This window comes from Monodon monoceros, unplaced genomic scaffold, assembly GCF_005190385.1.
Source record: "Monodon monoceros isolate NGI ecotype Baffin Bay Population unplaced genomic scaffold, NGI_Narwhal_1 Super_Scaffold_7, whole genome shotgun sequence".
Lineage (NCBI taxonomy): Eukaryota > Metazoa > Chordata > Mammalia > Artiodactyla > Monodontidae > Monodon > Monodon monoceros.
Genome location: NW_021703784.1, coordinates 42,029,034 through 42,169,332, shown reverse-complemented (window position 1 = coordinate 42,169,332; position 140,299 = coordinate 42,029,034). Strand labels below are relative to the sequence as shown.

The window sequence follows — 140,299 nt, the reverse complement described above, 5'->3', positions numbered from 1 at the left end:
CAAGGAAAGTCTGAGAATCTGTTACAGCCAAGAGAAACCTAAGGAGACATGAAAACTATATGTAATTTGATATTTTAGATGAGATCTTGGAACAGAAAAAGGACATTGGGTAAAAGGTGAGGAAATCTGAAGCAATGATAGCTGTTAGTAGACAATAACATATTGACATTGGTTCATTAATTGTCATCAATATACCATGGGAATTAAGATGTTACTAATAGGGGGACATGGGAGTGGGGTCGGGTCAATACTCCCTGATCCACGTGCTTAATGCTTTGTAAATCTAAAACTGCCCCAAAATTTAGGTATTACTAAATATAATATTGTAAATAATAAATAAACAGGAGAAGGCTTCAATAAACAATATTAGAATGAAAATAATTTGAAACATAATCTGAGTTTTGAAAACAGTCTACCATACAGCACATTATAAACCAAATGATTCTATGCACCACTATGTGACATAATCTTTTAGAGCACTTTTACAAATATTTTAAATTATGAAATATAAAGTGTTCATAGAAATCTATAAAGCATATATGTACACTTCAACAAATAACTATAGAGTGAGCAGAAGTGGAACCACTACCCAGGTCAAGAAATGCAACATTGCCAGGCACCTGGCTGCCTGACTTGTGCTCTTTTGCCCAGATTACAGCCCCTTCTGCCTCCTGGACTGACCTTATCCTAACTATTCACATAGTAATTTTGGTAAACATTATAAAATTAAAACTCTGTCCATTTTTGAAAACTTTATATAACCTTGAAGAAACACAATTGTATTTATGTCCTTTAGTGTATTTCTGGTGTAGTTTTTCGTCACTTACGCCTTTGCATGCAGCTGGACTTTTCTGTTTCAGTGCTGCAACCATATAATCGTGTTGGGCCGGGGCCTGTGAGAAGGGGGTGTGTCGCGCTTCTCGGGCGTGCTCCCTCCTTCCGGAGCCCGATGGACAAGCCTGGGGGCGGCAGAGGTTGTGCCCCCGGCTGTGGCCGCGAACGCTCCTGTGGGCCGTGTGCTTATCCATACCGCAGACCCCCCCCGCCCCCGCCCAGTCGTGGACTTGACTTGGCGGCTCGTGGAGCGCCTCCGTGGGCCCAAAGGGGAGAGTCGACGGGTAGGGGATGACGCACCGTCGGTGAGAAAGCCTTCTCTAGCTGTCCGAGAGGGAGCCTTGGGGTACCGGACCCCCAGCCGCTGCCCCTCTCAAGCGTGCAGTGGTCACGGTGGCGACTGCCAGAGCACGTGGGCAGAGCCCCTCGCCTTCGCGGGAGGGCTTGCGCCGACCCTGCGGTGGGACCGAGCGCCTCTCTTTGCCTACCGCGGGCCGCGCCTCCCCGCTCTGAGTCGGGGGAGGGTCCCGCCAGGCCTGCGTCCGGCGCGGGGCCGCGCGTGCGCGTGTGCGTGAGCGTGCGGTGACCCCGGTGGCGAGCCCAAGGGGGCGGGGACGCCCGGATGTCCCGGTTCCCCAGTCCCGCAGTCCCGAGGAGGCCGTCGCGCCTGCACTCACCGCGAGTTGCAGCCGTTGGCGGTGTGTGGGCACGGTGCGGGTCGCCTCGCTCGGGAGCGTTTCCCTGGGGCGCGAGCCCCGGGGGTCGGACTTAGATGAAGGCGGATCTGGCGAGGACGGAGAGGTTGAGTTTGGGTGGACGGGTCCCTCCGTGCCACGCGGGGGAACCGTCGCACGCGGGTCCTGGCGGCGGGGCCGGGTCGTGGGAGGCCCCAGGGTAGCTGGGGCCGGCCGGCGTCTCAGGCGTCGTGGGACCGCCCTCGTGTGTGTGGCGGTGGGACCCCGCGCTTGTTTTCCTGGTGGCCCGGTCGTGTCTCGGCCCTTCCTCTCCCTGGGCAGCGCCCCGCGCCCCTGCCCTGCGGCCCTCGCCGTGTGTGCGTGCCGCCACCTCCCGGTCGCCGCCGGCCCTCACCCGCCCCCACCTCTCCGCGCCCCCTTCCCCGTCTGGGACCGAGTCGGCCTCGTCCACGTGAGGGTGTCGCCCCCCCGGCCGCCTCGGCCGGCGGCGTCCCCGGGTGGAGTGCTCACGGTTCCTGAGGCGGGGGAGTCGGGCCCGGCGGAGGTGTGAGTGGGGCCCGTGAGGCGGCCGGTGTGCGCGCGGGAGAGTGTTGTCGCGGGCCGACCGCGGCTCGTGGGTGTTTGGCGGTGGTGGTCCCGAGTCCCGCGAAGGGCGCCCCTGGGGGGGGCCCGAGGAGGCCAGTTTGCGTCCTGGGTGCCGCAGGACCGCCCCTGCGCTGGAGGCCTCTGGCGGTGAGACCCCGTGGGGAGACCTGGCGGCCGAATCGCGTCCTGGCCCTTAGGATGGCCCCCGGGCCCTCTTGCGTCGGCGCAAAAAAAAAAAAAAAAAAAAAGCTAATATATGATGACTGACTAATGCTGCCAGACACTGTTCAATGCACTCTGCATAGAAGAATTTATTTATGTCTTATCTTCATAGTGACCCTATAAGGGAAATCCTATGAACCCAATTTCTCATAGGAGGAAACCGCATCAAGGAGATATTAAGAAACTGGCTCAAGGTGACAGATCTAGTAAGTAGGGAAGTATTCAAGCAAGAATCTCCAAGATGATTCCTTAAAAGAAGAACAAAGAGGGGTGACTTCTCCTCCACCGAACTGTGATATTTGAGCCGCAATGGACAAATATATCCACGTACAGAATAGAGAGGCCAGACACAGACACATGGATATGTGGGAGTCTGCCTATGATGGAGGTAGTGTACCAAAGCAAAGGGCAAGGATGGGCTGTTCAATATGTGGTAGTGGCATTGGTACTATTGTGGGGGGTAAAATTGGAGCTTGACCGTATACCACTTACATAAATAAATTTGAGGTGCATTAAAGACGGATACAACACAGAATTTTAAGAGAAAATATTGAAGAATGTCTTTATGAACTCAGGGTGGAACAATGTCTTAGAGAGCCCAAAGCACCATGATGGGAATGTCAGATATATTTAAATGATTCCAAACTAATGACTGTAATGGTTAATTTCACATGTAGACTGGGCTAAGAGATGCCCTGATAGCTGGTAAAGCATTACTTCTGTGTGTTCTGCATGGCTGTACCGGGAAGAGATTAGCACTTGCATCAGTAGACGGAGTAAAGATCACCTTCACCACTGCAGCTGGGATTACCCAAACCACTGAGAGCCCAAATGCAACAAAAGAGCAGAGGAAGGGTGAATTTACTCTCTGCTTGAGCAGACGCATCTGTCTTCTCTTGCTTTGGGACATCTGACATGGGCACTCCTGGTTCCCAGGCTTTCAAACCCAGACCCAACCATATTCCCCATTCTCCATCTTGCAGACGGCCCATCTGACAGATCGTGGGATTCCTCAGCCTCCATAACCAAATGAGTTCCCCTACTAAGAGCTATACATATATCTCCTATGGGTTCTGTTACTCTGAAGAACCCTGACTAATACAATGACGTCAAAAATTAAAAGAAATTACAGTCTAGGAGAAGTTTGTCATCATACATGAAATAGACAATGAATTAGTATTCTGAATATCACATAACTTCTACATAACAAGAACAAAAAATAGTCAAACCAAAAAAAGTAGGCAGAGCTTTAGAATAGCTAACTCAGAAAAGAGGAAATCCAAATGGCCAATAAATACAAGAAGATGTGCAGGATCCCTAGCAATTAGAGAAGCTATTCTCTATCACTTTTGATTAGGTCTGACAATATAAAAAAGTGGGTCAAGATATGGAGAAACCAGAATTCTCCCACACTGCCAATAGAGGTGGAAATTGGAGGGCAAGCTGGCTTTTCCTAAAAAGTTAAAAGTGAACATAAATACAACCCAGAAATCCTATATACAAAGCTGTTCTCTAAAGCATTGTTTGAAATAACAGAGATTTGGGAATGACCCTATTGTCCATCAGCAGAGTGAATAAAATACACAGATCTAGTTGACTTTGTTGAACTGACTAGGAACTATAGATAGGAAAGTATTTAGATCTTGTTAACTGTAATATTGACTTTTCTAAAAGGTGATGTTGGGGGTAAGTTGTTAAACCAACACGACATACTACTTTCGGTTTCGTTAGCCTTTTGTCTACAAACTTGATGAATATACACTGGACTCGTGAATTGTTATTTTCAGAAGTGGAAGAGAGGCCTAGGGAGATTGTGGCAGTGAGAACAAGGTGGCTCTATCCTTGCCTCTATGTAATGTCGTTGTCAATGTCCCTTGCTTTTCCAAGATTAAGTACAGAAAAAATACTGGACATGAAGACAGCTGGATTTGGGCATCTTTCCTGAGAGGAGTGCTCCAGATTGTGAGTATCCAAACTGAGGTGAGGTTGACTTGAAATAAAATAGAATTTCATAGAATTGCTGTGATGAACCCCCTTCATACCACCCCCAGCCTGATCTTCAAGAAGACTAATTTTTTTTAACCGAAGTAACTTGATTTGCAATAATATTGTGTTAGTCGCCGATTTTGTACAGAAAAGTGATTGTTAATACATTTTTTCAGATATTTTCATAATAGGTTATTACAATAATGAATACAGTTCCCTGTGCTATATAGCAAACCTTGTGGTTTTGTTTTGTTTGTTTGTTTTGTTTGCAAGTCCTTGTTGCTTATGTGTTTTCTGTAGAGTAGTGTGTATCTGTTAATCCCATACCCTAATTTATCCTCCCCCTGCTCCCTTTCCCCTTAGCTAACCACAAGTTTGTTTTCTATGTCTGTGCGTCTGTTTTGTTTGTATAGGGTCACTGTATGTTTTGAGATTACACATGTAAGTGAATATTGTTTTTCTGTCTTCATCTCAGGAAAACTGACAATTCTGACATTGAAGAAAAGTATTTTAGCAGAATGATTAGACTGTTGGATTTCTGGAAATTCGGAGAGTCTTCAAAAATAATTCTCCAAGCTTTCCTGGTGTGTGTGTGTGTGTGTGGTGGTGTGTGTGTGTTGTGTGTGTGTTTGAAAATGGGAAGGTAAGAAGTGAAGTCAGTTTAATAAATCCTCTCACTGTGGCCATGTCAGTTGCTTATTGTACAGATTGTCAACAATTCAAGACAGCAGGAAAGCCTTTGTCCTTTCATATTTGTGCATATTTCAAAGCTATTATTTCAAATGAGGATTGTGACAGACAGATGCTCAGACCTTAGCCATTGTTCTGCTGAAAGCACAAATATCTAAATCCTGTGTTTAATAAATTTCAAGTTAGAAAGTCTACTTACCGTTTATTGAAACTAATTACCATAATATTTGATGGCTAAATAAATTCTATTTGATGGGACATAAGTGACTCAACGTTCCCCCTATTATTGGAGAGGTTATTTTGTATTTACGTTTCCAAAGTATTACTAATCCCTGTAAATTATCTCTATTTCAATACCTAGATCAGTATATTTGGTATAACATTAAATAATGAAATGCCTTGGGATTACATATCTTAGAAATGGAATACTGCATTGCAGATTTAAATATTAAAAATACTTATTCGCCAAAACTTTCCAGAAACATCATTTTACATCCTCACCATTAACTTACTCTGAAAAACAATCTTTAATAATTTGGTAAAGAAAAATTATTGTGAAAATTTTGGTGTAAGTAAATGTGTAGCTCAGTTTTAAATTATACTTCTAAATTAAAACTAAGATTGACTTTTTCTTCTTCAGTGAATCTAGCCATTTGTATTGGTTCATATCCTTTGCCCATTTTCTTAATATGGTTTCTAGTGTTTTTTTTTCATTTACTTACAAGAATATTTTTTATATTATGTGAATATTTGCATATTTTACCACAGTATATGAACATTTACATATTGCTCATGTGAATATTACATGTTAAACCCCTTTGTAATCTGTTCATAGTTTTTCCGCTGCTCTTTCTTTAGTTATATTTATTTAAATGGTTTTGGCATATATTTCATTTTAAATATTAAAAATGTGAGTGGTCTTTTCCTTTGTAATGCCTTTCATGGTCTTTATGTTTAGAAAGTTAGAAAGTATTGCCCATCCAGAGACAGATAAATATTATCTTATGGGGTTGTCCCTTTCCATGTTAATTGTACTTTTAATTTGGATTTTAGTGTTAAACTTAATTCTTAAATGGGGTTTTTGGGTTTGTTTTATTAATTTTTTTATTGTTTTGGAGTGAGTATGGTATGAGAGGATAAGGGAGATGTAAGTATGATTCCTAGTCATAGTGTGTTGTGTTCTCTCTAGTAGGTTTATAGGAGCTTTCTTTGCTCAGTGCTCTAAAATTCTTCTGTCTCAAAATGCTGGTTGTTTAGTTTTATGAAAACTTTTAGTTCCTCCTTGACAACTTCCTCTAGTTTTTCCCCTCTGTACATTAACTCCTGTATTTGGATATCAGACCGCATGACTGGACCTCCAAATTCTTGTGTCTTTTCTTCTTCCAATTTTCATCCATTATCACTATGCTTTATCTTAAATTTTCTCTCATCCTTATCTTGTAAACCTACTTCTATTGTCTTTTTCATTTCTCCTGTAAAACTTTAAATATTTAACAGCTCATTTCCCCTTAGCTTTTTCAAGTGTATATAGCTTCCTTATCTGCCCCCCACCATTGTCCTATTTTTATTTCACAGGTGCACTTATTTCTTCTCTCAGAAAATACTGAAACCCGGACCCATATTGTGAAAACAAGCTTCATGTAACAATCCTTATGCTTAAAATTGACATCGCAATCTCGTATTTCTGTTGTATTCTATTTTGATCCCGTTTAAAAAATATGCTGCTGCTAACCCATAAAGTCGTTTCTATGACCCACTAATGGCTCATGTCCTGCAGTTTGGAAAGAAATATTATATAAATCATGTTGAGGCTTCTGATCTTTCAATGTCAGAGACACAATCACATTTGTTTTCTGTGCAGAAATGGACAGACTGGAGTGGCCCAGAATAAATGAAGACAAACATTTATAAAGATCCAGATGAGAGATGGTAGCTTGAACTGGGGTGGTGGTAGAGACAGAAGCAGAGAGCCTACTAGGGTGCCTTCACTCACATCTTATTATTTAATCTTATTTCCTCACTGTGCCACGTGGGGAACTGGACCAGAGCATTCAGATGCTTGTCCAAGATGGCATAATCAGTGAGTCCTGAGCCAGATTTGAGCCAGGCCAGTCTGCTTCCTAAGCTTGGCGTTTCCTCTAAGTCACAGCAAATCCATGAGGTGAGCCTATAAAATAGGAGAGAAATTGTCAGAAGAGCACATTTTGGAGCTTAAGAACCAATTCCTTGGAGGCTTCAGTACCTGAAAAGGTTGACTATGTTTGGCCCCTGAAATGAAACCTATATTTATTTATTAATTAAAAAAACAAAAAAAGGCACATACAGTGTGATGTCACAGTAACAACCTGACTTGGAGTCCCCTTTGATGTGGAGTTGATGACCCTGGTCATGTGGTACTTGTCCCTCAGCCAGGTCATCCTTACCCTTGTACACCTCTGCCATGTCCTCCATGTGAGGCTGTGAGGATTAGGGTTTTCATGGGATTTTTTAATATTTATATTACTATCTAAGATTATACATGTTCCCCAATGTCGATTCATGTTGTCAACTCTAAACACAATTAAACAACTAGAAATAAATCCCTCTCTTTCTCAGGTTCTTTATACATGCTCTATTATGCTATTTGTCATGTAAGGGTATTAATCGTTCCTCTGTCTTCTCTACTAGATCATGTACTTTGGGGTACAGGGTGGTCCCTTCTTAGTCTCTGCGTCTCATTGGCTACCACAGAGTCTGGAGTAATAGATGTCAAAGTTGATAATTATGTTTGTTTGAAAAAATGCAGAATATATAAATAAATTCTCAGTTTTTATGACTAAAGCATTTATATGATTTTAATTCACTGTTTTTCAAACTTTCTTGATCCCTGCCCCCCGCTTTGATAAGCATAATTATCTCTGCCACTACTCCCCCACCCCCTTCGGCAAATTCTACTTTTTCCTCAGACCCCTGTCAGTGACCAACACGCACATAACACAGAACATTTGCACATCCCACAGCCAGGCTGGTTTTGTCTACTTTAGTTCCGTTTACTTTATAGTACAAACAAGAAAGCTCCTTTTTGTTTGCCTGCTTTCCAAAGGGAAGTTATATGATGATTTTGAGTTTACTTTTGCAAATTACAAATGTCCTCACCCCAAGATTCTAGAACACAGTACATCATGGGAGTACCTTGATCTAATTAAAGTTTTTACTGACAGCTCATTCTAGGGGAAGCCTGTCTTTCCAAGCATCTTTATGAGCGATAATTCGCTGTCTCCATTTGATCACCTCTGGTCCCTTTTCTTTGCCACTGACTCTTCTCCTGGGGACGAGGTTTCTAACCAGATCCTCTTAGGCCTCTGCACTCACACCCATGCCAATCCAACATGTGTCAATAGCTGTCAGCAAAGACCTGAAGGGGAAGAATAATGGTTGATGTGGAATAAAATGACATTCTACTTGGATTTCAGTGGTTTTATTGATTCTCTTCCGAGCTGTTTGAAGACATGAGTCAAACTAGACCCTTCTCCAGCCCTTCAGTCCTCACCACCTCATCTCTCATATCCAGTTTTGAATCCCTTCATCCCTGCCAATCCATTCTGTAGCTGGAGTGACTTCCTAAAATAAATCTGATGACATCATCCTACTCTAACAGCCCATCAGTCGCTCTCCATTTGCCTTAGGATGAAACCCTGCTCCCTACCTGACCCCCAAACCACTGAGATCTGATCCCTTCCTCTTGGGCCTCACCTCTGGCCTGTGCCACCTGGCCATCTTTGCTCTGAGCAGTACTATTCAACTTCTTGCAGTTTCTACCACAGACAGTGCTCTCTCTTGCCCCTGAGACTTTGCATCATAAAATACTTCCCTTGGCCTGGAATTCTCAGCTTGTATTCCCATCCCTTCAACTCTTTCATTTACCTTTTTTAAAAAACACAATCCAGCTAAACATTAGGTCCTCCAGCCATCCATCTTCCTAACAAGCATGTCCTCACTCACCCCTTGCCCTCCTCCTGCCCTACATGATGTTAAGGGCCATTTCTGATTGTGCCTTTTTTTTTCAGCTTGTGGGACCTTAGTTCCGTGACCAGGGATTAAACCCAGGCCCCTACAGTGGAAGCACGGAGTTCTAATCAGTGGACCACCAGGGAATTCGCTGATTGTGCCTATTAATCCCAGCATTTCTCTGGTATCTAATTGCTACCTTCCCCCTCAGACATATACATAGTGCCTGTTATACAGTAAGTCTTCAATACAGTGAGTAAATAAATGAATAAAAGAAAGGGAGAAAAACCCTTCCGTGAAATTTCATTTGGAGTCTCATGGCTCTAGTTCATTCATTCATTTTCAGAATGTTTTTAAAACATCTACCATGAGCACTGGCTAGATGCCGAGTATTCAGGGAGGAACGAGGTTAGAATTGGTCCCTGCTCTCATGCCAGCACCTTGCAGGGCTCCATGGGTAACCAGAAAAGAAAGCAAAATTTAACTGATTCTCTGCCTTAGGCAGGGAAGAGCAACGCTGGGGAACTTTCACGCCACGAGTGAGCTCTGTAACGTAGACTTCATGCTGTGTCACCTCTAGCCCAGGGCAAGACAGATACAGAACTTTGTACCCCAGAACTTGAAGTAGGTAGGGAAGACAGACAGACAGACAGACAAGGAGTTCCGATACAGTGTGAGAAGTGCTCTTTAAGAGAGCTATGTGCTATAAGGGCAGAGAAGGGTCGCTGAAGCTAATCTGGGGAGAAGTAGCTCTGGAAAGGCAGTAGCAATGGTGTAAAATCATACTTAATGATGAGATATGTTGAAACTGTGGCTTGTAAACTAGAATAATGATTAAATTTCTAGCTCCCTGAAGCTACTTCTTTGTCACTCCTCTCTGTTGATTGTCAAACTCTTGTATGAAATTGACAGGTAGTGAGGAAATTAACCCCATTTGGATTATCCCTTAGGATACTGTCGCGTGATGGAGGTGGTTCGAGTGTTAGAACAGAAGTCGGATCTGCGGGCATTGTGCGCAGGTCGTGGTGAGATTCAGTGCCGAAAACAAGGGCGCGGGCCCGTTAAGCCAGCGGGGATTCGCGGTACCTTTGTGCTGCGATCTCATCTCAGGCTGTCTTATCTAGCTCTGCCGGACCTAAGCCTTCTTCCTGGGCGAGGCCCCAGGGGGGCTTCTTTACTCAGAGGGTCCTGTAGGGACCAGGGACCGCTCAAGGAAGCCTGGGAGCTGCCCAGACATCCCAGGCCAGGTGCAGCCGACAGGGGGCAGGCAAGAGGCAATAAGGTGCTCCCAGCGCTGGTGTTCCTCTGGGGTAAATACAGCTGGGATTTCCTGATTTTTTTTTTTTAAACTCATTATTATTCTAACTTAATTCATTTCTCTTAATAAAAATGTGTTAAGGGGGCTTCCCTGGTGGCGCAGTGGTTGAGAGTCTGCCTGCTAATGCAGGGGACACGGGTTCTAGCCCTGGTCTGGGAGGATTTCACATGCCGCGGAGCAACTATGCCCTTGAGCCACAACTGCTGAGCCTGCGCATCTGGAGCCTGTGCTCCACAACAAGAGAGGCCGCGATAGTGAGAGGCCCGCGTACCGCGATCAAGAGTGGCCCCAGCTTGCCACAACTAGAGAAAGCCCTCGCACAGAAACGAAGACCCAACACAGCAAAATTAAATAAATTAATTAATAAACTCCTACCCCCAACATCTAAAAAAAAAAAATATGTTAAGTTCTGACTGCCATATAAAATATGAAGAAGTGAGATAGCACCAAATGCTGGCAAGGATGTGGAGTGACAGAAACTCTCATTCATTGCTGGTGGGAATGCTAAGTGGTACATCCACTGTGCAAGAAATTTTGGCAGTTCTTACAAAACTAAACATGCTTATGTCCAGCAATCTCTCTCTGTTATTTGCACGAAGGAGTAGAAAACTTATGTATCAAGCACCTGTTCAAGGATGTTTGCAGCAGCTTTATTCATAATTGTTAAAACACGGAAGCAACCAAGTCTTCCTTCACTAGGTGAAGGGATAAATAAACTGTGGTACTTCCAGACAATGGAATATTATTCAGTACTAAAAAGAAAGGAGCTATCAAGCCACAAAAAGACATGAAGCAACCCTAATTGTATACTACTAAGTGAAAGAAGCCAATCTGAAAAGGCTGTATACTATATATCATTCCCACTATATGACATTCTGGAAATGGCAAAACTATGGAGATAGTAAAAAGATCAATGGTTGCCAAGGGGTGGGAGGAGGGAGGGTGGAGCACAGAGGATTTTTAGGGCAGTGAAAAAAAAAACACCAACATTCTGTATGATAAACGTTCTGTATACACTTATTCAAACTTACAGAATAAGTCAGTATACATTTATTCTATTCAAATAGAATATACAGCAACCAGTAAATGCTAATTTTACACTATGGACTTTGGTGATGACGTGCAATGTAGTTTCATCGACGGTAACAAACATTGCTTGTGAGGGAGGCTGTGCATATGTGGGAGCGCAGGGCGTATATGGGGATCCCCTTGCTCCACTCAATTTTGAGGTGAACTTACACTGCTCTAAAATATAACATCTGTTTAAAAATAAAAAAGAAAGCAGCCTTAAGAAATAAAGTGTATCAATGGCCTCAAAATTCTGGCCACATTTAAGACAATAACTTCCTTAAAAAGACAATGGGATTGTGTACGGTCAATAAAAAAAAAATCAACTTGTTTTTCCACATGTTTTGAAAAATACATATGTACATTTGTCTGAAAAAATATCACCCAGATATAAGTCATTGTTAACCATAATATCCTCCAGTCCCCCACTGGTGCATTTTAATGTAATATTTCCTTAAGAATGTGTACTCCAAATAAGCAATCTCCAGCCATCCAGAAACAAATAGGGAATTTTTTAAATGCTAAAACACAAGCACAAATAATAAAATTAGTTTAAAATCCGTTTTCTTTTCATTAAAAAAAAAACTTTTAATACTACTTAGAAAAGATAGACAAAGGGAGACTTCTTAAGATGGAGTAATAGACACTGGGTTCACCTTCCTGCATGAGACAAAAACCGAAATAATTCATGTGTCGTAGATGTATACCCACATTACAATGAATATAAACACACAAAAAAGAAGAATACCAGAAATTATAACTGCATGGGTAAATATATAAGACTTTTCTTGTGATATAAAGCTCTTTTAAAGTAATTGATTACTGGGGAATTCCCTGGCAGTCAGTAGTTAGGACTCAGCGCTTTTACCGTGGTGGCCCAGGTTCAATTCCTGGTCGGGGAACTAAGATCCCTGCAAGCCAGGGATATAAATATATATATATATATATATATATATATGTGTGTGTGTGTGTGTGTGTGTTTGTGCAAACATAAACCTATTTCATATCTCTAGGATAAATGTCCAAGAGTTCCAAAGGTGGGTCATAGGGTTAGCACATATTTAGTTTTGTGGGAAACTGCCATATTCTTTTCTAGATATATTATACCATTTTATATTCCCACCACAGAATGTGAATGATCTACTTCCTTCACATCCTTGCCTACATTTGATGTTGTCACTATTTTTTATTTTAGCCATTCTGAAAGATGTGCTGTGACATAGCATTGTGGATTCAATATGCATTTCCGTAATGGCTAACGATTTTGAATATATTTCCCTGTGCTGTTTACCATCTGTATCATTTTCAGTAAAAAGTCCATTCATGTCTTTCACTTATTTTCTAATTGAATAGCTGGTTTTTCTTACTGTTGAGTTTTCAGAATTCTTTATATATTCCAGACTCAAGTCCTTTGTCAAATATGTGGTATATAAATGATTTATCCTGGTCTATAATTTGTCTTTTTATTTTCTACAGGGTCTTTTCCAGGGTAAAGTTTTCAATTTTGATGAAGTTCAATTTTATAAATGTTTTTCTTTTTGTGAATTGTGATTTTGTTGTCAAGCCAAAAAATTTTTGCCTAGCACCAGGCCCCAAGAATATTTTTTTCCTTTTCTTTTTTATAAAAGTTTTATAGTTTTACAGTTTACATTTAAGTCTGTGATCCACTTGAGATAATTTTTGCAAAAGCTGTGAATTTAAGTCAAGGTTCATTTTTGTGCCTATGGATATCCAATAGCTCCTGCACCATTTATTGAAAAAACAATTCCCCCTTTGAATTGCTTATGCACCCTTTTAAAAAATCAACTGGGTATGTTTGCATGGGGCTACTGTTTTTAATAAAATAAAAACTTAATATTCATCAGTTATCAAAGTTTAATATTTTGTAGAAGGCATACTTCTGAAAGCAGAATAAAACATCTTCCCAGGTCAAATGGGTCAATGTGCATAGTACTACTTCCTTTAAAATATTAAAATGATCAGCCAAGACTATAATAAAAACTTATTGCGTGAAATTGCTTTTTTTCTATACATTAGAATGAGTTTTAAAAGGCCCATTATATCCTTGAATCAGTAAAACCTTAGTTCAGAGTCTGAAATGGATGCATTACTGCCACCTTGTGGAAGTGTTCTCCCTTTACAGTCTATCATGAAAAGCAATGAGGGTGTGTGATCCTTGTAAGAGCCATTTTCCGCTTTCCCAATTTCTTAAATATGATGCAACTTCTGGCCCTTTTCCCTTTCTTAAAAACACTTGTAGATATTTGCCTCAAGAAATTGCATTTATGATAATATATTTTAATAGATAGTTTAATTTGTTAAATAACGTGTCAGATAATAATAATACTGATTAAAATTAAAACTACAAACCAAGCAGGTTTTTTTTTCCTGTGAAATTAAAATTATAAAACATATTCCAATTAATCTTGAAGAACACATTTTGAAGGACTTGTACTCAGGATATCCACTTATTTTAAGAACTTGAGTCCCATTGGAGTTTGTATGTTTTCTAGACCAGCGCATATCTAAATTAAGGTACATTTAAGTTACCATGTGTCTTGTCAAACTGCAGATCCTTACCGCGTAAATCTAAATTGAAGCCTAGGAAATTCCCTGGCAGTCCAGTGGTTAGGAATCGGTGCTTTCACTGCTATGGGCCTGGGTTCAATCCCTGGTTGGGAAGCTAAGATCTTGTAAGCCACATGGTATAGACAAAAAAAATAAAATAAAATAAAATGAAGCCTTAATTGCTCTAAGGTGATACTGATGCTGCTGCTCTTTGACCAAACTTTCAGTAACAAGGTTAAAGACTAGTGGTTTGCAGACCTAGCTGCATAGTTACCTGGGTAGCTCTTTTTTTTTTTTTTTTTAAAGGAACATTTATTTATTTATTTATTTATAGGCTGCATTGGGTCTTCGTTGCTGCATGTGCTCTTTCTCTAGTTGTGGCGAGTGGTGGCTACTCTTTGTTGCGGTGCATGGGCTTCTCACTGCGGTGGCTTCTCTTGTTGCGGAGCACGGGTTCTAGGCGTGCAGGCTTCAGTAGTCGTGGCACGTGGGCTCAGTAGTTGTGGCTCATGGGTTCTAGAGCACAGGCTCAGTAGTTGTGGTACACGGGCTTAGTTGCTCTGTGACATGTGGGATCTTCCTGGGCCAGGGATCGAACCCTTGTCCCCTTTGTTGGCAGGCAGATTCTTAACCACTGTGCCACCAGGGAAGTCCCCTGTGTAGCTCTTAATTATACCAACACCTGGGATCAGACCAATTAAATTAGAATCTCTGGGACTGGGCTCCAATCACTGGCATGTTGAAAACTCCCAAGTGATTCTAATGTGCAGTCATTATGTTTGAAACCTAAGAAACCCCATATGTAGAAAGAAGCAGACATAAGTTTACTAACTGTAAGGGGTATCATTGTCTCTAGCCTCCTCTTGGAAACCTCAAATGAATGTCAAAGTTGAGATAGGATCATACAAAATGATCCTGAAAATACCTAACATTGAACACATTGATAGACATTTGTATACAACCTGACCCATAGGGCGTGAGGTCAGTTTCCTCAGACCACTATCAAGAAAAATGTCTAATAAATAAATGGAAAGGTATCCTGTGTTCATGGATTAGAAGAATTAATACTGTTAAAATGTCAACACTGTGAAAAGCCATCTATAGATTCATGAAATCTCTATGAAGTTTCCAAGAGAAATTTTTTTTGCAGAAGTAGAAAAAACAATCCTAATATTTATATGGAACCACAAAGATCCTGAATAGCCAAAGCAACCCTGAGAAAGAACAAAGCAGGAGACACGTCCTGATTTCAAACTATACTGCAAAGTTATAGTAATCAAAACAGTATGATACTGGCATTAAAAACAGATGAATAGGGCTTCCCTGGTGGCGCAGTGGTTGAGAGTCCGCCTGCCGATGCAGGGGACACGGGTTCGTGTCCCAGTCTGGGAAGATCCCACATGCCACGGAGCGGCTGGGCCCGTGAGCCATGGCCACTGAGCCTGTGCGTCCGGAGCCTGTGCTCCGCAACGGGAGAGGCCACAACAGTGAGAGGCCCGCGTACCGCAAAAAAAAAAAAAAAAAAAGGAACAAGTAACAGGTGCCCTTGCTCGCTCCCCAAGGGTGGAGAGCAAGCTGGTTCCTTAAAAAATAAAATAAAATAAAATAATATGAATTATATTGCTATTATTATGAGTTATACTGCTCTTGGTCACTCTAGCTGGTCAAGAAGAGGTACCAGTCTCAGCTCACTGAAGGAAAAACATGAAATAATTTTAGCTTTTCCAACAACTGCCTCCAATTATAAAATTGTTGAAAACTGCTTTTTTGTTATTTTGTCTTGTTAGCAAGCCTTGGACAATACTGTAGAAGAAGGCCAGGAATGCCCTTAGCCACTGGCCATTTACCAATGCCTTCATCTGTACGCATATGGATGTAATACGCTAACGCTCGGAGAGCACAGTACCACAGGCCTCCCTTGGGGATTGCCTGCTTCTTTGTGATGCTGGTGATCTCTGCTGATGTGGCTGTTTCCTGGTGTCTATGCACTTGGTCTGCATGTGTTTCCTTAGTGTTGTCTTCCCTTGAAGGGAGGCAAGCTTCAAAAGCTAGATCAAGTAGGTTTAGCTGCCACTCTAAGGAGTCTGAATTTTGTTTTTAAGTTTAATGAGAAAGCTTTGAAGGATTTTAATAATAACATGATCTGATTGACTCCATAGAGTTTTCTTCCTAAAGTAACAACAGGAGCAACAGTGGAGGAAGAGCCCCGCTAGGGGTCTGTTGCAGAAGTCTAGATGAGGGATGACTGTGGCTAGGATTAGATGAATACTGGTGGAGCAGCTGGATTCATGATATATTTTGATTGCAGAGCCAATAGAACTTACTGGTGGATTAGATGCAAGATGTGAAAGAAAAGGAAGAGTGAAGGGCCAGAGGTGCACCAAAACTCTACAAGACAGCTGTGAAAACCATTGCAGAAGGTGGGAGAATATCTTGGTGCTCAACTGGGGACGATGATGTGAGTAAGAAGCAGATGATATAATCAGAGGGTAGTAACTTCAAAAGAGAACACCCAGTGATTTATGATGTCAGAGCAAAGGTCCATCCTTCCTCTCTGACCCCATGAGTCCCTATGTGAATCATTCCTACTTCCCCATGAAGTGGATTTTTCTCTGGTTTTAGGACAAGGGGTATCATCAAGTAAAAACAGGTGTCAGGTAAGATGGAATAGAGAAAGTGCTGTCAGAAGGAAGATCAAAAATCTGGAGAGATTTATTCATAATCTAATGATAGGGAAAGTACACAGGGACTGAGGATGTAAATGAGGATAGAGGATGAGAGTGTTGGAAGAAAAAGCACAAGTGGTCCCCTGATCCTAGCACTATTATGTACAAGCTATCATGGAAAATAGGCTGAAGGTACATGTTAATTATAAGGGATGAGAAATACTGGATAGGAAAACATGGTTTAAAGGCCAAATAAATATAACTTACCAGCGCCAAGGTACCACCTGGAATGTTAGCATCATGGTACACACACCCTGTATTGATAGGAGGACATGGGTGGCAGCCCTCTCTCTGTTTTACACTTTAACTTGGTGGATCTTTTCTAATTTCTACATTTACTGTTGAGTAGAGTAATTGTGACATCAGGAGGAAATCATCCAATCATGGTTTTCTGCTTTTCTTTTAGAATTTCTTCTCACTTAATTTTATTAGTCTTTTACACTTTTCATACTATACTCCTGTCTCACTTCTCACCTGCTTTATGTGTTATGGTTTATTGTACAATATACTAACATTCTCACATCTTAAGTTTGAAACTAATTTTGGGCAGTTTTTGGACCCAGGATTTTAGAAATACTCAATTGGAATATATTTTTTGTCATGAATCTCAGCCATCATGACAGTAACTTTTCACTTTTTTGGGAAGAGAATGTTGCTATCTCGTTGACCAGATCATCCTATCACCTTGTGACATCATTAATGGCATCATGTCTATATCTGTACAGTGAGCATCTGGGCGATCCCTCTTTTATGAAAGATAGTGCAACATCTTCAGGGAAAATGTGAAATTTGACACTAGATATTATTTCTTCTCTATTAAATGTTAATTATTGGTATGTTTGTTAAGAAACTTACATATACTGCTTTATTAGTACACAAGTCACACTTTGTTTTCCAACCTTGCTGTGACCCATTTGATAGGATTTGGACTTTGAAGTTACAAGATTGCCTCTTCTAGAATGTGAAAGGAGAAGGGAAAAAAGGATTATATAAGAACAATTTAACTTCATGAATGGAGAGGATAGTGAGATCCTGTCATGTTAGAGACTCTGAATACTGAGCAGATCAAATGTGTTAAATACTTTTACTGAGAGATTGATTTTCCAATACTAAAAGTTTGCTATACAGTTTTTAGCTTTGCAAGAAAGACTGAAAGGGGTTGGCATAAATCAAACAATGTTGCTTTGTTAAGTGTGCTTTGTAAGATGCAAATATCTTCTAAGATGCTAATAATTAGAAACTGTGATAGCAGCATTCTTTTATATGCTTAATTAAGGAGATGAAATAGTGACTCTGTGTCTATATTTTTACAAAGGTGAAAGGCTTGCTGAACCAGCTAACTGGACTATTTACAATGGATTGCCAAGATAAAGATTGCAGATGCCACCTATTAAGGCAGCGACAACCTTCACATTTAAGGTAATACTGCTCCTTCTTAGAACTTCTTACATTTAATTACCTATTCAATATTTGCCTTCTCATTGTTGTAGGCTTCCTAAAGGCAAGGACCATGTCTTCAGAATTTTTCACAATGTCTGGAATGCTATAGCCTCATTGAATGACGAATAATCTAATTTTAATTTGGGAATATTGATCAAGTTGGGAAACTGTGCTAATTAATACACTGATCTTTTCTATTAGTCAACATATAATTAGCTATAAAAATTGAGATAGGAGTAGGAAAAAAACAAATTTCACAAATAACTTAGTCATTTTTTTTTTAACATGTATAGATGGGAGAGACCCAGAAGAATTGAGTAATTCCCCCAAATGGTCAAAACCCTCGCTTTAAATACCATCTTTAGTGAAAGACAAAAGGGGGAAGTAGTTTGGGACTTCAAAGGGGAGGAAAGTAATTCACATGGAGATAGAAAGCAGATGTGTAGTAAAAAAAAAAAAAAAGTTTGCTGAGCCAGGCAGAGACAATGGGACACAGAGGAATTTTAACAGATTTTTCCAGGTTCCTTCCAGTGTACCACACCTATTCATCCTATAGTTATCTACTTGATATCTCCATTCCTGCAACAGGTCCTCTAACTACATTCTTTTAGGCAGTTAGGAGGAAGATCAAAGTTTATTCCTGAGTCTTTGGGGCCTTGATTGTTTTCATCTAGAAATAGTACCCATGCCAAAGAGACATTTTGAGGTGGCAAATTTTGCTCTACTACAGTCCTGCCTTTGAAACTTCTTTTAAGAGATTTCACAGTCCAGAAGTTGGGTTGATAGATTGGTTTATCTCACTGAGCCATTTTCTTAGTTCTGACAATAGGTCAGATCAGTTACTCATTTCAGGAGGCAGTGATACAAGTGGGCTCGCGAAGTTAGCCCTATAGGGTGTAAGCAATCAGGTATTTAATAAGATGCATTTCTAAAGAGACAAAAGAAAAACAAAGGTTAATGGTTGGAGCAAATTGTAAACCCAGTGTCTGAGTCCTGAGAGTTGCCAGTGGAGAAGATTTCTAGATCTCAAGGTTGAAGCATCTTTTGTAGTTTGAAATGTCTCTGATGATGTCATCAGGTGTTCAGGTAAACTTTCTGAGTGGCTTACAAAGTGACAGGCACAGAGATTGTCTAAACATGGGCTATTGTGGTGATCTCTCTTAAGTTTATATCAAGTTGTTCAGCTTTAGTTCTAAATGATTCCAAGTCAAAAGGGGGAGAAAAATTGGAAACATTAGTTTGAACAGTTGTTGCCAAATATTTGAGGAGACTAAAAGAATTCAGAACCCAGTTCAGTTTATAGGTGGAAGAACAAAACTACAAAGATGATTGATAGGGCTTCCCTGGTGGCGCAGTGGTTGAGAGTCCTCCTGCCGATGCAGGGGACACGGGTTCGTGCCCCGGTCCGGGAGGATCCCACATGCTGCAGAGTGGCTGGGCCTGTGAGCCATGGCTGCTGAGCCTGCGCGTCCAGAGCCTGTGCTCCGCAACGGGAGAGGCCACAACAGTGAGAGGCCCGCGTACCGCAAAAAAAAAAAAAAGATGATTGATAGAACAAAATCTAATATTCATAACTGTGTATTAGAGTTTTTGCTGAAACGCAATTTTTCTCTTTAAAATCACTCTCATTTCTACCAACGAAAGCCAAATTAAAACTAATTTGTTTGCAAAATAAGTTTAGTTTCATTAAAATTGGCCGATTATTTACTTAAGTCTAGCAAGAATAGCAATTGAGCACATAGGCTCTTTTTTTGGCCACACAGCACAGCATGCAGGATCTTATTTCCCCAACCAGGGATCAAACCTGTGCCCCCTGCAGTGGAAGCATGGAGTCTTAACCACTGGACCACCAGGGAAGTCCCAGACTGAATTTTTAATAGCTCTCAAGGCCAGCAAGCCAGGCCAAGTATTTGCCATCACACTTGCATGTAATACTTATAAATTTGGGTGAATTTCTCTCTTCTTGAGGTTCCCAAAATATCCTGAGGTTCTTGCATCTGCCAGGAAGCGACCATTCTTACTCACCTGGTAAGGCTGCTGGGAACACTGTAAGTAAGCAAGGTACCAGGCTGTTTTTCTAAGGGGCTTTATAGCTTCATAAAGTCAATCTTAGTTCCTTAAAGCTGTCTGGTCATTTCTGATTCAATGCATATTCTCAAATATTGCCTTCCAGTCAAAGCCTTGTTAATGTAAACAGTGTTTCCAATTGTGCCCTGTTACAAGGAGAGGAGATTATTAGTGACTTTATGTAAATACAAAGGTATTATACAAAAGTATAATTTACCAAATTGCGGTATGTCATTACACAAGAGGAAAGGTTTCCTCATATCTGAAAATGAAAGATTAAAAAACCAGTAATATTTCAAACAAAAAGTCATAAAAATTATAATAATATTCATCAGTTCATTCAATCATTAATGTAATTGATTCTTGTTGATCTTGATCTGCTGTTAGCAGTTTTAGGAAGCCATCAGTTTTTCAATTAGAGTTCTATAATTTGTTACCCAGTTCAGTAGTATGATCTGAAAGTTATCAGAAACCTATATTTCTTCTACAAAATTTCTGAAGGAAAAACCATCAAATACATTTATCAACAATTGCAGTGCAAGAAAAAGAAATTAGACTCTCCTGGCAACTTTTTAGGAGCAAAGAAAAGTGCCTTATCTAAGATTATCAGGGCCTCAGACAATGCAGTGAAGATTGGGGGTATAACTGTTATTGAAAAAAGTTAGTGTGCCTGATACACAGTGAGGCCAAATAAACCGAAATTACAATTAGTCACAAATACAGTCCTCAAGTTTTTTTGCCCATACATATGAGTATTGTCTAAAACGTGTCTTCTTTGTAGCAGCTAGGCCCTGCCACCACTGTGCTTGGCTGAGCTCACAAATCTGTTGTAACCTGTAGCTTCCCTGTCACTTCTCTGTCACTTCTCTGGCTCTCCTCTCCTGCTAAGCTTTGTTTCCTGGCAGTAATCGAAACCTTCTGCCACTGCCATAGCTCCTGCTGCTGCTGGAACCACCATAGCCACCTTGGTTTTGGGGTTTGGCAAAGTATTGGCCTCTACCACCATAGGGGCCAGAACTTCTGCCTCCAAAGTTTCCTCCTTTCATGGGTCCAAAATTTGAAGATTGATTGTTGTGACTGCCAAAATCATTGTAGCTTCCACCACCTCCAAAATTGCTTCCATTATTACCAAATCCATTATAGCCATCCCCACTGCCACCATATCCACCACCACCGTGGCTGCCACCAAAGCCACCTCGACCACTGAAGTTTCCTCCATGACCAAAGCTGTCATTCCCAACAAAACCCCCTCCACGACCACCACCAAAGTTTCCAGAACCACTTCGACCTCTTTGGTTGGATGAGGCACTAGCCATCTGTTGCTTAGATAGGGCTTTCCTTACTTCACAGTTGTGGCCATTCACAGTGTCTGAATGACAATCTTGTCTACAGAGTCATGGTCATCAAAGGTTATGAAAGCAAAGCCTCTCTTTTTGCCACTGCCTCGATCAGTCATGATTTCAATCACTTCAATTTTCCCATACTGTTCAAAATAATCTCTTAGGTGATGTTCTTCAGTGTCTTCTTTAATGCCACCAACAGAAATCTTTTTCACAGTTAAGTGGGCACCAGGTCTTTGAGAATCTTCTCTTGAGACGGCCCTCTTTGATTCCACCACTCTTCCATCCACCTCGTGGGTCCTTGCATTCATGGCCGCATCCACCTCCTCCACAGTGGCATATGTGACAAACCCGAAGCCCCTGGAGCGCTTGGTGTTTGGATCCCTCACTACCACACAATCTGTGAGCGCTCCCCGCTGCTCGCAATGGCTCCTCAGACTCTCATCGGTTGTTTCAAAGCTCAAACCTCCGATGAAGAGCTTCCGCAGCTGTTCGGGCTCTTTGGGTGACTCTGACTTAGACATGACGGCAGTGGAGGTAGGGGGAGACGTCAACGATGCTTACTCGGCGGCGTCCACGAGCAGAAAGGAGTAATCTACCGAACGTATCTCCCGTCAGTTTTGAGGTTGTAATGTGGTTAAGAAACTAATGTGTTATCACAGAGCAGCCAGGACCAGAAATGCTGCCCAAGTGTGACCAGTTATAAATTAGTCAGAATCTGGCAGCAGGGCAATAAACAGGGAAGAAAAAGCTGTAGTTAGATGCATCTGGCAGCTCCTGGAATGAGGCTGGTAAGTAGAGTTCTTCAGGGAACAAGCAGGGACATTTTTAGTAGTCCCCCCGAACGCAGACTTTGTCCAGGATCAACAGAATGGGCGTTGCCTGCCAGCAAGCAGAATGTGTCCTCCTCCTGCAGGGCTTCCTCTCTCCCCTCGAGGCCCCCTGGAGATCGCAGGAGCCAGGAGTTTGGGGCCGGTTTCCATTCGCCTGTGGACCCACCTGGAAAGCAGAGGCAGGGCTTTGAGGAAGGTCAGCGGAGGAGGCCACGGTCTGCCGCAACCTGGGCGTTCCCCGCGTTCCCGTGCGTTCTCTCTGTTCGCCCTCATTCTCGAGGCTCGCTCCGGTAGCCGGCACCTCCTGCTCAGTCCCGAGGAAGCCATGGCCAAGTCCAGGGGTCGTCTATACCTCTGGATGTGCTTGGCTGCAGCGCTGGCATCTTTCCTGGGTGGATTTATGGTGGGTAAGTGTACCGACCCCTTCCTCGGATCCCTCCAGCCTCCCCGGAGGAAAGCGGTAGAGCCTGGGGCTGAAGAGCTGGGCTGCGCGCTGGGCGCCGGGCCGGCTGAGCTCCTCGAATTTCAGCCCAACCGGAAACTGAGTGGAATGCGTTTCGGTCTTCCTAATAAAGTGTGCCAGAAATTCAAATTTATTAAATGCTCGCTGAGTTCAGGGTACTGTTAAGGGCTGTTAAGACAATTTAGAGTTCCCACTATCCGCAGGGGTCAAAAAGATGATTTAATTTCCAAGACCACTAATGAGTCAAAACTTTCAACTGCCCTTCTGTAATCATTTATTACATAAATATTTGTCGAATGCTCCCTGTGTGTCAGGCACTCTGCTATGAACTTAACCCCTATGGGAGAACAAGAAAGATAAAGACCCGTGCCTTGATGCATAACTCATGGGAAAATGAAAAGAATAGCCCTCACCTAAAACTCGTTTAACCAACTCAAAGTTACACATCAGAATTTGAAGGTTTTCTGCATTTGGTATGAATTTTTTGTAAAGCTCACCATGATCTGTTTCTTAGGTAAGGGCTTTTTTTTTTTCCTTCTTCCCCTTTGGCTTCTAGTTTTTATAAAAGTCAAAAGCAATTTCTTGTGTATGTAGTATGCATATGTGTATGTATTCTCCTCCCAGGCTGGCTTAGTAAGCCTCTCAAAGAAACAGCCACTTCAGGGGACACTCACCAAAATCTAAGGTGGAAACTGGTGTCTGAGATGAAAGCTGAAAATATTAAATCATTTCTTCGGTAAGTTTGTTTTGTATACTTGATCTTAAAAATGGTGTTTAAAATATTGCAGAGTGAGAACTGTATGCAAACTGATTTTATTCATGTGGGTAACCTTTGTGTGAAATTATATGATATCACATTAATTCTTGGTAGTTTAAATGTTCCTTTATTCCACTCTTGGAGTCAAATCTACTTGAATGTTGAAGGAGCCTTTCTTCCCCAACTTCATCTGCAGAAAAAGTATCTGGTTACTTTATTAAGAGATGTTTCAACTTCGTGTACTTTGGACTGCATGTACTTTGGACTGCAGCTCAATGTTATTCTTTGTTCCCTGTGCCTGGGTTTAATCAGGAATTTTATTCAAATGTCATATTCTGCCAGGAAGAGGAAGATGGTTGTAAACTCTGATTTAGAGGAAAGGAGATTAAAGTTTCAGATTCTGTCCACTACAAATTAAACCTTTATCCCGTGTTGCAAATTTAAGTAACACAAATAGGACAAAGTGAAAGCAAAAGGATCAGTGCAAACCCACCAGTCTCTTGGCAAGAGGAGGAGTGACATTCATCCAGGGGAGCGATTATGAATTCCTTGAAGGCAGTTATGACATTTATTTCTATATTCCGACTCTTTCAAAGGAGTATCATTAAAAAAAATTTATTGAATCATAATTTACGTAAAATAAACTGCATCCATATAACGCCTACGATTTGAGAGTATTGACAGATGCACAATATACTCAGCAAACGACCTCCTCAATTAAGATACAGAAAATTTACATCATGCCTTTGCAGTTTATTCCTCCCTTCAACTCCCTTCCTTTGGACTCCTTTATATTTTCTAGAACTTTATATAAATAGAATCATACAGTATGTGCTGTTTTGTGTCTTTCACTCAGCATAATGAATGATTTTGGAATTCATCCAGGTTGTTGCATGTATCTGTAGTTTATTGCTTTTTATAGCTGAGTAGTATTCTATTGAATGGAGAGACTCCAATATGTAGTTGATGGATCTCGGGTTGTTTAATTTTTCATTATTGTGAACAAAGTTGCTATGAGCATATGTTTACATATGATTTCATTTCTTTTTGAATGGCTGTGTTGGATGATAAGCATGTGTTTAACTTTCTGAGAAAATGGCAAACAGGTTTCAAAAGTGGTTGTACCATTTTACATTCCTAACTTAGTATTGTCAGTTGTTTTCATTTTAACCATTTTAGTGGGTGTGTACTAGTATCTCATTGTGGTTTTAATTTGCATTTTCTTTTTTTTTTTAACATCTTTATTAGAGTATAATTGCTTTACAATGGTGTGTTAGTTTCTGCTGTATAACAAAGTGAATCAGCTATACATATACATATATCCCCATATCTCCTCCCTCTTGTGTCTCCCTCCCAACATCCCTGTCCCACCCCTCTTCTCATGCACTTATTGGACATTTGTATATCTTGTTTTATAGGGTCTCTGTTCACTTTTTAAAAATTTTTAAATTGTTTTGATTTATTATTGAGTATAGGAGTTCTTTCTTTATACATTCTTTGTCAGACATTTTTGTGAATATTTTCTTCTGTTCTATGGTTGGCTTTTTTTGTTTTCCTAGTGGAGTTTTTGAAGGTCAGAGATATTTAATTTTGATAAACTCCAGTTGAACAATTTTTGTCTTATGTTTCATACTCTGTGTCCTATCTAGGCCTATGAGAAGTTGTGAAGATTTTCTTATATTATTTTTTTTTAGAAGTTTTGTAATTTTAGCTTGCACATTTAGGTCAATGATCCACTTCAAGTTAATTTTTGTGTGTGGTATGATGTAAGAGTTGATGATTTTTTAAATACAATTATTTAATTATTCCTGCGAGATTTGTTTAAAAACTTTTCTTTCCCTGTTGAATTGCCTTGGTACTTGGTCCAAAATCACTTGACCATAAATCCATGGCCTGTTTTTTTGATTTTATATTTTCTTCTATTGATCTATTAATCTATATATCTCAGTACCACACTATCTGGTTTAGTCTAGGTTAATAGTAAGTCTGAAAATCAGGTAGAGTTAATCCTACAAATTTTTCTTTTTAAAAATTGCTTTGACTGTTTTAAGTCATTTGCATATCCAAATAAATTTTAGAATCAACTTCTCAATTCCTACCAAAAAAAAAAGCCTGCTGGAACTTTGATTAAAATTGCATTGAATCTGTAGATAAATTTGGAAGAGTCTTTCAGTCTCTTCATTCATCATAGGGATGTACTACAGTTTAACTTTTCACCCACTGAGGGACATTTGTTTTGCTTCCACTTGTTGGCTATTATGAATAAAGCTGCCATTAACATTCATGTACAGCTTTTATGTAATCATAGGTTTTCATTTTTCTGGGATAAGTACCCCCGAGTGAAAATTGCTTGTTTGTAGGAAAAGTACACTTTTAGTTGTTGAAGAATCTGCCAAACTATAGGATGGCTATATCATTTTATATTTTTCATTGGAATTATTACTCTTTTTAATTTTACCCATTCTGACAGGTGCATAGAGATACCTTATTATGGTTTTAATTTGCATTCCCTAGTACCTAATGATATTGAACATCTTTTCCTGTGCTTATTCACCATCTGTATACCATCTGCAGTGAAATGTCTGTTCATGCCTTTGACCTATTCACTATTTGGATACTTTTTTTTTTTCTACTGAGCTTTGAGGGTTCTTTATATTTTCTATATACAAGTCTTTTGTTGGCTTTGTGGTGTACAGATATTTTTCCTAGTCTGTTGTTTGTCTTTTCACACCTTAACTGTGTTGTTTGCACATCAGAAGTGTTTAATTTTAATAAGGTCTAATTTATCAATTTTTCATTCTATAGATCACGCTCTTGGGTTCATGTCTAAGAACTTTTTGTCTAGCCCTAGATCCCTTTTCTCCTCTTTTTACCCCCAAATTTTATAGTTTACATTTTACAATATATTTTGTGATTCATTTTAGAGTTAATTTTTGCATAAGGTGTAATGCTTGGTTGAGGGTCATTCTTTTTTCACCTGTAGATGTCCAGTTGCTCTAGCCCCATTTATTGAAAGGCTATCCATTGCTTTTGCTCCTTTGTCAGTAATCATTTGGGCATATCTGTGTGAGTCTCTTTGAGTTCTCTGATGCTCTGCTGATCTATGTGTCTACTCCCTGCCAGCACCATGTTGTCTTGATTACTGAAGTTATGTAGTAAGCCTTAACAATGCATAGGGTGATTCATCCCACTTTATTTTTCTATATCATTTGACTATTCATATAAAATATAGAATAAATATATCTATATCTAGAAAAATCCTTGATGAGATTTTGATAAGAATTGCTTTAATCTTACAGAGCAATTTAGGGGCACTTCGCAGTTTTACTATGTCTCGACTTTCCATCCATGATTATGGTAAGTCTCTACAATTATTTAGGTCTTCCTTTAACAACATTTTGCAATTTTCAGGATGCAGATCTTGTATATGTATTGTTACCTTTATATTGAAGTATTTCATTTTCTTTGCAGCAGATGTAAAATCATATTGTGTTTAATTTCAGTTTTCACATGTTTGTTGCTACTATATAGAAATACTGTTGATTTTGCATTCTGTGGCTTGTCCAAACTCATGTGTTAGTTCTAGGAGTGTTTGTAGATTCATTAGGATTTACTTTCTATGTAGAAAATCAGGCCGTCTTCAAATAGGGACCATTTTATTCCTCTGTTTTCACACTGTATGCCATATATATATAGTCCTCACTGTGCTGATTGTAGTTCCAGTACTGCACTGAGTAAAAGTGATGAGAGCAAACATTCTTTCCCTATGTCTGATCTTAGTGGGAAAGCATTCAGAGTTTCCCCATTAAGTGTGATGTTATATGTAGATTTTTTGTAGATATTCTTTACTGACTTAAGGAAATGTCCCTCTATTCCAAGATTGCTAAGAGGTTTGTTGTTTTTTTTAAAATCATGAATGGGTATTAAATATTGTGTCAACTGGAAAAGAGAAAAAAGCACAACATGAGAGAGCTGTGAGTTCACTGTTATTTGGGGACTTACAGAGGACTATACCCAGGAGACATTCTCTCAGATAGCTCTGCAGAACTTCTCCCAAGAGGTGGAGGCAGGGATGGGTGGAGGTCCAGGTCCATATATATATGATTTTAGTGAAGGGGGTGCATGCAATCAAGCGCACATCTTGGTACACGGTTGCTACTAGTAACAAGAAGGTTGCTGCTAGTCACAAGGAGCAGATACCTCCGTTAATAATTTTAGTGCTTTTCTATGTATGAGAAGATACAAGAAATTGGGTAAATAAAATTTTCTCCTGAAAATATCTAACTATCTGAAGGCCTGTTCTGCCAGTTTTTCCCAGAGCATAGAGTATCTCATTCCTGATCTCCACCCTGAATTCCTTTCAGAGTGTGTTGGAGATCAGCAAATGCAGTGGCTGAGCTAATCCTTGTAGAGCCAGATGGCCAGTGACACACTTTAGTTGGAAGTTGTAAAATGGTTTTGCTCCCAAAATCTTGGCTCCCTGTACATCAATGCTGAGATGAGATACAGAGGCAGAGTTTTGGAGGAAAAAGAAAGGGTGGCTTTATTATTTGCCAGGCCAAGAGGGGAACACAGCAGGCTAGCACCTCAGGAACTGTGTCCTTCTCCCTGGGGAATAGGGAGAGGTCTTATAGTCAGGGCTCCTGCTCAGGGGTATGTGATAAGGATCAAGGCAGTAACAGTCCTGCATTCTTCTTTCTTCTGCAGAGTTTCAAAAGGGTGGGGTTGCTGACAAGATTAGGGTGTGTGCAGGGCCTCAGGTGGTTTCCTGGCTGCTCCTCCTTTGATTTGCAACTGTTGGAAGGTCGTGGAGGCTGGAGTCTTGCCTACAGGAAATGGTAGACAAAAAGGCCTCCGTGCCTGGAAGCCAGTAGGGCCCCCGCTCAGTTTCAGTTTTTCTGCAACAATTTATGTGATCATATAACTTTTCTTGTTTTCTGCTTTAGCGGATTACTATGGTGATTCCTTTATTTCTTCACTGACTTTTTGGGGGGATCAAATTCTGTCAAGAATAGTGTTACAATCTCCTCCAGGAATGTGAAATTGTCTATTTCCCCCATTAATTCTGTTAATTTTTGCATTATGTATTATGAAACTCATTTATTAGACATATACACATTAATATGATGCCTTCAAGACAGAACTAACCTTTTATCTTTGTGAAATGTTCTTTATCTTTGGTAATAATCTCTATATTTAAGCATATTTTATTTGGTATAAGTTAAGCCACATTTGCATGATGTTGTATTTTTCCATCCAGTTACTTTTAAAATGTACCTTCTATAGAGAGCATGTAATCGCCACTTGCTATTTTATTAATTTTGGAATCTGTGCCTTTTAATTTGAAGATTTAGTCTGGTAACATATAATGTAACTTGATATGGTTAAACTTAGGCCAACCCCTTTACTGTTCTCTGTTTGCTCCCTTTATTTCTGTTCCTTTACTTCTCATTTTCTGCTTTTTTTTTTTTGGTAGTGGGGAGAGTATTTGAAATTTTATTTCATTTCAATTTATCTTTTGGCTATACCTCTTTGCATTGATTCTTTTTTCTTTTCTAGTAGTTACTCTAGAGATTACATTATACTTGTCTAACATTTCACTATATTTTTAAAGTTACTACTGTACCATTTAACATGAAATGCAGAAAACTCACATTTCTGTATGTCCAGTTACCATCTTTCTATCGTCCTTTATATGATAGTTGTTGAAACTATCATATACACATACAATGTAAACCTAACAAAACAATGTTATAATTTTTTTCTTTGAACAGTTATACCTATTGAAAGGCAATTAAGTTACATATCTGAGAAATGTAAAATATTATTTTTTATTGCTTCCAGTATCTTTATTTGTTTCTGAAAATTTAGGTTATCCTGTGGTATATCTATTTAGTCTGAATAACTTTCTTAAGCATTTCCTGTAATGTCGGGTCTGGTGTTGACAAATTCTCTTAGTTTTCCTTTGTCTATAAAACATTTATTTCATCTTAATTCTTGAAGAAAATTTTTCTTGGATATAGAATTCTGAGATCACCTTGTTTTTTCTCCTTTCAGAGCTTTAAATATTTTTTTTTTTACTGTCATCTGGCTGGTAGTGGCATCCAGTGAGCAGGCCACAGTTATTTAAGTTATATAACATATATCATTTTTGCCTTTAATTTTCAGCAGTTTAATATGTGCCTAGGCATAGTTTTCTTCAAATGTATTCTATTTAAGTCTCTCTGAGCTTTTTTTTTTTTTGCGGTACGCGGGCTCCTCACTGTTGTGGCCTCTCCCGTTGCGGAGCACAGGCTCCGGACGCGCAGGCTCAGTGGCCATGGCTCACGGGTCCAGCTGCTCTGCGACATGTGGGATCTTCCTGGACCAGGGCACGAACCCGCGTCCCCTGCATCTGCAGGTGGACTCTCAATCACTGCGCCACCACGTAAGCCCCTCTCTGAGCTTTTATTCTTTTATTTTTGGCCACACCACATGGCATGCAGGATCTTAGTTCCCTAACGAGGGATTGAACCCATGCCCCCTGCAGTGGAGGCATGGAGTCTTAACCACTGGACCACAAGGGAAATCCTCTCTGAGCTTTTTGACTTTGTAAACTTTTGTCTTTCACTACTTTAGGAACATTACTTTTTGTTCTTTCTTTCGTTTTTTTTTGAAATATTTATTTGTTTGTTTCTTTGTTTATTTATTTGGCTGCTCCGTGTCTCTGCAGGATCTTTTAGTTGCAGCATGTGGACTTCTTAGTTGCGCACACGAACTCCCAGTTGCTGCATGCATGTGAGATCTAGTTCCCCAACCAGGGATCGAACCTGGGCCCCCCACACTGGGAGTGTGGAGTCCTACCCACTGGACCACCAGGGAAGTCCCCTGTTCATTATTTCTTGAAAATTTTCTGCAGCATTCTTTCTCTTCTCTCCTTTTGAGACTCCAATTAAACCCTAGAATCAAATGAACAAGGTGAAGTTCATATGGTGTAGTATATTTCCTCCCCATCTGTCCTGTGATTTGATGTGATCACAAAGTTCAATCTTACTTTTGATGGATGAACTATAGCAAGCTGAAGTAGAGGAATGAAAACAGCTATACTCTTTCTTAGAAATTTGAGCTGATTTATGACTGAGGCACACAGGTATCAGGAAAGCTTAATCAAAATGTCTGTTTTGAGGTGCTTGTTTGGAGATAGAGGAAAAGAATCTATAGGCAGTAGGGTGGATGTCATTTGAAGAAAGACTCATTCTATATTTCTCATGCAATACATGAAAATAGCCAATTGTCTTATCAAGTAAGACAGAATGCTTATATTTAAAAATGTGGGGAATTCCCTGGTGGCCCAGTGGTTAGGACTCAGTGCTTTCACTGCTGTGGCCCGGGTTCAATCCCTGGTCAGGGAACTAAGATCCTGCAAGCTGCTCAGAGTGGCCAAAAAAATAAATAAAATAAAACAAAATAAAAATGTGTAAAAGACCAGGTGAAATGTAAACACTGTTGAACTCTGTCTGCAGCATATCATAAAGTGTCCAGAAGAAATTACCTAGAAAATTATCAATACATGAGGTGCCAGAAGCAAAACTTGGTGGTGCTCTTGACCAAACATTAAAATTTGTCTTTATTTTCTCTCTCCTTTGCTTTAATGTATAATATAGCATAAGGTGATAAGTTATGTATGAATAGTTTGCATGATGTCATCTTGTTAGAGTTGGCTTTTCTTTTCTTTACATCCAACTGAAGACAGAAGTTGCATACCAAGAATGATGACAAGAATCGAGGTAGAGTGAAATGCGTTGAATTAGGAGCCCAAGACTTTAGTGAGTGAAGAGGGAGTGATCCACATTTTTGACAGCACCTAGAAGGCGTGGTAGGTGGTGACTTTTGGTATGAGTTTTAAAAGAGTTGTTATTTTTGAGAGAATATAAAGGAAAAATATTTGAAAGAGCCCATGGAGAGTAAGCAGGACTCCTCCTCAATGATCATCTGGGCCTGAGGTATGTGGAAGCATGAGCAGGGTCCCCCAAAGAAACCAGTTAAGGCAAAGAAGTCAAGTAAACATTCAGGAACGGGCAGAGGAAATAGAATTGATTGATTATAGAATAGAGATTTATGACCAGTGAAAGAGTCTCCCAGGGAAAGGAAGGTTTCAAGATTGGTTTAAAGGGGTTAATGTAGTGGGAAAAAGTTGATTTCTCCCCAGCCACTTCCTTTCTGACAGAGCCTCAACTGCTCATGTTCGCACTCCTTAAGGGGGACCTGTGTTCAGTGAGGGTTACCTTCCATCCAGCCCAAGAATCTGGTCTATAATCCAATCATTATAACTTCCTTCTGACAAGGGTTAGTTGGAGAAGGGGTATATGACCCTATTATTCCTGATGAAATGGGAGAAAAATTTAGCTGAGATCCTCTACAAAAAGTTTTCCTTTATTGAAAGAAGCACAAAAGAGGAAATAGCTTTTCTTGTTTGTACTTGCTTCTCCTGAATGTTGCAGCATGAATATATGATGCCTGAGCTGCAGTGTCCCACTTGGGACCATAAAGAGAAATTCAGTAAAGTTATTCCCTGTTGCTTTTTGTTTTTTGCACTTCTGTCTTTCGTTTCAGTGGGTTGCCTAAAAGATGGGAGGCAAAACTTCATGGTTAATCCTCCATCTTAAATGAAGGAAATATACTTATTTTTTTGCTAATTGTAAGAATATTATTTGCTCACTACAGAAAATAAAACAATAATGAATTATATGAAGTAGAATTTTATTTTTAAAATAAATTTATTTATTTATTTGTTTTTATTTTTGGCTGTGTTGGGTCTTTGTTGCTGAGCGCGGGCTTTCTCTAGTTGTGGCGAGCGGGGGCTACTCTCTTCGTTGCGGTGTGCGGTCTTCTCATTGTTGTGGCTTCTCTTGTTGCGGAGCACGGGCTCTAGGCCCACGGGCTTCAGTAGTTGTGGCATGTGGGCTCAGTAGTTGTGGCACGTGGGCTCAGTGGTTTTGGCTTGTGGGCTGTAGAGCACCGGCTCAGTAGTTGTGGCGCACGGGCTTAGTTGCTCCGTGGCATGTGGGATCTTCCCGGGCCAGGGATCGAACCCATGTCCCCTGCATTGGCAGGTGGATTCTTAACCACTGCACCACCAGGGAAGCCCTGAAGTAGAATTTTAAATATCCCTAGCCTCAGTGGTTTTACTATGCATGTAAAATAACTTCTGTCTACAAACACATTAATATTGTTTTACAAATATTGTACAATATTAAATATCAGTAACTTGCAGCTTTGATTTAATGATATAGAAGCGGAAAGCTTCACAGAGGAGAATATGCTTGAAGAGTCCTAATGGATGATTGATAGCCTACAGGTGGGGAAGGTGAATGACTAGCAGTGGTGATACAGGGAGATTCATGTAAATAGGATGATATTTATATCTGAGAGATCTTGTGCAAAGGCTAACAATGGTGGTCATTTTAGGAGACCAATTAGCATATTAAATGATATAGAGTGAAGAAGTTTATAAGGTGAGTGGTGGGAAATGAAGCTGGAAAGGTGAAACAGTGGATTAGTTGAAAAAGGGCACAAATGCCATGCCTAGTGTGAACTTTATAATGTAGAAGATAGAAGGGTTTTAAAAGCAGTTGATCAAAATGATCAGATGAATGATTTAAAAATAACACAATTTCTCAAGGTCAGACAACTGCAACTTTCAGATGCCAGCCCTGGCATTTAATACTTAGGAAATTATGGACAAGGTATTTAACTACTCTCTGTTTCCTTATTTGCAAAACGGGAACAATGGCAGAAGGGTGGTGAGGATTGAATGAGAAAGCCCATGTGAAATACCTGGTCCAGTTCCTGGCATATAGTAAGTTTTCAATAAGTACTGGTTTTTCTTTACTCTCTGTCTATTTTGTTTGTACTATGGTTGATTAAAAACACAATCTATGAAAGTATCATTACCCTACTTATGGAGGGAGAGGGTTTGGGAAACTTTTAAAATATTATTTACCTCAAGCCAAGTGAATTTCATTCAGAACTATGTTTGTGAAGTCATTTGACTGTTCCAAATCATTTAGACTCAGAACCTAGAGAACATTGCTCAAATTCAGTTCAACAAACCTGTATTGTGTAATTCCTGGGTAACAGGCCAGTACTGAGCATTAGAGAATATACAAATAAAAATGCATGGACTCTAGCTTCAATGAGATAAATAGACAACTGCGTACAATAGGATGAAAACAGCAGTAGAAGTGTATGTTAACAAGACTGCCCAACTGGTCTCTGGCAAACATTATGATCTGTTTTTCAGAATGTCCTCATTTCCTGTTAAGCAGCAAGAAGTTAGCACCGCTGATGTAGACGCATGCCATCCTTCCAGCATGTTTTCTCATGCCTGCACCTCTGCTGATTGAATGTGTTCACCATGGGATGTGTTCTTTTCTGTGGGAACATAGTGTGAAAACTGCAGTTACACACAAATATTTAAAAACTGGCATATCTAGAAAGCTCTAGCTGGGTTTTTTATATCCCTGTTATAGAAATGATAACTTAATGCCTAAAATATGAGTTATGCATCTAGAATAGTTCTTAGGTACATTTTCTGAATATAGTCTTTAACTCCTCCTTTTATTTTCATTTTAGTTCTTTTACAGAGCTACCTCATCTGGCAGGAACAGAACAAAATTTGCTGCTGGCCAAGAAAATCCAAACCCAGTGGAAGAAATCTGGACTTGATTCAGCCAAGTTGGTTCATTATGATGTTCTCCTGTCTTACCCTAATGAGACAAATGCCAACTACATATCAATCACGGATGAACATGGAAATGAGGTGATTGTTTTACAATATTGTGTTACTTTCAGGTGTATAGCAAAGTGATTTAGTTTTTTTAAATATATATATATTTTTAGATTATTTTCCATTATAGGTTATTACAAGATATTGAATATTGTTCCCTGTGTTATACAGTAAATCTTTGTTGCTTATCTACTTTATATATAGTAGTGTGTATCTGTTAATCCCATACTCCTATTTTATCCCTCCCCCTCTTCCCTCTTTGGTAATCATAAGTTTATTTTCTATGTCTGTGAGTCTTTCTCTTTTGTATATAGATTCACTTATATTATTTTTTAGATTCCACATATAGGTGATATCATATATTTGTCTTCGTCTTTCTGACTTACTTCACTTAGCATGATATTCTCTAGGTCTACCCATGTTGCTGCAAATGGCAATTTCATTCTTTTTTATGGCTGAGTAATATTCCATTGTATATATAAACCACATCTTATTAAAACAACCATCTGTTGATGGGCACTTGGGTTGTTTCCATGTCTTGGCTATTGTAAATAGTGAACATTTGGGTGTATGTACCATTTTGAATTAGATTTTTTGTCTTTTTTGGATATATGCCCAGGAGTAGGATTGCTGAATCATATGGTAGCTCTATTTTTAGTTTTTTAAGGAACCTCCATACTGTTCTCCATAGTGGCTGTACCAATTTACATTCCTACTAACAGTGTAGGGGGGTTCCCTTTTCTCCACACCTTTTCCAGCATTTGTTTTTTTTAATTTTTTTTGAAGTATAGTTGATTTACAGTGCTATGCCCATCTCTGCTTTACAGCAAAGTGACTCAGTTATACACATAGAGACATTCTTTTTTTTATATTCTTTTCCATTATGGTTTTTTCAAGCATATGTTGTTTGTAGACTTCTTGATGATAGCCATTCATACCACTGTGAGGTGATACCTCATCGTGGTTTCCATTTACATTTCTCTGATGGTTGGCAATGTTGAGCATCTTTTCCTGTGTCTGTTCAACATCTGTATGTCTTCTTTGGAGAAATGTCTATTTAGGTCTTTTGCCCACAAAATGCATTATTCCTTAATAGCAATCCGAAATAATTCTAACTTCATGTGTTTCAATTCTTGATAGATTTTCAATACATCATACCATGAGCCACCACCAGATGGATATGAGAATGTTAAAAATATTGTACCACCCTATAATGCCTTTTCACCACAGGGCACACCAGAGGTAAAATAAAAGACATTTTTTATTCAACTCTTTAAATCTTTTTTAAAGAAACCTATGTAGAGGACTAAAACAAAGATTAGGTGGATCATACATGCTAATTCATACTTTGAGGTTTGATGCTATATACAGCCTTCCTAAAAATACTTTTTAAAAAAGAAAAAGAAAAAAATAAAGAAAATAAGTACATGAAAATTGGACCCTGATAAGCAGATGCCACTCTTTGAAATAATTAAGAAACTGCTGAACATGTCTTTAATTCAGTGATGACAATAGATGGTTTTCAAGCTTTTTTCTTTTGTTCATAGTCTGACTTTGTTATAGATTTATAGATCTGAATTTATAAATCATACCACAGAAATTCTTAAATTAATACCATGGTTGGAAATCAAACATAGTTAAGATTTAAAAAATTACTTTTATTTATCCTATTTCCCATGGCTCAGGATATGCTAATAATTTCCTCAAGACAGAGCACACTGTCTAAAATGTTTTACATATTGTCTTTTTTTTTTTTTTTAACTTTCAGGATACTGAAATATTTTTAAAGACTTCTACAGAATTAGCATGGATCTGTTTATTAAGCCCAAGACAGGAAAGATAACTTTTGATGATGCAGTATTGCAGAGCAAACTTATTCTTTGGTTTTCTCTTTAACTATAGCAGTATCATGTATTTTTTATTTTGTTTGATTTTTGTTTTCCTACAGGGAGAGCTTGTATATGTGAACTATGCTCGTACTGAAGACTTTTTCAAACTAGAAAGAGAGATGAATATCAACTGCACTGGAAAAATTGTTATTGCAAGATATGGGAAAATCTTCAGAGGAAATAAAGTATTGTGTTATTTGCTTTTCTAGAGGGAAAAAGACAGGATATAACCTGTGAATATAAATGATCAGCTTGCATTATGGTTTCCAAAATTGCTTTATATATATATATATATATATATATATATATATATATATATACACATACACACACACACACACACATATATATATATATGTAAATTTGCTATTTTCATGGTTGCACAGAAAATCCTGGTTTATTTTTGAGGTTTTTTTGTTTGTTTTTTTGCTACGTCACATATCTAGAAAGGGAAATTATTCTTAATAGTTTTATTACTAAAGCATGTTATTTTTTATTTAATTGAAGAAATTCTATATAACCTAAAAAATGAAAGTCTCCCATGTATTACTCAATTTCATTGCCCAGACATAATCAATCTTAACAGGTCTTTCCAGGCCTATGAAATATGAATATATTATATGAATATAAGTATTCTCCATATACTCATATTACATAATTTTTTTTTTTTTACGAAGAGGGCATTAGATACTATATATTGTATAACTTTATTTTTTCTCTCAATAATAACTCAAGGGTATTCTTCCATGTCAACACATTGAGAGCTGTATAATAAAGTGGTTAAGAGTATAGGTAGCTAGATCCATACAACCTAGGTTCTGATCTGGTCTGGGCCCCCTATTCTCTAGATCTTTTCCTGTGAGCAAGTTAGTTAACCTCTCTGTGCCAGTGTTTCCTCATATATGAAATAGGAGTGCTAATAATAACACTAATCTCTTAGAATCCACAGTAGGATTAATCGACTTTAGGTTTGAAAGCGCTTAGGATAGTTTCCGGTACTTAGTAATTTCTTGGTAACTGCTTATCAAGTAAATACCTCATTACTTTAGATGGCTATATAGTATTTCACAGAATTGATAAGCAGTTTATTTAACCATTGCTCTGTTGACAGATCCTTGGCTTGTCTTAAATTTGTTACTATTACAAATAATTATATTGTTGGCATCTTTGTCCATATGTACTTGAACATTCGTGTGAAGATTTTTGTAATATAGATTCATTCCTAGAAGTTGAATGACTAAATCATAATGCACACTTGACTCTTGAGCAACACAGATTTGAACTGCATGGGTCCACATATACGTGGATATTTTTCAATAATAAGTAGTACAATACTACATGGTTGGACATTAGTTAAACCCACGGATGCAGAGGAATGGCGGATACAGAGGGCCAACTATAAGTTATTCTTGGATTAACCCTGCATTGTTCAAGGGTCAATTGTATATTATTTCAAAAGTTTGATGGGCATCATTGAGTTGTGCCAGATTTCACTCTTTCTAATATTATAAAAGAGTGCTTTCTGAATACTGGAAAGTGTTTAAGTTGACTGATAGTTATCTATCTTTCGCTATAATACTTCTGGTAATAAAGAATTCAGTATCTTACAGGAGAGATTTTCCTATTTGTGGTCAGTTTGAATTGTTAGAAAAAATGTTTACAAAACACTATGGGCAATGTTTCACACACTATGTTTTGTGTAGAATTTTATGTTTTATGTTATGTTATTTATTTTTTGACCACATGGCATGGCTTGTGGTATCTTAGCTCCCCAACCAGGGATTGAACCTGGGCCCTCTGCAGTGAGACTGCAGAGTGTTAACAGTGGACCGCCAGGGACTTCACCTGTGTAGAATTTTAAATTAGTTTAGCTCCACAAATATTTACATCATGCTTACTCTATGATGTACTAAATGTTGGAGGGTAGATAGTTAAAAATGAGTAAGACAGGGTTCCATTCTCAAAAACAGCCTCAATGTAGTAGGGGAGAAAGATGTTTAAAACGTATTTTATAATGCTTTAATCCATCTTGTAATATAATTATATACAAAATATAGAAGACGTACCAAGAAGGGAGACATTAATTTTGCAGTTTTAGTGATAATAGGAATGCTTCACAGAAAAGGCAATAACTTGTTTGGAGTTATGTTGAATAATGAGAGTTGTTAAGTCTACCAAGACAGAAATTGTATTCAAGGCAAAGAGAACTGAATGTGTAACAGTGTGATGATAAAAGTGTGTAAATTTCCTTATGTCATTAAATTGATTTGTTCTTAGATTTGTAAATCAGTCATTTTCCATTTCTACATTATGGATTGCACATTGCCCCTGTAGGTTAAAAATGCCATGTTAGCAAGAGCCAAAGGAATCATCTTGTACTCAGATCCAGCTGACTACTCTGCCCCTGGGGTACAGCCATACCCAAAAGGATGGAACCTTCCTGGAACTGCAGCCCAGAGAGGGAATGTGTTAAACTTGAATGGTGCTGGTGACCCGCTCACTCCAGGCTATCCAGCTAAAGGTAATAGATAAGCCTGTTATGGTCCACTCATTTTTGCAAAAATATTACTTGCCCTTATAGAAGGCATAAAAGCAAGCAAGCATCTATAGAATAACATTAAAACTATGTGCAATTATATTTTGGATTGCTATTGCTAGGAATTCAAAAGCATTTCCCTTTTATTTCAGTTTTAAATTTTCATGAAGTGAGGACATGGAGAGGGGAAGGGGTCAGTTCAATTCTCTCTCTACCTTTAGTAGAGGTTCAGAAACACAGATTCTTATGTCCAAAGTAATATTACTCTTACCAAACCAGAATTTAGGGTTTCTGAATTGTCTAACGATTTTATTCTTCTGTAGATCATGTATTTCTATTTTTAAAAATACCAATGGGTTTTTTGTGTTATTTAATATGTGAAATGTGAAAAGTTTTGACATCTGCATAACCATATCCACAATCAAGATAATGAACATATCCATTACCCAAAAAACTTTCCTCTCATCTTTTTGTAAAGACTTCCTCTCAACCCTACCCCCTCCCTGCCAATCCCTAGGAAATCATTGATTTTCTTTCTGTCAGTATAGTTATTTTGAGATTCATTTATGTTGATGTCTGTGTCAGTATTTCATTTCTTTTTTTTTTTTTTGATGAATGGTATTCCATTGAATGGATACTCTACAGTTTGTTTATTCATTTACTTTTTGTTGGAAATTTGGATTGCTTTAAGTTTTGGAGATATTACACATAAAGCTGCTATGAACAGTTGTATGCAAGTCTTTATATGTACATATGTTTTTATTTCTCTTGAGTAAATACATAGAAATGGCACGGCTGGATAATGTGATAGATGATTTTCAAATTGTTTTCCAAATTGGTTGTACCATTTTATATTGCAGCAGCAGTGTATGAGTGTTCCAGGTGCTACACCATTGTCAACACTTAGTATGGTCAATCTTGTTAACTTTACGTTCTAATAGATATGTACATCCTCCAAGTTACAATTCTTTTTCAAAGTTTGGTAGCTATTCTAGGTCCTTCCCATGTGAATTTTAGAACCAACTTATCAATTTCTACCAAAAAGTCTCCTGGGAGGTTGATTTGAGATTGAATTAAACCTATAGATCAGTTTGAGCAGAATTGACATTTTAAAAATATTGAATCTTCTGATCCATGAATATGGCACAACTCTCCATTTACTTAGGTATTCTTTACTTTCTCTCAGCTTGTTTGTAGTTTCACTGTACAGACCATGCATGTCTATTTTCACATTTACCCATAAAGATTTCAAAGTTTTATGCTGTTTTAAATTACATTTTAAATTTCAATTTCCAGTTGGCCATTGCTAGTAAATAGAAATGTTATTTTATTTTTAATTTTATTTATTTATTTATTTATTTATTTATGGCTGTGTTGGGTCTTCATTTCTGTGCGAGGGCTTTCTCTAGTTGTGGCAAGTGGGGGCCACTCTTCATCGCGGTGCGCGGGCCTCTCACTATCACGGCCTCTTTTGTTGCGGAGCACAGGCTCCAGACGCGCAGGCTCAGTAGTTGTGGCTCACGGGGCTAGTTGCTCCGCGGCATGTGGGATCCTCCCAGACCAGGGCTCGAACCCGTGTCCCCTGCATTGGCAGACAGATTCTCAACCACTGTGCCACCAGGGAAGCCCTATTTTATTTTTAGAAGAAATATATTGATCTTGTATTATGAAAACTTGTTAAACTAATTTATCCTACTCGGTTTTTGTGGATTCTATCAGAGTTTTTGCATAGATGATCATGTCATCAGCAAATAAAGACAGTTTTATTTCTTTGTTTCTAATCTGGGTGCCTTTTATTTTCTTTTCTTATTGTAGCGTCTGGTACCTCTAGAACATTGCTGAAAAAAGTTGTTAGAGCAGATATCCTTGCCATGTTCCTGCCCCAAAGACTGTCCTAGTCTTTCTCTGTTAAGTATAAGAGTAGTTGTATATTTTTTATAGATTCTTTTTATCAGATTGAGGAAGTTCACTTCTAAAGTGCTACAAGTTTTATCTTAGCACATTTATCTCATTTCACTAGCAGTATGTATTGGATTTTGTCAAATGCTTTTTAAAATTTTTTAATTTTTGGCTGTGTTGGGTCTTCATTGCTATGCATGGGCTTTCTCTAGTTGTGGCGAGCTGGGGTTACTCTTCCTCATGGTGTGCGGGCTTCTCATTGCAGTGGCTTCTCTTGTTGCGGAGCATGGGCTGTAGGCACGCAGGCTTCAGTAGTTGTGGCTCGCAGGCTCTAGAGCACAAGATCAGTAGTTGTGGCACACGGACTTAGTTGCTCCGCGGCATGTGGGATCTTCCCGGGCCAGGGCTTGAACCCACGTCCCCTGCATTGGCAGGTGGGTCCTCAACAACTGTGCCACCAGGGAAGCCCCTTGTCAAATGCTTTTACTGCATCTATTGAAGTGATCTTAAGTTGTTCATATTTATGTTTTTTCAATTATACAGATTGATGGGTTTTTTTTTTTTTTTTTTTTTTGGCCATGCTGCACAGCTTGCAGGATGTTCTGCAACCAGGTATTGAACCTGGGCCATGGCAGTGAAAGCCCAGAATCCTAACCACTAAGCTACCAGGGGACTCCCCAGATTGATTTTTGAATGTTAAACCACAACATCCTGGGACAGACTCTACTTGGTCACAGTGTATTATTCTTTTCATAGTGTTGGTATATTATTGGATTTTTGCTAAAATTTTATTAAGAATCTGTCTTTAGTAATAAGGGATATTGTTTATCCCTTATTGCTATCAATTTATTTTCTCGTAATATCTCTGTCTCATTTTGGTAACAGTAATGTTGGCTTCATGGAATGAGTTAAGAACTATTTCATCTTCTTCATTTTTCTGCAAGTGTTTATATAGAATGGGTTTGATTTTTGTCTGTGAATGTTTGTAGAATCCTACAGTGAATCCATATGGGCCTGGTGTTTTTTTCGCAGGAATGTTTTTAACTACAAATTCAATTTCTTTAATAGATATATGGCTGTTTAGGTTATCTATTTATTCTTGAGTGAGATTTGATAGTTTGTGTTGTTTAAGAATTTTGTCCATTTCATCTAAGTTGTCAAATTTATGGGTTTAAAGTTGTTCATAATACATTCTCTCTCTTTCTCTTTCTCTCTCTTTTTCTGCAGGTACTGGAGTGCTATTCTTGTTTTTATTCCTGATATTAGCAATTTATATCTTTTTTCTTCTTTTCCTGATTTGTCTTGCTAGAGATTTATCAATTTTATTAATCGTCTCAGAGAACCAGCTTTGGATTTCATTGATAATCTCCATCATTTTTCTGTTTCCTATTTCTTAGATTTCTGCTCTGATGTTTAGTATATCCTTTCTCCTGCTCATTTTTGCTTTATTTGCTCTTCTTTTTTACTTTCTTAAGTGGAATCTGATGTCATTTGTTTGAAACCTCCCTTTTTTCTTCTTCTTTTTAAAAAATATTTATTTATTTGGCTGCTCTGGGTCTTAGTTGCGGCATGCAGGATCTTCGTTGTGGCCTATGGGATCTAGTTCCCTGACAGGGATCAAACCTGGGCCCACTGCATTGGGAGCTCGGAGTCTTAACTACTGGACTACCAGGGAAGTCCTGAAACCTCCCTTTTTTCTAAGATAGTGGTAATAATGCTCTAGAGAACTCTATTTTGGCTGAAAGCCAAAGTCCCAATTAGGTTTTAAGCCTGACAATACTTTTCATCTTCCTTTAAGGAGAATATTGTTACTGTTTGAGTAAGAACCTTATCACTTATTCACAATATCTCATAAATTCCCTTTAATTTTTTTTTTTAACAATTCTTTCTAGTTTCAGAATCTGGGATGCATTTTCCAGGTATCTGGTTAACTGAAGCTTCTTTAAGAAGGATTTGAGATATCCTTGAGGAAATAAAATATTCTTGTAAAATTCAAGAGAATTACATGAAATGTCAAAGCAAGTTGGGGAGTCTGTAATCCCTATAACTGATTTTATATTAAAGTGTAAATGATTTAATTTCTTACTGTCAAATTAAATAGACCATATTAGATAAAACAATAATTGACTTTTGGGGAACTTTAAATTTTGAATATCATTTCAAACATATAGCTAATTTGCAATAGTAATAAAAGAAATTCCTTTCTACCCCTTGCTCAGATTCTTCAATCGTTTTCCTCTTATGCAATTGATTTTTGCAGAGTACACCTTCAGACTTGATGTTGAAGAAGGAGTGGGAATCCCTCAAATCCCTGTACATCCCATTGGATATAATGATGCAGAAATATTATTACGGTATAGTTTTCTAGTTGGATTTGAGAATAAGATATTTTACACTAGTATGCCTATTTTCTCTTCTAAAACGAATATGTTTTGTATCAGAATGGCTCCTGAAATTGGAAAAACAGACCACATCTTTTTTTCCCATAAGAGCAGTCAGTTTAATGACTAAGAAATAATAAGAAAACATTACTTTGTTTGCTACAAATGAAAGTCTCAAAAGCAAAACTATGTCCAAAGATAAAAATACTGATTTGAGATTTTTCAAGCAGTTAGATTTTCTTAGATCTTCATTAGATATTTGTATGTGACCTGCATTTTAAAAATGTGGTAATGTCGACCACTTACCAGATGTGTGAACTTATACCAGTTACTCAATCTTTCTCTGACTCAGTTTCCTTCTCTGTAAAATGAAGACAGAAATAGTTTCTCCCTGACAGAGTTATTATGAGAAGTAGATGAGATCATGTATATAAAGTATCTATAATATGATATTCAATTAATGTTTGTTATTATTGTATTGTATAACTGTGTTGCTTTTCAAATCACCTACCTTCTATTTTTGTTTAATGTATGTACCAATACAATTTGGTAATTGCTTTGTGAGTGGCTACTATGTAATCAGCAGCTTTTCTAGAAATTTCTTCTTTTTAACACAGTCATGAATTTCACATGTTCAGGATTTCTTGGACCTAATGCTTCCCTATGTAAATAAAGTCAAAAGTAGAAAGGCTGATGCTTCCCATTTCCCCTCACTATATTGGTTGGTTTTTTTCTCCTTAGCTCTTTTTGTTTTCTTGCCCATGCTGTGGGGCTTGCGGGATCTTAGTTCCCCAACCTGGGACTGAACCCAGGCCCAGGCAGTGAAAGTGCCGAGTCCTAACCACTGGACCACCAGGGAATTCCTCTCCTTGGCTCTTATCAGTAATATATTAAACATTTTCCTCATTTATCTCAGTTATGGCTCTCTCACTAGAATGTAAGCTCCACAAGGCAAGGAAATTTTACAGTACCTGGCACTTAGTAAATCCTCAACATATACTTGTTAAATGAATGAGTGAAATATCTCATCATCACACTTTATGATTTCTTCTAAGAAATGGTGATGCTCAGCATTTATCTGTCATTTTTGTGTTCTCTTGACAGCTATTTGGGAGGAACTGCTCCACCAGATGAGAGCTGGAAGGGAAGTCTTAAGGTGAATTATAATATCGGGCCTGGCTTCATAGGGCATGATTCTTTCAGGTAATTTTATGTTACTTTAGTATCCTAGAAAAGGTTTACATGTTTAATGGAAAAATGTCAAGATAAATATTCTGCCAGGTATATTTTGCTTATCTTCTTTTTCTCATTTTTCATAATGAATAATTATTTTATATTGCTTAAGAATTACTTATGGAATCATGTATTAAATTCTTCTTCCAACAGTGATATCACAGCATTTGTTTTGTAAAGCTCAAAAATTACATTTGAGTTATAGGTTTAACATTTTAACTTCCCTCTTCACCTAACCTTTTAAAGTTTTTCAGATAACTGTCAAAATGCTATGCATGTGAAGCACTAGGTTAACTTGAGGGAAGGAGTAAAAGAGAAGAGAGAAAGGAGCCAAGCTTTGTTGATCCCTTACTGTGTGGGTGGGTTAGATGAGTTAACATGGGTAAGCAAGTAACTACTGTAAGGCTCAATACACTTAGCATTTTGGGTATTATTGTTATTAACCCATGAGAGCACTTCAAGGAGTGATCACAGAACCTGTGTTCATTGACCTTAATTCTACAGAAAAAATAAGTTTTCCACTGTATCAAGATAGGCAGGAAATGCCAGAGGCAGAGAACAGCTTGTACCGAGTTGCAGAACATCACGACATGATCAGAACTTTACGTACTTTGATTTGCTTGAAATGTAGAGAGGAAGGGAAACTTAACGCTGATAAATCAGAGAAAATATAGCTGTTTATATTAAGCTAAAATGATTAAATCAGTCTTGTTTGCTAACAATTTACTTTAACAATGTGAAATTGTATTCTTAGAATGTTTTTTAATTTCTGTAAGAGTTTTTTTTATTTCTGAACTTTTAAAGTATTAGGAGTTCAATTTTATTTTATGGGGATTTTAGAAATATTTTTATATAAGTGCTTATTTATCTCTATCTCTCAATTAGAATGGAGTTCTTTCAATATAAAAGACTTTATTGTCTAATTATTAATACTCTCTAGAGGCACACAATGAAAGATATAGGCCTTTCTGATTTATAAACAGAAACATACAAACAGAGAAATCAATAAACATATAGCTTCAGTCACAGTTCAAGAGTAAACTCGGAAAGAGAACATTTACTTGGTCAAGATATCAAAAAACTGTTCACCTTCACCATGGGCACAAAATCCTATTTGATTTTAACTCAAAATGGGCAGATACACAAATTTTTTTAAAAAATTGCTAAAAACAAGACTATGTATGTAATTTCTCACCCAAAAGAGATCTTGATAATCTATGGATCCATTTACAGAGATTACCAAATGACAAGGCATGAAACCTTAAATTCTTAAACATTTCTACCACAAATAGGGAATAATTTACCTACTGTAAGCAAACTAGAAACATAAACAAAACACAGAATCAGTAGAAAAAAATTAAGTTAGAGATACAGAGTTTCAGCAAAGTTAAAATTCTACTGCTGCTTGCGATTTACATCTGAGAGCCAAAAGAAGACATGTCTGGTTTTAAGCTGTCCCTTCTTGGTTCTTCAAGCAGAGTCCATGTACGTCTCAGTGGGGCTTCCAAAAACGATAAAGGATTTTTTTTTAAGTAAAACCATAATTCTCATACAAATATAAACTGAAATGTGCAAAAATTGTATTTAATGCGTTAATTAATAAGGGGACCAGAAAGGAGTTAAAACTGGTTCGAAGGAGAATTCAAAGATGATACAAAAAATGAGCTCCTTAGGAATGCCGAAATGAGTGTGCTTAATAGCTGAAAAACTGATTTCTTCCACATTGGGGGAAGTAAGTCAATTGAACGTTCACTAGAGAAATTGTGCATTTCAGTGGGCATGAATTATTTGTATTACTACATTACTACAAGTTAAGTTCTGTCACTACAGAGTTGTAAAATAGTCTAGTCAAAGATAATGATAGGCAGAGGTAACTCTGATGGTTGAGCTAATGTTGTTCTCAGTTTTTCCATACAGAAGTATATTCATTCAATTCACAATTATTTACTGAGCATTTACTATACCCCTGGTACCATTCTGGGTACTGGGGATTCAGCAGTGTACAAAACAGGCAAAAATCCCTGCCCTGTGGAGCCTACATTCTGAAGTTTAGTTTATTTGGAACATGATGAGTTTGAGGTGCTAACAGGACAAACAAATACAGTTGACCCTCAAACAACACAGGGGTTAGGGGCACCAGCCCCCCACCTGTCAAAAATCTGCGTATTACTTTACAGTTAGCCCTCCATATCTGAGGTTTCACATCTGTGTATTCAAACAGCTGTGGATCATGTAGTATTGTAATGCATATTTAGTGAAAAAAATCCACGTGTAAGGGCACTTATGCAGTTCAAACCCATGCTGCTCAAGGGTCAACTGTAGATAATTCTTTTTTTTTCCTTTGTGCATAATCTCTATTTCAAATATTTGTTAAAATACCATTAGATTAGATCAAGAACAAAGACAAGAGCAAAGACCATACTCTTCAGAAACTTAGGAACTATATACAGAACTTTAAGGAATAGAGGACAACACTTTAGCTGAAACCTGCCTGCTGACCAGAGAAGGGTGTTCTGAATAGACTCAGCAAAGAAAAGGAAATCAGGCTCTGTTACCAAGTCTAAGCTCTATCGCTCGCTGTACGACCAGCCAATAATTGAGAGATGAGCTGCTGGGGCAAGGAATAACTACTTTATTCGGGAAGCCAACAGACCGAGAAGATGGCGTGCCCCAAAGAACCATTTTGCCTGAGTTAGAATTCAGGCTCCTTTCATACTAAAAGGGGAGGGAGTAAAGTCAAACATTTCCTGGTTCCTGTCAGCCTGCAGAGGGGATGTGTTAATTTCTTCCTCCCTGCAGTCATTCACTGGTGGGCCTGGTCAGGTTGTTTCCTGTGAGCTTAAAAAAAGATATTTTAACTTAATGTTCATTACCTGGGAAGCAGGGTTCCCAGAGATGGGCCATTATGTATAATTTAAGCTTATAGGCTACATCCCTTAATGAATAACTTGTAAGAGAGTACAAGAAGTTCTTCTCTATTACAAGGCAGGGAAGGAAATTTGCCCATCTGAATCAAACTTCAGTTGCCATCAGGGCAAGTTGTGTAATGGTCACAGATGGGAGGCACTGTGTTTGGAAGGTTCAGATACAGCACAGGGGTTCTATGTGTTTTTATGGCTACACCCCTGGCTGAGATGCCTTTAGGTCATTGTCACTCAAATTCCTGTCCAACCAAACTCCCACAGCAAAGAGTCCCAAACTGAGGATCAAATTCCTCTGGAAGTCATTCCTATCGGTGGTGAAGCAGTAGACGCCCCAAAGTCAATCTCCCAAGTTGTCCAGAATTTCAGAATTTCGGGAACTTTATTTGCTGAGCCCACATCGTTCACACCAACCCTACTGGAAGCCATAGTAGCATCTCTCTAGATAATTCTTTTAGGTACTTCTGGAGTCAATGATACTAAAAACCAGAAAGATATAAGGATTAAAGATGTAGATGAGCTTCTTTGAGAATCTGAGCCGATAGCCAGTTTATTTTCATGTTTAGATTAAAATAGATTTTTTTCCTCATTCTTCATTGTTACAGTATTCTTTACTTAATTTTCTTCATTTAATGACATACATCAATGAAACTGGCTTTCTTACTAATAGATCTTAGGCTCATATACTTAGAAACATGCTAAAGAGTATTTTTGCTATTAATTTTTATCATTCTAGTAAAAATAAATCTTTTACTTAATGTCTTAAAATGCAAAACAACACCCATTGATTAGTTTTCCCCCAAAGGCACTTTTAGTTGAATACTGCACATGAATTACATATACATTCAGAAGCACAGTATACTTTTAGGGGGAGAAAAACCAGAATTTGCACTTAACAATATACAAGATTTGACTTGTTTGTTCTTCCATTCGAAAATGAAGTACTGAGCTTCCCTGGTGGCGCAGTGGTTGAGAGTCCGCCTGCTTATTCAGGGGACAAGGGTTCGTGCCCTGGTTCAGGAAGATCCCACATGCCGCGGAATGGCTGGGCCCGTGAGCCATGGCCGCTGACCCTGCGCATCGGGAGCCTGTGCTCCGCAACGGGAGAGGCCACAACAGTGAGAGGCCCGCGTACCGAAAAAAAGAAGTACTAAGTAGGTTCCCTGCCCACCTTCTGTAAGCCCACCATAGATTAAAAACTTTTGTTCCTTTGTGAAAAAGAGGCTCAACATTTTCCCATGTCATTTTGATTTATAAAATGTGAATGGCATTTTATTTCTGACTTTCTGAGCTTGATTGTACTTTCCCGTGAATTCTAATTTGGTTAATTATAATTGATGAATGAATATTTAAAAGGCAGGCCCAAATCAGAATCAACAGTGATGACCTGGAAAAGTTTCATCGTATAGTTGTCTTGTACATTTTAGCAGGTGCTTCTCAAATTGCCATTTAACAATAGAATTTATCATGTTTCTTATAGGCAGCATTCAGTCAGTCCTTTAACAATGTACTGATAGACTATTTCAATAATCTTGGAAAATGTTACCGAATAGCAGTAATTAATATAAATATAAAACACATTAAAAATAAGCTTCTTTGACCTTTAATAGATAGTGGGCTGTCTCCCTTATTTTTTGTAATTGTATAGGGTGTATTTAAAAATTTTAGAATGAATACCCAAGACATGTTTAATAATAGAATATTTTGAACTTTAAATAAATATCAACAGTAGACCTATGAGGGAGGAAAAATATAAAATATTGATATTTGGTTTTTAAAATTTGGCTTTAAGGAGCATGCTTAAGTACACAGGAGTGACCTGTCATGATGTCTGCAACTTCCTTGCAAGAGATTCAACAATATTACAATTATTGAATTTCTGTGGTGGGTATTTGGGAATTTATTGTCCTATTATACAGTTTTCTGTACTTTTGAGATTTCTCATAATAAAACATTGGAAGAAAGCAGTTAGACATAATGTTCTATGTGAAGTAATTTGTTTCCTTTGAAATTCTAGGAAGGTTAGAATGCGTGTTCATAACATCAATAAAATCACAAGGATTTACAATGTAATTGGAACTATCAGAGGATCTGTGGAACCTGGTGAGTTGGTGGATTATTTTAGGCGTTTTGTTTTTACAAAGATTTCAAGAGTAAGAGAAGATAAATTTTAGTCAACAATTGATTTTTTTCTGGCTGATGTGAAACAACTAAATTTGGAATAAAAAAGTATAATTCTAAAAGAAGACTCTATCTTATGGTGTTGATTATTTTCTATGGGGAAACTCAAGCGAGAGGAAGCTTAATTTAAAAACATAAATTACTACTCTTTATAATGTATTCAAAGTTGTAGTTCTTTTGAACACATTTTTTCCCAGACAGGTATGTTATTCTGGGAGGTCATCGGGACTCCTGGGTATTTGGAGGTATTGACCCAACCAGTGGGGCTTCTGTTTTGCAAGAAGTTGTTCAGAGTTTTGGCAAACTGATGAGTAGAGGTAAGTAATGTTTCTTTGGTAGGTGATGACAAAAAGTGACTCGCTGAATTTTCCTTTGTTTTTAGGCAGGTGTACCTAACTATGTATGTTAACAATGATTACAGGCTGGAGACCAAGAAGAACTATCATTTTTGCCAGCTGGGATGCAGAAGAATTTGGACTTCTGGGTTCCACAGAATGGGCTGAGGTAAATAAGACAGAGAAGTTCTTATTTTCTTGGTCAACAGGGAACAAATATATGTATCTCTGGATAATCGCACATAGGTTCCATTACCTAATATGGTTTTAATTTGGATAAATACCCAAGAGAATTTAGGAATTAGAGTTTGCTTTTACTATCATATCAGATTGGCAAAACAGAATATCCTCTTAATTACTGGGCTACAAACAAATTTATTTATTATTGTCAAAATATTTTAGTTTCTATTTGTATTTGTTTTGTAAAAAAATCTGTTAAGTTCCAAAAGTAGTTAAAACTAGCACACTGTTTCTGACAAATGAATTAACTTATGTAAAAACTGATACAGATACTTGGAGTTAATTTTCAAGCTTCTGAAGTTTCCTTAGAGTTCTTCCATCTAAGAGAACATAAGATGTCCTGTTAAGGTGACTATACTTTGATTGTAATTTCACATTTAAAGATTCTATGTATAACTGTAACCATAGGTATATTTTACCATTCACAAAAGTTCCTGATTGTTGAGTATAATATGATAATTTTGTAAACTGAGTTACAATTTCAAGGGTTTATTTTTCCTTCAGTTATGATTAATTTTTATTTGTCACTGGGTCTTAATGCTTAGTCTTTAAGCGTCTCTCCTAGGCCCCCTCTTTTATCTGCTTCCCTTAGCCTCTCTGTTGAGTATCTCTAAGTTCTTAAATGTGCAAGGTAAGCTTGTGCATTTTTATAAAGGCAAGTGTGCCATAAAGCACTTTCCCTCCACCATCCTCTATTTATCTTTAATAAGTCCAGATATTATAGAATTGTTTTAAAGTATGTCTTATAATTCTTGCCATTGTGTCTAGTTTTTAAGTGCTTTCCTTCTGACTCCTTTCCTCTTACTTTACTTTAAAATAATAATATGAAATAAATAAATATGGGAGTAAAATCACACACATACAGTCATTTATATCACTTATGCTTTATTCCATTTATATTCCGAGGTTTTACTATTATGTTGGTATTATGAATATGTATTTTGGAATAGACTGTTAATTTAGATGAATCAAATTTCATTAAGGTCATTTACTTTTAGAAATATGTAATTTCTTATGAATACATGTATATATAAATACATGTCTCTGTTCCTATAATTTCAGCAGCTTAAAATAAATCCAAGATATAATATGCCTTGCATTAATTTAAATACATGTGGGTTAAAAGACAGTTTCAATACTGCTTCCAGTTTTCTACCAGATTCTTGATCACATTCACATTCGGATTCTTAACCACTGACCCACCAGGGAAGTCCCACCTTCCTTAAATATAGTTAAGGAACCTTCTTTATTTCTACTGTAAATCTGTTATAATGGGAACGCTTACTCTATCTACAGCAGAGTCAGGTGTGATCTGGCCTGTGTGGGCAACTGTAGAGGCAAGAATCCTCATATGTGTGATAATCACTCACAGTTTTAAATGATTTTATTGTAACATGTTCTTATAAGGTACAAAGCTAGAGAGAGAGAGAAGTAAAGTGGTCTCTCAGCATATTCTCATCTGAGGGCAATGACATTAGTTTTTCTCTGATTTATTTTTCTTGGATGTGTGTGTGTGTGTGCGTGTGTGTATGAATCAGAGAAAGAGGGAGAGAGAACATCTTTTTTTATTGTCCATCCTTCTTTCCCTCTTGTTTTTTTCTCTATTCTCCTGCTTTTTTGTTCTTTTTCTTCATATCTTTTTAAAAAAAATATTTAGATAAATGGAAATTTCCAACTACTCACTTTTAAAATGATGAATTTCCATGAGTGTCCAATTTCAGTGGATCTCACACTTTAATGTATGTAAGGATTGCCAGGGATACCTTTTAAAAATTATAGATTTCCAGGCCTTACTTTGAGCAATTCTTATTCAGCAGATGTGGGGTGGGGCTGAGATTCCTTGAGGTTTACCCTTCATATTCTGCTGCAGGGGATCAAGGAACCACATTTTCAAAATGCTGTTGCCTCAGGGCTCACTGCTACTGCTATAAACAGTAGCTACAGCATTATAATATTTTTCTTACTTGTTTTAACTGAGTTAATGTTGTCAACCAATCAGATAATTTCTCAGAAATTATTGTCAAAGGCATAGGTATTTGATTTATAAAGGTATTTGCAGACCACTCTTATACTAAATTATTTTTTTTACATTCTCACAATTGTAAATGCTGTGAGTTAAGTAACAACTTTTGCTTCAACTATAGGAGAATGTAAAATCACTTCAGGAGAGAAGCGTTGCTTATATCAACTCAGATTCATCTATAGAAGGTAAATTTTATTTTGGGTTGTTATTAAATAGTATACCATCATTTAAGTCTGTAAATTCAGCTTGTAAACTTTCTAAGATTATCCTCTCCTATGAGACACCTCGATAATACCTCCATTTTCCATTTTTACCAGAGAGAAAATCATTATGATACAAATGAATCAATATGATTCATAACTAAGCTATTGATCTTAATTTCTTTAGTATATTTACCATTTGCCTATCTTGGATTACTAGTTAAGACTCTAGTACTTAATTACATTCTTCATGTGGAGATAGTAAAAGGATTGGTCTACAGAATATTTCATACAGAAATACTTCCTGTATGTACTGGAGCAAATTTGAAGTGAGTACAAACTACAGACTTCCTTTTGACCCTGACATGTGACATTTATATCTATAGGCTTTCACTGTATTATTACTTCTAGATAAATGTCAAAGCACACTTACTAGCTACTGACATGCTGTAGTCTAATGTCTTGATATATACTATTGAATGGAATGAATGAGGGAATTCCCTGGCAGTCCAGTGGTTAGGACTCAGCGCTTTCACTGACGTGGGCCTGGGTTGTATCCCTGGTCGGGGAACTAGGATGCTGCAAGCCGAGCGGCACAGCCAGGGAAAAAAGAAAAAAAGGCTGAATTGAATGAATGAAGAAAGAATACTGTGGCCTTATCACTTCCTTTGCTAAAGTCTCCCTAAGTGATGCTGCCTTACTGAAGGATGAGAGCTGCTGCCTTAGCAGCACAATCCAGCCGTGCCCTCCACTGTCCTAAGTGTTTACCGCAGCCTCTCTCACCCCTGAAGAATTATTTCCACACTATTTTTAATTCTCTGGGAATGATGCCTTCAATTTGAAGTAACTATATCTTGTTTATAATTAGAAAATAAAGTTAGAATTAAATAGATTGGAGTTTCATTGGGAAGTATTAAAATACTCTGTGTGTCTTATTTTGCAGGCAATTATACTCTCAGAGTTGACTGTACACCCCTTCTTTACCAACTGGTGTATAAACTGACAAAAGAGGTATATAAGTAGTTCCGTCTTAATGTTTTCTGATGAATAGTAAGTGAATAACTTGTTTTCTAAATTAGTGATACTTATTTTTAAACTGGCAACACACAGCTGATTTGTATTGATATAATAACTAAGCAGAACAAAATCTTTAATGTAATATTTACTTATGTGACATAACTATGAAAATAGTAGCGCTAGTTTCTGTCCTAATAATAGTTCTTAATAATTGTATAAATTTGTTATAAAGTATGGGGTCTGTCATTTTGTCTGGCATGGGCATTTTTATATAACAGAAAGAACGCTGAGCTGGAATGGAAAAGCCTTGATTTCAAAGATTGCCTTGGATACTCATTCATTCGTTCATTCAACAAGTGTTTATTACATGGTTACTACGTATCAGGCCCTATAAAATGAATTCTAGCAGCAGTAATGATAAAAGGAAAAGATTACTGAATCCAAATACTCTGTGATCTAGAGAGGATACAGACCTATAAATGAGGAACTATATATATTTCACTAGAGTATTGGATACTATATACAATGGAGAACAATTGTGGAACAGAGAAGCTAAAATCCTGGGGCAGCTGGGGAAGTGGGAAAACATTAGAGGATGTTTCCTGAAGAATTAATGGTTGGGCTGTAATATGGAGGGATGTGAAGGTAAGGGAGACGCTTTCTCAGCAGAGGATGCAGTACCTAAAAAAAGATGTGGAGGTATGAAAGAACGTATTTCTTGACCTGTAGGTAACTTAGTGTGACCTAAGCATAAGGTGTTGGTGAAAGGCTGGTACAAAATGGGGCATGACAAATAGGGGTTCAGAGACTTGGTGATGGAGAAATTCAAGAATCTTTAACAAGGTTGTACATCATCATATTTATTCATTTAGAAAGATTACTCTGTATCAGTGTAGTGAATAGGTTAAGCTGCAGTAAATCTAAAAGCAAAATGGAAATAATTCCACATGCTTACTTACCACACAGGAATTTTATAAATATTACTTACTGATATATAAAATACTCTGAAAACTCTAATGTACTCTAAATCTCTAAAAATTATGTAATCTGTTCATTAAATATCTGTGTACATCATTAAATAATTACTTGTTATAGGATTTAACTATAGATGTATTTCTTTCAAGTAGGTATCACGTAGATGACAATGTGAAGTAGGTATCAATTTTCTGTAGGTACTATTTCCCAATCTTCCTTAATCTTGCCCTTTCCTTTTCACTGTTAGTGTCTTTAACATCTTATTCTCCCAAATGAGAGTCCTCTCATTATTCTTATCACAACTCTCTCACTGTATTGGGTAGCTTATGTCCTTGATCCTTTCATTGGAATGTCCCATAAAAACATCTCATCTGAAAGCAAGTTGTAAAGACAATCTTTGTTGGGAGAACCCTCCTCAAGGTATGCATTCATGTTCTACAGAGATGGCTCCTGCCTTTGATGTGAGGGATAATAATAATTTCAGGGCCAATAAGCAGAAGTTTCATTCTATCCCCCCTTTGTACAAAGGCAGATGCTTATCTGTGGCCATACAAAAACCCAGTAGAAAAAGGAGACTTTTATCCTCCTAAACTGTTTATTACAATTTTATCAACCCCTAGTGTGTGTTGGCACGGTCAAACCATGCTGGGGAGTATGGTGGAGAGGGCTGAGCTTAGAGAGAAGGGAACCTACCTGCCTGATAGAAGCAGGAAACGGACAAGTTGTTGAAATAATGGGGGAGAATCAGCAATTATGACAGTGCATATAGCTGAAACAGAAAATTCTGATCTTAGCTGTACAGGCCGTAGGGACACAGTTCTGGCTGGTGCTAGACCTGGATAGTATGATTCCAGAAAATGAAGAGGATTTTGCAGGGAATTCAGTTCAAGCAGTTTGTAGGAATTGGAGCAGGATCTCAGCCGTTGCAAATTGGCAGAAGCAGAGTACAGAGTAGAACCCAGTCATTTGGCTGGAAATGAGCAGAACATCCCTGAAGCTCCCACAAGCTGGTGGGAAGGGGGTGTCTCTGTGGAGTGCTGAGACTGTTTTTAAGCTGAGGACCTCGTATGCTATGATGATGGAATAACCAACTCCGTGTAAAGGCCTGAGAAGATATCAGAGAAGTTATTGTTTGGATTAAGATGGGTACCAGTATCCCCATTTCCACATGTGGGAAACTAGGGTTTAAAGAAAGGAAGCAATACACCAAAAGTTATAATGCTTTCAGCATTTCATAAGTAGGGTCTGTCTTTGGTCCATTTTTGAACAAAGCAGAGCTGTAAACCAACAAACAAAATGCAGCCAATATGTATGATGATTTTTCTTCTACCACATGCTTCTGCTTTTCTTAGAGTGGAGAAAGAAAAGGAAAGTATAAGTTTGTAAGTATATGTTTAATGAGGGTAATAAAAAATGTTTATGTATATACATAAGTTCTTAAAATTCCCAGCTAGAAACCTGAGGTTATGTAGTTTTTTAAAAACCCATCAAATTCCAACATTGTTTAAACACAGACTTTCTAAAATAACAGTTCCTCCTCACCCCCACCTGCCCTACAAAACCAGGACTCATATTAACAATTTCAAGCTCAGCTTCTTAATGTCTGTCTCCTGCCCTAAGGCCTCACTGTAGGTCATCTTGGACAAAAGCAATTTACTAAAGTAAATATTATATATAAAGTTTTCTCCCAGTGACTTCCCACTGAAAGAAATCTAAGCTGCCCAACACTGAACTGATGACACTTGTTAAAAGTCTGAAATGCTATTGAAAAGTTTACCAGCATAAGCAAGAAATTTTTTCCTAAGGACATGGCAAAATTACAAGTAAGTGGGAATTATAAATGAACAAGAATTTGGGCTGGATTTTTTTCTTGCAATTTGCAAAAACATATTTTTCTGTAAAGAATATGATACACAAATGTTCACATAGATAAACGTAGAAGTCGATATTAACTAACATGTGGTTTTATATTGGAGTAAATTTAGTTATTCTACCTCTTATTCCCAATATTTGATTTATCTTTCCAGATCTCCAGCCCAGATGATGGTTTTGAGAGTAAATCTCTTTATGAAAGCTGGTTAGAAAAGGACCCTTCATCTGAAAATAAAACTTTGCCTAGGTAAATTACTTGTATGTACGTTTTCTACCACACGATCAGTTGAGTTCCCCTTTGCCCCTTGTTTCTCCAGACAGGCAATTCTCAGATGTCTCAACAATTTGAGAGTATTTTTGCAAATTTTTAGTAAAAAATGATTAGCCATTATTTTGCATTCTTGCATAAAATTACATTGATATATATTAAATACATTAATAAATACAATTCAAATGAAGTAAAAAAATGAATGATGGATTATTTCTTTCTAAATTTATTAATTTAATTAGTTTAGATTTTATGTAAGAATTAACTCTTACTTCTCATTTATACAATAGCAGCTTTCTTGTATTTATTTTATATTTATATTTGTTTTCTACTCCTATACTATTTCTAAAACCAGCTGGTGGTAGCAATTTATAGCTTCATTCCATATTGCAAATAAGTCTTGTGAAAGTTTAAATGTATCTCCACTATGTTTTTTTTCTTATTACAGGAATTTAAAAAAAATATTTATTATTTTATTTTGGGCTGCGTTGGGTCTTATTTGCAGCACGTGGGATCTTTCGTTGTGGTGCGCAGGCTTCTCTCTCTAGTTGTGGCGTGCAAGCTCCAGAGCGGGTGGGCTCTGTAGTTGTGGCATGCGAGCTCTCTAGTTGTGGCTCACATGCTCAGTAGTTGTGGCGCATGGACTGAATTGCTCTGCAGCATGTGGGATCTTAGTTCCCTGACCAGGGATGGAACCCACATCCCCTGCATTGGAAGGCGGATTCTATTTTTTTTTTTTTTTTTTTTGCGGTACGCGGGCCTCTCACTGTTGTGGCCTCTCCCATTGCGGAGCACAGGCTCCGGACACGCAGGCTCAGCGGCCATGGCTCACGGGCCCAGACGCTCCACAGCATGAGGGATCTTCCCGGACTGGGGCACGAACCCGCGTCCCCTGCATTGGCAGGCAGACTCTCAACCACTGCACCACCAGGGAAGCCCCTCCACTATGTTTTAAATGCTTATTCAAAAAAACACTAGAGTAGAAAAAAAGATTTAAAAAACATCCCAAGGTCTCAATCTCAAAAACATGTCTAATAGTTTGGAAGTATATAGTTAGGTTCTTAATGCATATGTAATTTTATATTCTGTTTTACTGACTTATTTTTGAATGAAAATCTTCTATGACATTACATTTTTTAAAAAAAGTTTTTATTTATTTATTTTTGGTTGCATTGGGTCTTCATTGCTGCGTGTGTGCTTTCTCTAGTTGCAGCAAGTGGGGGCGACTCTTCGTTGTGGTGCATGGGCTTCTCATTGCGGTGGCTTCTCTTGTTGCGTAGCATGGGCTCTAGGTGCACAGGCTTCAGTAGTTGTGGCATGAGGCCTCGGTAGTTGTGGCTCGCGGGCTCTAAAGTGCAGGCTCAGTAGTTGTGGCTCACGGGCTTAGTTGCTGCGCGGCATGTGGGATCTTCCCGGACCAGGGATCGAACCTGTGTCCCCTGCACTGGCAGGAGGATTCCCAACCACTGCACCACCAGGGAAATCCCATCATTACATTTTATATGTATATATTTATATATTATTTATATATATGTATGTATGTAGTGGCTTCTTAATTATATGCAAAGCAATATATTATAATTAGATTTATTTCTGAAATAAACTAAGGCACTTTTAGAGTCTTCATGATCTTAAATGTAGACTTTCTCATGGCAGTTTTCTTACTAGAGTATAGTTCTCTGAGGGCAGAGACCGTATCTTGTTTGTTTTTCCCTCAAAACAAATACCATAAATGCTGAAGATACGGAAGATATCATAGTTACCAGGTTGCCATATTTAGTGTCACTGCCCAACTCTGGTTTTAGTCAGTTCAGATTTATAGGTTTATCACACATATAAATAGGTGTGGTGGTATACCTTTTCTTAATTTTTATAAATGTGCCATACAATTCCTTGCAGTTCTTGGGGCAGGATTCATGGTGCCATCTATTTAATTTTATATTATTTATTTATGCATTGATTTCTTCATGTGTGTGTGTATGTGTATCATATTTTACATTTAGAATCAACAAGCTGGGATCTGGAAGTGATTTTGAAGCTTATTTTCAGAGACTTGGAATTGCTTCAGGAAGAGTCCGGTACACTAAGAATAGGGTAAGCCATTTTATTATTTTGGATACATAGCACTTCATCCACATTCTCTTTGTTAGGAATTCTGTCATTTAGTTGTTGGGTACCAGGCACCGAGTGGACATGTGGCCTGGGAAGAATTGCAGGGATAGAGATAGCCTGCAGGTCCCTTTGTAGATGGACTAGGAAATAATTTGTGTTATTTTGTTAATGTTCACTGCCAGGGTTATTCAGTGAAGTGGTAGTTGATAGAGTAATGCCAGGTATTTAGCTGGTTATCACTACCAAGAGGTTTGCATCCTTTTCCTGATGCGGGCTTTGTTGGAAAATCTAATTCTTCTTTTCTGATCTGCATTGCACCATTGCCACTCAAACACATTGATGATATGTGAGTACATGGGTTTCGAACCTATACCGTGTTTGTCTGTTATAAATTATGTCATAAACCAAACTGAAGATTACATCAGTAAACTCAAATTTGTCACAGATTTTAATAATTTTTAATCATAATTGCAGTATGCCAACATCTTGCTTATCTAGAATACATATCCCTTGCAGATTTGACTATCCAGTATACAACTAACAGAGAAGTAAGCAAAAACAACTTCAGAATAACCCATAATAAATACATAAATCTGTATACTAATACTCATTACACTTCATACATAAAAGATGCACTTTACCTCTGTCAAAGCTTCTTCACTTTTATACTGTCATCATTCTGAACAAAGTTAGCTAGTTTCTAAGACAATGCAGACTTAAAGCATAATATCAGATAGAGGGAGAGAGACTGATAAAGGGATGCCTTTCAGTGATATTAAAAGCAATAAGAATGATAGCTTTATGGCAAAGTAGCAGATAGGTAAAAACTAAAGTTAGGAAAGGCAGACCTAAGAAGTAAAACATATTTATGTGGAGTACCACCCTGTAACAATTTATGTTTATAATGGTAACCCTTAATTTTGTAACAAAGGTTAAATGGCTTGTGGTTATATACTGTTTGGGAAGGGAGGGAAGGGGCTGAAATGTTGACCTTTAAACAACAGGGGTGCCAACCCTCCCAGCAGTTGAAAACCCACACATAGCTTTACATTCAGGATCGTGTAGTCCTGTAGTACATATTTATTGAAAAAAATTAATGTATAAGTTGAACCCCTGTAGTTCAAACCTGTTAAAATGTCAGCTGAATAATCCTTCAGCTATAACAATACTTAGCTGCTCAGAACCTTTCATTCTCAATCAGTTGATAGATAATTTTAAACTGTGCTGGTATGCAATTTGAGCATGTACTCCTTAATTTAATTGTCAGCAAAGCAATAGGGAAAAGTTTCAGGAAGCAGTGTTTTGAATAAAGATTATATGAATTATAAAATGAATAATGGTAAAATTTTAAATTGGTGAAAATTTGGCGGTGGGGTTTTAGTTAATTAGACTTAATGTTTTCACTCATTGTGATAAAACTCAGGGTGCCATATGGTTATGTTTTTTAATACAATCATTTTATGATTCCATAAAATATTATAATTTGAATATTTAATGTTTGTATATACTCGGTCCCCCCCCACCTTTTTTTTTTTCAGAAAACAGATAATTACAGCAGCTATCCAATGTACCATACAATTTATGAGACATTTGAATTGGTGGAGAATTTTTATGACCCCACGTTTAAAAAACAGCTTGCTGTAGCTCAGTTACGAGGAGCACTGGTTTATGAGCTTGCAGACTCTAAAATCATTCCTTTCAACATTCAAGACTATGCAAAATCTTTGGAAAACTATGCAACAGGTATCTACAGCTTATCCAAGAAATATGACCAACAATTAAGAGACCATCAAGTATCATTTGGTAAGAAATGGCTGGACAGATATTTTATAATCATCAAGTTAGAGTTTTAAGATATCACCTCCTATTGTCATCCATGCATACCATTTCATCCTAGAATTTATCCCTGCCTCATTTCTTAATCCTGACTTATAGAAAAAAAACTTTAAACACCTATTAAAGAATGTGATTTAGTTTGATATTTGTAGGATGAATCCATTTTGCTAAGTTAGTGCTACAAACATTGGGTTGGTAAATATTTTCCCCATATTGCTGCCTTTAAAAATGTTTTGTTATAAGAACAATACTATTAAAATGTAACAATATTACACAAAGATTGGAAAGTAGAGAAAGCCACCACTTCTACTACATATATGTAGTATTACATTATTATCATTATTACTGCAGCATTTACCTATTAATGTTTTTCTACATGGAGGATTTTTTACATGGTTTTCAGCATTTTTTCCTTTTATATCCGGCCATTTTGTGGTTGCTATTCCACATCATGTATCTCCTGCAAAGCAGAAGTGAAATGTGGTGTAGTGTAGTGTAGCAGCATTAAGCATTGGGTCTGGAAGCAGTTTCCTGGTTCAAATCCTGGCTCTAATATTTAGTCATTGTGTGACCTTGAGAAAGTTACTTAACCCCCTATGTGTCAGTTTCATTATGAGTGAAATAGTAAAGTAAAATGTTTCCAAGATTGCTGTGGAGATTTCATTTGGTTGGTATGTGGAAACAATGGTGACTGTCACTTAGTGCTCATAATGTTAGCTATTATTACTGTTTTATTGCAACCATTTTCTTTTATTAATCTGGGAGTACATATTCTTAGTATATATCAAAGTTATCAAATATGTACTGAGTGTCTACTGTGTACCAAGTGCTGTGTTATTTCCTGGGAGATATAAAGAAGATTAAGAAATAGTCATTGTCTTCAAAGAGCTTAAATTCTCATGGGGAAGGAGAAGACAAAATGCAGGGGAAAATCTATTAAAGGGGTGCACAGAGGGTACTATAGGGGTGCTGAGAATGAGTAGCGGGTGGTCAGTAAAGCGAGAGAGAGGCATGGACATATATACACTACCAAACGTAAGGTAGATGGCTAGTGGGAAGCAGCCGCATAGCACAGGGAGATCAGCTCGGTGCTTTGTGACCACCTGGAGGGGTGGGATAGGGAGGGTGGGAGGGAGGGAGACGCAAGAGGGAAGAGATATGGGGACATATGTATATGTATAACTGATTCACTTTGTTATAAAGCAGAAACTAACACACCATTGCAAAGCAATTATACCCCAATAAAGATGTTAAAAAAAAAAAAAAGTAACCTTCAGAAAGTTATGACAAGCAGCAGGCACTAAGATCTACAAACTGAAGCAAAGAAAATTTAGAAAATTATGCTTAGATCTATATGAATTGTCCCAATAAGTAAGTATTGAATGAATAAATAAATGAATGCTGGGTTTCTGATAAATTGAGTTAAAAGGATTTTTTATGTCTTAAACTCTTGAAATTTGTTATTTCCTTAAGAACCAATTTTGCCATTTTCAATGTGATACATTATTTCTTTGTTACAATATTTTAGACTCAGTAGAAAAATAGTTTCAACATCTATTTAGTCACAGCAATCTGGAATGGGCGGGGGGTTGGAAAATGAACCTTTGAAATATGAAGCACTCATGCTTACTAATCTCCCTTCTACTTTTCTATTTTTTAAAAAAGATTCCTTATTTTCTGCTGTGAAAAACTTCTCAAAGTCTGCTTCCGATTTTCACAGAAGACTTTCACAAGTTGATCTGAATAAGTAAGTTTCAAATGTAAAGCTCCCTAGTGTTTTGAAAAGCAGTCTGGTTACTGGAATGAACTGGGTACACTTATAGAAGCATTCAACTCTGAATCATTGCTACTCAAATTATGGTGTGCCAGCCAGTAGCATCAACATCACCTGGGAGCTTGTTAGAAAGGCAGAATATCAGACCCCATCCAAGACCTGCTTTATTAGAACTCTGCACTTTAACAAGACTCTCCAGGTAGTTTGTATTCACATTAAAGTTTGAGGGGCATAGCTGTTGAATGATAGACTAAAAACTCATCCCATGGCAAGGGCCAGGGAGACATGTCTTTAGAAGTTTGCATGATAAGAATTCTGACTATTTCTGGTAATTCATAATTCTATGGGTTTAAGTGCATTTGTAGCATATTTTACTACAGTCACAATATTCCTGTGAATGGTGTAGAAATTCTTTCTTTACTAATACTTTTTTTGCGTTTCATTTAACCTCGTGCCGTTGTTAGGTTGAAAAATAATTTAAAAGTTATACTCAAAGCATTATTTAACAAGCATAATTTGTTCCACCTTACAGTCCATGTCACATTTCTTAATATTTTTCAGATTTATCAGAATAAGCTTTCCCACCTCCCATCCGGGCAGAAAGCTGTATCAGTCATTGTGAGGGGCCTCTCTCCCTGGGGTTGTAGGACAGCCTAGGGAACTTTTGCAGCACCCCAAAAGAGAGTTGGCAGATTCCAAGTGTGGAAGGGACTCCCTGCCCACTAGGAGCAGCTGTCTCCCTCCTTGCAGACTCCTGCAACTTCCCTTCATTCTGTCTTGTTTAGCCTTTACTCTTCTCCTTTCTTCCACAGTAGAATTAACTGGTTTATCAATAACAACTTGGTAGTCCACCCTACCTTTGTAGGCTCTCCTCCTACAAAGAACTAAAAATGTCTTTCACTTCTTTCTGGTCTGTGATCTTAAGAAACAAACCATTTCCCAATCAGTCTCTCTGCTTATTATAAATAATAGAAAGATGCCCCTGCTGTTATATGTAGCTTACCATATGAGCCTTACTGTGTGTTTTATATGCATTTTCTTTAAAAAATCTATGAGTTTAGAAGGTTATTTCCTCATGCCTTATCCTTATTTAATATTTTAAAATGTGGTTGCATGGTAAGGGTTTTAATTATCTATTTCTTATTCTCAAAGCCCCACTGCAGTGAGAATTATGAATGACCAACTGATGTTCCTGGAAAGGGCATTCATCGATCCCCTTGGTTTACCAGGGAGGCCATTCTATAGGTAAGGAGGCAACAGCTGTTCCACTAAAGGACACCAAATATGTCACTGTGACCAAAACCAGCATACCCAAGGTGTGCTTCAAACTCCTGCTATCAGACAAGTGGAAAGTGGATATGTGTACTGAAGGGAATACGGGTGAGATTATGCACAACAGTGTAACTTGTACTGTCAGAGAAGTTAATTTCACGTCGTGTGTTGCTTTGCTGCAGATGTAAACGGCAGATGATAGTTGAAAACCAAGTCTTGTAACAAAATCGAAAAGACACAGAATCTTAAAGGGGATCTGAGAGCTCATGTAGTTCAGTTTTCTACATGAATCTTTTCTGTAGGATCTCAGAAAAGTAGCTATCCAGCCACTGTTTGAATCTTCCAGTGAATGGAAGCTTACTACCACATGAGGAAGTTCGTTCTGTTTTAGGAAAGTTCTACTTAATAGAAAGTTTTCTTCATAAAGATGTATTTCCCTGTAATTTTCTCCCTCTGACCCTGTTCTGCTCTCCAAAGTCAAAAAGAATTAGTCTAGATCTATTTCCATATAACATTTCAGGTTTTTGAAGATGGATGCCATAGTTTCCCCTAAAGAAATATCACTGTTTTTTTGATCTCTATCTCAGGTTTTCTTTCAGTATCTTGGCTGCTTTTGGATAGCCTCCAGTTTTTTGAGGTACATTTTAAGCCGTGGTTTCCTGGTAAAAAATAGAAAGGTCCTAGCATTTAGAGTCAGAAAATCTGTGTTCTAGTTCACTTGCACATGCGTGATTTAGAGCAAGTCATATCTAGGGTTTGCTCATCTGAATTAGGATGGTGATAATTGCTGTTTTACAAGGCTGTTTATCATCAAATGACATATACAAAAGATATTTCTATGTTACCTTTCTTATAAATATTAGTAATAATTTAACTGATTACAAGCCCAGGCATTTAGAGCCCAGCTCTGCCAAATACTAAGTGTGACCTGGGCAAATTTACTTCTCTAAGACTCAGGTTCCTCAGCTGTAGATGGAGATTACAGTGCTTTTACCCCATAGGTCTGTAGATTTAAGGCATGCAGAAGATTCAGCTCAGAGGGGGTATACTCAGTAAATGACTGCTATTTTTATAATAGTTTACATAATGTAAGGATAAATGTTTATCAATACAAATGAAATAGCAGCCATCAGTTAAGTATTTACATATATCAAATCAAAGGTTGAAAGCTAATCTACACGTTAATCCTCTCTTGCCTATCATTAGTCCATCTTTATATATTTATATTTTTATTTTTTAAAGGTTTTTTAAAAAATTATTTTTCTGGATGCATCAGGTCTTAGTTGCGGCACACAGGATCTTTTGTTGCAGTGCACAGGCTCTTCGTTGCAGTGCGTCGGCTTCTCTCTACTTGTGGCGCGTGGGCTCCAGAGCTCACGGGCTCAGTTGTTGAGGCGTGGGCTTAGTTGCCCCACGGCATGTGGGATCTTAGTTCCCCGACCAGGGCTCGAACCGGCGTTCCCTGCATTGGAAGATGGATTCTTAACCACTGGACCACCAGGGAAGTCCTTATTTTTTAATTTATATGATTTATAAGCAAAACATCTCTTTTTCAAATTCAGGCTCTATACAATTATATAGAATAAAAAGGGACAGTGCTAACACCCAGACATTTCTATTATTTCCTTCAGGGAAAATCAGTGATGAGTTTGATGTTAAATTTTGAATGCAGTTATGTACACATGTATAGTTATTTATTATTCATTTCTGTTTACATAAATGGGACCATATATCACTTTGCAACTGCTTTTGGTAAAAATTTTTCTCAGAGATCTATGTCAATATATATAACATTATTTTTTACTTATTTATTCCTTTGGCTGTGTCAGGTCTTCGTTGCTGCACGCGGGCTTTTCTCTAGTTGCAGCGAGCGGGGGCCACTCTGTTGTGGTGCGCGTGTTTGTTGTGAAGCACAGGCTCTAGGCGTGCCAGGTTCAGTAGCTGTGGCTCACAGGCTCCGTAGTTGTGGCTCACGGGCTCTAGAGCACGGGCTCAGTAGTTGTGGCACATGGGCTTAGTTGCTCCAAAGCATGTGGGATCTTCCCAGACCAGGGCACAAACCCGTGTCCCCTGCATTGGCAGGCGGATTCTTAACCACTGCGCCACCAGGGAAGCCCAATATATATAATTTTAGCTCTTCTCATCTGCTGCATAGTGTTCCACTGTATGGCTTTCATGTGTAAATTTTTTAGTCCTTATTGAGTTTTTAATTAGATTTTGCCCCCCAATTATTTAGTATTATGAAAAGTACTGCTATAAAATGTCCCTGAGCCCTACTTGAACATTTCTTTTAATATCTCTATAATCAGTACCTGAGATTTCAGGGTCAAAGGGTAAACACACTTTTTGGAACTATTAATTGAACATGAAGACTATATTCTAAAGCCAGGGAGAGGTGGTTCAAGATGACAATGTAGGAAGATACTGAACTCACCTCTCCCAGACATACCAAATCTACAGCTACAGGTGGGACAGTTTCCTCTGAAAAAGACCTGACGATTAGCCGAGCAACTCCTTCAAATCAGGCAAAGGAGAAAAAGCCCACGTGGATGTGGGTAGGTGAGGCTGAGGCCCAATCTTGCCACCAAGCCCACTCCTGGGGCAGCAGCCCACAGCAAAGAGGTTGTACCCAAATCAGCCACCTCAACTTTTAGGCCCTGTGCCTGAGAGGTTAAGCCTCCCAAATATCTGGCTTTGAGAACCAACAAAGCTGCTGCATCCCTAAGACTAAAGGGATGTACAGAACTGAGAAACTGCTCAGGCTGAAAGAACTCGCTGGAACTCATCTGCACAGGGCCCAGCACAGAAGCAGTCCTTAAAATCACCCAGATTTTATGTGAAAGAGATTCATTTGCTGATCTTAAAGCACCGGCTGGAGGGGCAGGGGCCTGGTGGGATACTCTCCGAGATGGGGGCTGGTGGGTGCCGATTTCCACTCTTCCTCTGCCTTGCTAAAGCTCGTGGGCACTATCTTTCTTTCCCTCCTCTTCCCTGAAGGTGATGATCTTTATGCATTCCCTCTGCTGATCTCCAGAGCACCAGTATCTCTGGAGCGGAGCTTTTTTTTGCAGCTGGTACTCTGCCTTTTGCATCTGGTGTCCTGGTTTTTGTAGCTGTTGCCAGGAGACACCTTGATTGCTTGGCTCAGGGTAGCGGGTGGGAGGGCTTGCATTCCTGCATCCCGTGAGGCTGTAACAACTGGAGAGACAGTTCTTGGCAGACTGTACGGGCAGACTGAAAACACCCCCCGTCTTTCTGAGAAAGAGGCTCATTTGCTTGTCCAGGAGCTTTGGCCTGAGGAGAGGGCTTTCGTTCCGGCGCACTTCTAAAAGCCCACGGAGTGCTCTCTCGGGGAATGGAGGCTGGTGGAAGCACTCTTTGCGCTCTCCCTCTGCCTCACTCCAGCTTGACCTTCTCTCAGAAGGGAGCTTATACCCTTTCCTGGCACCCTGATTTTTGAAGCTGCTGCCGGGGATACCTCTACATTGCCTGGTTCTGGTGACCAGAGGGGATTATGCTTGCGGGTGTCATAGGAATAGATATTAAACAGCTACCACTGTCAGGCACGGCAAGAGAGAGGCAGCAGAACCAAGGGCTGTCTTCCAGGGAAAGAAGCCTATAAGCTTATAATCACAGCTGCAGGCCGAGGCAGGATTCTGATTAAACACATTACCCATCTAAGGGCTGACTGTAAACTGTACCAGAGACCTAGGAGGGCAGGTGCTGTCTTCATGCTCTCCTTTTGCCACGCTCCAGAGAACGAGCATCTCTCAGGGGAACTCTTACACATTTGATGCCTCAGCTTTTGTGGCTGCTGCCCAGGGGATACCCCTTCATCCCTGCCTCTGGCGGCCAGGTGGTATTGCTTTCCTGGGTCCCACAGGGTTACAACGATCTGAGAGTCAGTGCGTGGGAGGCTGCCACCTTCAGGTCACTGCACAGATGGCAGGCGGAAACACCCCCCCACCTTTCCGTAGAAGAGGCCTATTTGCCTGTCCTGGAGCTTCAGCCTGAGGGGCAGCCTTCACGCTTGGCACACATCTAGAGGCCTGTGGAGCTCCTCTCAGAGAACACGGGCCGGGGAACGCCGTCTACGTTCTCCCTCTGCTCTGCTACAGCTTGCTAGTATATACCAGAAAGGAGCTTATGCACTTGTCTGGAGCCCCGAGTTTTGACTGCTACCCAGGGGACACCTTCCTATGACCTGGCTCTAGTGGCCACCAGACCTACTCGTGTGTTCCACAGGATGGTATACATTTGCATACTTTAAAAGCTGCTGCCTGAGGGCCTGGCTTCCAATCATCCTGAATCTAAGTGCTGGCTGAGATATTCCCCTTTGGTACACTGACAGGTCTTGGCACACACTCAGCTATTGGGAGCTATTAAAAATAGGTGGCTTGGAGAATCACAGAGGTTTGAGAGACAACCAAGAGCTAGGGAAAGGCTGGACAATAAGGTTTATCACATGAGGCTACTCCATCAAGACTGTTGGTTTCTATGCATTAGATGAAACAGCCACCTCTTCCAGAGAGTCAAGCAAAATGAGGAAACACGGGAATATGTTACAAACAAAGAAAAAAAGACAAAACCTCAGGAAAAAAACATTTAAACAAATGTAAGTAATCTACATGATAAAGTGTTCAAAGTAGTGGTCATAAAAGATGCTACTGAATGTGAGAGAAGAATGGATGAACACAGTGAAAAACTTTGAGAAACTTGTAGAAAATATAAGAGAGTACCAAATAGAAGTCATGGTGTTAAAGAAAGAATACAATAACTGAACTGAAAAATACACTAGAGTGGTTCACTAGCAGACTAAAAGAAGCAGAAGAACCAGTGACCTGGAACACAGGTAGTGGAACTCACACAAACAGAGCAACAAAAAGCAAAAAGGATTTTTAAAAGTGATGACAGCTTAAGGGACCTCTGGGACAACATCAAGTGAAACAACATTTATGTTATAGAGGTTCCAAAAGAAAAGAGAAGGGGGCTGAAAACTTCCCCAACATGGGGAAGGAAACAGACACCCAGATCCAGGAAGCTGAGACAATTCCAAATAAGATGAACCAAAAGATACCCATCTAAGACAAATTATAATTAAAATGGCAAGGAAGGTAGAAATAAGGAGAGAATCTTAAAAGCAGCAAGAGAAAAACAACTTATGAACAAGAGAATCCTCTTGAGACCATTAGCAGATATTCCAGGAGAAATTTTTCAGGCCAGAAGGGAGTGGCATGATGTATTCAAAGTGCTGAAAGAAGAAAATTCCCAACCAAAGTGAATAAAAACCATATAATCATCTCAATAGAGAAAAAACATTTGGCGAAATTCAACACCTACTTATAATAAAAAGTTTCAACGGGACTTCCCTGGTGGTCCAGTGGTTAAGACTCCGTGCTCCTACTGCAGGGGGCATGGGTTCGATCCCTGGTTGGGGAACTAAGATCCCACATGCCGCAGAGCGAATTAAAAAAAAAAAGTCTCAACAAACTGGATACAGAGGCAGTGTATCTCAACATAACATAGGCCATATATGACAGACCCAGAGCTGCCATCATGCTCAATGGTGAAAAACCCAAAACATGACAAGTATGCCTACTCTCACCACTTTTATTCAACATAGTACTGGAAGTCCTAGCCACAGCAATTAGGACAAGTAAATCAAAGACAACCAAACCAGGAAGAAGTAAAACTGTCACTATTGCAGATGACATGGTACTGTTTGTAGAAAAACCTAATGATTCCACAAAAAAACTATTAGAATAAATGAATTCAGTAAAGCTGTAGGACACATAAGCAATATACAGGGACCTATGGCATTTCTACACACTAATGATCACAAAGAAATTAGGAAAACACCCCATTTACAATTTCATCAGGTTTACTTGATTGCTATATCAATAATATTGTACTATACTCTCCCTTTACAATTCTCCAGAAGACGGCATGTATAGTAAGGAATACCTATGACCTGTATCTCTAATCTCAGCTTATATATGTCAGAATATTAATGTTTATGAACAGTTTAGCACATATACCTCTTTTAATAAGAAAGATCCATTTGAGGCCATACTAAAATTTAAAAGCCAAGAGCAATAAATCCTGATGTACTTTGGGAAATCTAAATGATTACATTATAAATTTCTCTTTGATCATTAATATAGTGACTTTACATAGAGTTCCATATTGTGTCCTACAGTAGATTTACAGCTTGAAGCAGCTATAGGATTTGACTATTGGGCCTAATTCCTGATAAGAGTGTTTAATAAAATATGTACATTTGTGGAAGGCAGAATTCCACACACTGGGGAGAGAAGTAACTTGATCTCTTGAGCTACTTATGAGGTGAAGTAGGAAATCAACTGCAAACTTTCCTTCTAGATCAAAAAAGTGTGTCTTTGTGGGCAACCCATATATAGCCATTTTACCTTTGTGGAATGGGCTTTATTATCCTTGCCACTTGTGATATTTTTGTAATACAAGCTTCTTTAATTATTGCTTTTTAATGTCTGAAGAGTACTGGGAACAACTGTCATTCTTGTTGAATCTCTAAAAAAGGCAATACAGTGGTATTTTTTTAATCTCTTATTAAACATATCCATAAATTATCCATGCTTCATGGATGTCAGTTTGTGGATGTCTAGGCAGTTAGACAACTAATGCCCGTAACTTACAGGAAAGAAGCTACTTACTTCCAACTGCACGGGTTGGCAACATGTGATTCACGAGATGCATCTTATCAACTCCTTTCTTTGCTTAAAATTATACCATTAACTAAGTATCTCAAACCAATTATATGTTTTTATTTTGGAGTAACAAAAGTAAATGCCAGGAGGAACACAGAATACTTAGTAAGATACGGTCTAACAAAGCAGAATGAATAAAGAAAAAGCATGTAAAGTGTTATATATGTATATGCTTCAGTTCAACCTGTTCTCTTTGTTTTTTTTCTACTAGGCACATCATCTTTGCTCCAAGCAGCCACAACAAATATGCTGGCGAATCATTTCCTGGCATCTTTGATTCTATATTTGATATTGAAAATAAAGCAGATCCTCGTTCAGCCTGGAAAGAAGTAAAGAAACACATTTCAGTTGCAGCCTTTACAATTCAAGCAGCAGCAGGGACTCTGAAAGAGTTGTTATAGTAAGGTCTCAGCCAACTAGCTGCCGTTAAAAGTCTGAGGATAAAATCCGTCTTTCTTTCTGATAACACGTGAAGCCAGAGCTAAAATCTTGCTTTTCATGTCACGTTTTGACTTTAGACTTCCACCTTGTTCATCTGCAAAGAGATTTTTGGCCCTTTGAAAATTCATAACTTCATCATGAAAGCGCTAAGCCAATAAAACAAACCAAAAAACCTCTAGTCATATGGAGAAAGAGATAAAGTAAGTGAAAGTTCCCTAAAATAAAATATGGCAAGGAACTTGAACTCTTCAGACATTGGTGGCCAGAAAGTGAAACAGTACAGCCACTTCGGAAGACAGTCTGGCACTTTCTTATAAAGTTAAATATATACTTATATTATAGCTCTAAAATTCTACTTCTAGGTATTTACTAAGGAAAAGCAAAAACATGATCACCAAAAGACTGTTGCATGTTCATCGCAGCTTAATGTGCAAATAATGCCAATGCCCATCAATAAATGAATGGATACATTGTGGTATATTCACAAGGGAATACTACTCAGCAATAAAAACGAAATAACTGCCAATACATGTAATATTGTTGAGGGAAAGAAGCCAGACACAAAAGAATGCCTAGTATGAGACTCAATTTATATGAAGAAGCAAAACTAATCTATGGTATTAGGAATTAGATCAGTGACTGCTTGGGTCAAGTAAGGGGCAGGCAGGGAGGAAATCTGCTACAAAGAGGAAAGTTTCTGGGATGATGGGAGTTTTCTGTATCATGATCTGGATGATGGTTACACAGGAATATACAGTTGTCAAACTTCATCAAACAGTAAACTTAAAATGTGTAACAATGATACCTTATAAATAAATTTGATTACCAAGAAAAAAAATGTCTGGCAAGGAGACTGGAATAGCACACCTTCTCTTGTGAAACCATCATGGAGTATAAATGGTAAGGAAAAGTGAGTAACAGCTATACTTTTGATAACTTCAACTCTACTGAATAATATATATCTGATAGGTGAAAATAGTTGACCCTTGAATAACATGGGGGTTAGGGGTGCTGACCCTCTGTGCAGTTGAAAATCCATGTGTAACTTGACACTTGGCCTCTCCATATCCTTGCTTCTGCATGCATGGATTCAGCCAACCATGGATCATGTAGTGCTGTAGTATGTATTTAGTGGAAATAAATCTGCAGATAAGTGGACCTATGCAGTTGAAACCTGTGTTGTTCACAGGTCTACTGTAGTTGCCACAAGTCTTCATACTCTGACTCCTATTGAACAGAAGTATATCAGCATGTGCAAACTTTCATGCAGAGCCTAATGATTCAGAATTGTGGGTAATCTGAGATGAAAGCTTCAAAAAGCTTGGTTGTTTAATTACTTTGCCAGAAAGAGTTGAGAATCAAAATTAAATGAGCCCTCATAGGCAGGCACACTAACTACAAGAAGAAGCTTTAAAGGGCAATAAAGGACATTATTCATGAAGCATGAATAAATTGATAAAGCATATTAAATTAGACTTCTGTGACAAGTTTGTTTTAGCAAATCTATGAGTTTAATTTTCTACCATACTATATTGCTTTAACATAAGACTTTATTTTAGGATAGAGGAGTAACTGTATTTTAACTTTTGACTTAAAGCATTGTCTTGTAGAGACAATATTGGGTTTTCTACTGTCCCAACTGAGTGAATCACTACATAATTCTGGGCATCGGTTTATTCAAGAGTAAGGATTGTTAAGGTTCCATCTAACTCTATTATATCATTTCTAAAGGGGACAAAATACAAAAATTTATAAATCTCTTTTATGTTTTTCCTACCGGCAGCTTTCCAGAAGAAAGATATTTATTGCTAAAACAGCATGTATGGTTAGAAATATGGGTTTAGAGAAAAACAGTAACCTTTTCAACTTATTGTTTACTTTAATTGGTAAGTTATTTTGTTTTTATCATCTTTAATCAACAATTGACCATTTGAACAGAACAATGATTATGTGGTATGCACTGTAATAAACTCAGGATATTAGAGAATATGTACTACCACATGTTCAACACACAGAATGTGTTTGAACTACTTTTTTAGTCTTTTTCCTGTAGGATTATTTTATGTCTAAGATGTTTACGCTTGGTAACCATATAGCAAAAATCTAGAGTAGTCATGAAACATGAAAAAAAGGGAGACTGAGCAAATCACCGTGGAAAATCACCACTTTACAAAGGTAGACAGAAACAGAGGGAAAAGCAAAGAAAGGAGATATAAAACAACCAGAAGACAAACGATAAGATGGCAGTAGTAAGTCCTTATTACATATCAGTAATCACTCTAAATAGAAATAAATTCAATTCACTAATCAAAGGCACAGAGTGGCTGGACGGATTAAAGAGAACTAACTATATAATTTCAGCTCTAGAGATACACATAAGCTCAGGGTGAAGATGTGAGTGGATGAGGATATTCCGTGCAACTGGAAACCAAAAGAAAGCAGGTATAGCCAGACAAAACAGACTTAATGCCAAAAATGATGAGACCAAAGGTCATTATATAATGATAAAAAGGTCAATATATCCAGAAGATACAACAATCATAAATATATATATACACCCAACATTGGCACACTGAAATATATTAAGCAAATTCTAATAGATCAAAAGGGAGAGACAGACAATAATGCAATAATAGTAGAGGATTTCAATATCCCACTGCCAGCAATGACCACTGATCATCCAGACATCAAATCAATAAGAAATGCTGGAATTTAAGCATACTGTATAACAAATGACCTTAACAGACATATCCAAAAGTAGCAGAATATACATACTTTTCAAGTGCACACAGAACATTATCTAGTATAAATCATGATATGAGAAGAAATGAAAACAACACGTCTCAACAAATAAGAATACTGAAATCACACCAACTATCTTTTCAGATAACAATCTATGAAACTAGAAATCAACAATAAGAGGAAAGCTGGAAAATCTACAGATATGTGGAAAGTAAACAAGACACTCCTAAACAATGAGTCAGAGGGGAACAAAAAGGAAATTAAAAAATTATCTCAAAACAAATGAAAATGGAAATACAAACTATCAAATCTTATGGGATGAAGGAAAAGCAGTTCCGAGAGGAAAGTTTATAGCAATAAATTCATATATTGAGAAATTTAGAAACATCTCAAAAAAAAAATACCCCTAACTTTTACACCTCAAGGAACTAGAAAGAGAAAGCAGGAGGATCAAAGTGGAAATACATGAATACCAGGGAGGAAAAAAACAGAATTAACAAAATTAAAGCTGGCTCTTCAAAAGATAAACAAAATTGACAAACCTTTAACCAGACTAAGAAAAAAAGAGAGAAGACTCAAAATTAGAAATGAAAAAGAAGACACTACAGAGATACAAATACTACAGAAATATAGAAGACATATGAGACTATTATGAACAATTATATGCCAACGAGATAACCTAGAAGAAATGCATAAACTTCTATAAACACAAACTACCAAGACTGAATCAGGACAAACAGAAATTCTGAACAGACCATTAATGAGCAAAGAGATTGAATCAGTAATCAAAAACCACATAACACAGAAACCTCAGGACCAGATGGCTTCATTGGCAAATTCTACCAAACATTCAAAAGAGAATTAACAACAGTCCTTCTCAAACTCTCGCAAAAACCTGAGGAGGAAATACTTCCAAAGTCATTTTACGAGGCCAGCATTACCCTGATTCTGAAGCCAGATAAGGACACTTTAACAATAGGCTAATATCCCTGATGACTGTAGCTGCAAATTTTTCAATAAAATCTTAGCAAACTGAATTTAAGAACATACAAAAAGGGTTATACATCATGACCAAATGGGATTTATCCCTTTGATGCAAAGATGGTTCAACATGTAAATCAATAAATGTAATATATCATATTAATGAAAGATAAAAATTATGTGATCATCTCAGTTGATGCAGAAAAGCATTTGGTAAAATACAACATCCTTTCATGATTAAAAAATGCTAGGCGGGGGCTTCCCTGGTGGCGCAGTGGTTGAGAGTCCGCCTGCCGATGCAGGGGACATGGGTTCGTGCCCCGGTCTGGGAAGATCCCACATGCCGCGGAGCGGCTAGGCCTGTGAGCCATGGCCGCTGAGCCTGCGCGTCTGGAGCCTGTGCTCCCCAACGGGAGAGGCCACAACAGTGAGAGGCCCGCGTACTGCAAAAAAAAAAAAACAAAAAAAAACGCTAGGCAGACTGGGTATAGAGGAACATACCATAACATAATAGAGGCCATATGTAACAAACCTACAGTTAACATGATACTCAATGGATAAAAATTGAAAGCTATTCCTCTAAGATCAGGAACAAGACAAAGATGCCCGCTTTCAAAATTCTTATTAAATATAGTACTGAAGGACTAAATTGCTCAATATAGAGCAATTGGGCAAGACAAACAAAAGGCATCCAAATAGAGAATGAAGAACTAAGTGTTGATATTTGCAGATGCTACAATTTCATATATAGAAGATCCCAAAGACTCAACCAAAAAAAAAAACCAAAAACTGTTAGAACTAATTAATGATTTCAGTAAAACTGCAGGATACAAAAATCAATATACAGAAATCAATTACATTTCTATATGCTAAGAATGAAACATTTGAAAAGGAAATAAAACTATCCCAATCACAATAGCATCAAAAACAATAAAATACTTAGGCATAAGTTTAACCAAGGAAGTGAAAGATTATTGCTGAAAGAAACTGAAAACAAAAGTAATAAATGGAAAGATAGCCTGTGTTTATGGATCGGAATAAGTAATATTGTCAAAATGTCCATACTATCCAAAGCCATCTATAGATTCAACAAAATTCCCATCAAAACACCAATGGCATTCTTCACAGTAGAAAACAATCCTCAAATCTGTATGGACCCACAAAAGACCCCAAATAGCAAAAGCAATTCTGAGGAAAAAGAACCAAGCTGGTGGTATCATACTTCCTGATTTCAAACTATATTACAAAGCTATAGTACTAAAAATGTATTATAATAAACAATATAACCATATGCCTAAAGGAGGCAGGAAAAGAAAAACAAAACCCCAAAGTTAGTAGAAGGAAATAAATCATAAATATCAGAACAGAAATAAGTAAAATAGAAACTAAAAATAGAAAAGATCAATGAAGCTAAGAGCTGGTTTTTAGAAAAGATAAGCAAAACTGATAAACCTTTAGCCAGACTCATCAAGAAAGAAAAGAGAGGGCCAAATCAATAAAATCAGACATGAAAGTTATGAGAGACACCAAGGAAATACAAAGGAATCATAAGAGACTACAATGAACAGCTATACGCCCATAAAATGGACAATCTAGAAGAAAATGGAAGATTCCTAGAAATGTATGATCTTCCATGATTAAACCAGGAAGAAACAGAAAATATGAACAGACCAATTACCAGCAATGAAAGTGGAACAGTAATAAAAACTATCAGAAAACAAAAGTCGAAACCAGAAGGCTTCACAGGTGAATGCTACCAAACATTTAGAGAAGGGTTAACACCTATTCTTCTCAAACTGTACTAAAAACTGCAGAGGAACATTTGTGAACTCATTCTACAAGGCCAGCATCATCCTGATAACAAAAACAGACACCACAATAAAAGAAAATTACAGGCCAATATCACTGATAAACATAGATGCAAAAATCCTCAACAAAATATAATCAAACCAAATCCAACAATACATTAAAAGGATCATGCACCATGATCAAGTGGGATTTATCCCAGGGATGCAGGGATTTTTCAATATCTGCAAATCAATCAATGTAATATACATTAACAAACTGAAGGGCAAAAACCATTTCAATAGATGCAGAAAAAGCTTTACACAATTAAGCATCCATTTAAGATAAAAACTCTCCAGAAATGGACATAAAGGGAACAAACCTCAACATAATAAAGGCCATATATGACAAGCCCACAGGTAACATCATGCTTAATGATGAAAATCTGAAAGCATTTCCTCTAAGATCAGAAATAAGACAAGGATGCCCACTCTCACCACTTTTATTCAACAGAGTTTTGGAAGTCCTCCCCACAGCAGCCAGAGAAGGAAAAGAAATAAAAGGAATCCAAATTGGAAAAGTAGTAGTAAAACTGTCACTGTTTGCAGATGACATGATGCTCTACGTAGAAAATCCTAAAGATGCTACCAGGAAACGACTAGAGCTCATCAATGAATTTAGTAAAATTGAAGGATATAAAATCAATATACAGAAATCTGTTGCATTTCTATACACTAACAACAAAAGATCAGAAAAAGAATTTAAGGGTACAATCCCACTTACTATCATATCAAAAAGAAAATACCTAGAGATCTACTTAAGGAGGCAAAACACCTATACTTTGAAAACTGTAAGACACTGATGAAAAAAATTGAAGATGACACAAACAGATGGAAAGATATACCATGTTCATGGATTGGAAGAATCCATATTGTTAAAATGACCATAATACTGAAGGCAATTGACAGATTCAATGTAATCTCTATCAAAATACCATGGGCATTTTTCACAGAACTAGAAAAGAAAATTTTAAAGTTTCTATGGACACACAAAAGATCTTGAAAAGCCAAAATAATCTGGTGAAAGAACAGAGCTGGAGGAATCACACTCCCTGGCTTCAGACTATACTACAAAGATACAGTAATGAAAATAATATGGTACTGGCATAAAAACAGATACATCGATCAATGGAACAGGATGGAAAGCCTAGAAATAAACCCATGTACTTATGGTCAATTAATCTATGACAAAGAAGGCAAGAATATACAATGGAGAAAAGACAGTCTCAATAAGTGGTGCTGGGAAAACTGGACAGCTACATGTAAAAGAATAAAATTAGAACATTAACACCACATACAAAGATAAACTCAAAATGGATTAAAGGCCTACATATAAGACAGGAAATCATAAAACTCCTAGAGGAAAACATAGGCAAAACCCTCTCTGATATAAATCATAGCAGTATTATTTTGGATCTGTCTCCTAAAGCAAAGGAAATAAAAGCAAAAGTAAACAGATGGGACCTAATTAAACTTAAAAGCTTTTGCACAGTAAAGGAAGCCATCAAGAAAATGAAAAGCCACCTAGTGAATGAGAGAAAATATTTGAAAATGATATAATCCAAAATATATACACAACTCATACAACTCAACATCAAAAAAACAACCTGATTAAAAACTGGGCAGAAGACCTGAATAGACATTTTTCCAAAGCAGATATACAGATGGTCAACAGGCACATGAAAAGATGCTCAATATCATTAATTATGAGAGAAATGCAAATTAAAACCACAGTAAGATATCACCTCAGACCTATCAGAATCAATACCATCAAAAAGAATACAAATAACAAATGTTCATGAAGATGTGGAGAAAAGGGAACTCTGTACACTGCTGAGGGAATGTAAATTCGTACAAACATTTTGGAGAAAGTATGGGGGAGTTCCTTAAAAAGTAAAAACAGAACCATCATATGATCCAGCAATACCACTCTTGGGCATATATCCAGGGAAAACCATAATTTGAAAAGATACACACACCTCAATATTCATAGCATTATTTACCATTGCCAAGATATGGAAGCAACCTAAGTGTCCATAAACAGATGAATGGATGAAGATGATGTGATACACACACACACACACACATATACACAATGGAATACTACTCAGCCATAAAAAGAAAATCTTACCATCTGCAATAACATGGATGGTCTTGGAGGGTATTATGCTAAGTGAAATAAGTCAGAGAAAGACAAATACTGTATAATATCACTTATATGTGGAAACTAAAAAATACAACAAATTAATGAATATAACAAAAAAAGAAACAGACTCACAGATAAAGAAAATAAACTAGTGTTTATCAGTGCAGAGAGGGAAGGGGGAGCAATACAGAGGTAGGTGATTTAAAAAAAGTGTTTTTATGGGATTATATGAAATCATGTGTGAAACTTTTGAAAACTGTAAAGTTCTATAGAATTTAAAGCATGTTCCTTTCAATTAAAAAACAAACAAATAAAATGAACTAGTGAACATAACTAAAAAGAAACAGTCACACAGGTGTACAGAACTAGTAGTTACCAGTGAGGAGGGGGAAGGGGCAAAATAGGGGTAGGAGATCAAGAACTAAAAACTACTCTGTATAAAAGATATAAACTACAATGATATATTGTCCAACACAGGGGCTACAGCCAATATTTTATAACTATAAATGGAATATAATCTTTAAAAATTGTGAATCAGTATGTCGTACTCCTGAAACATATTGTACATGAACTATACTTCAATTTTTTAAAAAAGTATTATGCTGGCACAAAAATAGACACATAGACCGGTGGAGCACATTAGAGGGCCTAGAATTAAACCTCTGCTTATATGGTCAAGTAATATTGGATAAGGGAGTCAAGGGCACCCAATGGGGAAAGGAATAGTCTCTTCAACAAATTGTGTTGGGAAAACTGGATAAACACATGCAGAACAATGAGAATGGACCGTTATCTTACACCACTCAAAAAAATTAACTTGAAATATATTAAAGATTTAAACATAAGACCTGATACTTTAAAATTCTTAGAAGAAAACATAGGGAAGAAACTCCTTAACACTGGTGGTAGCAATGATTTCTTTGGATATAACAACACAAGCAAAAATCAACAAATGGGACTACATCAAATTTAAAAGCTTTTGCACAGCAAAAGAAACAACAAAATGAAAAGGCAACCTACAGAATGGGAGAAACTTTTTGCAAATCACATATATGATAAGGGGTTAATATCTGAAATATATAGAGAAGTCAGAAACAAAAACGCAAATAATTTGATTAAAAAATGGGCAGAAGACCTAAAAGACATTTTTCCAAAGACAACAGGTACATGAAAAGATGCTCAATATCGCTAATCATCAGGGAAATGCAAGTTAAAACCACAGTGAGTCATCATCTCATACCTGTTAAAATGGTTATCATCAGAAAGAAAAGAGATAAGAAATGCCGGTGAGAATGTGGAGAAAAGGGAACCCTTGGTACACTATCAGTAGGAACATAAACTGGCACAGCCACTATAGAAAACAGTGTGGAGGTTCCTCAAAAAATTAAAGATAGAACTACCACATGATCCAGTAATTCCACTTCTGGGTTATTTATCAGAAGAAAATGAAACCACTAACTCAAAAAAATATGTGTACCCCAATATTCATTGCCACATTATAATAGCCAAGATGTGGAAAAAAACTTAGCGTCTGTCAATGGTTGAATAAAGAGAATATGGTACATATATAATGGAATATAATATAATGGAATATTATTCAGCCACGAAGAAAGGAGGGTATCCTGCCATTTGTGAAAACATGGATGGCCTCAGCACATTTTGCTAAGTGAGATTAAGTCAGACAGAAAACAAGTATTGTATGATATTGCTTATATTTGGAATTTTAAAAAGTCAAACTTGCAGAAACAGAATAAGATGGTGGTTAGCAGGGGCTAAGGGGTGGGGACAAGACTAATGTTGTTTAGGGTACAAATTTACAATAAGTAGTAAAAAAAGCTCTAGAGATATAATGCACAGTACAGAGAGTACAGACAATAGTATTGTGTTACAATCATCAAGCTTGTTAAGAGAACTTATTCCAACTACCAAAAAAAGGATAACTATGTAAGGTGATAGAGGTGCTAATTATCACCACAGTGGCAATCATACTACAATAGATAAATGTATCCAATTAACGTTTTACACTTTAAATTTACACATTACATATCAGATATACTAAAATAAAACAACAAAAAAAACACTCTAGAAGAGATTGAGTCCTGTACACCCGGAACAGCACCTCAAGTCTCATTAAGCATCAAACTTACACAAACATAGAGAACATACAATAAACTCCCATTTATCCATCTCCCAGCTCAAAGAATCATCCCCCCAAAAAGAAAAAAAATAAACCTTTTTTCCCCTAAGCATATCCTATTTCTTGGTCCACATCCTGAGTAAGAGATTATTTCTCATAAGGATACTTGTGAAATAGCAAAGAAATATTTTGCTAGTGACAAATGTTTTGCCTGTTTTATTACTTACTTTTTTTTTGGCTCTGCAGCACAGCTTGGGGGATCTTAGTTCCCTCGACCAGGACCAGAGGTTGAACCCAGGCCATGGCAGTGAAACCACTGAGTCCTAACCACTGGACCATGAGAGAATTCCCTGTTGCTGACTTTTAAAATCAAATTTAAATAAGCCATAAATTTCTATTATAAAGCAATAATTTGATCATTTAAAAAATCTAAACATGTTGCTTATATTGAGTAATATAAAAGTAAACTAATAAAAAGCATATGAAATGTAATATAGGCATATACATTAAGAAATTCTAAAAATTTATTCTAGAGAAAATTGGAAAGAATGCCAATATTTGTGACAAAGATACTGCAACATTTTATCATAGTAAAAAAGTAAACTAAATATTCATCAATGGGAAACTGCTTAACTTATGGTATAATAGTCATAAAGCTGATAAACTGATAAACATTTTTCATTTTTGGTAACTTGTCTGTGAGTTGTTGAGTTGGAAAAAAAATATGTTGATAAAACTGAATGTACAGATATCACACAAGTATCAGCAGTACTTATTACACTGGGGTGGTGGACTTTTAATCTTTGTACTTTTCTGTATTGCTTTAATTTCTTACATTGGAATATATTCCTCTTATAATAAAAACTACAGTAAGGCTGTTTTAACTTTGAAGAGAAAAAAAGTTCTGGGATGCAATAAAGTTCAAAAATAGAAACCTCTTTTTCTGTCTTTGTAATTTACTAGTTTTTCTGTTCTGAGGATACAAACAACACTTATTTACAGATGCATACATGGGCTATTTTAATATTTTTCGTATTAGCTCAGAATTTCAAAACTATCAATTGACCTTCCAACTTTCAAGTTTATATATGGAGATGAGATACAAGAAAATAATTCTCCTCCAATCCTGACTTTTGAAGTACAGAAAGGAGTTTAGTAAAACAGTAACGTGAGAAATAACTACCACACTGTAACGGATTTTAGTCTTTGTATTGTCATTGCTTTTTAACTTTAGTCATTTGCTCTGTTTCCTCTCTTTTTAGTAAGTCTGTGTTCATCCACTTCTTTCAATCCCAAGTGTGATTATTCTAAATTCACGCCAACAATATCTTTCACTTAAATGATGTAAAAACTTCCTTTCAAATCACCCAACTTCCTTTCCCCTGTTGTATCACAATCATAGTAACTTCAGCCAGAATGATCTTCCTAAATGTGATCATGCTACACTCTATTTACAGATTTTCAATAGGGACTTCCACACTCCCAGGAATGATATAGTAGGTACTGGCAGGCAATCACTCCAGTTCCAGCTATTAAAAAAAAAAAATGTATTAAATACACAATATTTTTAGATATATCAAAAAATTGTGGAAGCAATGAAAACTAAATGTACTAGAAGTCTCCAAATACTGCTGAGAGCAACAACTGTTTACTTCCTTGGGGACATTTGCCAATTCTAGGCATGGGCTAAAGGTCAGATTCGTCCTATACTAAGGCACTTTAAGGGGAACATCAGCAGAGTTTCTGATGGCTGTATGAACTACCACGATGTACTGGAATCTAGAGGAACCTAAAACCAAGGCTGAGGTGTTTGCTTAGGGGCGAGGGCAAGATAGAAAGCTTTGGGGCTAAGCAGACTAACAAGAGTTTTCTTAAGAGGCCATTGTCATCTCTCAACTCCAGTTCTTTTCACATCCTTTTCTTTCTCCATCCCCCCCTCCTATTTGGTTAACTCCTACCCATTTTTTTTCAGGACTCTAGTGTCTACCCCTCCAAAAATCCATGTATAAAATCTACCAAACATGCTCTCACAGCAACTCTTTACAGGTTGATCTTTAGCATAGCTTTTATTTGATGACCTTTTGCTTTCCTTGCTGGAATCTTTGGAAGCAGAGGCCAGTGTGTTTGGTAATTATCACCAGCACATACGAAGTAGCTAAAAATGTTTTCTTGAATGAAATGAAATAATTAAGCAAAGGGATGGCTATAATAATTGAAGATGCTCACAGACTTTTATATCTTACCAAAAACATTAATAAAATCTGTAAATTTCATACCTACCAACTCAGAACAATTCCTTTGGGAGGAAAAAATATTAAGAAACCTAACCTCAACTAGCCTCAAGATTATCTGGCAAAGCATAATAATATATAAAAAGATCACCCATGTAGGCTACAGATCTCTCTTTGGAAGAAGTGTCCTATAATTTATAACATAATAATTTTACATGTGGTTCTTGATTCATTAAAACACTCTAGAGCTCAGGTTTAAGTGTCTTTCCCTGTACTTTGATGGGGACATCTTCCCTAACTTTTCACAAATGAAAACTTCAATCATGTAAAACTAGGTTACGAGTGAATTTGTTTGCCTAATGCATTAATACTTAATTTTAATGCATTGCTTCTTTCACCCCATTACAGTGACATGTTATCTGCCTATGTGCATTGTCTTCCAATCATCAACATCTAAGAATACAGATGTAGAAAACTGTTCCAGATTCCAAATGATAGTAAGTCCAAGATTATTTATGTGCACAAGCCTTTAGAACTGCCTGCCTGCAAAGGACAAATCCATTGCCGTGGGCCTTTTACAGTCCTGCAGAAGCCACCCCTAATTCTTGTCAATAGCCCATCAGCCCTATAGAGGTCCTTATCAAGAAAGTCAATGGCTCAATTAACTACTGCAAAAGTTAAAAGCACATTATCTTTTCATGATAATTCACTCGATACTAAGGAAGAAAAGACTAAACACTAATAAAGAAATAGCAGTTCCAATTTTAGGTTTTGCATGGTGTCTCAGATGTCTTCAGTGTCATGGTAGAGAGTTTAAACAGGACTTTGAAGTTGAAGGCCCTCATTTTAAAATCCAATTTTGCCATCTGCTACCTATTGTGACCTGAGGCAAGTTATGGAGCTTCCTTTGCCTCTGTTTCTCTATCCATAAAATATGGATAATAATATATAATCATGGGGGTATTCTGAAGGTAAAATGAAAAGCTATCAAAAGCACTTAGCAAAGTGCTTAGCACACTTGAATTGCCAACCTATTGAATAAAAAATTAGTCATCATTATGTCTACAGTTCTGAATTACTTGTAACCAGTACTTTCTAAATTCCTAAGCCTAAATCACAAACAGAATTTATGAAGTATTTTAATCTGATCAAGTGAATTATAAAGCCCTATTACTATACACCTACTTAAATGGGACAAGAATTCCACCTAACTAAATATCTTTCAATTCTGATTTTCATCATCCTGACATTGGCTTTCTGCTTCCTTAAACTGGTTCCCCTCCTTTGTGTCCAACTCAGCCTTTTTATGATGATAATTTAAGTAGCATGATGGGCAAGGGAGGGTGGGGCTGGAAGAAATCATTAAGGTAACAAAAACAGTCCAACTTGGTTTCAGGCCAGTCTGGGATCAGTCTGGAATCCAGCTTTCATAATTCGGAAGCCTTTTAAAGTTTTACAAACAATTGTAATTATAAGGAAGCCATCAATTCTAATAAGCCTAATGCATCATTTAAAATTTGTGGATTTTATTTCTAACAAATAATCTTTACATTTTCCTCCACCATAAGAGTATATTATGCCTAGCACTAAAATTGTTTAATGATCATACTGACAGAATCAAGGGTCTGGGGTGAATTTATGTTTTTCATCCACCCAGCCTCCTTCCGCATTCTTCTGGTAAAGAACTTTTCTTTCATCTAGGGGACCCATTACAGGTGGTTTAGGTGGCACACTCTGCATATTCAGGATGGAAGCCTCAACACTCCTTGTTCAGGCTTACTTATCTCAATGCCTGTGTACTCCTGCATGATACAAAGGACAGGAATTGTCACTGCTTTTGGATTAAAGCAAGATGCTCTCAAAAGTTCAGAACAGTGTCAACTTTGTATTCTCAAAGTTAGCTAAATGGTATATTTACATTACCGCCTATTTACTTATGACTTCCAAATTCTGAGAGCCAGACATGGGCTCACTGTGTCAGAACTCACCAATAGCTTGGACTACTTTACCTGGGCATTACAGATTCCTTGGACTCAAGAGCCCTCCGTAAAAAAAATCACTTCTTCCAAAATTCCCTATCTTGTTTAGGGGCTCCTTCTGTTTCAAAATCTAGGAGTTATCCTTGAAATTTCACCCTCTAATCCCTAATTCCTTTGAGTTCAAGATAAATCTCTTAATTTATCCTCTTCTCTTCCTACTGCTTCTGGTGTATTTCATGCCCTCGTCCTAAAGGGTCTTCCTCTTTAAAACACTTCTAATTGCACCTTTCATTATAATGATTATTTTATTTTTATTTATTTTTGGCTGTGCCGTGTGGCCTGGGGATCCTACTTCCCTATCAGTGATCAAAATTGGGCCCTGTGCAGTGGAAGCGTGCAGTTCTAACCAATGGACTGCCAGGGAATCCCCTACAATGATCTTTCTAAAATAAAATACAAGCCTTATCACAAATATATGAAAACACCTCAAAGAAAGAAGTGAGGGGGAAAAGGTGCTCAGCTAACTCTGAGACTGTAGGAGTCTAGAAATGTAAGACTACAGGCAAAAAACTACCTAAGCACTACTCCAGTTGATAAATCTGTTTCCTATAGGAGATTAGGTTAAAAATTCTGATACTGCTGTACATGTATACTGAAACTGAACAAGTAAATGGATAGTGGATGACAGAAGCCAGGTTTTTATTGTAGGAGTGCGAAGTTACACATAAGCTAGGGGAGGAGGCTGCAGTGATCTGTGTGGTAACGGACTAGTGTTGGAGAACTAAGTATGAACTCACGTTCACCTTACTATAGATAGTTACTTACAGAAATATTTATAGATATGTGTACAGATAGGTTAGCATACACACATATATCTCCTTGCTATCAGCTTGAGTGTACCTAGCAAAGATAAGTCAGCAATGAGTACACCTAATATCCAGATATTGGTTTCTAATACCATTTTCCAATAAAAAGAACCTAGAATCTTTGGAGAAATGACTGACTGGCGCATGCTGGAGTGCCAGAAGGTAAGAAAGTGCTAAAGAACACCACCAAAACAAAACCAAAAGTAAACCCACAATGACAGGCCAAGGATATGACAAAGGGACACACAGCCAACTGAAAGGCTACAATAACCAAAGCTGGGACAATCTGAGAAACAAAGTAACATTGGATTATAATTCAAAGTATAAAAACGAGTCTACACTGGTATAAATACATAAATAATCAGGAGAAGAAACAAATCTTCCACACACAAAAATTCTAAATAATTTACATAGATACTCCACCCTTCAGAGGTGGAACATAGCTCCCCACCCCTTTTTAAGTGTGGGCTGCACACAGAAGGAACTAAACGATAGAAGACCGGACAAAGAGTAACTTTACAGTTAAAAAATTGACAAACACTACCTTAGCCAGGAGATCAAAATGGTAAGCCATGTTGACAGCACGTACCCTTGACAGCACTTATGAGAATGGCACTTTACCCCTGTGGTTTTCTTTCTCAAAACACAGCAATTTAATCCTAAGAAAAACACCAGACAAATCCCAATTGGGAGACATTCTACAAAATACCTGACCAGTACTTCTCAAAATTGTTAAGGGTTTTGAAGAGAGTCTGAGAAACTGCCCAAATCAAGAAGAGACCAAGGACAGACACATGATGACTAAATGAAATGTGGTATCCTGGATGGGATCCTGGAACAGAAAAAAGACATTAGGTAAAATACTAAGGAAATCTGAATAAAGTATGGACTTTGTTAATAATAATGTATCAATATGAGTTCATTAGTTGTAACAAATGTACCATACTAATGCAATATATTAAAAATAGGGGAAAATGGGGGTGGAATATATGGGAACTCTGTACTATCTTCACAACTTTTCTTTAAATCCAAAACTGTTCTGAAACAAAAAGTTAACTTAAAAGAAATTAAGTTGATAAAAAGAGAAAAAGAATGCAAGCCTAATTAGATTTCCACGCTGCTAGTGTTTCCCAAACTTATCGTTCAACAGAATAAAATGGAAATTCTTCCACAAACTTTTGGGTATCACTCCACAGTTTCTGATTTAGTAGGTCTGACAGGTTGGGGACCAAGAATTTGCATTTTTAACAGATTTCAAGATGCTGACACCTCTGGTCTAGAAGTGGTATTTTGATAACCAATGGCCTGGTCTACAAGATGAAAACCAACAATTCAAATGATCCTTTGCTATTTATCCCCATGTTTACAATCTTATCTGTTCTTCCTCTGCATATCTTATGCTCCAAACACGATTGCTTTAACCAACTCTCATATTAATGGGGAAAACAAAGATAAGTTTGATGCTGTTTCATTACACATTTTATCCAACACACAGATAACAATTCCTATCTACAAGCTATATACAAAATACATCACTATCAAAATGGCAATGGAAACTTTTTTGAACTGAGGATTCTGACATTTCTTTGGAAGCTGTTTAGAGAAACTAGAGACTGTAAGAGTTGTCAGAACATAAATGATAAGTTTTTAATCCAGCTATTATTATAACCAAAACCGTACAGACAAAAGGACTACATACTTTATTTTATAAATTTATTTTCTAACAAAACATATGAAAGTAAAATTTGTTCCTAGTAACTTAACAACACAGTGTTACTAGTTTTCCATGCTATGTGCCAATGTTTTATGGAACCCACTAATTCAACTGACAGACATAAGCAGCATAAAATAGTAGTTAAGAGCACAGAACAGAAAGCCAGGTGCCCGAGTTTGAAATCTCTCCTTTACAACTCACTAGTTTTGCCGCTGGGCAAGTTACTCGTGCCATAAATCAGTTTCCTTGACTGTAACAAGAGAACCTGCCTCATAGGTTTGTCATAAGGATTAAGTTCATATTCATAAAACTCCTTAGAAAAGTGACAGGCCCATAACAAGTGCTACGTCTTTATATTTACATGAGCCAACCAACATATCAAGTACTGTACTAGAAAATGGGGACAAAATTGTTGGCCAAAACACAGTCAAGGTTGTATGTGGTCTATAAGAGTATACAAACATTAACAAATTAATCATATAAATAATTAATAAATATGGAACTATAAACTGAAATGAGCAATATGAAGAAAAGGATCATAGTGTTTTCAAAAACATTAATATACTCAGCTAGTCTCATTTTTGGAGGAGGGGAAAGTACTACAGGTTCAGGGAGACTACCCTCTCCCAGGCTTAATCAGTAATCTTACTTCTATTAGCAGTCTTAAAAAAGATAATTTAAGAACTGAATCACTTGAACACTGTATCTGCTTAGTCAAAAAAGATTAACAAATAAAATTATTTTGACACATAATCTTTAAGCAACATAAAAATGTTTAAGGCTGGAAGTTTTATTTCACTTCAGTAGACATTAAACATGGCCTACTAAATTGGAAAACTAAGAAAAGGCATTAATTAGCATTTAATAAAAACATGCTCTTTAGAAAAACTGTTTTTCAAGGAATTCTTCACAACTAAGAATTATATAAAAACTTAAAATCAAACAACTATACAAAAAAAAAAAACACAAGAAAACCTTTGCAAATCCAGTATTTTAGAGATAACGCCAAATGTTTAAAGCAGCAGGTATCTATCTACACGTAAATAAAATAAGCAAGGCATGCAACAACTCCAGATAAGTTTAAGTTGTACTCGGGAAGTAAGGAAGCAATCAGGTAAAAAACCAACTTCCCACCTACCCAACAAACAAAAGAAATGAAAGAAAACACCTATTAACAAAACTTAAAAACGAGCTGGACTTAGCTTGCATTCCAGAATTGAGGCTACAGAATTATAACATAGGCAAAAATAAATATTAAATATGAATGCCAGGTCAAAATAATCTGCAATGAAACAAACCAAAACCCCATTAATATTCTAATAGATAACTTAAAAGTATCCGACCATTAAAAAAATAATAAAAGGTTACAAACCTCATAAGTGAGCTTCTAAGCTTCCCTCCCCTCCCTCCCGACCCCCCACCCCCGAACCCTTGCAGTGGAAGCACGGAACCCTAACCATTAGACCACCAGGCAATTCCCACTTTTAAGCTTTTAAGTGAATTTACTTAATATGGGTATATGTATGACATGCATTTTCGGGCTGGGCAATGACTGATTTTTTTTTTTTTTTTAAAGCAAGGGGTGGTAAAGCAATAGCCAAAAGTCACCTTAAAATATTTCCAAGAACTCTTTAAGGTTCTCTTCACCCTTAGATGGTTGAACTGTCTAAAGAAAACCAAACACAACAAGTTTCACTTAATAAGAATTAAAATCTCTGGCATAAAATATAAATTTTAATAAAATAGATCATTGCAGTACTTTGCCAGTATACGGTTACAGCAAGAAGTTACAACATTGACCTATAGATGTCTATGATAGGTTGATTTCAATTTATATATATATATATATATATATATATATATATATATATATATTTTTTTTTTTTTTTTTGTTCGGGGGCCTCTCCTTGTTTTGGCCTCTCCCGCTGCAGAACACAGGCTCCGGACGCGCAGGCTCAGCAGCCATGGATCACGGGCCCAGCCGCTCCGCGGCATGTGGGATCTTCCCGGACCGGGGCACGAACCCGTGTCCCCTGCATCGGCAGGCGGACTCTCAACCACTGAGCCACCAGGGAAGCCCTCAATTTATATTTTTAATGGCTCATAATTACTGGCTTTAATTACTACCAAAATATTAGGATAGGTCTCAAGAACTACTCTTTAAATCATGTTCTACTAAAAACAAATGGTCAAAATTAATGTTCAGCTTTAGTTAACAGCATTGTACCAAGGCTAATTCTTAGTTTTGTAAATGTTCTACGGGTATGTAAGATTTTAACATATAGGGAAGATTAATGTAAGTATATAAAAAATTGTACTTTTTTTGCAACTCTTCCGTAAATCTAAAATTATCTCAAAAATAAGAGGCTAAAAAATAATAAAAGTTCAAATTCTTAGCACTTTTCTCCTTTATACTAGTAAACGGCCAGGCAAGAAAAATGGTATTTTATGTTTCCCATGTTGAGTCAGCTGTCAGATTAGTTGACTGTTTTGCTATAGTAATTACTATGAATGCTAAGAAAGATGAAGCATTTCTAGAGAAACAACTTAATAAAGTTAATAAGCATTTTTTGAGAGATGATATATATATACACACACACATATATATAAAAAGGTCAGTGCTTTGTAACTAACTCTTAGGTGAATAATACGCTTGGCTTTAAATAGTTCACAGGCACATAACATATAAAGATACCGCTCAGGGGAAAAAAACCTCAAGAAGGAATCATTGAAAACGGGTCTACCTAGGGCTTCCCTGGTGGCACAGTGGTTGAGTCCACATGCCGATGCAAGGGACACGGGTTCGTGCCCCCGCCCGGGAAGATCCCACATGCCACGGAGCGGCTAGGCCCATGAGCCATGGTCACTGAGCCTGCGCGTCCGGAGCCTGTGCTCCGCAACGGGAGAGGCCACAGCAGTGAGAGGCCTGCGTACCACACACACACACACACACACACACACACACACAAAAAGGGTCTACTAATCATTACCTCAAATCGAATCAATTATCAATCCTTTCCCCTACACAATACACAAGGTTTCATGTCTCCAAATGAACACACGTTCCAAAATTATGAAAGACAACTTTAAAAAATTTAAATACAACCCCAAGTACTAGAAACATATACTCTATTTGAGTCCAATCTTCACTGCAAAAATTTCTTGCCATGGTATTTTAGTGTCATGAAAAGCTGGCTGCCAATTTTTGTCTTTATACATAACGCAGCTAAACCGTTTAAGAATTATATAACTACATCTAATAATTACCTGTTAAGGGTAGTAGACTGAGATATGCTACTAACTAAAATTGCACTTCTGCAAACTTTTCTGTATAAGAAGTCCATTAATACCAAGAAAAGAAAAACACTCAAGGAGCTTAAGAAAATAATCATTTTAATCTATATAAACATAATTCACACCCAAACGTATTAAGTTCTGCCAGAGTTTCGGCTTTCATAACACGTCTTAATATGTTTTCTTTGTGAGCTCTGCACTGCCTCAAAAAGTAACTATCCTTTAATGACTTCAATTAGCATAAACAATCTAATTCTGTGATACCTATATTTAATCAAATACAATATATAATCATATTGTATCACCTAGAATTGTCAAGCTGTTCATGAAAGCCTTAAAAAAAAAAACCTCCAAAAGAATAAGCTATTTTGTTTATTTAACATGTAATAACTGTCATAAAGCAAAGCTTAAATATTTACTTTTCTGATAACCTGATGTATTTCCATAAGCCTTTTAGTCAACAACTTTACAAACACTTTTCCAGCAGGGAGGCCAGATCTTTGTAACTAATAAAAGATTCTAAGAGGGTGTAGGTACAATTAGGTACAATTCAGTCATAACACCATACAAAGACCTTATAAATAGTCAGGAAAAAGATGTTTAACATTATTGCTTAGTCTGATAAAATGGTGAATTTTAACCAAATTGATACCTTTATACTCTTATTTATAATGTTTCCTATACTCTTAAATCATACTGCTTAGCCAGTTATATAGGTACTGATGCAATTTTTAATCCAATTAGTTGTAAATGAATTGAAGTTTGTTAATCAACGCATATATTCCCCGTTACTACTTACTACACTACCTCAAGTTAATCCCCCCACAAAATGTAATTGCTGAGTGGAAAAAGCAATGCAGAACTTCATCTCTTTCTTAAAGATTTTCAAGTATCATAGGAACACAAATTCATGAATAAACTAATTAAAAATTTGACATTCCATCTTGCTTTACTAATTACAGGATAAAAGAAAGAAATGTAAAAACAAATGCTTCTTTACATTTCTCTGATTAACATAATATACTACGAAATGATGTAACTGTTGTGAGCTATTTTCTAGCTGCTTCAAGTATAAGACACAACTACAGTTCTATTAGTGAGGAGAAATGAATAATCAGTCTTAGGTAACTCAGAAGGGATACGGGAGGCACAAAAAGATAAACTGACTTTGGCTTGGACCTACTGTAGACCCTGAAATGCCAGATTCATCAACAACAACAACAACAAGAAAACAAGAGTACAGCAGCAAGCCACCACTTCACCACATATTAAGGATTCTGAAATAGTCAATAACTTTCTTTTCCTTCTCAACTCATTCTGTTGTATCTTCTTTTTGTTTTTCCTGGATTTTGGCTGCAGGCAGTTCAAGGCTTGCCCATTGCATAGGTTCAGCTTTTCTCATGGTAATTTCAATCTTCGTTGCAGTCATAGTTACATAACTTCGCTTTACATCAATCACCTGCAACATATCAAAGAGAATTACAGTACACCTGGGTGCTTTTATTAGTTTTAGAGGCAAGTAGGTTGAAACAATAAACAAGATTTCATGTCTATGCCTATGCCTATTGCTAAGAGTCAAAATTCCAAGCTTCTAAGGCCATTTCTATCCCTAGTTTAAACTTTTTGGTAAGAAATAATGGTAAGTTATATATCTACTTTGCATCAATGCTTACTAAAGTACTGTCTTTTATTATACAATGGTATTTTAAATATTAAGAAAAAATTCTGCTGGATTCATAATACTTACACCCCATAATTTCACATTTTGATGAAATTCCTTCTCTCCTTCAAATACAATGTGCACATTTAACTGAAAAAGAAAAAGTTGATTAATTGATCAAAACCAAAGTAAAGATTTATGATATAAAACACTGATTATAAAAATAAGAAGATACTGATAAAAATCATTTAAGCTATTTTAAGGAATTACCAATATTGTACTTTTTTTAATTTGGAAAAACCATTAACCATTTTTAAACCATTAAAAAAACAATACTGTACGTTTTTTATTTGAAAAAACCATTAATTACCAATACTATACTTTTTTAATTTGAAAAAACCAAGAAAAATTAACTTGGAGTTTCATATTGAGAATTAAGTTCCATTATTATTTGATATTCTAAGCTACTACAGTATCTCCATGCTTCAGAAATAACTACTATGCAGAAACTTTCACTTAAAATAGTTTCTGTGAAAGTAATTTCAAACTAATTTTCAAATGGGGAAAACTAAAAGATCTTAAAAACATCTCAAACAAGATCAATATTTTATAACACATTAACATCAAGAATAATGTGTAATTTTTACTCAAAGATATTTAGTGGGGCTTCCCTGGTGGCGCAGTGGTTGAGAGTCCGCCTGCCGATGCAGGGGACACGGGTTCGTGCCCCGGTCCGGGAAGATCCCACATGCCGTGGAGCGGCTGGGCCCGTGTGCCATAGCCACTGAGCCTGCGCGTCCGGAGCCTGTGCTCCGCAGCGGGAGAGGCCACAGCAGTGAGAGGCCCGCGTACCGCAAAAAAAAAAAAAAAAAAAAAAAAAAAAAAAAAGAAGGATATTTAGTGTACTTACCAATGTACTATTTGCTACTACTTGACTAAGTTCTGGAAGTGAATTTTTAGCATATACTGAAATGGTGACTTCACCCCCAGTCTGATGCCAGTCATGTCTACACGGAACAACCTTTTTCCCCTGTAATGTAAGAGAAACTTTATGAATTTACAAAGTGCCACATAATTAACCTCTTAAAAAGAGTAATTTGACCCATCTAAATTGAGAACAAAAATACCACACAAAACTGAGCCCTTAATGCTTTTAAGCACAAACAACTTCTAAAGCTCCCATCAAGAAGTTAAACCAATAAAATAAAATACAAACAATCTTATAGTTTTATGATTTAAGAACACACTTTTGAAGACTGAAGTGAAAAACACATTTGCTTAGCAGGATAAACCAGACAACATCTTAACGTCATGCATAAGAACTTGCCATTTATTTTCTACAAATTGAAATTTGGGAAAAAATAATTGATTAGTTATAACTATCTGTTGTTGTTATTGAATACTTTCCTCTCATAATAACATGCAAAAAAGGGTGAGAATTTGTGGAAGTAATCTTTTGATTACTGTTATGAAAATATTATGACCTATGAGTGACACACTGCTATAACAATAACTATCTGAAAGACAAGTTGTGATACGTTCTGTAGCTGAGGGTAATTTAATGCAGGAAACTGCGAGACACTACTATTTTAAAAAGTAATATTTATATATTCGTACAATTACACTAACTGAATTTAAATTACTTATATGACTTACTTTTTTTGCCCTTAGCCACCTGGCTTAGACACTCAATACTTGATAACTACATGCATTAAAAAATAACAAAAAATGTGTTTCATCAAGTATCATACTATGAAAACTCTTGTGCATAAAACAACATTTTATTTTTTCAAACCAAAACTTTCAAACTTTTGAACCTTGGAGAAAATACAGGGAGATTTCACTTTTTACTAATAAAACATTCCTAGAAGTTTTGTGGTAGATAAATTATTATAACCTAATGGATACATTTTTAATACCTAAACCCATGTGTTATTAAAAAGCAGAAACTATAAAATATGCAAATGTAGGCTAAATGAATTCCTAAAGTAATTTGAACATAAAGACACACATACTGAAAAGGTTCATTGTCTTGAGGTTATTAGTGCCGATACAGCACATAAAACTAATTTAAGATACATTAATAACAGCCAACAAACGTTTATTTAGCAAATAATTGCTTGCCTTCTTACAATTTAATGGGATTTTGGGGGATTATTTACACAGACACAAGTCTTTTTAAAATACTGTTAGGGAAGTAGGTACTGATGCTTTCTCTTCTCTTTTGATAAATTTCCTGGTAGCAAGCAGAGGCTTTCAAAACAATCCCAATAAAACAAGTGTGCAATCCTTCTCTTCGGCCACTAAGAGTATTTGTACATCTGTATATGGTTGAATGATGTTAAGTGGCCAAAAGAGAATCAGAAGTCTAAATGATTAATAACATCAAATGACCAGAAAAGTGATTTTTAAAAAACAAAAACTGGGAACAAGGTATGGAATTACAGAAAAACATGCTTCAATTTAGGCTAGCTTAACTATTTCACAAAAACCTACATATTTGCATCAACATACATAATGGATATTTTGATCAAAGAGCAGTGCTTTGAGAGAGCTTGACTCAGATTAACTTCAGTTTTTAGGCTCATCAAACTTTACTGTGTGACGGAGAGAAAAACTTGTTTTTTTAAATCTAAAGACAGAATAATCTCAAATCTCTTCAAAATGACTCAGATAAAAACACTCCAATAAGCTATTTTTAAAATGCTACTTACAGCATCCTTTTTAGTCCACGTGTGTTTCCCTGTTGTACAGCCCTCTTGGGTTAAGAATGTATTAAAATCAGAAGTTTTTCTTCTACAACAGCTCCAATATTTCATCCTGTAAATTATTATAGAAAAACTTCAATAAAATCTCACAATCAAGTTCAGAAGTGTTAAGTGATAAGTGACTTAACCAAAAAAGAAATAAGTGTGTAACTTTAGTATCTTACAAGTGTCTAAATTACTGAACAATTAAAACTGCCAGAAGACTATGAGAACCTACTGTACAGCACAGGGAACTCTACTCAGTGCTCTGTGGTGACCTAAACGGGAAGGAAATCCAAAAAAGAGGGGATAGATGTACACGTACAGCTGATTCACTTTGCTGTACAGTAGAAACTGGCACAACATTATAAAGCAACTACACAGAAGTTAAAAACAAAACAACACCCCCCGCCCCTCCCCCCCAAAAAAACCTTTAAAAACGACCAGAAGACTAAAGTTAAAACCAGAATGCCATTTAGTATAGCAGTTTTGGAGTTCCTGAGTGAAGATGCTTAAAACCATCACAAAATCCAAAATCAGCTTTTCACGGATAGTTTACACTCCAGTTTCCTCATGAAGCTACCATGAAGTGGTATGACCAAAGATAGAAAATGTTCGTATTTTAATAAACCAGGAAAGTGAGAACATGCAAACAACCTAAAAATAACTGTTTACACAACCTGTGATGGTCAAGCCCAAAGTAGGTGAAACGCACTATTATTTACTTGAGAAAAACCTAACACTGGAAGACAAAAATTACAGTAAAACTTTGGGTTTGAGTCCTGAAGGATATGGAAACAGAGTGGAAGATTTCAATACAGTGCTGCGTTTCTATAAACTACACCATAATATATTGAGAGGCTCTCAACTGAGAGCTGTGGAAAAGTATGGGTTTTCTCAGATGCCACAGTGTTGATGTCTTAGTGTCCCAGGGCCCAAAATTCCAAATGTCCTACAATGCACAGCACAGTCCTTCAAAGAAAAAAAAAACACCCGTTCAGCTCAAACAGAAAGTATCACACCGCAATAGAAGGGAATACAGAAAAAACATGAGGTTTGAATCACAACGGCCACTTCACTATAATTTTGTTTGTTTTCCCATGTGTAAAAAGAAGACAAAACCCACATTTCTAGGTTACTGTAAAAATTATATGACAATGTAAGTAAAATACCTAATATTGCTGCATGGCATTTAATGTTTGAAGGCATATTAACATTTCTAACATCTACCATAAAGTTTTAATTAGCCTGGTATAAGTTACCCTTCATGGAAAATAGGTACTCCAGAATGATATACACAGACTTCTTCTAGACTCTGTGGACCCTGATATGTCTAAAAGAGAAAAAGAGACAAAAAAATTAGTTTCACATCTCAATGTTACATTTCACATGTATTTGCAAGTACTGGTGACCTCTATGAACTATGAAAATGCCCAAGAGATAACAATTACCTAGAACATTCATAAATTCACCTCAGGCCATTCCAATAAGGAATGAAAAATGATTCCTTTTTGGATATGCTTAAGTTTCAGTTCCCTGTGAAAAAGGCAAATATAAAAGTAGGCAAAAGGATGTATTCAGATACTTTCAGACTTTTGCATATGAGGACACACCCAAACACATTCAGGTATGTTCTATAAATTTACAGAACAATATTGAAACCAAGAGATTAGTACTCTCATCAGAAATACAGTTATAGGATGATTTATGTGCATAGTAAACTCTGTGTGAACATTATGAATTAAAATGGAAAATCTAATAAGCAATTCTGGAAGTCCCAGATGATGACTTCTTTTTCCTACGAAGCGTAAAATGAGCTGCAGACCTATATATATATCCAGGGTTTGTCTGGAAGATCCGGGCCCCATTGCTGCTGTAGATGAAGGCTCTACAGATGAATTCACAAAAAGTTATGTTAATAAAACATAGATGCAGCCAATAGTATATTTTTTGTCTATTTTGGTATTTACAGCAACCACCCTACAGTTAGAGAAAATAGAATTCTGTACATTTACTTTTTGTAAATTCAAATTACGGGGTGTGTGTACCTCCTGAAGATATTCCATAGGCACACAAAACTCAGTATGTTAGATTCTGAACTTACATCACTACTGCCCCCCAAACCTCCTACTCTTCTTCCCATCTTATTTGATGGCACCATATCCACTCAGTCTCTCAAAGCAAAAATTCTGTAAGTCCTCTTCAGTTTCTCTTTACCCTCTACCCACATGTAGTCTATCACAAAATCCTGTCAATCTGACTTAAAAATATCTATCAGTTTAATTTGCTAAACTTCCTCATGATCACTAGCAGATTTTAGGCAATGAAACTATGCTAAAAGATTCTAATTAATTTCTCTGCCTTCAATTTCTGGACTCTACTACCTAATTAAAACATGTATCACTCTCTTGTTTAAAGTCCTTTAATCACATCTACCTCACACCATATACAATAATCAGTTCCAGGTCATTTGCACATTTAAATGTGCCTCTATATATGAGAAAATACTCATGGTCCTAAAATAACCAGATATCTTAAGTAGGATACAGAAAGCCCTAGTCATAAAGGAAAAGATGAACAAGTTGAATTTCATTAAAATTGAAGACTCTGTTTATCAAAAGCCATTAACGCCATTAAGACAGTGAAAAGGTATATAGCCTCTCAAAGGACTTGTAGCTAAAACATATAAAGAATTCCTAAAATCATTAAGAAAATGTCAAGTTAATAGAAAAACAGATAAAAAAGATTTTGGACATGTCACAAAACAGGATATCCAAATGGCCATAAACATACAAAAAGGCAGTCAACATCATTATCAGGTAAGTGCAAACTAAAACCACAATGGGTGGCTTCCCTGGTGGCGCAGCGGTTGAGAGTCTGCCTGCCGATGCAGGGGACACGGGTTCGTGCCCCAGTCTGGGAAGATCCCACATGCCGCGGAGCGGCTGGGTCCATGAGCCATGGCCGCTGGGCCTGCGCGTCCAGAGCCTGTGCTCCACAACGGGAGAGGCCGCAACAGTGAGAGGCGCGCGTACCGCAAAAACAAAAAACAAAAATACCACAATGGGAACATTCCACATCCACCAGAATGGCTAAAATATAAAAGACTGATATTACAAAGTGTTACCAAGGTGTAGAACAAAAGGAACTAGCCTAATATATTGCTGGTAAGAGCGTAAATACAACCACTTTGTAAAACTATGTGCGAGTATGTTAAAGCTAAACATACATACACACACAAACACACACACACACACACACACTCTGAACCAGCAACACCATTTCTAGTCATATACTTAAAAGAAATGTGTACATGTATCCTAAAAGTCATGCACAAAAATGTTCACAGTAACATTAATCAAAAAACTTCATAGGACAGTAGAAAGGATAAATTGATTGGTACATTCAAACAATGGCATGTTTTAAAGCAATGAAAATGAACAAATTACAGCTACATGAAACCAAGATAACCAACATTTTATTAAGCAAAGGAGGACAGACACGAATACCTGTTCCATGATTCTATTTACAGTAAGTTCAGAAGTAGGCAAAACTAATCTATGTTGATAGAAAAAAGTGGTTACCTTTGGGAGAGGAAATAATGAATGAGAGGAAGCATAAGGAGGGCTCTGCTTTGTGAAAATCCCTTATGCTTATATAGAATTAACATATTTATATATATTTAATGTTATATTTCAATGAAAAAACTTAAAATTTCTTCAATGGCCAGCATGACCTAAAGTAAGGTTTTGAGCAGTATAAAAGCCTTTCAGGATCTAGACCCTACTTATCTCTTTTAATCTCAACTTTACATCAGCAAATTTTGTACCATTGTTACTATTTTTTGTTTTCTGTATATTACTGCTATCACCTCTGCTTGGGATATCCTTTCCCTTTTTGTCCATTTATAGAACTGCCATTCACTTCTCAAAGTTCATCTAGGATACCTTTGCTCTGATCTTCCTCCATTACCCTACCACTTGCACGATATCTCCCTCACCCCCAAGAATTAATCATTCTCTTTTATCTACTACTTCTACCTTATACACATGTGAATGCATTCATATTTCCATCTCTAAATGAGCAAGGTGACGTCAAATTTAACATGAAGGAAGACTGCAAACCTGCCCCCAACCCTAACTCCATTTTCTCCTTCTCAGTTAATGGTGCACAAATCACCTAGATCAGGGGTCCCCAATCCCCAGGACTCGGACTGGTAGCAGCCCGCGGCCTGTTAGGAACCGGGCCGCACAGCAGGAAGTGAGCAGAGCTTCACGTGCCGCTCCCCATCGCTCATGTTACTGCTTGAACCATCGCCCCTGCCTCCACTCCGGTCCGTGGAAAAACAGTCTTCCACGAAACCAGTCCCGGGTGCCAAAAAGGTTGGGAACTGCTGACCTAGATGCTTCACTTCCAGTTTATTAGCAAGTCCTGCTAATACTTCCAAATATCATCCATTCCACACGTGTTTGTCATGTGCCAGGCATTGTTCTAAGCACTCAAGACACAGCAAAGAGAAAACAAATAACATTCTTTCCTTTTAAAACTTAGTTCAAAAGGGGAAGGGAAGGGAAAGTTAGATGGGATAGAGTATAAGCAAAATAAATATGTAAAACAAGTAGTGTGTAATAAGGTGGTAAGTGCTGTGGAGAAAAAAGGAGAGTATGGAATGTTGGAGGGTGTGTAATATTATATAGAGTAGGCAGAAAGAAGCCTCACTGAGATGTCTGAATACATCCTACATTTAACCACTTCTCAAAAACATATCCTAATGCCTGGTCTCCAGAGTAGCACCCTAGCTGGTTTTCCTTCCCGATTCCACTCCTGCCCCATTAAATTTGCCACTTATCAGCCAAAGACATCTTTTTCAAAGCCCCTCCTTAAACAGACAATGGCTTCCTATTACACTTAGAATAAAGCCCAAACCCCTCACTGTAGCTTATAAGGACGGACCTCCATAATCTTGCCTGCCTCTCATACTCTCTACTTTCGCACGCTTATCAAGCCCCCACTGACCTTTCTCATGATTTCTCGAGTAGCCAAGCTCTAATGCCTCTACACATACTACTCCCACATCTACTCCACGGTTTACATAATTCATCTGCTACATTATTCAGAATTCTGATTTAGTGTCACCATATCAGAAAGGACTTCCCTGACAAGTGCACTTAAATACTTTTACTCTATCTCCTTGTCTGCTTAATTTTCTTCAAGTCTACCTAAATTCACAGCATTTAAAAACTTGTTATCCTTCCCCCAAAATTAGAATATCAGCTCCATAAGAACAGAGATTTTGCTTTATTTAATACTATATTCCCAGCCCCTAAAACAATGTCTGGCACATAGTAAGTGTTCAGTAAATGCTGACTGAATTAGAACTATTTATTCCCATGATCTATTAGACACGGTGCTCCTTAGAGACAGTCTCTTATCCATGTTAATAGCCCTGCTCCATGGAATAGTGCCCAACACATAAAAGACACCCAAATGTTTGTCTAATTAAGTCAATTACTCTCTTTTCTCAAAATTAAAAATTTACTTCCATGACACAAACAAATTTTACAGTATTTACCTTTGAACACCCTCCATTTTTACATGAGGTTCCAATCTTAATTTCATCACTGTCTTCTTCTACAACAAAGAAAAAAACCAAAATAGAAACATTAAAATAGAAGTTTACTGTAGTGCTATTCTTAAAAAGTAAACTATTCCATAACATAAGTATTTAATAAAATAATCTAAATACAAAAAAACCTGATTTTTAAAATGATTTTAGATAACTAAGTTTTCTGTGTGACCTTTCATGTAATGCACTTAAAAGCTAATAAGAAACCAACTATCATGAGTAAGTCTTGCCTATATCCCCAAACTGATATATGACATGACACATTTCTATTCTACAATGCAAGACTATATCCAATAACTTAACCTTATGTAAAAGAGAAATCATGAAAGGGTTACTTTTTTCCCCAGATACCAGGTGTAGGTCAGAGAATACTGAATATATTTTATATCACGCACAATGAAACATTTACAACTATCAAAAAATTTTAACTCACTGTTAAAAAGTAATGAGTAATAGAAGAAAAAATTTTTAATTAACAGGTTCTCATTTTTATTAAAGACAAAATGGAATAATCCACATATTCATTTTGTGGTTTTACCAGCATTCAGGAAACCAAAATCAAAAATAAGTTCTTTACTACAACATACTCCTTCTTTTTTTTTAATTGGGGTATAACTGCTTTACAATATTGTGTTAGTTTCCGTTGTACAATGAAGAGAACCAGCTGTATGTATACATATATCCCCTCCCTCTTGGACCTCCCTCCCGCCCCCCTCAATCCTATCTATCTAGGTCACCACAGAGCACCAAGCTGAGCTCCCTACGCTATACAGCAGGTTCCCACTAGCTATCTGTTTTACACATGGCAGTGGACATATGTCAATCCCAATCTCCCAATTCATCCCCCATCTCCGTCTGAGTCTACACGTCCATTCCCTACGTCTGCATCTCTATTCCCACCCTGCAAATAGGTTCATCTGTACCTTTTTCTAGATTCCAAATATACGCGTTAACATACATTTGTTTTTCTCTTTCTGACTTACTTCACTCTGTATGACAGTCTCTAGGTCCATCCACGTCTCTACAAATATACTACAATGTACAATGTACTACTTTTTCGCATTTACATACAGTAAACTACACTGCTCCTATCTCTTTTAGATAATTGGTTAATTGAACAGAAAAAATTACAAAATACAAAACAAAATCTTACCTTTCTTATTTTCTTCATTCCCCGATGATAGTTTAAGTTTATCAAGTGCTTGTTTTAGGGAGGCAGATATTTTTAATTCCAAATTTGTCATTGGTTCATCCGGGCTGGAGAATTTGGAAACTCTATTACCATTATTGATGTACCAAAATATTTCTTTGTACTAAAAATATACTTAAGGCTCCACTTACAATACGCCAAATGCCTTGTCAATCAAGGTTTTCTCTTTAAAAAGTATTTTACAATAACTGCTATTAATACAGCTACATTTCTAAGTCTTAGCAGAAAAAGTTCTGATATTAAATATCAAATAATCATGCTATTGTCAACACATTAAATTATTAATCAGTAGGGCTAATGGGAAGGAAGTAAAGAGTAAGAATACAAATTTGTTAAGATGAGCAACTCCAAGGAAGGGACTGCGAAGTACCTTTACATTCCATGCCTAAGCAAAACACTGAGCATGTAATGGGCAATAAACAGGTACTAAGTGAATCCATATCCCTACTGGTAGAGATAGTTCACTTTATGTGGACACTAGTATATGCATCTATAAATTCAGATACGGTTATATCACAAGGCAGTTTTAGTAGGGTTAAAAAAACAGTAACAACAATGTCCCCTAACATTTCACAATGGTTTAGTGTTATATGTACAATCTGGTTAAGGCACTCAATAAGTATTAAGAATATTAATAAATGTAACAATAAAACTGAAAATCCTAGGTTATTCATTCTACATCCTTAATGAAAAACCTACTGATATAGGAGGCACTAACAAAGTACACAAAAACCTATATCCTCTGTCTCTACAATACTATCTAATGAATTTACGATAAAATATTTAATTTCTCTCACTTTCTCTTAAGTGAAATTAGGAGTCCATAATTTAAAAAAAAATTAACTCATCCTGTCAATTATAGTAGACTCCACTATAATATTTAATAATGAGCCATGCCAAAATTCTTGGCTTTTTCTGACATTTTTTTCCCACTGGCAAATCAGCCTGTAAGGCATTTGATAAAATTTCTCATGATATGAATAAGCTGGATATAGAATAAAATCATCCTAAGTAGTTTGGTTAAAAAAACAAAATAAACATCAGAAAGTCTCGTTGGGTTCTTATCTTGGTCAGGTATAATTCAAGATGCTATAAATTTATTTACCTAAGATCAATAAAGAAAAAGCTGGGAAAATCATGAGTCCGCAGTGTGAATAAAAATATCAACAAAGGCCATGTTTGAGGCCAAAAACCATCGTTTTTTTAAGTCCTGTATTTTGGTTCTAAAACAATTCAATACTCACGTGCAATATGAAGAAGACCTGGTGTACCCAACATGCATGTGTGGGATTGTAAAACAGTCTCTAGTGGATCAGGAGGTGAGTATGAAGTACCTGTGTAATTCTACTGCAAAATGACTAAAAGCTATTTTAAAAGTACTTTAACAAATATGCCATGTAAATTGAATACATTAAAAATTGATCAGTAATGAGATTAACAGTTTTTAGGCAAACTGTTAAAAGATGAGTGACTAGGCTTGTTCTAAGTGGCAAAATATGGACAAATGAAAGAAACAGAATTTGACTCAATACAAGGAAAAGTTAAATACTGAGTTAATAACATTAAAATGAATTGCTTTAAAATAGAAGTAAATTCTTCTTCAATAGAATTATTTGAAAAGAAATTAAATATTTTTCTATCAAGAATGTTCTAGAAATTATTTAAGAAACAGTGGTAGATTGGAAAGGAAAGCCTCTAAGTTCTTTTTCAACTCAAACTGATTCCCTGACAAGGCCGATTCTTTTACAGAATTCCACTATGCCACCGCGAAAAAGATACACACCAAGGCACAAGAAAGATGTGTGGCTCCCCCACCCTTAGCATAACTGAGTACACAGTGAACAAATCTGTACTGCAGTTCTACTGTGTATATGCTCTCAAGGGAATAGAAATGAAAGGTATTATCTAAGAGAAAACCAAATGGTTCAAAAGTGGGTGAACTACACAGTAGCTGCAAATGATATTACGCAAAATCAGAAGAGGAAACACCAGGAACAAATGCTATTATTCAAGTGCGACAAAAGTATACAACTGTATAAAGTATACCTTGGCCTTTTTATTGCTTCTATTGGTTTAGGGGCTTGAATGATATGCTCCTGAAATTTGGGTTTCAATTCAGATAGTTCTTTCTTCTCAGTAGTCTTGACTTCAGGTTTGACTGGCTCGGGTGGCTTCTCACTATTATGCCTTCCTTTCGTACAGCCCTGTTGGTGAGAGGTATTCATTCACTGAGAGTTAGCCTATCACCTACTTCACATGCTATGACAGAAATACTATTGTTCAATTCTTTATTAATAAATTCAAGGGCATGTTTTCTCCACTTTTAACACACTGACTTATTTTAAGAAACTAAAAATAGAACTCTAAACTTAATATATTTGTAAATGAGTTCTTACATGCGAATAATGCATTAAAAACAGGCCTTTAGGGCTTCCCTGGTGGCGCAGTGGTTGAGAGTCTGCCTGCCGATGCAGGGGACACGGGTTTGTGACCCGGTCCGGGAAGATCCCACATGCCGCGGAGCGGCTGGGTCTGTGAGCCATGGCTGCTGGGCCTGCGCGTCCGGAGGCTGTGCTCCACAACGGAAGAGGCTACAGCAGTGAGAGGCCCGCGTACCGCCAAAAAAAAAAAAACCAACAACAAAAAAAACCAGGCCTTTAAATTACACTTAATAAATATCTACTATACTTATTCTATAAAGGTGCAGCATAAACTTGTTTACAGAAAACAAATTCTGGAGATCTCACACAGAGAATTCTACTATTTATATAAAAGGGCCCCAATTTGAGTCTCAGTTCTCCTACTACCTACCTATATAACCTCGAGCAAGTTAGTTAATCTTTTTTTTTTGAAACCACCAGTTAAAACTTTATTTCTTTCTAAATCACAAAGAATAAGGCATAATCATTTTACAGAGAAATTAAGTTTAAATGTTTTACTTCTATTAACAACAAGGGTAGTTGATTTCAACAGATCTCAAATTCCAAAAGAGTTCATATAGAGAAAGAGACATACATGGCTCCAAAAACTTTATGATTTTTAAAATTATTTTTAATTACTTATTTTTTAATTGGAGTATAGTTGCTTTACAATATTGTATTAGTTTATACTGTACAGCAAAGTAAGTCAGCTATACATATACATATAATCCCTCTTTTTTGGATTTCCTTCTCATTTAGGTCACCACAGAGCACTGAATAGAGTTCCCTGTGATATACAGTAGGTTTTCATTAGTTATCTATTTTATACATAGTATCAATAGTGTATATATGTCAATCTCAATCTCCCAATTCATCCCATCCCCCCTCTTTCCCCCTTGGTAGCCATTCGTTTGTTCTCTATGTCTGTGTCTCTATTTCTGCTTTGTAAATAAAATCATCTATACCAATTTTTTGAGATTCCACATATATGCGTTAATATATGATATTTGTTTTTCTTACTTCACTCTGTATGACAGTCTCTAGGTCTATCCATGTCTCTACAAATGACCCAATTTTGTTCCTTTTTATGGCTGAGTAATATTCCATTGTATATATGTACCACATCTTCTTTATCCATTCCTCTGTTGATGGACATTTAGGTTGCTTCCATGTCCTGGCTATTGTAAATAGTGCTGCAAGGAACACTGGGGTACATGTGTCTTTTTGAATTATGGCTTTCTAAAGTCAGTTTCCTCATCAGTAAAATGGAGGCAATGGCATTCAGATCTTTTTTGAGAGGATTAAATAAAACAATAGAATACTTCCCATATCTGGCAGGTGGTAAACATTCAATAAATGCTAGCTACCTTTTCTATATTCCATTGAGTTATACATACATTTTAACATCCCTGAAATCATAAGGTAAATCGTATGTCATTTAATTAACAACTTTAGATTTCTTTCTTAAGGGTACACAAAATAACAGTGCATCTCTATGGTATCTTAGATATGATAAAAATTTACTGTTCCTAACTGAAAATGCTTTAAATTGTTGCATTCCTTCTTTCTGATGGTCTTTTAAGACTACTAACATCAAACAACAAGAACCTACTGTATAGCACAGGGAACTATATTTAATATCTTGTAATAACCTATAATGGAAAAGAATCTGAAAAAGAATAGGTATATATATAACCGAGTCACTCTGCTGTACATCTGAAACTAACACAACATTGTAAAATCAACTATACTTCAATAAAAAATAAATAAAAAGCTAGAGGAAAAATAGTAAGCTGTAAGAAAAAATTCTAGGCTGTAATTTTAATGTATATAAAGGAACAAAGTACACTAGAAATTAAAAAAAAAAGGCTGCTATTAAAAATAAACCTAGGGCTTCCCTGGTGGCGCAGTAGTTGGGGGTCTGCCTGCTGATGCAGGGCACGCGGGTTCGTGCCCCGGTCTGGGAGGATCCCACATGGCGCAGAGCGGATGGGCCCGTGAGCCATGGCCGCTGAGCCTGCATGTCCGGAGCCTGTGCTCCTCAACGGGAGAGGCCACAACAGTGAGAGGCCTGCGTACCGCAAAAAGAAAACAAACAAAACCCTAAACTGACAAGTGGTTAATTAATATCTTGAAACTTTAATCTCAAAAACAGATAAATTCCTTATTTTAAATGCCATAGAAGGGAGGTGAGTAAAAGAAAGGTACTATGTGTGAGTTAACAGGGACTAGTCAATAGATGCCCAAAATCAGACTCCTCAACTCTGGAGCTCCCCATAATATGTACTTTTTGGGAGATAATCTAGGGGAAAAGAAACCCATTAATACTTACTGCAATGCTTAAAAAATCAGAAAAATCAGTTGTTCTTCTCTTACAGCAAGACCAACCCTAAGAAACATAAGAGGGAAAAAAAAAAAGAAAACTCTATTTGTATGAGAACCACAACCCACTAAAACACTCTATTTGGATTTATCTCCTTGAATCCCGAAGTAACCTGTATACACATAGTTTTATAATTTTTAAGTGTTAGAAATAATTCACCTAATCAAGTGAAATGATTAGTTTTTGACTTAAAAAATGAATTAACCAATATTAAAAGTGGTTTGTGCTGTGACCCATCATGAAAGGAAGCACCTTGAAATATGGAAACAGAAATTGCCTGTTTTCAAGAATAGTGCTTGATTTTTAGAAGAAAAGCAATCTATAATTTCTAAAAACTATTTTAAAGGATCTAGGGAGTAAGTGAAGTGCTTTACTTTAAAAATCCATTAAGTTAGAGATAATAATTATAATAATTCAGTTTCTAAACAAACTCAGCATAGTTGTTCCTCAACAATAAACATTCTATTTTCAGAAAAACATTAATTCATGTAGTAGCTTAAGCACTGTTAGATCTTTCAAGGTTAAATGATCTTTTCAGCTAGAAGCATACAAATATAGAAACTGTAATGCTGTATGAGATTTCTGAACGAAGTATCAAGCAGCTAAACAATAAATGGTTTTAAGTTATCACCTATAATTCCAATGTAGTACAAAGAATAAGGAAATAAAAATGCACCAGTCTCAAAGCTTGGGATGTCTCAAATTCGGACTAAGAGTCAGCTTTGCACATATCCATCTGGGCCTCACTGTTTTTCTCAATGTATGCATGAAGAGTTTGGTAGTGACTTTTTTCACAATATGCCCTTAAAGTTTTTTAAAAGGAAAATGTTAAATATTCTACAATTCATATTTTCCTTTATTCTGAAATTTAATTTTTTTACTCTGAACTGAAATATAGATCAAAAATTACTAGTTATTACAAAATTAAATATAAGGTTTAACTAATATAGATAATATTGTCACCAGTAAAGTTATTCTAATATGAAAAAAGCTTTACTGTCTCAATTCTATATGAAGAATTAGGTATTCTGGGAATATTGGGGTACATTCATGACATAGATTGTTCCCAACTGCCGATCTGAGATCTATGGTAGTCCTCAGTAAAATGTGAAAAGGTAATTAAAGTATGTAAGCATAAGGTTGCAAACTGTCTTTTCTTAAGGACTGCTCTTTTCCCTGAATATGCCTTTTCTAATTTAAATATTAAAATGGTTTTTTTTTTCTGTTAATGCAATGTTTAACTTCTCACTTGATTAAATAGAAAACTGACAACAGCAGACACCATACTGATTTATGTATTTTCCCTGAAATCTACTGGGCTGTGGAATTCAGTAGGCTTGAAAAATCTAAGTCTTCAAATGTTTATAAAGACAATAATAAACAGTAGAATCGGAGTAGAGATTCAAAATCGGAGTAGAGAAACAAAAACACTTCAAAGTAAAATCAGTAAGTTTAATTAATCAGAGTAATTAACAGTTGGGTAGTAAAAAGAGGAGCAATGGATTAAATGACTAGAAAGTTAGTGACATCATTACTAGCAGCAGCAAACTTGAAAGGCAGGCTATTTTTGGAATAGGGGTCACTTCAGAACTCGTCTGTGCTTGCCAATGACACAGATAAATGAAAATATGTTGCATAAGTCACTGGCATAGAGGTGACAAGAATAAATTAAGGACAAGAATGAATGAGCTGAATGAGAGAAAACAGGAAGCCAAATCTGAGAAGTGAAGTATGCCCATGGTTAGGAGACAGGAGGAAAACATCATAGGAAAACAAAGTAAAACAAGAAAAGCAAACACAGAATAAATGGCAATTTAGGAAAGATAAAATCCCCTCAACCCCAGCAAAAATAAGTATTCCCACAGAACCACAGTTTCCATCCCCATAAAAGCTTGTAAAGAGGCTAAAAAGATGTAAGGAAGAGTCAGATCATAATTTGCCCTACTGAACGTTTGTTCTGTTTTTCTCACTCAGAACTAACCATATTAACATAAACTTGCTATCTGCTTGTACCGTTGTTTATATGTAGCTAACAGTTAAAAACCAGTAAGGTCCAACTGCTCCCTGAAAGGTAAAATTAGAAATTCAAAGGGCATCGATAATGTATAAACACATAGGACTGTTTATGTTCCTAAGAATACCTAAAACCATGGCAGCCACACTGCAACAGTTTCTTTTGAGATATACAAGGGAAAATGTACCACATTATCATCAATTTTAAAAGATCAATAAACCCAACACAAAAAAACCTGATCAAACAATATTCTATTATTTCTCTAAATCTACAGAACATCAAGGAAAACAGGTGGCATCTCTTTTCTGTACAGTATTACTCTAAACTTTCATGTCTGTCCCAAGAGTGGCACTGTTAAGTATTTATAATAATGTTCCCTAAAATTCAGAGCTGCTCTTATTAAACAGCACCTGCCTGATATATTGAAAGATTAAGAAGTGTTATGGCTTCTACAATTGCTTTCATTTTACTCAAAGTGAAGAAATGAGGGGCACTGAAAGTGAGAATTGGGATAAAAGTAACAATTTTATAACTGGAAAAGCCCTTAAGATCACCATCTACTGTCCTCTTTGCCTTTAGTGGAGCACTTGCTCAAAGCACCCCAAAATGGTCATTAAGAAAGCAGAGAGTCACAAGCTGAGGAAAAAAAAATGAGAAATTCAAGATTTAGTATTATACTTCTGAGTTTACTATACAAATGTGAAAAGACTGAAATGTATCAAGTTCCTACCTTTAATGCATCATGAAAGACTGGAACGCCTGGGTGGTATGTGCAAGCGTCTGGTCAAAAACAAAAGAAAAAAAAACACTTTATAATGAAGAAAAATCATCATTTCCTTCAGTGTTAACATATAATCCTTTTTCCATATGCAGGTAATACTTTTCTTTTCCTTAAAAATTCAGTAATGCTCGAATTTGATGCATGACACACAGTGCTTAATATAACATTGTATTAAAATAGTAAAGGTTAAAATTCTAATTTGCGTAAGAAAGCTATAAATAAAAACACAAATAGTTCAAGTATAACAAATTATATTTTGTATTCCTCTAATCTTCGTTGTAAAATTTTTTAGTACCCGAACTTCAAGCTCTAAATTTTGACCATCATACTCGGTTTTTACAAAAATACTATCAAATTTAAATGTTCTTATGTGCATCGATCCATAAAGGTTGCCCAAGGGATTACCTAAAAAGATATTTTGGAAGAAAAGGTTCAAATTTTAAAAAACTGATACAATATCTAATTGTTAATTTAATTTTCCTACACAGGTGTCAATTCCTAGATATAAACCTCATTAAAAAGAAGTTTAAATTCTACAATCTATTTTCAGGCTTGTCAATGATTGTTAGTCTATTATTTCCCTACCCCTTCCCCATTATACCACCAAGTTTTATTTAACTCTTATGAAAATGGACTTATTATAGTCTGCAATATACAGAATTACATTTTAAAAAACAAAACAACAGATAATAGACACACTTATTCCCTAGCTAGATAGCACCATGAGCTCAGAAAAAGCAGGTCAGCTCCACACCTGTGCAATTTTCTTATAAGGCTACTTTGCTCAAACTTTCACGTCTGTTTAGCTCTCAACTGTCTACAACCTCTGACTCCTGGTGTCGCAAAATGATTAATTTCTGGTACTTTTCTCCCTATCGCTGTATTAAGTCAGTATGTTTTCCTTCGTTACTACCTAGAGACCATTCTAGCTAATGAAGCAAGAAAAGTGTCAGGTATTTTCATGGTACAGTAAGTAAGCCCAGTTTAGGAAGATGCTATTAATTAAGGGTAGTAGTGGGGCTGAGGGCTGAAAAAGGAGATTCAAAGTAAAAATGAATATGCAGAGGAATATGAAGTTGAGAGGGGAATCAAAGTAGAGAACAGGTAGAATATTTTCAAATATCAAATTTACATACAGTCAGAGGCATAAAACACATGTCTGACACAGTAAGAGGCATGATCATAATAATGGACAGTTCTGGCAGAATGGCAGCAGGAGTGAGTCAGGTCTTAACCATACAACTAGTATAAACAAAATTTGAAAATCACTGCTAAATAACAAGCAGATGGACATTTTCATCTTTAGTGTTTCTTTTCTTTTTAAATCAGGTTTGCCAGTTTTGCCCAAAGTAATATTATGGGCAAGAAGCTACAACACAGTAGCGATTAAGAGCCAAGGGCTTTTAACACTGAGTCCGACACTGGCTCAAATTCTGCCTCTGCCTCTTGCAACTGTTTCAGTTTCCTCACACGTGTGGATTGAATAAAATATTGTTTGTGAAGAGGTGTTTCTTCCAGAATAGCTGTTTTTAACATACGCAAGTTACCATGTCTCTTTAAAACACTCATTTAACTTTTGTTTCAAATGAAAATGTCGTATCATCTTAGAAAGGAGTCTTCTTATTTTAGTCAATACACAAGGTCAAACCTCTCCCATCCTATAAAACTTTCTCCTAATCAAGTCCACAGTTTTCTATTAGCTCTTGTCCTTACTCCCTAGCCCCATTTTCCATCAACCAATTCACTTGGAGTATTTATTCTAAGTCTCTAATATAACCCCAATTTTGCTAAAGCGGATAAACTTTAAGCAACCTTAATGGAACTCTGCTGAATTTAATACGGTTGACGCTCAATGCTTGAGACTGTCTACTCCTCTGATTTTTCTGGCTTCCCCCATCTCTTTCCTGGGCACTGTACCATTTCACACACACAAAGCTGACTTCCAAAAAATTGGCTGTACCTCCCCTTAAAATTAGGCTGGTACATAACACCCTATAAATAAACATACTGTCCCATTCAACAAAGCATCAGTCTTCCCTTCAATATTAAAGTAAAATGTGTACAGACACTAAAGCAATTTACTTTTTACACAGGCTACCAACAGTAAAGGGCTTTGAAATCCCTCATTCCTCGATGTTTTCATCCACTTAAGTCTCACAGTTTTCTACCTGAACTTCATATTAATATCATAAAAACGATTAAACTTATCTTTTTCCTCAGAATCCTACCAAAGATCTTATCATTTTAAATTATGTCCCCAATTCACCTGTGCACCAAGATAAACATTGAGACATCTCAAGAGGTGAAAAAGATTTTTTAAGTATCAATTTTAATCTTGTACACAATGAAGAACCATGTTGCTACCATGCTGAACTGTGCTTCTCTATTAAATGCGTATAACACTACACACTTCACAGAGTTGCTGTGAAGGTTAAATGAAATAACATAATAAAGTGATAGACCAATGTCTGGCATATAGAAAACATACAATAAATGCCAGTCGAATTGAGAAAGTGTTACAATGCTTACAATTTTCAAGGATTCAACTCACTTCTTTATCCCATTCACCTATCAAAATTCAAATCCACTGGTCAGGTTCTATTCTTCACCTAGTCTAATCACTAACTTTCACCTTACATCCTTAACTCTACACCTGGGTGCTGTAGAGGACATTCAATCACTGTATCCTATAGACCGCATGGTACTAAATGGAAAGGCCACTGCAAAAATACCCAACAAACAGGGCTACAAAGTAAAGGATGAGGAATGTATCTCCCATTTGGGCGGATGTATCAAAACTTAACAGCGTAAAAATACAAAATAATTTTCTTAACCAAGAACGTTTTAAAGAGTAAGGTTAAAACAAGTGAGTAGGTCGAATGAATAAATCGACAGCAGGCTTTCAGACAAATAAACTTCTATACTAATAGAAAGAGGCCGAACTTAAACGCTAGGATAACCCGCCCGGGTTAACGCTAGGATAAGACCTTCCAGGCAACGTCGGTCTGTCTCTGACACACGGACCCAGCAAATCAACCGCAAAGCGAGCCCAGAGCACCTGGTTAACTTTTGATTCCTTTAAGAGACGCTGTTGGGGGGGGGGGGGGCGAGGATAAACATGCTCTAAATTCCAGGCCAATTAGAGAGTGAGCGGACGACTTAGGCAAACACGTGCGCCCGAGGGGCAGTGGGTCCGTGGGTCCGGAAGCTGCAGCGGGAGGGGTTCAGACGTCGCTGCCTGAGCGCCCCCAGAGCGGTCCCGCGCCCTTGGGCGGTCAGGCGGGAGGAGAGGCCCGGGGGGGGTGGCGCAGCGCGGTGCCGGCTTGCGCGGAGACCCGGGATGCCCTCCGGCCCAAGGGCGTCCACGGGAAGAGGTAGAAGGGTGGGAGGGCCAGCGGCGCGCTTTTCTTACCATCGGAATTGGTCTCGGGATCGAAGCGCTGGCCGCAGCCTCGGTTGTAGCACAGCAGGGCCATTTTCTCTTCCCACCGCTCCGGGTCAGGGCCAAACGCCCAGAACCGCCAGACACTGCCTTTACAACTCCCCTGTCGCAACCACCCGTCTGCAGACTGGGGCGGCTGCCGGCTTCCGGAAACGGCCAGTTCCGCTTCACGAACCTTCGCGAATTTTCCGGTCGCGCAGGCGCACAGGCGATGGGAAGAGGCGGAGGAAGCGCGGCGGCCGGCCTTAGGCGGGGGCCCCTCTAGGTGGGACTACGATGGGTAGGGGGCCGGGGTCGGAGATGCAGCCAAGATATTTGCCGGAGAGAAACCTTAAAGGCTGGAAATGTAAGCATCCGGGGCACTGATGCGCTCTCTCCGGATCTCCTCACTCATTGGCTGCGGGTATCTCGCACAGCGAACGGACCGCCCCGCCCTCTCGGCCCCGTAGCCAGTCATCCTGCTTCCTTTCGAGACTGAAATTACCCCTAAAAGCCTGGTCGATATGTTTGCTCCTTAGCTGCCTGAGAGTGATTGTAGAGTCGTTCAGTATTTCCGAATCCTCTTCCTGGAACGTGGTTGCTTAATAAATGATGAGGCGGATGGTGGACGAATCTCCCTCTGTGCCTCCACTGGCCTGATCTCAGAAGCATTGAAGAAGTGTAGGCATCGGGAGCAGTTTCGGTAACGAATTGTGGTCATATCACATTGAAAATACAAAGCACTTGAAAATTAGAATATCAAGGAGAAATGTTGCTCAATTACAGCGCTAAAGTGGTCACTATTGCTCTAAGACGCTGGGGTAATTGTTATTGTTTCGTGTTAGCTTCCATTTAATCATTTTGCGATGCTGAATTCTCCAATCCTGGATCATCTGGTAAGATTCTATCAAGAGCATCTTAAAAAGTGTAGTGATACATTAATGGGCACACGCAAACAACCCTAGTTCCAACTTGTATGTTTACCAGACTTGGTGTATTTGAAATAAAAGCAAATGCTTCTTGATAACAGGTATACTGAACAAAATGGGAATATCAGTATTTGTCAAGTAGAAGTAAAAAGCTATACAATATTTCTAACGATCCCAAGTCTGTTCATGAGAAATGAGTTCAGTCCTCCCACCCCAATGAAGAAGACTTTTCATTTTCCATATTCCGTTCCTCCATACCTAGAAGTATTAAATTTCTATGTAGTCATTCTAACATAGATATATACAATATTGTATTCTCCTTTATTTTACCTAAGGAGTATTTTTCTGTTTTGTTTCATAATCACATTATGAATGATGAGGTAGATTTCTGATGAATAAATTCACTATAACCATTCTTCATTTAATCTCACCAACTTTATTATACAATAAGCTTCAGTGATAAACTTATTGTATGCTGTTTTTCTTATTTTAGATTTTTGAGAAGTAGCAGTAAGGTGTATGAACTGAAAAAACAAAACAAAACACAACCCCACAACATAAGAGCTGTGAGTTGAGTTTTATTCTGAGTATTATAGAGGACTTACGCCCAGAGCAGCTCTGAGGAACTGCTCTGAATAAGTAGGGGGAGGAGCCAGTGTGTGTGTGTGTGTGTGTGTGTATGTGTGTGTATGTCTGTGTGTGTGTGTATGATTTTGGATAGGGAATACATGCAGTCAAGCACACATCTCAATAAAAGGTTATTGCTAGCCAGGAGGAACAAGTATCTCAGTTAATGATTTTAGTGCCTTTTTTTTTTTTCATGTAAGGGAAGATGCAAGATTTTGGTTTCATTAAAATTCTTCCTGAGATATCTAACTATCTAGAGGACCTATTTTGCCAAAGCACAGAGTGCCTCATCCTGTTCTTCCTCTTTAATTCCTTTCAGGGTGTACTGCTGGTCAGTGACTACAGTTGCTAATGACTTGATCCTTGTAGAAGTGAATGGTGTGTGACATTCTTTGTTTTGCAAGGACTTAAGCCTTTTAAAATAATTTTGGGACTTTAAAGGTATATACTGTCAATTGTATCCAAAAAGGTGGTATTAATTTGCTTTTTCACCAGCCATGGATGTGAGGAGGAGCGATGAAGAGGTTTAAAAAGTTGGTTGTGGCCAAATCCACTTTCTGAGTAGCCTAGCATTATCATAACATTGCACTGTTTATCAGTAAGCTAACTCATTTAAATGGCTTTAATGTTTATTGTCAGTTTTTTTCAACTATAGCATTTTACAATCAGAAAATAATAAATGCTTATAATAGATAATTTGAAAATATAGAAATGTATGAAAAATAAATCAACAATAATTCTACTTCTCAATAAGTATTGAGATCACTAAAATAACTGATAAAATTATTTCCAGTGGTTCCCCCCTCCCCCCAGGCAAGTATTGGTATGAATGTTAAAAAAAAAAAACAGAACTGGAGTCATAGTGTCTACAGAAGTTTAAATTATTCTTAGTAAGAAAAGAAAGTATAGAGACAGTGCATTCCACTTCACCCCCAACACTTTATGTCCATTCCCACACTCCAGTGCTGACTACCAGGAACTGTTCAAGAAACTTTGTGGTGGTAACATGCATAATTTATATAGCCTTTAAATCCAGCTCCCACCTCCCTACCCCCCAACACACACGAACTATTACATAGTATCTTGAGATTTTTCCCATGCTATGAAAGCAGTGCTGTAGAATAGCTGAAAGTGGAAAGTGGACCTTTGGAGTCAGACTGGGATTCAAATCTTAGCTCTGCAATATAGTGCCTAAAAGACTTTAATCATTTCAGGAAATCTGTCTAGACTTCAATTTTCTTTTCTGTCAAATGTAAATCATAATAATTCTTTAGAGATCTTGTAAATGTTGCTAGTGTTAAAAGCATGGAAATCAGTTAAAGTGTGGAAATCACTTGTAAAGCTCTTTAGTGCATTGCCTTGTGCATGGTAGGTGCTCAATAAATGAAAACTATTTTTACTTTGAAATGTTCTACAGAAATAGCATGACCAAATGGTATTCAATCCTACTGCCACAAATACCAATATTTTCTTAGATGACATAGGCATTCTTTGTTGTTGCACATAGATGTGGCTTCCAATATTTTTCTTTTGTAAATAATAATATGATTAACATCCTTATATACAAATATTTGTATCTCCTTTTTTCTCAGCTTAGATCCTTGAAAGTGGAATTTCTATGTAAAATAATATGAACAAATTTAAGATGAAATATACACCTATGCTACTTTCCAGATAGATTATACAAATTTACACTCCCAACAGCAATAGATGAAAGTCCTAGGTTCAGAGCATCCTTCCAGCCTTAAATACTGTAACTTCTAATAATTTTGCTTTCTTTTGTTTTGTGAATTCACTCCTCATATCCTTTGCTCATTTATCTTTTGGAGAACTAAAGATTTTTATTTTGGTTTTGAATAGATTTTTATAATTTTAAAATATTAAAATAGACATTTTTGAAATATTTATTTCATAGTTGACCTTTCTTATTTATCATTTTTTGATAGTAGAGCAATATTTAATTTTTATGCAGTCAAATTTATGCATATTTTCCTTTGTGGTTTTTTTTTTTTCCCCAGTGCTTTTATACTTAGGACCGTTGAATCAACTACTCCCGTAATACTGTGTATGCACACACATGTATACCTACTCTGGTTTATTTCTGGGCTTTCTATTCAATTCTATTAAATTATTATCTGCTCTGTTTCACTTATTATTTCACCTGTTTTCCTTAATTTTATTTGTTCTTTTTTCTTTTTTTAAGGTTAAAAGCCTTAATTTCTTTTTTTCCCCTTGTTCACAGATGAAATAATTTAAGGCTATAAATTTGCCCTTGCATACTTTAGCTCCATTTCATAAATTATGTAGTCTTATCATTCTGCTATTTTACTGAATAGCCTAAAGTTGTGGTTATGTATATATTTTCATATCACATATCACAAGAATCTGAGGACTAGATATTTAAGTATTTGAAATTTGCAGTGGTAACATAGCTTTTAAATATTATAACGTACACATTTTATACAAAAGATTAGATGGTAACAATATGAATACCAATTTTGTTGGAGCACAACATCATGGCACAAACTGTTCTTATCAGAGTAAGAAATTTATGAAGCAGAAATGTACTTGGGCTTAGTTATGGTGCATGTACAATTTTATTTACTTATGCTGTGATGGTGTAAGAATTACATTAGAAATCTGATTGTCAGAATTTGCAAATATTTTTTACATGGAATAACAACTGAATTCTTTTTTGTGGTGAAGCCTATGTTGAATCAAAAAGAAAGAAAGAAAAAAAAGACCTAATCATAGCAGTACCTGTTTTTCGTTTTGCTTCCCTGCATCAGTCACATTTTTAGAAATGTCCTGAATTTATTTCACTACTTTGTAAACCAATATCAATGCCCTACAATAGTGTTGCATATTTTGTAAGTGATTCTTCCAAAACTTGGTTAGTTTTTTTCAAAATAAGCTGAACATCTTTAACAGAAACAGTTTATAAATTTGGATTACCAGAAACCCTTCAGCTTTTGAAGTCCTTTGAAAATTGCAATTTAAAAAAACAAAGATTACAAACAAGAATACATTGAAATTTATCCTTACAAAACAAAGGAGGAAATAAAATATAAATAATCAGAGAAACTAGAAATGATAATTTTGTATATTAAAAAACATAGGTTTATGTTTATACTCTTTAGCATGTGTGAGCTTTGTGAAGAATACAACTTTTCATAGTGTTACCCATATTTGAATTTCCATATAGGCTGCAATCCTGATGGAAATAATTTATTAAATTCTCATATCAAATTTGGAAAGTACTTTTTCTTATAATAAATTCTTACTTATTTGTTTTTACTTTTTAAATTCCCACCTAAGAGGGTGTCCTTATTAGTTTCAACAGCATCATAAAATGAGAGGTGAGAATTGTACATGTTTCGTGCCCCACCTCACATTCTCTTGGCCCATCATTTTACTCTACTCATTGTGGATGTAACCTAATGTCTCATTTCAAATGAATCACATACTTTTCGTTCTCTATTCCCAGATTTCTCTGGTGCCAGTATGTATTATAAAATGTCCAAGAGAATCCAGTCAGCCCTTCTGATGCTTACCAAACCTGAAAGTGGTAGGAATAAACATGTAATGGTGCAGCCCTGACCAAGTGTTGGATGGGGACTAGTGGGTAAGTGCGCCTGAGTCTGTGTCTCAAGTGGACAAATCTGAAATGTATCCTATGAGGCTTCTTAGAGGGGTTGAGCCCAACTATTTACTGCAATAATCATACTGCTCAATAAGATATACTAGGATTCAATTTTCTTTCTCTCCTTCTCTTCGCAGTTTCCCACTCCTCCTCTTTGAGGTGACTTCCTAAAATAGACTGTCTGTTAATAAGCTTTTGTCTCCAGCTCTGCTTTTGGAGAGGACCCATACTGAAACAAATTGAAATATGTTGAAATGTGTGCATTCTCACTGAATACCTTTTTTAAAAAAAATTAAACCTTCAAAAAATGAAATTCATCATATCTCAGAATTTTATGGACTACATGCTCTATTAATAGAAAAAGAAAAGATAATTTTCAGGCTGTAAGTTTGAAGATGTTGTCAATTAGGAAGAATGATTTCCTTGTGCAATAATTGCTGGCATTTCCATTAAATTACAGTTTTACATTACATCATCTAAAATGCAAGCCTTTCTAAACAATTTCAATTTTCATTAAACTTTGACAACTTAGATGATGCATGTGAGCGCTAAATGACTTATTTTACTTAGATTTGAATAAACTAATCAAAATTGTAAAATTTGTTGCTAAGTCATTTATTTGTAGCCCACTTTTATGTCATCTTATAAATACAGAAATAATCACGAAGACTTACAGTTTCTAAGTTCAAAAATTTTATATGCATGGTCCTAATATTGGAGTATTCTAGACTACATTTTTTTCCAAGAAGAAATCCCATTTTAGAGATAGTTTCTTTTATATCTTCCTTGCTTCAAAATTAGAAACTTTTATGCAGTTTGTTATAGTGTATAACAAAGATGTTTTCAAAGAACATCAAGACAAACAAATCCACTTTATATATCTAACTAAAATGTAAAATCCTTGAAAGCAGAGCTTTTTGTCTATTTATTCACTACCATATCCTGAATGCTTAGAACAATGACGGACACAAGATATGCACTCAGTATATATATATATATTTTTTCTTTATTTTGAATTTTATTTTATTTATTTTTTTATACAGCAGGTCCTTATTAGGCATCAATTTTATACACATCAGTGTATACATGTCAATCCCAATCGCCCAATCCAGCACACCCCCATCCCCACCTCCCCCACCGCTTTCCCCCCTTGGTGTCCATATGTTTGTTCTCTACATTTGTGTCTCAATTTCTGCCCTGCAAACCAGTTCATCTGTCCCATTTTTCTAGGGTCCACATTTATGCGTTAATATACGATATTTGTTTTTCTCTTTCTGACTTACTTCACTCTCTATGACAGTCTCTAGATTCATCCATGTCTCTAAAAATGACCCAATTTTGTTCCTTTTTATGGCTGGCACTCAGTATATATTTATTAAATAAATTGAATGAATGAACTGATATGTACTCAGTAGAAAGGAGCTAAAAGGTGGTAAATTCATAATTAATTTGTAGCTGATGTTTTTCTTTAGTTTGTAGAATTTGGAGCAAAATTGAACAAATTTAAATATAGAAATTAATTTAGAGATATTTATATTACAATTAACAAAACAAAATTAGACTCCAGAAAATATATAAATTAAAAAGTCCATGTAAATTGAAAAGTCAGTTTGCATGAAGGCAGAAGAAGGAATACTTTTAAATATTAAGGGTTAAGTTGAAATTTATTATTTTTTAAAAGACAAAGTAACTTTTTAAAAAACCAAGTTGAAATTTATTATTATTTTTAAAGACTATGGATAATTACAGGTTCAGTAAGTATTGCAAAGCTTAAACATTGTTATAAAGTATAAATTTTTTCCACAAGATGGCAGCAAAGATTTATTTTAGAATAATTAGACAACCTCTGCCATCATACCAAATGATGTACATCTTTAAAAGCTATAATGTATAAGGAACATGGGGCATATTTTCTCTTATTCCTTTGAGGTACCACTTCATCAGGAAGGTTCTCTCATTGGTGGCTAGAGTTTCTGTGATTCCTTATACTTGCCTCCTCTCTTTTAAATGCTCCACCTCCATTTCACTTTTCATATACTTCCAGATTAACCTTAAATTACAAATCTGAACATGTCACTCATTAACTAAAAAAAAAAAAAAATCAATAATTCCCTAAACCATACAAAATAAAGAATAATTCTTTTAGTTTATTCACTCAATCAACTCAGTAGCTATATTCTATTTACAAAGCACTATGATAGGCCCTAGGAAAATAAACAAGATAATGCATGGAGCTTTCCAGTTTGGGAATTACAAATATGTAAAGATATAGGAGATTGGTTCAAGATGGTGGAGTAGAAGGATGTGCTATCACTCACTCTTGCAAAAGCACCAAAATCACAACTAACTGCTGAACAATCATCAACAGGAAGACACTGGAACTCACCAAAAAAGATACTCCACATCCAAAGACAAAGGAGAAGCCAAAATGAGACGGTAGGAGGGGCTCAATCACAATAAAGTCAAATCCCATAACTGCTGGGTGGTGACTCACAAACTGGAGAACACTTGCACCACAGAAGTCCACCCACTGGAGTGAAGGTTCTGAGCCCCACGTGAGGCTTCCCAACCTGGTGATCCGGCAACAGGAGGAGGAATTCCCAGATAATCAGACTTTGAAGCCTAGCATGATTTGATTGCAGGACTTCAATAGGACTGGGGGAAACAGAGACTCCACTCTTGGAGGGCACACACAAAGTAGTGTGTGCATCGGGACCCAGTGGAAGGAGCAGTGACCCCATAGGACACTGAACCAGACCTACCTGCTAGTGTTGGAGGGTCTCCTGCAGAGGCAGGGGGTGGCTGTGTCTCACCATGAGGACAAGGACACTGGCAGCAGAAGTTCTGAGAAGGACTCCTTGGCGTGAGCCCTCCCAGAGTCCGCCATTAGCTCCACCAAAGAGCCAGGTAGGCTCCAGTGTTGGGTCACCTCAGGCCAAACAACCAACAGGGATGGACTCAGCCCCACACATCAGCAGACAAGCAGATTAAAGTTTTACTGAGCTCTGCCCATCAAAGCAACACCCAGCTCTACCCACCACCAGTCCCTCCCATCAGGAAACTTGCACAAGCCTCTTGGATAGCCTCATCCACCAGAGAGCAGAAAGCAGAAGCAAGAATAACTACAGTCCTGGAGCCTGTGGAACCAAAACCACATTCACAGAAAGATAGACAAGATGAAAGGCAGAGGACTATGTATCAGATGAAGGAACAAGATAAAACCCCAGAAAAACAACTAAATGAAGTGGAGATAGGCAACATTCCAGAAAAAGAATTCAGAATAATGCTAGTGAAGATGATACGGAACATTGGAAAAAGAATGGAGGCAAAGATTCAGAAGATGCAAGAACTATTTAACAGAGACCTAAAAGAATTAAAGAACAAACACCTAGAAGAATTAAAAAACAAACAAACAGAGATGAACAATGCAATAACTGAAGTGAAAACTATACTAGAAGTAATCAGTAGCAGAATAACTGAGGCAGAAGAACAGATAAGTGACCTGGAAGACAGAATGGTGGAATTCACTGCCACAGAACTGAATAAAGAAAAAAGAATGAAAAGAAATGAAGACAGCATAAGATACCTCTTAGGCAACATTAAATGCAACAACATTTGCATTATAAGGGTCCCAGAAGAAGAATAGAGAGAGAAAGGACCCGAGAAAATATTTGAAGAGATTATAGTCAAAAACTTCCCTAAAACGGGAAAGGAAATAGCCACCCAAGTCCAAGAAGTGCAGAGAGTCCCAGACAGGATAAACCCAAGGAGAAACACATCGCGACACATAGTAATCAAATTGACAAAAATTAAAAACAAAGAAAAATTATTGAAAGCAACAAGGGAAAAATGACAAACAGCATACAAGGGAACTCCCATAAGGTTAACAGCTGACTTCTCAGCAGAAACTCTACAAGCCAGAAGGGAGTGGCATGATATATTTAAAGTGATGAAAGGGAAGAAGCTACAATCAAGATTACTCTTCCCGACAAGGATATCATTCAGATTCAACAGAGAAATCAAAAGTTTTACAGACAAGCAAAAGCTAAGAGATTCCAGCACCACCAAACCAACTGTACAACAAATGCTAAAGGAACTTCTCTTAAGTGGGAAACACAAGAGAAGAAAAGGACCTGCAAAAACAAACCCATAGCAATTAAGAAAATGGTAATAGGAACGTACATATCGATAATTACCTTAAACGTGAATGGATTAAATGCTCCAACCAAAAGACACAGGCTCACTGAATGGATACAAAAACAGGACCCATATATATGCTGTCTACAAAAGGCCCATTTCAGACCTAAGGATACGTACAGGCTGAAACTGAGGGGATGGAAAAGATATTCCATACAAATGGAAATCAAAAGAAAGCTGGAGTAGCAATACTCATATCAGATAAAATGGACTTTAAAATAAAGAATGTTACAAGAGACAAGGAAGGACACTGCATAATGATCAAAGGATCAATCCAAGAAGAAGATATAACAATTATAAATATATATATGTACCCAACATAGGAGCACCTCAATACATAAGGCAACTGCTAACAGCTATAAAAGAGGAAATCGACAGTAATACAATAATAGTGGGGGACTTTAACACCTCACTTACACCAATGGACAGATCATCAAAACAGAAAATTATTAAGGAAACACAAGTTATAAATGGCACAATAGACCAGATAGATTTAATTGATATTTTTAGGACATTCCATCCAAAAACAGCAGATTACACTTTCTTCTCAAGTGCACATGGAACATTCTCCAGGATAGATCACATCTTGGGACACAAATCAAGCCTCAGTAAATTTAAGAAAATTGAAATCATAGCAAGCATCTTTTCTGACTACAACACTATTAGATTAGAAATCAATTACAGTGAAAAAAAGGTAAAAAACACAAACACATGGAGGCTAAACAATATGTTACTAAATAACCAAGAGATCACTGAAGAAATCAAAGAGGAAATCAAAAATACCTAGAGACAAATGACAGTGAAAACATGATAACCCAAAACCTATGGGATGCAGCGAAAGCAGTTCTACGAGGGAAGTTTATAGCAGTAAAAGCCTACCTCAAGAAAAAAGAAAAATCTCAATCTAACCTTAAACTAAAGGAACTAGAGAAAGAAGAACAAACAAAACCCAAAGTTAGTAGAACGAAAGAAATCATAAAGATCAGAGCACAAATAAATGAAATAGAAACAAAGAAAACAATAGCAAAAATCAATAAAACTAAAGCTGGTTCTTTGAGAAGATAAACAAAATTGATAAACCATTAGCCAGAGTCATCAAGAAAAAGAGGGAGAGAACTCAAATCAATGAAATTAGAAATGAAAAAGGAGAAGTTACAACAGACACCACAGAAATACAAAGCATCCTAAGAGATTACTACAAGCAACTCTATGCTAATAAAATGGACAACCTGGGATAAATGGACAAATTCTAAGAAAGCTATATCCTTCCAAACCTGAACCAGGAGGAAATACACAATATGAACAGACCAGTCACAAGTAATGAAATTGAAACTGTGATTAAAAATCTTCCAGCAAACAAAAGTCCAGGACCAGATGGCTTCACTGGTGAATTCTATCAAACATTTAGAGAAGAACTAACATCCGACCTTCTCAAACTCTTCCAAAAAATTGCAGAGGAAGGAACACTCCCAAACTCATTCTATGAGGCTACCATCATCCTGATACCAAAACCAGACAAAGATAGTACAAAAAAAATTACAGACCAATATCACTGATGAATATAGATGCAAAAAACCTCAACAAAATATTAGCAAACAGAATAAACACATTAAAAGGATCATACACCATGATCAAGTGGGATTTATCCCAGGGATGCAAGGATTCTTCAATATACACAAATCAATCAATGTGATACACCATATTAACAAATTGAAGAAGAAAAAGCATATGATCATCTCAATAGATGCAGAAAAAGCTTTTGACAAAATTCAACACCGATTTATGATAAAAACTCTCCAGAAAGTGAGCATAGAGGGAACCTACCTCAACTTAATAAAGTCCATATACGACAAACACACAGCAAACATCATTCTCAATGGTGAAAAACTGAAAGCATTTCCTCTAAGATCAGGAGCAAGACAAGGATGTCTACTCTCACCACTATTATTCAACATAGTTTTGGAAGTCCTAGCCACCTCAATCAGAGAAGAAAAAGAAATAAAAGGAATACAAATTGAAAAGAAGAAGTAAAACTGTCACTGTTTGCAGATGACATGATACTATACCTAGAGAATCCTAAAGATGCCACCAGAAAACTACTAGAGCTAATCAATGAATTTGGTAAAGTTTCAGGATACAAAATTAATGCACAGAAATCTCTTGCATTCCTATACACTAATGGTGAAAAATCTGAACGGGAAATTAAGGAAACACTCCCATTTACCCCTGCAACAAAAAGAATAAAATACCTAGGAATAAACCTACCTAGGGAGACAAAAGACCTGTATGCAGAAAACTATAAGACACGCATGAAAGTAATTAAAAATGATACAAACAGATGGAGAGATATACCATGTTCTTGGATTGGAAGAATTAACATTCTGAAAATGACTATAAAGCAATTTACAGATTCAATGCAATCCCTATCAAATTACCAATGGCATTTTTTTACAGAACTAGAACAAAAAATCTTAAAATTTGTATGGAGACACAAAAACCCTGAATAGCCAAAGCAGTCTTAAGGGAAAAAAACGGAGCTGCAGGAATCAGACTCCCTGACTTCAGACTATACTACAAGGCTACCGTAATCAAGACAGTATGGTACTGGCACAAAAACAGAAATATAGATCAGTGGAACAGGATAGAAAGCCCAGAGATAACCCCACGCACCTATGGTCACCTTATTTTTGATAAAGGAGGCAAGAATATACAATGGAGAAAAGACAGCCTCTTCAATAAGTGGTGCTGGGAAAACTGGACAGCTACATGTAAAAGAATGAAATTAGAATACTCCCTAACACCATACACAAAAATAAACTCAAAATGGATTAGAGACCTAAATGTAAGTCTGGACAGTATAAAACGCTTAGGGGAAAACATAGGAAGAACACTCTTTGATATAAATCACACCAAGATCTTTTTTGATCCACCTCCTAGAGTAATAGAAATAAAAACAAAAATAAACAAATTGAACCTGATGAAAGTTAAAAGCTTTTGCACAGCAAGGGAAACTACAAACAAGACGAAAAAACAAACCTCAGAATGGGAGAAAATATTTGCTAACGAATCAACGGACAAAGGATTAATCTCCAAAGTATATAAAGAGCTCATGCAGCTCGATATTAAAATAAACAAACAACTCAATCCAAAAATGGGCAGAAGACCTAAATAGACATTTCTCCAAAGAAGACATACAGATGGCCAAGAAGCATATGAAAAGCTGCTCGACATCAGTAATTATTAGAGAAATGCAAATAAAACTACCATGAGCTATCACCTCACACCAGTTAGAATGGGCATCATCAGAAAATCTACAAACAACAAATGCTGGAGAAGGTGTAGAGAAAAGAGAACCCTCTTGCACTGTTGGTGGGAACGTAAATTGATACAGCCACTATGGAGAAAAGCATGGAGTTTCCTTAAAAAACTAAAAATAGAATTACCATATGACCCAGCAATCCCACTACTGGGCATATACCCAGAGAAAACCATAATTCAAAAAGACACATGCACCCTAATGTTCATTGCAGCACTATTTACAATAGCCAGGTCATGGAAGCAACCTAAATGCCCATCAAGAGATGAATGGATAAAGAAGATGTGGTAGATATACACAATGGAATATTACTCAGCCATAAAAAAGAATGAAATTGGGTCATTTGTAGAGATGTGGATGGATCTAGAGACTGTCATACAGAGTGAAGTAAGTCAGAAAGAGAAAAACAAATATCGTATATTAATGCATAGATGTGGAACTAGAAAAATGGTACAGATGAACTGGTTTGTAGGGCAGAAATATTGACACAGATGTAGAGAACAAATATATGGACACCATGGGGGGAAAATGGTGGGCATGGGGGTGGGGCTGGTGTGATGAATTGGGTGATTGGGATTGACATGTATACACTAATATGTATAAAATGGATAACTAATAAAAACCTGCTGTATAAAAAAATAAGTAAAATAAAATTTAAAAAAAGAATAAAATAAAGATATAGCTGCAGCAAAGTACTCACCTAGAGAAAAGTATGATTTGGGTACTGTTGAGGCACAGAAGAAAGATGGGGGAGTGAGTTGAGTGTGACTATGGTCATCCTGATCTGTAATTCAGGGGAAAAAATTGGGGCTTGAGGGAATAATTAATATACAAGTATAATTAAACAGCACATAAATATTATTGGTGAATTTTTAATTGTCTCTCCAATTTTAAAATGTATACATGATAATTGCAAAAGCATTAAAAAACTATAGAAATGATTAATGTGAAATTCACCCAGAATATCTCCATTGCCTACTAGCATTTTGATATATATATATATATATATATATAAATATATATATATATTTAGACCTAGCTTACACAGACACAACTCGTACTTGCATACTCTTAAATATTTATATATACAAATATATCATAAATGGGTCATAATACATATTCTGTTTTTGTAACTGCAATTCACTTAATGGTAAGTCACGAAGGGGGACCTGGAGGGGACAGCAAATGAGACTAAAACAAAGTGGTCAGGAAGCAGTATAAGAATGGGAGAGAGGCAGAGGGTGGCGGGCGCCTCTCCTTCCTCCCCCCCTCCCGCCTCGTGTGCTTAGGCAACTCCTCCTCCTCCCTTCCCCTCCTCCTATCCCCCTCCCCCTCCTCCTCCCCTCCCCAGACATGCCCCGCTTTCGGTCCGTGGTCTTCCGCGATAGACAGAGGGGCCGGCCTGAGCTGACACTTTCTCAGCACTAGACCTGGACTCCCACATGGCACCAGAATACAGTCGCTTTGAATCGAAGATACATGACTTGCAAGAGCAAATGATGAACAGCAGCATGAGCTCTGGGTCTGGGTCGGTCCATGCAAACGAGTGAGAAGAGGTCCTTGTATGTCAGGGCCTTGTTTGATTATGACCAGACTTGGGACCGCTGCCTGCCAAGCCAAGGCCTCAGCTTCTCCTTTGGTGACATTCTACTGTCATTAACGCCTCTGATGATGAGTGGTGGCAGGTGAGACTGGTGACCCCACACGGAGAAAGTGAGCAAATCAGTGTGATCCCCAGTAAGAAGAGGGTGGAAAAGAAAGAAAGGGCTCTACTGAAAACCGTGAAGTTTCATGCCAGGAGGGGGATGATTGTGTCTAGCAGGTCCATCAGCCACTATGGAGAACAGTGTGGAGGTTCTTTAAAAAACTAAAAATAGAACTGCCATAGACCCAGAAATCCCACTACTGGGCATATACCCTGAGAAAACCATAATTCAAATAGAGTCATGTACCACAATGTTCATTGCAACACTGTTTACAATAGCCAGGACATGGAAGCAACCTAAGTGTCCGTTGAGAGATGAATGGATAAAGAAGATGTGGCACATATATACAATGGAATATTACTCAGCCATAAAATGAAACGAAATTGAATTATTTATAGTGAGGTGGATAGACCTAGAGACTGTCTTACAGAGTGAAGTAAGTCAGAAAGAGAAAAACAAATACCATATGCTAACACATATGTATGGAATCTAAAAAGAAAAAAAATGGTTCTGAAGAACCTAGGGGCAGGACAGGAATAAAGACGCAGGTGTAGAAAATGGACTTGAGGACACAGTGAGGGGGAAGGGTAAGCTGGGACGAAGTGAGAGAGTGGCATGGACATATATACACTACCAAATGTAAAATAAATAGCTAGTGGGAAGCAGCCACATAGCACAGGGAGGTCAGCTTGGTGCTTTGTGACCACCTAGAGGGGTGGGATGGGGAGGGTGGGAGGAAGACACAAGAGGAAGGGGATATGGGGATATATGTATATGTATAGCTGATTCACTTTGTTATACAGCAGAAACTAACATACCATTGTAAAGCAATTATACTCCAATAAAGATGTCAAAAAAAAAAACCACGAAACATAAAAAGAATTTCCGCCTCTCTCAAAAGTTTTCATTTTACAAGAGCAAAGAAAACATGGTATAGGAGAGCAGCTTACAGTAACAGGGAGTGACGTCCAACACCAGTGACAGTGAAAGCAGTTCCAAAGGACAGGAGGATGCTATTTTGTCATATGAGCCAGTGACACAGCAAGAAATTCACTATGCAAGGCCTGTCATCATCCTGGGCCCAATGAAGGACAGAGTCAACGATGACCTGATTTCGGAGTTCCCGCATAAATTTGGATTTTGTGTACAACATACTACCTGGCCTCAGCGTGATGATGAAGTGGATGGGCAAGACTACCACTTTGTGGTCTCCCGAGAACAGATGGAGAAGTATATTCAGGACAAGTTCATTGAGGCAGGCCAATTCAGTGATAATCTCTATGGGACCAGCATCTAGTCAGTGAAGGGAGTTGGGGAGAGGGGCAAGCACTGCATCTTAGATGTTTCTGGCAATGCTATCAAGAGGCTGCACCAGTCACAACTTTATCCCATTGCCATTTTCATCAAGCCCAAGTCCATTGAAGTGCTTATGGAAATGAACTGACGGCAGAGGTATGAACAAGCAAATAAGACCTATGACAAAGCCATGGAACTGGAGCAGGAGTTTGAAGAATACTTCACAGCCATTGTACAGGGTGACTCACTGGAAGAGATTTAAAACAAAATCAAAGAAATCATTGAGGACCAGTCTGGGCACTACATTTGGGTCCCTCCCCTGAAAAACTCTGAAGAATCCCCTCCAACCATTCTACTGTGAACAGAAGAAATCAACTCCCCCTCCCCTCCTCCCTCTTCATTCCTATCTCCATGGGGAGAACAAACGACTACTGTTCTTGTCCCCTTTTCTAGATATGTCCAAAAAATTGAGTTTTCTAGTCCTGTTTTTTTTAATTTTTGTTTTGTTTTAGTTTATTTGGGGGGATGATGCCATCTTACTCATCACGTGACTGTGCCCATTCCTGCGTGGACCTTTCCCAAGCACTAGCACAAGTGCAAATCCATCAGAGTCATTGTCTGCATAAAACCAAGCTGAAGCGAAGAGAAGAGAGGAGGACTGATGAAAAGACAGACTGGACTGCTGTGCGGCTTATGAAGTGAGCCCCATGCACCCTGCGAGGAGAGGCTCCCAGGCTTTGCTACGATCTGTACACTGCCTTGAGGCTTGGGATGGCGTGGTCATGGCGATAGAAAGTATCTTTTATATATATATATATATATATATATATATATATATATATATATATAATTTATAGAAATTATATATATTATATACTCTCATATAGTTTATTATATATTTACACACATTTGGACTAGAAAATCTATGGAGATATCATCAATGGTACTGTGTTATTAGAGAAATGCTTTAATTTTCATATTCCAATCAGATGGCATCTTATATCCCAACTGGTTGGGGAGGGAGTGAAAGTGGTAGTTAAGTGCTGTACGGAGGGCACCTGCATTGGTCATTCTTTTGAGACCTGGGCTTTTCTTTAGGAGGGGTCAGCTGGAGGATGGTGAGAAAGGGCTTTTCCCCGGGGGCCAGAGGCTTGGAGCTGTGACCCTAGAGCCAATGCTGCCCTTGGGGCACAGTCAGGCCCGCGAGTGGGGAGTGAGAGAATGGCTAACAGTGCTCCCATGGTATTAAATTGCCGATTGTTTTATGCCACCTGATGTGTCTGCATGAAAGGTTTCCTTTTTGTTCATTTTTAAGCTGCTCTTAAACCAAAACCATATTGTGCTACTGTGTCAGCCTCTTCATTCTTCCAAATTTTACTTTTACTATTTAAGTGAATGTGTAGAATCCAATTTGACCATGTTCTAAAGGCTCAAGATGTTCTGGAGGAGCCGGGCCTCGTGAAAGATTAGGCAACCCGGGCTTGGCCATCCTGTCAGAGGAAAGGGAAGTGGGGGCAGGTGAGAACCGACAGGAGCTGGGCCTCCTATTGTAACGTGTCCCTTCACTCACCTGCCAGGGACATGCTGGGCTCAGCTGAGGCCCTGTCATGGGGCCCACTGGCAGGGATGGAGAGTCACTTGCCTTCCAGCTCTGCGCAGAGACAGTGGGATGGCCCTGAGCTTGGCCAGCCGCATAATGAAAAGTTTGATTTGGGTTTTTTTCGCAGCTGCTTCATATGCCCTACCTACCCCAATCCCTCACCAACAGCTGGTAGCTTACTATTTCTTCAAGAAGAAAGTAGACTTTAATGCTGTCAATTTGAGCTGTAGAGCTGAGATTCACTTACTGTTGAGATGTGAAAACTTGTTGCTTTTTCTCAGAGTCAGATGGCGGTGATTGTGGTCAAGAAGGTTTTTCTCTGACCACAAATGCAGGCGGCAGGTGTGGCCCGGGCCCCGCCCCACCATGCTCCTTTGAAGCCACCATGCCTCCCTCAGCTCCACGCTGGAGGCACGACCCAGGGTAGAAGAGTGTGGACATGCTTGGCCCCAAGGTTCAGCCTGTTGTTTCCTAGCCCACTGTGTTACAACTGGTGCAAAGGATACATGTTGAAGATGCTTTGAGGGCTACCAGGCAGATTTAGGAAGTCTGTTAACAGTTCTCCTACCAGCATGATGAGGCTAACTGTAAAGTGTGGAGCCCAGAATGTGAGTAAAGAAAGGGCAGCAGCGGGCTTCCCTGGTGGCGCAGTGGTTGAGAGTCCGCCTGCCGATGCAGGGGACACGGGTTCGTGCCCCGGTCCGGGAGGATCCCACATGCCGCGGAGCGGATGTACCCGTGAGCTGTGGCCACTGAGCCTGCGCGTCTGGAGCCTGTGCTCTGCAACGGGAGAGGCCACAACAGTGAGAGGCCCGCGTACCGCAAAAAAAAAAAAAACAAAAGGCAGCAGCTTTACCCGCGCAGTACACTGGATTGGAGGCAAGAGGGGTAAAATGGTGTCCGATTATGACTCTGGTGAGAAGGGGGTGAGCTGGGAGTGTTGTTGATTTCTTTGATGTTAAATAACGTAGTTTGAATGATGTTCAACCCTCTACCCCTCCCAGGGAAGGAAAGCAGAGATTCAAAGCAAGCATGACACTAGTTGGTTTACCAGTGTTCCTTCCAAGGAGGCATATATATATATATATACATATTTAAATAAATGATAGTTGAAATTAAAAAAAAGGAATGTATCACAAGATGATACATGAATTGTTCAGTTCATGTATCACAAGAACTGAACAATTTTTAGGAATACAATAGTTTAGTGTCAAATTCTGCAGAATGATTAACTGAGAAGACAACACAGACAAATCGATTGGATTTGGCAATTAGTATCCTGGATGGTGACCTCTGCTAGAACAGTGTTAGCCTACCTGCTGTGGGACAGGAAACATGAGATGCAAAGAAGGGGTGAACTATTCCTGTGAGAAGATTCCTTTCAAAATCAGGATGGTAGCTCCAAAGAAAGTCTGAATATAGGAAGAATATTTATGGATTGCTTTGTTTATTTTAAATAGAGGAGATTAGAGCATGAATATAATTTGTGAAGAAACAAGCTGGTAGACAAATAGAGGGATAAAATATAAGAAAAATAGGGAATAGCTAATAAAACAAGATTCTGGAAATGGTCAGGTGTGATCAATAACTAGATGAAGCATTTGTTCATACATGGAGAGAGTATTACATTTTTTTCTTTTGGAGCCTGAAAGAAATGATGTAAAAATCAGTGTAAGTATAGTTAAGATTTTAGGTATAGGGTGGAGAGTTTGCATTCAAGGATCTTCACACCATGGTCTCTATCCTTCATTAATACATTTCGCCTGACTTATACATGAGTCAAACTGGATTACTTCCTCTTGCCCTGATATGTCCTGTGATTTCTGTAATGCTTTGTTTTCTTTAATTCATTTTCTCTTTTCTGATATCTCCTTGTTTAAAACTTATACATTTTGGGCTTCCCTGGTTGCTCAGTGGTTGAGAATCTGCCTGCCAATGCAGGGGACATGGGTTTGAGCCCTGGTCTGGGAAGATCCCACATGCCTTGGAGCAACTAGGCCCGTGAGCTACAACTACTGAGCCTGCGCATCTGGAGCTTGTGCTCCGCAACAAGAGAGGCTGCGACAGTGAGAGGCCCGCGCACCGCGATGAAGAGTGGCCCCCGCTCGCCACAAGTAGAGAAAGCCCTTGCACGGAAACGAAGACCCAACACAGCCAAAAATAAATAAATAAATAAACCAAAAAAACAAAAAACTGATACATTTTTAAAGTTCCAAACAAATTATACCTCCTACTTGAAGCTATACTCACCATATGATCCAGTTCAAGTGTGAGTTCTCATATCTGAAAGTTACAGGTTAAATAGTCAATGATACCTCCCAAAACAGAACCAGTATAGAATACTGGAGGGGAACAAGACGTGTGTGTGTGTGTGTGTGTGTGTGTGTGTGTGTGTGTGTGTGTGGTGATTAGGGAAAAATCTTTCAGCATATGATCTTTCATGGTCTGAAAACGTATGAGAATCTTGTAGGTAGTGGAAGGGGTTCTTTGTTTTCATCCGGCTCAGTAGTTTTAGAAAATATATTTAATTCTCTTAAAATTTAATTCAATTTGCTGCGTTTTGAAAACACAAACTTCACTCTCTTTTATTCAATGTAAAATGTGTATTAGATTTGATTTGCTGAAAAGTAAGGAAATGTTTATTTTTGTTTTGTTTCTGTTTGTTTCCCAAAGGTAATTCTAAAATTTTGTTAAATTGCTTATATAAGCTGTGAGTTTTTATCAATATATAAGAAAAATAAAATTAAGGAATATAATAAAAAGTAGTTGGATATCAATATAGTAATCAAAAACAAGTAATGAGAAGAGCCTAAATTTGGAGTAAGAAGACCTGGCATTGAATCCAAATATATAGCTTGAGCATATTGCCTCACTTCTCTGGTTCACATGCTTTCTAACCTAAAAATAGGTTGTTAGGAGGATCAATTGAAAAAAATTTTTGAAAATGTGTTGCGAACCATAAAGTCTTGTAAATATATTAGTACACTTTTTAGAAGCATTCATGTAAAAGTATGTCCAATTTTTATTTAAGAAGCTTTACTGTATTTACAGTATACAATTATAAGTTTTACAGATTTTGAAATCCATATTCACAGCAATTTGCTTCTTATAACTAAGCACATGTTGCCAATTAAAAGTCCCTCAGCAAATTTTTATTAAATGAATTAATAGTGAATAATTGGTCCTATCCCAAGTCCTATCAAAATAATTTATTTTTAAAAATCAGAAGGTCTTTATTATGCTTTAAATATAGATGCAGAATATTTTGATCTGTTTTCAGGAAATAGGTATTTAACTTTAGATTTTGATTCTAAGATCATTTTGCTTTTCATTCACAAAAGTAAATTATTTTAATCAGAGTTACAACAAAAATTGGTTTTTTTTGGTGAAAATATTTGGGGGAAAATAAAAATATATTTGGCTGGATGGATGTCATTATGTCAGTTTAATCTGTAGACCAATTTTCTTTCACAGCTAGCCATTCACAATTTTTCCATTCATTTTAAATTTACTGAAGTTATTTTTATTAATAATTTTTTAAAATAAAATTTTAAACTAAGAGTTGATCCATTTATTGGTTTTTGTCTGCATAAAATGTTATCATTTATAACTCATACTATTGGGAATTTTATTTGGTCACCACTATTTCTACCAAATCCAATGAGCTTGGATTAAATTTTATATATCATAATATTATACTTGGAGTTTTATTTATTTATACATTTATTTGTCTTATTCGTATCAGTCATATTCACCAAAATTTCAAAGACTGAAAGAGTACATTTATTTCTTGGCTAATCTTAGGACAATATATAGAACAATTGCCTTCAGATAATTTAAGATTAAGCTAATATCCAGGGCTGGGGATAGGCCAATTATTCATAATTTTTCAATCATTCTGTGTCCTACCAATGTTTCTTTTTTTAAAAAATACATTTATTTATTTATTTTTGGCTGCATTGGGTCTTCGTTGTTGGGTCTTCGTTGCTGCGCAGGCTTTATTTGCAGCGAGTGGGCGCTACTCTTCGTTGAGGTGCACAGGCTTCTTATTGCTGTGGCTTCTCTTGTTGTGGAGCACGAGCTCTAGGCACACGGACTTCAGTAGTTGTGGCACGCGGGCTCAGTAGTTGTGGCTCGAGGGCTCTAGAGCACAGGCTCAGTAGTTGTGGTGCACAGGCTTAGTTGCTCCACGGCACGTGGGATCTTCCCAGACCACGGCTCAAACCCATGTCCCCTGCATTGGCAGGCAAGTTCTTAACCACTGCGCCACCAGGGAAGTCCCACTACCAATGTTTCTAATTCAATGTTTTACTATATTTATAACATACATTTTCTTTTCTTAAAGTCTTCAAAGTGAGTCAGCTTAATAGATATCATTTAATAGACATTTAAAAATTATATATTTGATCAATTATCTATGGTTCTGAATAATATATGCTTATGCTTTTCTCCATTTCTTTGAATAGCTGAATTAATATAAATTATTTTATGGGAAATATTAATGACAAAATACTCAGTTGGTCATGAGATAAATGAGTGAGGAATTCATAAAAATCAAAGCAGAATGTGTTTAGAGGACTGAAGGAAAATAAGATCATATTGTAATACAAGAACAGAAAGTTTAAATAGAGTTTCAGGAAAAGTGTTCTAATACTAAAGTCATGCTATGAAATATCTTCCCATGGGAAGTGTGAATACTTCAGTTATTCAAAACCAGTCTGGAAACAGCATTAAAAAATATACCCTAGGGAGTAATTTTATACAGTGGTTGAGCCAACTAGGAGCCAAATAGGCCTTTACCATATCTACTTGGTATGACAAGTAAAATAGCAACTTTTATATAGTACCTGCCATTTGAAAGGAGAAATTAAAAAATAATGTGACCAGCACAGGTAACACAATTCTTTTAATAAAACGCAGTCACATTTTACTAACCTATAAAATAATAGGAGTAATGATGATTTTCAAATAATTTTGAAAATAAAAAATGTTATGAAGTATTGTCAGGTTCTATTATATATTTTATTGACACATATTACTTCTCTGGAAAAAGAATTCTATAAGCTGGAAAGTGGGAAAGAAAGGGAACTAATATAGTGAGAAGGAAAAAATAAATGAGAAGGAAAGCAGAAAACATCTGCTAGCCACCCTAAATGGCATCAGGCTGTAATGGGGCCAGCTCAAAGATATTATTCATACTAAGATAAAAAAGAAATCCAGATGTTTCTCTGCCAAATGTGTTAAAGTTAACATTCTCTATTTTTGTGAACAGTGACCTTCTACTTGTAGCATTATCATTTTCAAGATCTCATGTAAAAAATATTTCATTGGTTAAACTTTTGAATATCTGTTTCATAATATTTCAGTTCATTTTTCATCATTTAAAATAAGTATGTCTGAAAGACAATGATGTAAACTACAACTCCAGAAACTAAGAGTACAGTTGACTGTTGAACAACATGGGTTTGAACTTCACAGGTCCACTTAGCAGATTTTTCAATAGTCAACACTACAGTACTACACGATCTGAGGTTGGTTGAATCCACCAATAGGGAACTATAGTTAAGGAGGGACCATGGATACAGAGGGCCAACTATAAGTTATACTTGGATTTTTGACTTCACAGAGGGTGGGGACTCCTAACACCCCCCACCACATTGTTCAATGGTCAGTAGTAATTCAATCAGCATATATTTTTGTAATATTTACAGTATACCATATTTATTTTAACAAATCAGGGATCTTTAAAAATAGTGAAAGCCAACTAAATAATGTCTAAATACGTGCTTGTTTATGCTTCAGTTGAATCATCTAAATATGATTTCTTAATTTTTAGTAATAGCTGAGAACATGGGATTATTCTGTTCTTTTACATTCATTACTACTTATGACAACAAGAACAATTCAGTGCTTACTCTGTTCCAGGCTCTTTACATTAAATAATCCTCACAAAGACCAAGATGAATACTTTATTACCTCAAGTTTCCATATTAGGAAAATGAGGCATAAAGGAGTTAACTTGCTTTCCTAAGTTATCACAGCTGGTAGGTCCCAAAGACTTATTTCAAACTCAGGCATTCTGAATCCAGAGCTCATATTCTGAGGCTCTGTCTAAAGCATTTAAAATAAGCTTCTATAGTATCTGGGAGTCATGTAGTTAACACAACAAAGTTCTAATATATTTTGTAGCACTTGTGTAATTAATTCGAAGACACTTTCAGTTGGAAATTGGCTATTACTATCTTCTCAGTAAGTGTTCTCTTGTAGTCAGAATTAAGTCTTACTTTCATTCCTACGTGCCTAGTATTGATACGATGTCATTATATAGTTCTGTGGATACCTAATGCATATTTGTTGAATAAGTTATATATTAAAATTTCACAGAGAAAGTTGCTCAAAAAAGGGGGAGGAGCAATATTTGAAGTTACTTTTATTCTATGGAGCAAGCTTTAAGAAAATTTAATTAAAATTTTATTTTGTGATAATTGAAGATTCACATGAAGTGGTAAAAAAATAATACTGACAGCTCCCATGTACCGTTTACCTGGTTTGTCCTCATGATGATATCTTGTAAAACTATAGTAAAAATACCATGATGAGGAAATTGACATTGATACAATCCATTCTTATTCAGATTTTTCCAGTTTTACACGTACAGATGGTCCCTGACTTACAATGGTTTGACTTACAATTTTTCGACTTTACAATGGTGCAAAAGGGATATGCATTCAGTAGAAACTGTACTTTGAATTAAAAAAAAATTATTGGAGTATAGTTGATTTATGATGTTGTGTTAGTTTCTGCTGTACAGCAAAGTGGATCAGTTATACATATACATATACCCACTCTTTTTTAGATTCTTTTCCCATATAGATCATTACAGAGTATTGAGTAGAGTTCCCTGTGTTATACAGTAGGTCCTTATTAGTCATCTGTTTTATATATAGTAGTGTATATATGTCAATCCCAATCTTCCAATTTATCCCTCACCCCCTTTCTCCCTGGTAACCATAAGTTTGTTTTCTACATCTGTGACTCTATTTCTGTTTTATAAATAAGTTCATTTGTATCGGACTTCCTGATGGCACATTGGTTAAGAATCAGCCTGCCAATGCAGGGGACACAGGTTCTATCCCTGGTCTGGGAAGATCCCACATGCCACAGAGCAACTAATCCTGCGTGCCACAGCTACTGAGCCTGCACTCTAGAGCTGCGAGCCACAACTACTGAGCCCGCGTGCCACAACTATTGAAGCCTGCGCACCTAGAGCCCGTACTCTGCAACAAGAGAAGCCACCACAATGAGAAGCCCGTGAACTGCAACGAAGAGTAGCCCCTGCTCGCTGCAACTAGAGAAAGCCCCCACGCATCAACAAAGACCCAGTGCAGCCAAAAATAAATAAATAAGTAAATTTATTTTAAAAAGTTCATTTGTATCACTTTTTAAGATTCCGCATATAAGCAATATCATATGATATTTGTCTTTCTCTGACTTACTTCACTTAGTATGATAATCTCTTTTGATCTTTTCCTAGGCTAGCAATACGTGGTAAGATACTCTAGTGATGCTGGGCAGCAGTAGGGAACCACAGCTTCTAATCAGCCATGCGATCACCAGGGCAAACAACTGATACACTCACAACAATTCTGTACCCATACAGCCATTCTGTTTTCTACTTTCAGGACAGTATTCAATAAATTACATGAGATGTTCAATCCTTTATTATAAAATAGGCTTTGTGTTAGAAGATTTTGCCCAACTGCCGGCTCATGTAAATGTTCTGAGCGTGTTTGAGGTAGACTAGGCCAAGCTATGATGTTCAGTAGGTTAGGTATATAAATGCATTTTTGAATTTTGATATTTTCAGCTTATGATGGGTTTATCAGAACGTAACCCCATCGTAAGGAAGGAAGATCTGTACTCATTTGTGTGTGTGTATGTGTGTGTGTATTCAGATGTAAGCAATTTTGTCACATGTAATGGTTCATGGAACTACTATCAGTCAAGATACAAAACAGTTCCATCAATACAAGGGTATCTATTGCCGATTGTACTCTTTTAAAACCACTCCAGCTCCTCCTCCTCTTCCTTAATCCCTAACAACCATGAATTTGGTCTCCATCTCTATACGTTTGCCATTTCTAGAATGTTATATGAGTGGAATTTTATAGTATAAAACTTTACTTGTTTTTTTTTCCTTTTTTTCTCTAGGTAAAATTCCCTGGAGATTTATCCAAGTTGTTGTATATATATCAATCCTGCCTTTTTATCCCTGAGTAAGTATTCCATGGTGTGTACGTGCCATAGTTTGTTTAATCTTTCTCCCACTGAAGGACATTTTAAGCTGTTTCCAGTTTTTATCCATTACAAATGAAGCTACTATGAATTTTTGGCTACAGGTTTTTGCATTAGCATAAGTATTCATTTCTCTGGGATAAATGCACAAGCATGCAGTTGCTGGGTCATATGGTAGTTGCATGTTTAGTCTTATAAGAAACCCACAAACTGTTCCACAGTGGCTATACTATTTTACATCTCCACCAGAAACGTATGAATGATCCAGTTTCTTTGCATGCTTGCAAGCATTTGCTATTGCCACCATTTTAAATTTTAGCCATTCTGGTAGGTGTGTAGTAATATCTCATTGTAGTTTTAAGTTTCATTTCTCTAATGGCAAGCCATATTGAACATCTTTTCCCATGTCATCAATTTATCCTTTTTAGTGGTATATAGAAGGCAAATTTTATTTACTATTTACATATCCTCTTTTGTGAAACGTCTGTTTGTCTTTTGACTGTTTTCTAATTGGATTGTTCTTTACTGGTGAGTTTTGAGAGTTTTTTCATATAATCCAGATACTTATTTTTGGTTCTTTATGTATTCTGGGTACTAGTCCTTGTGTAAGGTGTGCAAATATTTTCTCCCAGATCATAATTCATCTTTTAAATTTCTTAACAGAGTCTTTTGTAGAAAAAAAGTTTTTAATTTTGATCAGGTCCAATTTATCAAATTTTCTTTTATGGATCATGCATTTGGCATCAAGTATAAGAATTCTTCCTATAGCTAGAGATCTTGAAGATTTTTTTTATTTTTTTTTCCTAAAAGTTTGACAGATTTATGTTTTACATTTAAGTTTGTGATTAAACTTATTTTATTTTTTAAGAAATTAACTTTTGCTATTTTATTTTATTTATTAAAAAAAAGTTTTTTGGCTGCGTCGGGTCTTCATTGCTGTATGTGGGCTTTCTCTAGTTGTGGTGAGTGGAGGCTACTCTTTGTTGAGGTGCACAGACTTCTCATTGCAGTGGCTTCTTGTTGCAGAGCATGGACTCTAGGCACGTGGGCTTCAGTTGTTGTGGCGTATGGGCTCAGTAGTTGTGGCACACAGGCTCTAGGGCATGTGGGCTTCAGTAGTTGTGGTGCGTGGGCTCAGCAGTTGTGGCACATGGACTTAGTTGCTCCACAGCATGTGGGATCTTCCCGGACCAGGGATCGAACCCATGCCCCCTGCATTGGCAGGGAGATTCTTCACCACTGCGCCACCAGGGAAGTCCCTGTGATTAATTTAAAAAATTTTATATAACATTTAAGGTCTAGGTTGAAGTTTGTTTTGTTTTGTTTTTTGGCCCATGCATGTCCAGTTGCTCCAAGACCATTTCTTGAAAAGATTATCTTTCTTCCATTGAATTGTTTTTTTCAACTTTGTTAAAAAATCTGTTGGACATAATTTGTGTAGGTCTATTTTTTAATTCTCCATTCTGTTCCATGGAGCTATGTGAAGATTTTTAAAAAATATTTATTCATTTTGTTTATTTATTTTGGCTGTGCTGGGTCTTAGTTGCAGCACATGGGATCTTTAGTTGCAGCATGCAAGATCTTTAGTTGTGGCTTGCAGGATCTTTTAGTTGCGGCATGCGGGCTCTTAGTTGTGACATGCGGGATCTAGTTCCCTGACCAGGAGTCGAACCCAGGCCCCCTGCATTGGGAGCATGAAGTCTTAACTACTGGACCACCAGGGAAGTCCCGTGAAGATATTTTAAGATATATTTAATACTAAGAAAAAGTGAAAATTCTAGAGTTGTAGTTAGCAAATATTTTCTGTAAAGATTCAGATAGTAAATATTTTTGCCTTTGTAGTCTCTGTCAGCTCTGTTGTTGTCAGGCAAAAGCAGTCATAAATAATACATAAATGAATGGGGGTGGCCGTGTTCCAATTAAACTTCACTTACAAAAATATGCAGCAGGTTGGATTTGGCCCATAGGTTATGGTTTTTGAGGGATGTTGCTTTTG

General features: G+C 37.2%; 3 protein-coding genes and 2 pseudogenes across 5 annotated transcripts; 2 read left to right on the top strand and 3 right to left on the bottom strand.

Annotated features, from left to right (window-relative positions):
• Window positions 1-21,070: 21,070 nt before the first annotated feature.
• LOC114887541 (heterogeneous nuclear ribonucleoprotein A1-like) lies at window positions 21,071-22,050 on the bottom strand. The gene is given in 2 exon segments (XM_029209352.1): window positions 21,071-21,555; window positions 21,558-22,050. Coding segments are annotated over 2 exon segments (978 nt in total).
• Window positions 22,051-22,580: 530 nt separating this feature from the next.
• Window positions 22,581-72,384, top strand: NAALAD2 (N-acetylated alpha-linked acidic dipeptidase 2). Of its 2 annotated transcripts, XR_003791514.1 has the most exons (20): window positions 22,619-22,766; window positions 23,447-23,558; window positions 34,194-34,380; window positions 35,488-35,589; window positions 36,296-36,421; window positions 38,571-38,757; window positions 42,932-43,025; window positions 44,157-44,255; window positions 49,224-49,309; window positions 49,585-49,704; window positions 49,809-49,891; window positions 52,107-52,170; window positions 53,129-53,196; window positions 56,205-56,296; window positions 58,321-58,411; window positions 59,968-60,232; window positions 61,931-62,012; window positions 63,192-63,284; window positions 70,269-70,698; window positions 72,282-72,384. XR_003791514.1 is itself a non-coding variant. In XM_029208729.1 (19 exons), exons 1-19 carry the CDS (start codon window positions 22,685-22,687, stop codon window positions 70,456-70,458), a joined length of 2,223 nt encoding a protein of 740 aa, XP_029064562.1. In that variant the 5' UTR covers window positions 22,581-22,684; the 3' UTR covers window positions 70,459-71,316. The 2 variants fall into 2 exon arrangements, 1 of the variants encoding a protein (XP_029064562.1); XM_029208729.1 differs by lacking the exon at window positions 72,282-72,384 and having other exon boundaries at window positions 22,581-22,766; window positions 70,269-71,316.
• On the bottom strand, window positions 47,403-47,635 carry LOC114887229 (annotated as a pseudogene).
• An 18,130-nt stretch (window positions 72,385-90,514) lies between the features above and the next one.
• On the bottom strand, window positions 90,515-112,994 carry CHORDC1 (cysteine and histidine rich domain containing 1). Of its 2 annotated transcripts, XM_029208622.1 has the most exons (11): window positions 112,686-112,994; window positions 109,223-109,272; window positions 106,428-106,484; window positions 103,722-103,879; window positions 101,619-101,722; window positions 100,412-100,470; window positions 96,102-96,172; window positions 94,807-94,912; window positions 93,003-93,122; window positions 92,180-92,242; window positions 90,515-91,891 (listed from the first exon to the last, which is right to left on the bottom strand). In XM_029208622.1, exons 1-11 carry the CDS (start codon window positions 112,747-112,749, stop codon window positions 91,745-91,747), a joined length of 999 nt encoding a protein of 332 aa, XP_029064455.1. In that variant the 5' UTR covers window positions 112,750-112,994; the 3' UTR covers window positions 90,515-91,744. The 2 variants fall into 2 exon arrangements, with proteins under 2 accessions (XP_029064455.1, XP_029064456.1); XM_029208623.1 differs by lacking the exons at window positions 106,428-106,484; window positions 109,223-109,272; window positions 112,686-112,994 and adding an exon at window positions 104,072-104,188.
• A 13,869-nt stretch (window positions 112,995-126,863) lies between these two features.
• Window positions 126,864-129,110, top strand: LOC114887540 (annotated as a pseudogene).
• Window positions 129,111-140,299: the final 11,189 nt, after the last annotated feature.

Excerpts from the sequence above, each read along its gene's own strand:
- CHORDC1 (XM_029208622.1), bottom strand. The coding sequence starts at position 112,749 with ATGGCCCTGCTGTGCTACAACCGAGGCTGCGGCCAGCGCTTCGATCCC. Across the intron at positions 109,273-112,685 it reads TCCCGAGACCAATTCCGATG|ACGCTTGCACATACCACCCA; the intron begins GTAAGAAAAGCG and ends GTTTTTGACCAG. Across the intron at positions 91,892-92,179 it reads AAAATGTGAAATTATGGGGT|GTGATTGATGTAAAGCGAAG; the intron begins GTAAGTATTATG and ends GATATGTTGCAG.
- NAALAD2 (XM_029208729.1), top strand. The coding sequence starts at position 22,685 with ATGGCCAAGTCCAGGGGTCGTCTATACCTCTGGATGTGCTTGGCTGCA. Across the intron at positions 23,559-34,193 it reads AATATTAAATCATTTCTTCG|TTCTTTTACAGAGCTACCTC; the intron begins GTAAGTTTGTTT and ends TTTTCATTTTAG. Across the intron at positions 49,310-49,584 it reads CAGAGGATCTGTGGAACCTG|ACAGGTATGTTATTCTGGGA; the intron begins GTGAGTTGGTGG and ends ATTTTTTCCCAG.